Raw genomic sequence first — 121,896 nt, forward strand, 5'->3', positions numbered from 1 at the left:
TTTCACAACGTCTTAAAGAAAGCAAGGGGAATTCTCGAATTTGTCCACAGTGACATGGAAATAATGTTCAAGGTTTTCCATCATCTTATTTTCCATTTTTCCCATCAAACTTGTCATGGGTTGTGTTTAATGAACTCTTAAAATGACCAAAGTGACTAATTGGATGAATCAAACAAACAAAACATCAGTGTGCTCAACAACAGACAGCAAAAATAGCGACTGAATACAAATACTGCAATATTTCAATACTTTACTATACTCATTGTATATAATTTATAACTTTATGTTAGACTATATTTTTTCGGATTTACTGTTGCTATAGTAACCGACCCCTTATGATCAGCTCGTGCCTACACAAGACAATCTGACTCCGAGGGAAAGACTGAGTTTGTTCATTTAATCCCCTTATCCGACAACTGACAAAGGGATTAGCACCTAAATCTGTCTGTGTCTCTGGCAGGTTCTTTCGTCTGCTGCAAAAAATACACTAAGCAAACAACAGTGGTTACAATAGACTACTTACACATTCATGCACATTTTACTTTAGGTTTTACATAAAAAAAATTATGTGCAAAAGTTCTTTCTCAACATTGAGCCACAATTTTATAACTATGTTTTATTTTATGTAAAAAATCTAGGACACAATGGAAAACCTTCTGATTCATGAACCAATTAGGTAAACAGTTTATATAGTTTTATATATATATTTGTTAAACATATGATACTGATAGATTAGTGGATTGGTGGACGATTTAAATGATTAAACAATTTATATAGTGGAGTGTTCAACTTTTTTTGATTTCCAAGTTGTTTGTCTTATTCAGATATTACTTCCTATGTTTTAGGTGTAGTTCACAAAAACACACACACCCACACACATACACACACACACACACACATACACACACATATAGAGAGAGGAGGAATTTAGGTTTAAGTCAATCATTGAGAACTCAAGTCAGTCATTGAGAACTGGAAGGATTTTTAATATTGTAGTGCAACCACAGGTCTGGATGATGTACACTGTAAAAACAGCGTGGCATCCAAAGCTGTAAGGTGGAGTCGTGAGAACCGGTGAAGACTCGAGAGGTGATTTTCTCAACACCCATCTGACTCATATTATTTAATATTGCCAGCTACTTGCACGCGACAATTTGCAGCTTAATGCTCCCTATGTAATGCAACATTTAATCGAGAGTGAGATAAAGGTGTTTGTGCAACCGAAATAGTGTCTTAATTACTAGGAGGTTACATTGTGAAGGGTCAGGTAATCTCAGTGGGATCAGAATCTGATTATGAGGATAGATGCAGCAGTGTCTGTGTGTGTCGATAGTATTAGACAGCATTGCCACACTGTTTGTTGTCAAGGAGGAGAAAAATATCTGATATGTTTGATTTGAGACTGTAACAGGTTTTTGTAATGGCAGTGCCTTCAGTGTATACATCCACAATTCAAAACAACTGTATATTTATTTGTATTATGCAGTCATTTTTTCAGTTTACCTGACATTTGTAAACAAAACCTAACACTCTGAAGATATCAGTTTCAAGCAACTGCCTAAATATACCTCAAAAAGCTGATGTAAATCATAATAAGACCAGTGCAAAATAAGCCGCTGATTTCAGTGCCAAGTCTAATAGTTTCAAGATAATAATGAAGATTTAGTTTAGCTTTCAGCACGAGATGTTCTCTCTCACTTCTAGAACGTGAGTGTGTCAATCTTCATCTCTAAACATCTGTCTCCAATATATTTATCTGTCTGTATACCTGAAAGTTGGACTCCTTTCCAGTTTGTCTGTCTACCAAAATAGACAGAGGTTATTTTAATCTTAAAATAACCTCTCTTCACAGTTAAAAAAAAGAAATGGGTAAAACTGGTTGGTGCTTTTAAACTCTGAAAAGAAAATCACTAAACATCAATTTATAAGGAAGCGGAGCAAACTTCCCCTGGGGATTTTCTCCGGGAAGCTGTGGCTCAAATGATGCAAATGACAGACCTGACATCAGAACCACATGCTACATACATTAATATTAGCCTCACACATTTGCGCACATAGATGTTAAGGGAGGCAAAGGCACATATTTAAGTTTTCAGTTTCTGGCACACAGGACCTTCAGCAAACCAAACAGCATTATAGCTGAAAACCTCCAGACAAAATTGTATAAGAGGGAAAATGCAGCACTTGCCTGGCACATAACATGTACAGTACAATATATGACATATACAGTACAATATGACACATACATAGGAATACATAAATACGTTTTTTCTATACACAAGGCACGAACACAGTTCTACTGCTGATGCTGCTGTTTATAATTTTCCTCGAGCGTAAATATTTTATCCAGAGGGTAAAACGGGGCCCAGAAAGTTGGTTTGGTCAAGTGCCATGGAGAAAAACTACTGAAGAGAAGTGCAGACACTAAGATGGATATAAAAGCTTTGTTAAGCAAACAAAGCGTGTTCTGCGGCTGCGACAGATTTTCTTTTAAAGTCCTGGACACGTCGTTGGAAAAAAAACATTTCTTAAAAGTGGAAACATAATCTATATTTAGTTGAGAGTTTTAACAGTTAAGTAAAGTTTATTTTTTCATTCATTCATGAGCTGTTATTTCAAGTCCTTATATCTAAACGAACGTTCATCATACATATCATTTCTTACAATCTGTTCTCTAATGTGATGTTTGATGTCCTTTCAAGCAAGATTGAAAAGGAGTAGGTTGAAGCTTCTGGCTTTTTTCCTTCCCTCTTATTTGAATAGCTGGTTAACATTTTACCACTGTGACAACAAAACTGACATTTGATATACTGAAGTAAGTCTGTTCAGCACAGTCCCATTAGATTTCAATGCCTGAGCATTTTAGCTACGTACAAACATGATGTAACAATTACAAGACAGAGTATTTCAATTATTTTCACCCAAGTGTCACACATTGTAGATAAAAAACAGGTGGAAAATGGTAACTGGCTAAAAGAACATTGGTTAAGGTTAGGATTAGGTTAAAGCAATAAAATGTAAGTTTAGTTAAAAAAAAAAAAGTGTATTTATGTTGGGGAAATCCATTAGTTATGCTTAAATAAGACAAACTTTTGCCTGAAAATGAAAAGTTCTCTTAGTAAAACTACTTCCTGGAAGACTGGATATTGAACCAAAGTCAGCAGGGTGGAAGGCAGATGTAAACACCCATCCATCACTGCAACCACAACAGCATTACTTTCCATCGTACTGTTTCCATGTCAAACAAAGGGCTGATTTTGTTGAAGAAACATAACCTTTAATGGAGATGAGAAATGTGGCTCTCAGCTTTCACTCAGGTATCACATACATTTTAAAAGATATTTTCTTAAAATTTCTGCGGACCAGGCTCCTTTTGTAGTGATACTGAGTAAATGAGGTGAAAGCCGGGACAAACATACTGTAATTCAAAACCTGTGTCATTACATTGTCAGTGTGAAATGTCGGACATCTGGGGTTGTGGAACATTGGTACCTGCCTGTCTTAGATCAAACCTAGTTTTGTTTCTGAAATTATTAAAACTGATTACTTGAGAAGTTTTTTGTTTGTGTAACTCCAGTAAATTCACATCAACAATGACGTGAAATATACCTGCATGAATGGCATTTTATGCCATTTTCTTTGCTCTTCCAATTATTTAAATGAGAACTTCAAAAACTCTCTCTAAAAATCTCTGACTACATTTACAGATCAAACAGATGCTAGTTTGTGCTTCTGTGTAGTTTTATGGCACAAACACGCATCTTCAAGGTCACATAACAGCACAAAGTGGGAAATATTCTGTAGCATCACAACTAAGACTACTACATGGTAGTTATGCAACACATGGAAGGCATTCTCTTAGTTGTACTTTTTGTACTCCGAAAGACCTTTTGTAACAACGTATAATTTAGTCTCTCCACAGAGTTGCTTTTTGGGTGGTAGGGACTTGTCAGGGAATGATTTGTAGAAGAGATGGATATAAAATTCCAATCTCAAGATGATTCTTTTTTCAATAAATCAAAAGTGTGGACTGAACTGGTGGAAGACTGTCGGCAGCAGCCTTTCCAGATTTACTTTCAGTCAGGCCAGGTTTTAGATAAAATAGGCATAAAGTCATTACTCTGATACTGATAAAATGAAGCAAATACTTACTAATGATAGCCACAATTTTTTGGCTCTATGTGCCCATATTTAACTAAGGATGCTTTACAGGGTGGACTTTCTGATCAGCGTGATCTTTAGATCATGCATATTTATGATGTGTTACTGAGTGTTGGAGGTGTCTCTGACCAACCTGGGAAAGATTCAGTAACAAGGAAGGGTATTAAGCTGATGTTGTTTATGTTGGTTTTCCTAGCTCTCTCTCTCTCTCTCTCTCTCTCTCTCTCTCTCTCTCTCTCTCTCTCTCTCTCTCTCTCTCTCTCTCTCTCTTCCTGCAGCTGACTTACGAGTTCTTTGCATTGTCCGGACTTTAGTTTTAATAAATATCACTTGTTTTACTTTAACTTTTGTATGGACTCCCTCCTTCCCACTGGTTAAGCACATGGCCAGCATGCTGCTTAGTGTGTTTTCAGACATGCTCTGAAACCCTGAACTTATCTTGCATGGTGGGGCTGTATGTGAGAATGCAAATGTCCAAGCCAGATATTAAGCTGACATTATTTTGTTGATTCATTGTGATTATTCAGTTTACCCCATGTGTGAATAGAGTAGGTTTCTGGGAAATTCACAATGAGAAAGTGGGTGTGTTGATGTTCTCTTTCAGTTGATCTGCCAAAAGGTACTGGGATTAATAAATGAGAATGTGTCTGAAACAGACAGTGTCCTGTTGTATGTATGCTGCATACAGTATGTGAAAGAGCAACTCTGGACAATGCACAGTCTTGATTCTCCAAAAATTGCTTGGAGTTTGAATGAAGAAAAGGCTTCAGTGATATCCTTTATGCCGAAATGGCAAATTAATTCTCTTATAAGGAATCTGATAAACTGCAAACACTAACATTAAGTGCAAGCTCTGAACTTGATGTTACTGTAAGGGGTTTCAGTTTTTCATCTGGCTATGTGATAAACCTTCAATGTGCCCATTATATAATAGTTGGTGTAATATTCTAAAATATTATATAGTTAAGTAATTAACATCTGAAAATGTGGTTTTTCATTCCAGTGTGTGGCGAGTGCTTAATGTCAAAATGACTGAAAACCACATTGTGTGCACTGCAGATTATGCTTTAACTGTGCATATCTCTTTACTATATATATATATATATATATATATATATATATATATATATATATATATATATATATATATATATATGATGCCCATTTCTGTGTTATTGCATGAAATTGGTTCGCTATTCTGGCCCCTATAGTACTGTTAAGGAAGCCATTTGTATATTTATAAGTGGTAGTCTGTTATATAATAGGCCTCAAAGCGCCCAACTATAGAAATGGAAATAAAGTTTGGTTTGGACATACTATGTGCCAGTGAGGCGGTTCACACCCTGGTATAAACCACATCACCAAGTCATGATGGTGTTCTGCTGGTGTCAGCAATAACAAATAATCTGTGTGTTGGCTCATTTTAAAAACTTTAGTGTCGGACAAGGGGTTTATTTTATTTGTGTGTGTTTTTTAAACAATCACAATGAGTAAAAAGGGGAACATTGTCCAATGGGAGGAGTCTTTCATGGGAAAAGATAGATTCTTTAGTCTGAGACGGAAGGTGGGATATGACTGTGTTGTTGACCGCACTGAGATGGACTTCCCACCATTGGCTAGAAGCAGAAGCCACTGCATCAGGCTGGCCAAAAACCTAGATATGGGGACACAGCTATTGTACCCACTGAATCATGGAAGTATTTTTATTTTTGTCTTTACGCTGAATCAATACGTACGTTTATTTTCTGTATCTTTTTAGAATGTGATTTATTCAAATGCTTGAAATAAAGACTTGCAGTATAATATGTCATGCTAAACAGTTAACCAATTTTAGAGAAAAATCTTTTTTCTGTTACATGGGTCAATATTTTGCGACCAAAATTTTCAAACTGTGACACAGGCTAGCTTTGCTTTTCCAAGCCAAAATGGATCCTGTTTGGATAAAACTAAAGCTGCTAAAAATCCCAGTAAGGTAAAACCCACACTTGTTTGGAAGCAAATCATGTTGAGACCATGTCGAAAAGACATTGATATGACTTTAAACTGCAGTTACCCACAATTTACTCTCCAGTACAATCCACTACATAGTACTTTGCTCATCAATCTACTCTCCTTTCGGCTTATCCCGTGAGTTCGGGGTCGCCACAGCGGATCGTTGTCCGCATGTTGATTTGGCACAGTTTTTACGCCGGATGCCCTTCCTGACACAACCCTCCCCAATTTTTACCGGGCTTGGACCAGCACTGCATCGCTGGGGAGGGGGAATGGGCTGTTAGGGGTTCAGGGTCTTGCCCAGGGACACTTCGACATATAGCCAGGGCCGGGGATCGAACCACTCACCCTGTGGTCCGTAAGCAACTGCCTTTACCAACTGAGCTATAGCCGCCCCTAGTATTTTGCTCATCAATGTACTTGTCAATTTTTTTAGTTTATTACCAGAGCTTCAATGCAAATATTTTACTTTAGGTTTTTGAGAGACATTACGGCTAATTACCAGGACCACCAGGTTGGCTGCTCTGGATGTCAACAGATTAAGTGCTGGAGCAAACTGAAACATTACTTAATTGATTCCTGGTGAGGATCACACAGTGATGGTGAAAATCATCTGACTCACTTCCACAGTGAAGTGAAATCATGAACACAAAGAGACACATCATGCAGTCACCAATGCTTGTTGAGTGCTTTCCCAGGAAAGGGTTTTGTCAGAGTCTAGATTGCCAGTAAATACCAGGAAACACAGGCAGCACAGCCACTTCCATAATAGTTACTGGTCCAATAATGACACGCACGCTCTACAGTAAGTTAATGTGGTGCACGACAGAGGTTAAGCACATATTTTATATGTTAAATTTGCTGTTGATGGATTTGTCATTTCCACACGTGTGTTGTTATTGCTACTTTTGCTGTTTTAACAAACAAATGGTACTTACAGCATTGTACAGTAAATAAGCTTTAAAGCCGCAAAGAGAACTGGGCTGTTTTGTGGTGTGGTTACCACTATGGAGTCAACCCTCAATCCAGGAGTGTGAATCACATTCTTAATTAGACAACTTAATGTAAACCACATGTAAACAATTAGCCTTCAGGGTTGCTGGGTTGTTTCTGTGTGTGTGTGTGTGTGTGTGTGTGTGTATGTGTGTGTGTAGGTGTGTGCGCGCGTGTGTGTGTGTATGTGCGTGATGTGTGACGCTGATTTGGACTCTTGCACTTTTCCACACTTAAACTGGAACACTGTAACAAAGTAAATCCACAAAATCTGATGTGATCATAGTAACTGATAACTCATGTCATGACCTTGGAACTCATATGTTTGCAGCATTATTTCCATAATTTTCATAATTTAATAATAGTAACCATAATTTTTATATTGTTGAGATATTGTATTATTAGTGTGTGATTTTCCCACAATATTATTTCTAAACTGTTTGTGTAACATTTTAGCATCTTTCAAATTATTGTTTTGTTTGTTAAGCTAGCAGTTTTCCTGGTTTGACTCACTCTCTTTGCATCTCATCATTTGCATCATCGTGTTCTCAGTAAAAAGGCTAATTTATGTTGTCTTAAAGGTAAGTAAGTCTTAGAATTACTTTTAGGTTTAATAGCAGTGCTGTTGACTGATATTTAAAATCAAGCAGAGTACAGCATTTCCTATTCCTTATGAGGGGCTGTCAAATTACTGTATGAAAACTGCATAAATTACTATACAGTGCAGGCCACACAATGGTTTGGTTGTTTCTTGAAAACTATTACCCAGTTACTATCAGCACAAGCAAAGGACAGAACAATTAAATAACTCTGACTAATACTCACAGCTCACAAACTAAACAATTTCTTTAGAAGGGACAATATAATGTAGACTTTAAAGCCTGAAGCATTGAAAGAAGCCAAATAAAACTTTTACAGAATCTGTCACTGAGCTGTCAGCTGAGCTGATAGTGAGGCCTGAAATATATTCAAGCCAATGGTGTGTGATTTAAAATGTTTTTTCAAAATTAATCCAAAAGAAACAAACATAACAATCAGCAATAAGAACTGATTAATGACTGCACTGTGACATTTCCAACTGTGTAACAGGCAAAGACCACAGTGTTTGCCACAGTAGAAATGACTTGCAAGTTGTTTGTAAGCCAAAACTTGTGCTACGGTTTTCTGGCCAATGTTGGTTGCATTTGAAAGATTCCTCTCTGTAAATACATACAGTAAATAACATTATAACAAGCCAACTACAATAAAGCGACAAAACATATAACTGCTTTCCTAAAGATGGCTGCTTTACAAAGACATGACTAGTCATTTCAGTCCCCCACGTATGATTAAGAACCTCTCTGTTTTTAACCTAATTAATAGTCTCTCGATAACAACAACCCCTCCCTATACTTAAAAGAGCAGGGCATACTAATGTCCCTGTTGACCTGTCTTACTGATACACCGTTCATAATGTGGCAAGAAGTATTTTTCTTGATTAAGGAATTTTCTCTTTTCGCTAAACTATATGGCTCTGGCCCCATTCGTCTCCTTACTTGTTATGTCCATGTGCTACTTGCTTTGTCTCTTGTCTTTCTGCCTTCCTTAGTACTACTTCTCATTCCCTCATTATCTCCATTTTCCAATATTCAACCACACACCCTCCCTCTCTTGTCTTTCTCTGTCCCTTCAGGGCCTAAAAAACTCTCTAATTACTATATGTTTTTGTCACATTGTGACAAACCAGAGGATGCAATTATTCAAGTATTTGTGTGCACACAGCATTCTTGTTCATGTGCGTACACACTTTTTGCGTCTAGTATTTTTGTGGGCACATCCCAATGTACATATGTGTTTGTGCCAGTGAGCATGGGCCTCTCCATCTAAATGATAAGTGGTCTGGGAGGAACTGTAAACGACAGGAGAAGAGAAAAATATTTGCAGGCAGAGAGGTGCTACTCCCTTCTTGATAAGGTTAATCGTGACTCAACCATGATAAGACAGGTTGTTTATGTGACATTGTGTGCTTCGTACGGGTTAAAAAAATGACCTTTCAATAAATTATAAAGCATTTTGATATCATGCAGTTGCAGCATTAAAGCTTTTCTTATATTATAAATCTATGTAATATTATATATATGACATGTATCTGACACTACACTCACCTTCACCTTTTGGCCTTCCTTGCACCAATCTACCCACTCATCCACCCTACCCTTTGTGAATTCTTAAACCTGCACTCCCCCTCACTGCCCCTCCTTCTCTGTCTCTTCGCTCTAATTTCCTCTCTCACCCTGTTTTCCCCAGCCTGCTTTCTGTTTCCCAGCTTTTATTTTGTAGTCCCTCTTCTTTCCTGTCTAGTCATTTCAGCTACTTCAGCCCTCATCATCAGCACTGTTTCACCTTTTCCCTTACCTATTTAAACCTGGCTCCCCCCACAGTCCCCTGCCAGATTGACTTTTTACAATTTCATTGCTCCTGGATGTTGTGCTTTTCTGCTTGGGCTATAGCCTGCCCTGTTTTACCCAAATTCTCCTTTTGGACTCTAATTTTTTTGGTCTGAGCTTTTGTATTTGTATCCCCGGAGTCCTGCTTCAAAACACCTCTTTCAACAGCTGAAATATTCAGACCAGCCGGTCTACGGTTCAGATAACCATGCCAAATGTAAAGTCACCTTAGTCACATTTCTCCCCAATTCTTATCCTCTGTTTGAATGTCAGCAGATCGTTTTGAACATGTCTCAATTCATAAATGTACGGAATTAATGCCATGTGACTAGCTGATTGCATATTTGTGCTAACAAGCTATAAACAGATGTACTTGTATATGGCCACTTATCTACTCTCCTTTCAGCTTATCCCGTGAGTTCAGGGTCGCCACAGCGGATCATTGTCCGCATGTTGATTTGGCACAGTTTTTACGCCGGATGCCCTTCCTGACGCAACCCTCCCCAATTTCTACCAGGCTTGGACCGGCACTGCATCGCTATATTGCACTTTTATCCAAAGCACTTTACAGTTATGCTTCTTATTCACCTATTCACACCTGACCCACCGGGAGCAACTTGGGGTTCAATTTCTTTTCCCGAGGACACTTCGACATGTAGCCAGACCAGGGATCGAACCACTGACCCCATGGTCCATGAACGACTGCCTTTCTAACCAGGCTACAGCTGCCCCAGTGTACCCAATAAAGCAGCGAGTGTATAGACAGCATATATAAGTGTTGTTTCAAAATGTTTCATGAGGAATGCAAAGAGGAATGCAATACTCTGTTAAGTGTTGTTTGACATTATGACAAGTAAATGATAAGACTTTATAAACATCCTGACCCTCTCCACAGTATGTTTCCTCGTTAGTGCAGCACTGAGCAGTAGCTGCAGCACACGAGATACTTTACCCAGATGATCTGTTGGTGCTACTGTACCAACTACATCTTAAAATAAACATACATCAGGATCTTCATCTTTGGTCACTGATGATTGGAAGATGATGGCGAGACGACACAGAACAGGACTCCTGGTGCTCTGTGTATTTGTGGCTGTGTTTAAAAACATTTGTGCTACTCCCGAGGTCTGCACCAATTCACTACTGCCTGGAGCTAAAGGTAAAACACATCTGGATATGTTACAATTAAAAAACGTATCTACTTATGCTGTTTGGGTTTAAAGACCCTTGCATTATTTTATGCTGTTGTTTCATACTGTTGAATATGAAGTCATTAGTTTATTATATACTATTGAATCTTTTATATATACTGTATAAAAGTTTTAAAGAAATTACCCAGTGTTGATGATAAAACTACCAAGCATGTAATGTCTTGTAGTTTAGTTGCTAGCAGTCCCGTACCCCACGGTCTTTTGGAGGGAATGCCTGCTCATGTGTGTTTTGTATTTTATAACGTTCAGTAGCTTGCTCCCCTGCCGATTCAGACAGACAGAACCTAATAAAATAAATTTTAAAGCTAAGCTCCATTTTGTCAGTTCAGACAAAGTGCAAAAAGAAGTCTGAAAGTCTGTCAAGTAAAATAAAGATGTCACACGAAAAAAGTGTCTCAGTGTCAACCAGTCTTTTGATTAAAAATAAAACATATAATTGATTAATATACTGTAGAAAGATCTTGGTAGTTGGAAAGATTTTGGTTCTAAGACAACTATTTTACAATAATAGGAAATAAAATGAAATCCAGTGGGTTTGTGGGTAGAAAGTTCAAACAAGTTTCCAAACGCTCACAAGAAAGTGAGTGTGTGTACGAACAATTTGGACATTTCGGCAGTTTTCCACTGAATCTTCTGAGTTACAGAATAAGAAAAAACATCCCATTGTGACAGGTTATATTTAAACAGCTGCCACTAAAATTACATGATTATTCATCTTAGATAATATTGAGCGTCTCTAGAGGGCATTGGATGTGTATTTTTCTATGTTTCATACCCCAAAAATGTCCACCCAACGTTTTAAATAAATATAGAACCATTGCATTTACTGGTACTTTGACCTCAACATTTTTGCACAGATTCAGCTGCATTTTATCTTTTTACTGAGAAGTATCTTTAGAAATATTGGACACTCTGGTCAAAAACACGTGTTACATTTTTTAAATTTTTGATGTCAGTAAATAATGCATTGGAGTTTCCTTACCTATGGCTCATATATTTTTTACATTACTTTCTAAAATGTCAAATCACTGCCCAAACACATTTAACATGAGAAATCTCTTTTTGATGTGAGATGTTAATCACACCAGTGAGACAAGTTAGTAATTTTACTGCGCATATTTTCAGTTAACTAGTCTACAAAAGGAAAGGGTTTTATGCAAACAGAATCACTTGTAAGTGCATTGACTTAGACTACTGGAAAATGCCTACAAAGCTTGTAAAAGTGAATAATCAATTTTCCTAAGCACTACTCCAGGCTATTAGAGGGAGTTTGTTATAATCCTTCATTTCAAACCCAAGCACTTAAAAAGATATAAAGTGATGTTGGCATCAACAACTGGCGCAAAATTACAGCTCTCAAGATTACTTGCCAAGTGCTCTTTGAGCTTTTTGGACACACTCCTACACTCCTACTCATTTGTGCTTTCAACTTCGAAAAGCCTATACATTATTACTTTATGGTGCTGGTGCATATAAAAATTACATTGTTTTGAATAAACATATGATAAAGTAGAATTTTTAAAAAAGGCAAAACATATGTTTATAACTTATCTTGTTGTTACAGTTGCATCCAAACCACAGCTGCATCTTCACTGGAATCCCTCACTCATTCTACAAAGTGGAATGTTATATAGCTACTGGCCAAGTAATAGTTTTGATAATGTATCATCATCCTGTTATGGTTCTGATGTTCTGTGGGAACATGCAGATATAACCTCTGTTACTCTAGGACAGTAAGCCAGCCATGCCTCTGATAAGACCCTAATGAACAGCACTACTTTATCCTTGAAACCTACTGTAATGGTAAACCTGCTTCCCTTATGCATACCACTTTGGATATGGATGGATGCCCTTTGACAATCCTCTTTACTGTCTTTGCTTTTTAATCCAGGAGATCAAGGTGAGGTTGGAGAGGAAGGAGATGTCGGAAAAGTAGGGAAGAATGGACCACCAGGACTTCCAGGTATCTAGCATACATCCATTATATACGTTGGGGTAAATAATGTTGGCCGTCTACATACTTAGCCATAAATGGCTACTGTAGAATAGAAATGGGGACAAAAACTATGCAGCCACATTCCAGATAAAGAAGTCCTCAATGGATTTACCATTACTCACAATAGTAAACAAAATTTATTAAAATTGATAAAGCCTGCCAGGTGATACATTCTTATTCCATGCATTATTCTTCCTCATGTAAATACTCTACCTTGGGAGAGTTGTGTTCGTTCTTCAACTTCCAGCCTCTAGCCTCAAGCAGAGATAAAGAGTGGACCACAGACCTCTGGTTATCTCATGTCTTTGTAGCTCGTTCTATCTCTCTTACAACTTTTAACCTTTTTACCTACCACAGTCTCTGATTTTTTTGAAATACCTTTTTAAATCTTGCCCTGACTCAAGAGACATCACTCCATCTGGAGCCAAAAGGCTTTTATACAGCTTGTTTTGACATATACAATAGTACTGTAGTCTGTAAACACACTTTGATGAGTAAAATCAGGGGATTTCTCTTTTAAGTACCATAAATATAGTCCAAATAAAATCAAATTTGGTTTCTTAGCAGACTGTGGTTGTGGACAAATAATAGCATGTTATGGTGACTCCATGTGAGTCACGGCAGAATCAGACAACTTGAAAAATGCTCAAATACAATAAACAAGGAGTCCACAATCAGTAACAAAGACCACGTCTTTAATCATAAGTTTAATACTTTTCCAAATTCTAAATTTAAAAATGTAAAAATCTTTATGGTCTTTACTCCCTTAAGCTCTTATTATCTTAGAGCAGGACAAAAAATCTGACTCTAGTGAGGTAATCCACATCATACCGGGTCAATTTCCCTAAGCTCAAGCTTTCAGCCTTTTGAATGTTAATTAATACAATTATCCACAATACAACACATTTACTTTAAAAATATTTAATTTGGTTCAGATATTACCAGTGGTTGTTATTATGGGCGGCTGAAGCTCAGCTGGTAAGGCAGTCGTCAACGGACCACAGGGTCAGTGGTTCAATACCTGGTACCAACGGCTATATGTTGAGGTGTCTCTGGGCAAGACACTGAACCCCTAACAGCCCAAATGCTAGTAGACGCAAAAGGTCATTAATGATGATGTATAATGTGCTGCAATGTTGTTTGTTTAAAGGGACAAAAATACAAATTTGCTGTATGGTTAGATTGTGGTTAGGCTGTGACAATGGTTAGGATATGTTTGTGGGGAGGAAATGTTAGGAATTAGGAAATGTTTGTCTCTCATGTTAAAGTCCTATGTTCTGTCAAACATGTTCCCCCACAATCTCAATAAAACCCACCCCTGTAAAAAGGAACATTGATCTACAATCACCACTGCTGATAATGGCCATTAATTGGTCAATAATATCCAAAAATGAAGCTGAATTAATCTATATTGTATATACAATCTAAGATCATTCTTTAAGTTGGGACGATGTGTAAAATGTAAATATTAACAAAGTTGCAATGATTTGCAAATCTCACCAACCCATATTGGATTCACAATAGATATAAACTTGCATTGTAGAAATGTTACCATTTCATGGAAAATATTAGCTCATTTTAAATTTGATGGCAGCAACACATGGCAAAAATGTTGTAATAGGGGCAACAAAAGGCTGGAAAAGTAATTGCCAGAAATACAAAACAAATGGTGAAGCATTTGAAAACTAATTAGGTTCATTGGCAACAGGTCAGTTACATGACTGGGTATAAAAGGAGCATTTCAGAGAGGTTCACCAATCTGACAAACTGCGTCTAAAAGTTCTGGAACAATTTCATAAAAAGATGTTCATCAACGTAAAATTCTGAAGAGCCCACTATCCACAGTACATAATATGATCAAAATATTCAGAGAATCAAGAGGAATTTAGGCCGCAGGTCAAAACTGGATGCATGTGATGATATGTTCTATTGTGGATAAAATATGGTTTGATGAGATTTGCAAATCATTGCATTCAGTTTTTATTTACACATTTTTGCAACTTTTGTGAATTGGGGTTGTATTTAGACTTCTTTTTCCCAGTGCTACACATTACTGGATAGCCCTCGCAAATGTCTTCCCATTTTAAAATACATTACATTTTGAATAGATGTAAATGTAGCACAGAAATCCCCACATTACTTATTTGCATTAGCATGTTTCCAACACGTGTAGCAAGGGCTTAAGACAAGTAAAGAGGAAAGAGAAGAGTGTCAGGCTGGATCGCTTTATGTTTCCACAGAGAAATGTACAATTGGACAGCATCCCTCTCTGACTCTGAAATGTTATTGGCAAACAATTAGGTCTCCCTACATAGATAGGCTGCATGATTTCGCTCTGGCAGTGGCTTTTGCTTGTTCCTGCTCTAGACAGCTTGTTTTTCTTTACTTTGCAGAGGTCTACTCTGCTCTATGACAGACAAAGACACAGACAACCCTTTATTTTTCTATTTCTCCAGAGGAAATAGGAGTGTTAATTTCGGCTGAGAAAAGCAATGGTGTCCCACTTCACCATATGTGTCCACACTGAGCTAATAGCCTGGCTGGCGAACCAATGCCATATGCAAATACCATATGCCCAGACACATTCATATTCACACTCTTTTGTGAATATACAATGTACTCCATATACTAAAGTAAAGCAGCTGTACTCTATATTGACACAGGAGGCAGATCTATACTAAAAATAGACACAGTATCATACAATGCATAATTGCATTAGGAGAGAGAGAGAGGGATAATGTGTCTGTTTATGCAATTAAACACACACACAAACACTGGCTGTCCTCTTGTTATCTGCAGATGTTTATTTTATTTGATAACCTCAAACAGAGGATCTCACACACACATACATGGGCAAATTTAACAACAGGCACACAGTCTTTTAATCAGACTGACAGAAAAATGGGCTGTTAGAGTCTTTAGAAAGTAATGTGATTATGTGAAGTTTTTTAACAACTTTGTAGACTGTTCTAGAAACATAAAGAAATATTTTTATCTATTCTGTTTGTGTTCTGCATACTATTTGAAGTTCTTCTGACTTTGTATAGATGCAGTTAGGAGCTCATGAGATGATGCATGTATTCCCCCTCTAAATTTAAGAAGTTTTACAGGAAAGTGGTTAATTTTGGAATGTTAAAAGGGAATACATGACTGTTAATGCTCCAATGGGCAACAAAAACCATTTCCAAGGTATTTATAGTTAACACACGTTTTTTAACATTCATTTATTGTATTTCTACCTTCAACTGTGATTTAGGTGAGAACTGCAGTGTTAGAAAGAACAGACTTTGGAGTTATGTAATGTTTTTTATTCTTCTGAGAACCTGTTAAGACAGCTTTTCAAGAGGAATATGTACAAGTGAAAAAAATTGGCAGACTTTCTATTGTTCACTAAGTCCATTATGATTAAGCAACCAGATTATGATCTTCCTAGTCTTTTAATAATTAATGTTTTTGCTATAGTAAGAACTGAAATATGTTGAAGTCAGTGTAAACATTTTTGAAGTTGCTTCAGGTTGTTTAAAATGAGCTTGAGCCTTCGCCTCCTTCCTCCTCCTCCAGCTGCTGGAGAATCCAGACGTTAAACCAGTTGGAGGGGATGGCCATTATAAAGAGTGACTGCAATAATAGGAAGGACTGTTATCTGGACGTGTATGTAGACGGTTTAACTGGCAGGCATAACCACTAGGAAAAACACATTAATCAACACAGAAGGACTGACAAAAAGTGATTACATTTCATGCCAAATAAATAAATTCTATATGTACTACTGTCCTGAGAACTGGCTATATATATACATACATATATACATATATATACATATATATACATATATATATATATATATATATATATATACATATATATATATATATATATATATATATATATATATATATATATATATATATATATATATATATATATATATATATATATATATATATATATATATATATATATATATATATATATATATATATATACATATACATATATATATATATATATATATATATAGCCAGTTCTCAGGACAGTAGTGACAAATTATTAAATTATTTACTTTGTGAATGTGCTCTTTAGGAATTCTCACAGAAAATTATGCAGAAATTGCATAAATAGTGGAATTTCCCAAAGGCAAGAGCTTTATAGCATCTATCAGACCTCACACAATCCATAAGACCGCACACCTTCTGCCAAGTTCTCAGAAATCAAGTAGAAAGAAACACGAGAAAAGGAGAAATGGGAAATACTGGCACATAGTTGGCTGTGTGTGTATGTGGCAAATCCCTTTAATAGTAATATGCCTCTTCAGTGCGTCACCTAGTATTTCAAATGCCATCAATTTCCATTTGAATAGTTTCCTCTGGAAATTCAAGTCCTGGCAGACAGCTGTGGTCTGCCCTCTAGTTTTCACACACATGCGCGCGCACAAAAACACACACACACACACACACACACACACACACACACACACACACACATAATATCCACAACATCTCTCTCGCTCACTTTGATACTGCCCATCCTTTAATTGTACCATACATAGTGCATTCTTATTATCTTCTTTATTCTAATACCAAACAAAAGTACAGACAGTAATCAGATTACAAAGGTTGACTGTAATCCGTTACAATCATAACCAACAAAATGCTCAGATCAAAAATCTAAGGTTACAATATACAAATAATACAGATTCTTAGAGATGAAATCACTGCACAATTTGTTTTCAGGTTACTAGAACAGCAACATGTTGATTACCATTTCTTAAATACCACCAATACTCGTGAGTCTCCCTCCCCTCCTATCAACCTCTGTCTTTTTCCTTCTTCTTTAACAGGGCTGCCAGGACAAGCGGGGCTCAAAGGACAGGTGGGCCACACAGGAAAGATGGGTCCTACTGGAGACAAAGGTAAAACAAGGCAAAGTCATTTTTTAATCTCCAGTACATCTACATGTAGTTTCAATTTTAACTATGTGTGTCTATCTCTGTCATTCTGTCTGTCTAATGTCTCTCCCTTATCCACCTAACCATACACTATAGTGTACACACAGTCCTTATTGATTTTTATCTATCCATTCTTCATCTTGACTGACCATTCTGTTCAGGGTTGCAGGGGGGGGGGGGGCTTACCCTCTGCTAAGAAGCGTAGTGAACATAGATAATTTGCCAGTCTATCTCAGGGCCATCACAGAGAGATGAACACAGACAGATAACAGTTCACATGCACATTCACACATACAGGCTCACACTCTTAACTTAGAGCTATCAATTAAGCTAAGAAACAAGAAACCGGAGTACCCAGAGAAATCCCACACAAGCATAGGAAGAACATGCGGCACCACACAGAAAGTTCGCGGCTGGCGAGTAGATTTGAACCAGGGACCTTCTAGCTGTGAGGCAGCAGTGCCAACCATTCCACCACTGTGCTGCCCTTATTGATTTTCTTCAGATTTCAAATGATTGCATTCTGTGTACTGTACCCTTACTAAAAGAGAGATCAAGAGGACTTACAAGGAAGCCTTCCAGTCATCAGTGTCCTTTTTCCAAAACCTGAGAAAGATTTATGAGCTTTATAACCATCATGTGTATGAATGTATCTTTGTTCCAGTGCCAGGAAATGTTTTCATTTTGACCTAATAGTTGTCAACAACAGCCTACACAAATGGCATGTGAGGTTTCATTTTGAATCAAAATTAATCCCAAGATTAATGTGGACGTGGAATTACTTCGGACTAAATTCAGTTTCACTGAAAAATCCAGTATTTTCCAATTTAGTTTATTGTTTTAAGTTATGGCATACTAACATAGGAGAAAACATAATCATACAGTATGATGTCATACAGTTGCTTTGCAACAGTTGCCTCCAGCGTGGTGGAAATTATTAATCTATTTTTGCTTTTATATTTATGAGCAGTTTTGTTCCTCTGCCCTACTAGGCACTCACTTTTCTTAGTATTCATTGGGTTTAATACGCTTACAGGAAAGTGGCTGTGCATCAGTCATATTGGCTAAAGTGTGAGGTCAGAGGTTTGGATTTTCCTTGATGCCTGTACTTCATAAAACACCTGGAGAAATTTTGGATTTATGTTTTACGTTGCATTTGGCGGAATCACAAAATAAACATATAACATTACTATGATACATAAGCAGATATCCTTTCTCTCTGACATTATTCAGGTTATTATAAAAATATCCACAGAGCTCTGATTTCATTTGGCAATACAATTCTATAAAGCTATAAATGGTGTGTAATTAATTAGTTCATATATAAAAGTAAGCTAACTCCAAAGAGCTGGTATTGTGTGCTCCCTGCTACCTAAAGTATCTGCAGTTAAGCATATGTCCCAGTGTTTTATTCAGATCCCTATGAAGTTACAGTGCTGGGAAGAGAATATAATTTAAGCCAGAAATGTTTGCCTTTTATGTTTTTACTATTGTTTTTGCATTTCTGTTATGGGGCACAAATTGTAACAAATCACAGAAACCCCTCAGGCTGGTCAGACTGAAAAGGTATTGTATGTTGCAATTGTATGTTGTGGCTCTTCCTCAAACACCAACAACACAAGCCTATTGTGATGTTTGTACTGCAGCCCACTTCCCCAAAATCTGTAACTGCCAGCTGTGTTAATTTACACAGTAAAGCATATATTTTGAGCTGAAATACATTTGGACCCTTTTTTTACCCAGCATTTATATTTGAATAAGTATGCATGGTTAATGTTGAGGACTATTCGAAATAAGTAAATCTAATTTACAACATCATTAACTTTGTCCTGGGTAAATCTCAATCGGTGTGCAGCTACTTTAAAAATGTTTTTGTACGACACAGCCATCTGGTGGTTATTATTTGTAACTACAGAATGGTATTAAAACAAGATGTCCTTAGCTTAAATTACTGGCAATCAGTCAATGATTATACTGTTACTTATCTATATTTAAGCGAATGAAAGCAATAACAAAAAAAACTGTGACATCTATTTGTCGTAGGTGAAAAAGGTGACACGGGTTTGGTTGGGCCCTCTGGTTCAAAAGGAAAACAAGGTGAGTAAACTCACAGTGCCCATAGCAATACTCAGTATACTACAGTAATTTTAGGTTGAAAAATAAACAGTTAATGAAATGCTCAGTCAGGGAGTTAGAAGCAAAGAATTATTTTCATATCTATAAAGTGACTGTAGCTCAAACTGCACAGAGGTCATCTATATAAACCTGAATTGCACGCAAAAAAATGCAAAGCAGTAGGAGCAAAATGACAGTTGGACAGTGCAGAGTTTAGCTCTACAATGAGGCCTTGTAGCTTAATTGTGCATTCTTCAGAGCCTGAATCTCTTGTTTTTCAGAGATTCAAACTTGATGAACTCAAATTTCATCACCCGACTCAACATGAGTTTCCCTTACTCAAGAGACTGATTGCAAAAAGTCCAGAGACAAGCATGAGAATACGATGGATGCACTACGGTTTATTAATCCCTTAGTTGTATAGCTTTATTGTAAACAGGCCTGTTAACGGGCTTTCAAATCCTAAAACAGCAAGAACAAATTGTTACATTGTGAGGAGTGATACTTACTGTAATGTGTTTTAGGTTTAGTTGCAGGAAAGTGCTTCTGTGCTAAAATCCTGTGTTTACACTTACAGGCACTACATGTGACTGTGGCAGATACAGGAAGGTTGTTGGACAGCTAGATATCAATACAGGCAAGCTGAGGGATTCTGTCAAGTTTGTAAAAAATGGTGAGTCCTCATAGAATAATACCAAGCCAAGTAATGGTAATATTTCATTTGTATATTCATATGTTGGCCTATTGAATGATATAAAAAATACTGTATTATGGTTTATATTCAGGCCTTTTTGTTAATTTCCCTGTTTTTATCTTCTTTTATATATTTAAGGATAAAAAAACACTAAATCTGTTCTTTCAAAGTATTTACTAGTATTTGTGGGTCTTAAGTTGAAGTTTATATGGGCTGGACAAATATATAAACACCAGCTCCTTATTTGCCTAGAATTACTCTATTCATTTGATTGAGAACTCTGATAACAAGACTTTTTTTAATTTCATGCTCTTCTCCAGTTATTTTTAATCTTACAAGAAGAGTGCCATATAGATACATTAAAGATATGTAATTTTCATTCATAATACCAAAAGGGTATTATGAATATATCAAAGGGTCATGTCACACGATGGCCAATTGACATAATGGGAAATGTGTAAAAAATTATCCCTGATGACCTTTACCTCTTAACACTGTCTTGTGCAGTCATCCTTGGGCTAAAGGAAACAGAGGAGAGGTACTACCTGCTAGTCAAAGAACCCAAGAGATTCAAAGAGGCTTCCATGAACTGCAAGTTAAGAGGAGGAACATTGGCCATGCCAAAAACCAGCAGCACCAACCGTCTCATGGCGGATTATGTCAGTCAGGCTGGACTGACTAGAGTTTATATAGGAGTGCATGCCCAAAGCAAAGAAACAGTAAGTGGCCTCTATCAGAACACAATGCACACACACACAGCGGGGTCTCAAGAGTGCTGTTTGTTAAATATTTATTAGCATGCATAGCAATGAGAAACAAACATATGGATCAGCCGGGACACATCAAGGCCTGATTTATCAGTTACTGAGGGTCATACTGATTGCAAATCACAATGGTACTGTCACAGCAATATGAAAGTCCATTTAGTAGGAAACTGCATTTTCATACTAGACCTAAACATCTAAGGCCCAATGATAACTATTTGCCTCTCATGTTCTTTTGTTCAGAATGGAACAAGCACTTATGTTTATTTAGACTCCAGCTCACTGCAAGGGTTTGCAGGCTGGAGTCAAGGGGAGGAGCTAAATTCTACATTATCTCCCACCACCAACTCCAGCTGTGTGGAGCTGCTCAGCACTGGAACGTGGGGCCGTGTGGATTGTGAAGCATCTATGTTTTTCATCTGTGAGTTTCCAAAGTGCAAGAGAGGAGGGGGGACAGCAGGAAGAGGAGCACCTGAGTCTGCATTATCATGAGTCAATTAATATTCAGACTTGCCATTATAGTATATACACACATGTTTATATACAACATACACATTTATATATCTGTATACATCACTTTAAATTGGCATTTTAAGCCAAACCATCCTCAAACTATTTACCAAGGAACTGATATTTTTCCATATACAGTGCATAATGTGGTGCAACACTAATATTCATATAATATATAATAAATAACCCAACCAGTAGTTTTACCATTGCATTCTAACTGTTATTACATATTGAAAGATATACTGATTCTTTGTCATCTCTTTGAGCTTTAAGGGGCGTACTTGGTGTATTCATTTATTTGCGTAGTTTACACTATTTCATATTGAAATCTGAATGTGAGATAGGTGTCTTCTGTTCTCTGTGATTTGTTAATATAATGTGTTATCTTTCTTTAGACAAATACTTCCCCGAATGCAAAACACCTTCACAACACAAAAGACATTACTAAATAAATTTACTTATAAAACAACTTTTTTCTCTCTGCACATTTGTCTTAATCTCTTTGTTAGATGATAGAAATGTCATTACCGGCCTGTCGAGTCATGTCATCCAGCAGCTTTTGCTTTTGTCCACCTTTCTCTTCTCAGCTCTTTTGTCCTCTGAGGTGAAGACAGAGTGTAGCAACCCTGTTGGTGATGGTCTGGTGAATGCAAGGGAAAAACAGCTACGTTCTTACGGAATCACTCCTTTCTACATTTAATCTCATTTCAAAAGTGTACAAGTTGTTTGATATAAATGCTGTGCATTCTTAGCTAGGGTACTAACTTTAGCCATGGGCACATTTACATTGAAGAGTCACATTCAGCTAAGTCTGTTTAGTGTTGAAGAGGAAACGAACACGCTAAGCTAACCTAGCTGAATCCTTAGCAACCACTTTTGCAGGACTGCCACCTTTAAAGCTCATCTGGTCTAATTCTTTAGTTAGGCAACATCTAGTCTTCTCTTTATACTCAATAAATACTGAGTGGTTATGGAAAATTTTGAGGTATTTAATAGCCTACACCTGATAGAGTTTGGCGGAGTAACAAAACCAAAGTAGTAGGAAACTATAGCATTAATTTTACTTTTGAGTAATTTGAGTAAAATAATAAGTAAAGTAGTTTTTATGGTTTTCATGTAACTTCCCCAGTACTGATGTTAATCATGTAGCCAGCTACAGGTTACATGCCCCCCAACAGATTTAACTATTCAACTTCTATACTTGATTCAATGAGAGTTTTTAAAAACTGAAAGATTTTTTGTTTTACTCCCACATAATTTAGTGTCACCCATTGGCTTCTGTTTAACTTTAGCAATACTACCAGTACAACATGTTTTTTGGAATATGCCCTGACCCCCTTACTATCCTGAACTTTACCCTACCTTAACTAGTTAATCCTATCCTAAACTTAAACCAAGAAATCCCTCTAAAATTAAATGATTGAGCACACACACACACACACACACACACACACCCACACACACACACACACACACACACACACACACAAATGAGTGGTTTCCCTTGTTGTTCCTGTCTTTTGGATCATTGAACTATATGTGTTTACTTTTGTTTCCTGACTTTGTCTCTTGTCTATTCCCCTACATTGTTTGCATTTTTTAAGACTGCTTGGATTTTTTTGAACCTGCTAAGACTTTGATCTTAACTCTTGTCCTGCCTGTCTGCTATCGTCTGCCTGGACTCATTGTAAGTCTTACTGGTTGTGTGCTTGAATAATAATCTATTCACTTTGAACTCACTCACCCATCTGCCTGTGTGTCTGCATCTGTAAATTTATGATGGTCTAATTTTTCACTCTACCACTCTCTCTTTCCTCTGTCTCTCTTGCATGTCTCACACACAAGCATACCACTAGGAAGCTTAAACAGTAAATGTAAAACATCTGCACAGGTAAAAAAAAAAAAAAAAAAAAAACAGAAAAAAAATCGAAATGCTATGATTTAGTCCAGAAGTTTAGATGTTAAAACCAAATTTCGTGCTCTTTTATAAATTGCTACTCAATTAGGAGGTGTTAGAATGACATCTAGTCCATCAGCATGACTTGAATATTTGATGGACAAGAGTGATGGATTGGGGTATTTTATAATTTACACTGTCATGATTTCAAACCAAGTTGCATTGCATAACATGCAGAAAAAAATAGGGTATTTATTTCTGCTGAGATCCTTAAAAGGAAGGGAGGTGTCCAGTGATACTTAACATGATAGCACACAAAGGAGTGGGGTCTTACACAGGTTGCATAAATTCTAACTGCACTAAACTCAGCTGTGAGCCCAGCGTCCTCACAAAGGTTAAATCAACATTGGTTCACATAACCCAGATAGCTAAATACCACTTCTAGCTAAACATTAACTGTAAGAAACCGTTCTACAAACTGATAAAACATAGTTTTCTTTACCCTCCAATCGTGCAGTAGTGCACATACAGTAAATGTTTCTGAGTATGTTAAGAAATCTGTTCTCCACATTTCGTTGCTATTGAACAAATTTTTGCGTTAGAAACACACACACACACACACACACACACACACACACACACACACACACACACACACACACACACACACACACACACATTTGTCTGCCTTCCTTTCTATTTTAGAAGGATTTAATGGTGTCTGGTTATGACTTAAACTACAGTATTTGTTTTTTGGTGTCTGCACACATAAGGGGTCAAGTGTCCCAACTGACTGATTCAGTGAGAGTAAAACTGTTGCCTTCAGTTGCTATAGGAGTTACCAACATTTACAAGATACAAACATACCTTTACTGTGCCAAAGCCTACTGGGCGTGGAGATCATAAAAGCAATGTATACAATCAGAGGAGTCAAAGATTAACTAGACTGTTTTATTTTTTAATGCAAACAGACCCTCACATATTTTATAACATTCTTAATATATGAGTGATGACTGAGACAGACAGCGGGCAGTCATAAACCAATTGTATTACTACACCATAGTAAGTAATCCGCTTTTTTACATAAATACATAAAGAAATGCTTGCAATTGCCATTAGTGATACTAGGCATTGCATATCCATGTCCTCTAAATGTGTTGTACTCAGCAACTCATAAACTAATTAATTTGCACCGCATCTTGCCACAATGGCACATATTGCTCACCTTAATCTGTAAGCATACAAATTAAATATAGGGCTGTTGTAATCTGTCATTGTTAAATTGTGGTTTCAGTGTAATTTGGTGTGTCTTTAGTCACAATCTTGCCGTCAGAATCAAACAATTCAATCACTTCATGGATTTGGTCTACGAATGATACCTGACGTTAACATTAGTGGAATGGAGGGCCTTCCGTGAGGTTAGTGAACTCACCATGGGGCTCAAGGGAGTGGCCGCTGCACCTGTCCGACCTGTTTTGGTGGGATACATGACTCCGGAGGAATTTGCTCCTCTTGCTGCCGTTCTTTGTTTAGGGAAGTCACTTTAGTGGGAGACAGAGGGTGAGAGGCGGGAGAGTGTGAGACAGAGAGAAGGAGGCATAGAGATGTCGGAACCAGCCACCAATGCCGCTGCCACCTCCTTCCCAGCGCCAACTCTTTCCCTACCTTTAGGACTGGAAGTATTGAGGACCTACTCTGGAGCTCTAGTCTGTGTAGAAATAGTGAGTATTGCTTCTTTCTTTCTTTTTTTTTTTACATTTTTATTTGATTGAATTAAAATAAATAAAACAGTGGTCGTACAGTACAGCTCGGCAGTCAGTATTTTTCAAATTAATAATTGATTACTATTTTTGTCCAAGTCCAGTTAGACTTAAAGTACTGGTAACGCACTGATCGTCACTGTGGTTGCTTTGCACTCGCTTTATATCTTATGTTTGCCAGCCAAAGCAAAGGCAAATCGCCTAAGTGATGTTGCAGGACTGGACAAAAAACAAACAAACACTTGTTTAATATGGATCAAAGTAGGCCTGTAATATGGCAAAGTGTTACCCTTCTTTAATCAGTTCTGGTTTGTCTATCAGCTTTGTCTTCTCCCACTTCATGACATTTTATCCTCCAAGGTGACTTCTACAGCGTCCTTACTCTAAGGTTATTTGACCATTTGTCTTTAGGCCTCATATGCCTTCAGTTGCTAATTTAAATCATTTAAACGCTTACTTGTGCCTGATGTGCCTTTATAACATGGTAAACCAAATGGTACTGTTATAAACGCCGACTGTAGTATATATTGTCAGTGTTATAAGCAGGGAATAATGTTCTCAGTAAATTCATTCATTATTATGATGCAGAGGATCTGTGTCAAATAAAACCAACAAATTGGGTGATATCAGTGAGTCACAGGCTTGAATATTGACAAACAAGAATCTGTGACTAACTATTAAGTTATATTTACTTTAATTTACTTTAAAACTGTCTAACACAGTTGTACACATAAAATATCGATAACCTGCCACAAAAGGTGTTATGATTTAGATATAAATACCCAAAAATAAACGTTCCTCTCAAATGTATCTTTTGAGCTTAAATTAAGATGTCTTACGTGTACAACAACAACAACAAAAAAAATGCATCAGTATTGCCATATAAATACTTCAATGCTTTATATATGTTTATATCTGGATGCACCGTGTCATCCCACTGGTAACTATTGTGACCATCAAATCAACATCTTCAATATCTTATAGATGATGTGTACCAAAAAAAAAAATTGTCCTATCTTTATATTAACATACATTACTAGGCTTTTGTTTCAGAGCTTTAGTGCAGTGATCCTCTTCTCATTTTTAGAGCCTCAAAGTTTTTACGTGATTAAATACTTTGTACAGCATCTGTCATCAATGCGGATGTGTCTGTGTGTTTGTGTGTTTCTTTGGTTATTTGTATTTCATAGTTACTTGGTGGTTTAGTATGGATCCTGGTGGCTTCCTCCAATGTGCCTGTGCCTTTGCTCCAAGGCTGGGTGATGTTTGTATCCATCTTGACCTTCATCATCTCCTCCACCTACCTTGCGCTCCTCATCAGTGGCCTGGCTGACCGTATCAATACTGACTGGAATTTTGTGGTAAGTTGTAGATATTTGAGTCTGTCAATTTATAGATCTTCAGGTCAGTCAGTTAGTTAAAAATAAACAAAACACACCCTCTGGAGGTGGATGTTTTAATAGGCGATTTATTTTGTAAAAACTTGCAGTATCACACTGTAAAGCACCATGATAATGAATTAAAACGGCAAATAAATGCAGTTTAGTGGCACAAAGTGGAAATTTAAGATGGCTTTCATCAGTGTTTGGCAGTGTTGCCATGCCAGCAACTGCAACAGCAATAATTTGGTGCATGAAAGACAAGAGATCTGGTTTTGGTGGAAAAACTTTCAGTGTTATTGCAGTTGAAGTGTTTCAGTTTAATATCTGCTAACAGCTGTCTACAGATCAAAAAATAGCTTTTATGTGAAAATTAGAAATCAACTAGACATTAGGGACAAAATTTACCAAAAGTAATTAATGCCAAAGTGAAAACTGATTTTTTTTACTGTATACTCCTTGGAGTACAGTTAAACCCATCATTAAGAAATGGCAAGAATGTAGCACCTTCCAAAACTGAGTGACTATGCTGGTAAGAAACTTGCTGGTATGAGTTAAGTCACCGAGACACCTATGACTTCGCTAAAGGAGTTACACACATCCCTGGCTGAGCTGGGAGAGACTGCATACAGCAACTGTTGCATGAGTCCCACACCAACTTAAAATGACTGAGTATATTAACAGCTAATACTAACCATGTCTGCTTGCAACATTTATTGCTATGTTCTGAATAATTAAGTGTAAGTGTAGACTACAGCCAGGTTGTTACTGTGTCAGATATGAGTGGCTGAATAAATACACACAAATAAGGGGGCTTGAAGGAGTTTCAAGAGCCATATTTACTTATTTAGGAAAGTAACACATTTATTCTATTGTCCAAGCCTGTGTACAATCTGGCCTCTCAGACAGAGATAGCCTTGCCTCAGGCTCCAGCCTTTGCTCCCAGGAGTAACTAAGTATGTGGGGTTGTTTGTTTTTGGCGGAACAATAAGAGACATGGATGATGAGCTCACACCAAATCCCAACAAAGGCCTGCCTGTTGTCCCGCTAGGATCACAGAGTCAACAGCACAAGCTCTCATTAACCTTTTTTGCACTCTGACATGGTGTCTCTATCATTTCTCTGTCAGTCTACCATGTTATGCTTTACAGTTACTTTAGAAAGTTCTCCTTATGTCAGATGTCCTGGCTTGTTACATGTATGGGCAAGTAGCTGCACTGTACAACTAGCAGTTCTGGATTGTCCAGCAAGTTTACGAAAAACAAATTGCAACTTGAAATCCAAAACTCTCGTGTGTTTGCTGTGTTTCTAATGCAATCTGTTATCATTTTCTCAGGATGTGGTGTACCATTTCATTGCGCTGCTTTTCTACTTCGCTGCCTTTGTTCTTGAGGCAGCAACTACAGCAGCATCCAACGTTCAGCTAATCCATAACACCACGGCCAATGTTTTGTGTACGGCCTACCCCATGGGCAATATATTCACAATCCTGGATAAGAGGCAATACAGGATTAATGTGGCAGCTACGGTGAGTGCTGTATATCCCTTTACACCATGAATGCATCATTTTATTCAGATTCCTAAAATGCACTCACACTTAGCCACTAAGTGTGGCCAATGTCAAACTTCTGTAGTGATATCCCTCAGGTAGGGGGAGTTGCTGAGGTTAATTAAGTTAATCATTAAAGTAACACTAATTTAAACATGAGCCCTGTTCTCGTTCAGCTAATCAATGAGTGCTGTAAGAAAAACACCTCAGGTGACACTTTTGTTTGTACAAACTATCCTAAGGAAACTCATATCTGTGTTGTGTGCTCTCAAACACTGCATGTACATTTGATACTGTGTGAATAAGTATCCATTTTGCCATAAGTAAAACAGAATGGTATAATTGTATCTTGCTATCAGTTAGACCTCTAAGACCATAAAACTGTATGATCAAAACATGTGATGCACTTTAAGCTGGTGAATGTAAAGTTCAGTATTTGTTAAGATGAAATATGATCCATAACTTATCTTATAGTGGAGAGGAACTGTTGGTGTCTCCTGTAAATTCAGATTCACAAAACAGCACTAAGAGCAGTGTAAATTTTGCTTCTTAAAGATTTTTAATGGGAGTTAGCCTGCTTAACAATTAAGAAAATGATACATTTTGCAACATTCTCATGGCAAGAACTGGGGGGAGCATAGTGGATTACTTTTGAGTCTCATGGTGGTGCTACCTTAATTTGGATGTTTTAACTACAAAAGCTCTATTTTCTATACTGGAAAACTATCACTTTAAATAGTAATGTTCAGTTGTATTTTACTGGGCCAATTTGCACCAATAGAGTCTCCTTCACATTTACGGGTTGAGTTGGAAGCAAAGCAGTAGCACTGTTCCTTAAGCTCTCTCTCTATGCATTTTTTCTAATTTACTTTTGAAAAGTGAGCATTATACAACGGAAAGGTCACAATCAGAGATTATAATATTAATAAATAATTGTAGCCAATCATTAAGTTAAACAAAAGTGATGTTTCGTGCTTCATAAATGCTTCAGTTTGTTTGATTTGCTTTACTTTAAGTAAAACTGCACAAGATGTTGCACTGTTCCTGACCATTCTTGACTCTTTTTTTGTGCCAGGTGTTTGCATTTGTGGTGACACTATGCTACTTCTGCAGTATGGTGATGGGCATCAAAAGGTGGCGACTGTAACTGACAAATCATGTTCAATTAGTTTTACTAATATTTTATAACTTTGACATGTATTAAAACCTCACATCATTCAGAGGTCCAGATGAACTGCTTTTCAGTTCAGTGCAGAGTTATTATTCTAAAAAAAACTGACCTTCTGTTAAGCTGTTTATGGTACGTTTAGAGTATGTTGACAACAACAGTTGTTGTCCAGTTAGCTTCATATAAATATGATTCCTATGCTGCTAATCAATAATTTTACAGCCTATAGCATTCCTTAACATCTCTTGCCAAACCCTATGTGAAAAGAAATGGAAAGTTATGCGTTACTGAGCTTATGCAGGGTAATTTGTCAAGATGTAAATTATGCTTTTGACAGATTTTAACCGGTACACATGTTTTTTTTCTTGCTATCTTGATGATAAAGAGCTGTAGACTCTAAACGTTTCACAATGTTGTGACTGTTGTAAATTCATTAACAATATTAATCATATAATAATACTGTATTTAGTGTGTAAACTTTTTGAGTGCTATCCCGTGTGGCTACATCCAATAATTCACTGAAGTAATGTATTACTCGACCTAGGGCTAAGTCTAACAAATCTTTCATTTTACTTGTTCTAAAATATGGGTTCTAAGTGAATCTGAATGCTTTTCTATTTTGTAAAATACTCCATATTTCAAATTGATCAAGTGATCATTTTTAAGTATGTATGTCTGTTTTTGCTCAAGCCTTACTTCATTAAATTGTCCAAATCAGGAACTGGCTTTCAGTACTTGTACCATGGTATATTAGCTGTATTTATTTAAGTTTCTTTGCATTGGTCTGTTAAAATGTTAGTGTTAATTAAACTTTTTTAAATTAAGTTAAATATAGGTTAGGTTTAAACCTTTTTAAAGAAATTTTAGAACTAGAGATATCAAATTTATGAAGCTGTAATAAACCTCTTTATGCGTCAAGACAGGGTTTCATAATAATCCACTACATTGTTATTTTTTCTGTTGCTTTCACTATGAATAGCCAATGTAAGAAATTTAAAGTCCTACACAAATTTGTTGAAATTGAAAGTCCTACACATAGACGCCTTATGAAAGTAAACACTATAAGTGTCCAAGGAACCGCTAGATTGTAACTGTGTCCCAGGCAGTAAGGCATGCATATATATATATATATATATATATATATATATACACACACACACACACACACACACACACACACACACAGTACTGTGAAAAAGTCTTTATATCTTGATATAGTTATTACCTTATCAACAATTCTGTTTTGTTCTCGATTGGGGTGTAGAGTCAGTTTAAGCACAACTTGCAATTGTTTCTGTTGCAAAGGTGTGATATTGATCAATTTAAAAAGTTTCACAGCTGCATATCAATACAGAAATGGTCTTTGCTTGTATATCAAATAGGTTTAGTACTGTGGATGATGCTTGAGCATGTTGCCATATTTTCTATTCCCAAGCATCAATGTATCAAGTTTGTAGCAGGAAATGTCGTCCGCTACATGCTACATGCAATACCACATGCAACACTTGCCCTTTCTATGAATGTATTTCAGATCTAGTTTATAACATTATTATTCTTATAGGTTTTTAATTCTTAGAGGCCACATTATACTGTAGTATCCAAGCTCTGCAAATTATGTTTTTGATTATAATGCTAAGTTAAATTTCTAATACTTATTAATGCAACAAGTTCTGTGTGTGTTTAATAAAATGTTTGTATGAATACATTTAATGCAATCAATGTAGAATATTTTGTTATTGATTTGAACAATGTGAGAAATATTCCGCTGACTGTTAAAAGGCAATGCCATAAAACAATTTTTTTCAGGCTTAACTGTTAAAAGTTTGTGTGTTCTCTGTTAACATAAGCATTTATTTATGCAGCATCACATGCAAACCAATTAAAGCAATAAAGGCTGGCATTTGTCTGGTCATTCTATGATCATGTCTTATTGAAGAAAATACAATAAGAATTAAATATTTTATGGTGTAATAAATATTTTTTACTTTCAAAATTGGTTTAAAGATTGTTTCCATTATAGATAAATATTGTATTGCTTTTTTATTAAATTAGAATTCCCTTGAGTGATTTTCTGTTGTTTTAGTTACTTTAGCCACTAGATGTCCCCCGTTATCCACACCTGCCCAACTTTGTCGCATGACTTTCCCAGATTATCCAGTGTTTACATATAAATATTAAACACTGACATCACAATAAAATGTTGATGGTGGAGCACTTTAGAATATCGTGTGTCAGGCGCTCTCAGCACTCACAAAGTAAGGCAAATATCACAGGGAGGTGCACAGATGTTATAACCAATTTCTGTTTATACGTATAACAAATTAACTTAAAGTTGTTTTAGCCATGCAAAATATTTCCAAACAAAAATCATTTAAGCTTTTGCCCTTGTCACTCGGGGGTAAAAGTGCTGCTCACCTGCGTCCCCTGCCACCATCAAGTTATATATAACGGACAATAGCGGAATCAGCTCATGTCCTTTTCAATGTAAATGCCAAAAATGAATGTAAAGTTTTACCTAGTACTGTAATTTCTACTACTTTCTACTACTTACTTTAATTTGACGTTGTTGTGTTGCGTTACCTGAAGTAAACGCTATTATTTCTCTACTGTGAAGTTTTTATCCAATGCGAAAATGTCAGCTTTTAGTGTATCTTACTTTTATTTTGGTGGAAAACGGAAACCGGAAACGCGACTGACCTCGTATTCTGACAGACTCTTGTTTCAGGCGCTTGTTTCTCCATTTTTTTTCTCCCTCCCTGTCGGTGTTAAGAGTACTGCGTTGAGTTTCGGTATTTACCTGTCCAGCTCCGGAATAACGTTACCGACCGACCGAACGTCGAGGACTGTTTATGGTTTCAAATAGCAAACTGCAACCTATTATCTCAGAGGTCCAGCCATGGGTATGAGCGGGGCGGGGAGGTGGGGAGAGGGGGATTTAAATTTCTCTTTCGTCCCAGCAGCTTCTTTTGATTTGTAGTAAACGGAGCGCAGGAGCTGAACCGAGCGGCGTCGTTTTGACTGCTAAAAAGTTGTCCGTCGATTTTAGAACCGAAGACTTTACAACAGACTGGTTCGGTCGTTTTATTTTTTTGGCAATAGTGTTTGGAGTTTTGTTTTTTATTGTTAGTTTTTTTGTGGAGAGTGGAGGTGGCGAGCTGAACGCGGCTCACAGAGTCGGGACTGACCGCTGGAGTTGGTCCTGAAAATGGAGGCTGTTATCGAGAAGGAATGCAGCGCGCTTGGGGGACTCTTCCAGGCTCTTATCGGAGACATGAAAGTAAGTGAAGCTAAAGATTGTAAGTGTTTTTCGAGAGTTTAACAACTAGCTAACTCCTAAGCATCAGTATACATTTTTAATTTTAGATATCATTCAACAGATAGACATGGTTAACTAACATCGTGTTAACTAATTAAATAATGAACTAACAACCTAATTTAGCTAGCTAACATGTTAAGTAAACCAACGACTATTTAACATAAATTTAGCCACCTTCTCATTTAAAATGTAAAAGTGGATAAACAAAAAGGAGTCGATTTGATGTTTATGGCTGTTAGTATAGTGTCAACGGTCCTTATATTAAACTTAGATGGTTTCTTTTTCTGGTAGATCGTAAAATATTATAACACGCACTATATTATACTTTTTTCTATCTCACATATTGGACTTGGTCCAGTTTGAAGGGGACATGGCAGCCAACATCCTATAAAGGCCAAATAGGGCCAGGCCATCATATTGTTACGTTATTTTTGACACAGCTTGGGTGATGAGACAATTAGGAGATTCCCCAGCTGTTCTACTTGCCTGAAGGAATTTCTGGAATGCAGCTGTCAGGGTAGGAACCTGGCCACAGGGACCCAAGGTTTTGACATCTGTGGGTCAAATGGCCAGCCATGAGGGTCTACTGGAGTCAGAAAGTTTGTTATGAATACGGCTCCGAGATTCAGCACTTTGCACAGTGTTAACGTCTTACTTGACTAGATGGTTCATGTTCTTCCTGTCTCTTGATTGAAAGACAAAGACAACACCAATCTAAATATGCAAATGCCTACTGTTTTTATTTAGATTTTATAGAATTCAAATATATATCCAGCAATGTTTTAGTTTTAAGGTGAAACTAATAATGCTGCATACTTAAAAATTGTCAGCCCACTTTAACTTTCTATGTAAGCTGAATCTGCCAATTGAGGTTAAGAAATGATAGGGAAAATGCAAAGGAAACCCATGCTGTTATATTTAATATGGTGGTAACACCCAGTGTTGATGGTGGTGGTCTCTTTAGAGAGAGAGAGAGAGAGAGACGCAGACTGTGTTCAGAGGCTGGGATGAGACACCTGCAGAGAGACAGAAGAGCAAGAGGGCAGAGTTCTTAAACTGTAGAATGATGTAAGGCAAAATGGGAGAGGGGATGATTGAGGTGCTGTGGGTTAGTTGAGTTGGTTGTTGGGTGTAATGTTTGACAGCATAACATGACATTCCTCAGGCCAATGATATTAGTAGCACATCAGTGACAAACATGTGCTCATGCCGTATCCATCACTTTAGCTTCTCCTATCATACTGCCACGTTAGCCTCCTCTTTTTTAATGCATTAGTCCACTTATTTCCTGATAATTTTGATAAAAGGCCCTTCAACTATTTTCAGCTCAGGACCTGATTTAGGTAAATTTAGAGCCCCATCGGGAACCAGGCTCATTATACTATTGTATTAATGCTCTTGTTATGTGGAGCTCTTTCCAAAAGAGCCCTGTGTGACCCATTTTGCAACTTAACACATGCAGTACTTGATGATAATGTCTGTTCTCCCATTAATGTATAATGTACTAAAAAGGGGAAAAGTAAGACACACTAGTTGAAAAAGGAATACTAGCTGTTTGGAAAACTTTGAAAGTGATCTGTTATTATATCTTATTTTGTATTCAGATCCTGGTACAATCCTGCTAGCTTTCATCTTATAGCTTAAATTTCTGCGTCTCCGGGTCTACCAGCAAAAATATGGAAAAGCTACTTTTGGGTTGATAAAAGTAGGGTAACATGCATGGGAAAGCATAGCCTTAGTTCTGTTTAGCCCTGCAGGTGAGGTGAGGCCTCACGTGGGTTGAATGGTTACATAACAGTGGGAATGGTGACATATGTTCTGATTGTTGTCTTCATGTTTGCTTCACCCCCCCCCCCCCCCCCCCCCCCCCCCCCCCCACAGAGCAGCTACCCTGTTTGGGAGGACTTTACCACCAAGGCTGGCAAACTGCAGTCACAACTCAGGTAACAACCTGTTTATGTGGACAACACATTTGTATGTTTCTGTGTTTTATGATTAACAGACACATAAATGATAATTGCAGTAGCTACTTAAGCATTTAATTTCACTAGTAACTTCAATAATATCCTGGCTGGGTAGGAGAAAATTTTGAAATATTACAAAAGCAGTTTGTGCTTGGCTGAGGTTTCAAAGTTAGTTAATTAGTAAAGGCAAATTGAGACAAAGTGCAGTTAAAAACAGTGTAGTGTAGTAAGTGGTATTGGGTAGAAATGCACATACATTTTCATTTTCTTTTTGTTGTTTTTTCTGACAATTATTTGAATATTTTGCTTTTAACAAAGTGAAACTTTTCATGGCCAAGTAAATGTCACTATGGTTGCATAACATCTCTGATAAACCATGGTTATGTGTAAGTGGCCACGTGTCCTTTGATGAACAAGCCAAGGCTGATTTAAATTAAACATCATTTCCTAAAAATACTGTCCAAGGCTCATTCTCCCCCATTTTTCTTCTTTAACCCTGACTTAATTTTTTCTTTTAAAAAACAATTTGCCTACCTCCTGCCAAAATAATTTCAAGTGTTTTGTTAATGATAGATGCCAGTCCCAGCCACTTCTGTTAGTTGATTTTAAGTGGTCATGTGTCACGAGAGAAACAACTAATGACAGTTAGCAGGTTCTAGCAGGTACAGCAAGTGTGGATGTCTTGCGGTCTAAATTATTCTTGGATTAACAGTGGATAGTAGTTCTCTTAGAATTAGCTGGGGTCATTGACTCCTGGGGCCACTCAGTGTTCCAATCTTTCATTTTGTCAGTATTCGGGCCTATTTTTAGTGATATGTTATTAAAGGTTCTCCATCATTTAGGGGGCAAATATGTGGGCCTGTAATGCTAAAGCTCAAGGGGGTATTTGTAGGTTATTTCTCATGAGTGGCTGTTTGCAGTGTTTGGCTGTAACATGTTACAAGTAAATACTTTACTAAATAAATACTTTTCCCACTAACGAGTAGTTTAAACACTTAAAAATAAATGTTAAGTACTTATACAACAGTTAATACCTCCAAAAACAACTCATTGTTAATATTACATATTCTTATTACCTTTATTTTATCTGGGCAAAAGGGAATAAGAAATTGTCTGGTAGTGGTAAGATTCTTCCCACTGTGAAAACCACAACCTAAAACACTTATTAAGACAGCTCAACAATGTACAGTAAAGCTGGTGGAGAAAGAAGAGCACACGATGACTGCAGAGGACGCCTGTAGCCCTTCAATGGCTGAGCAACTAAAACTGGATTTTAATTGTCAACAGCAGGTTATAACACGCAACATAGAACTAACAAACTTGTGGCTACATATGTGATGGAATCGTTGCCCACTTAAACAATTGACTCCATCTTTAAGACCCAAATCCATCAGAAAAGTAATATAACAAGTAATGCAATGAGTTACTTTTGACAGGGAGTAATAAGTAATAATATTACTTTCGGAAATGAAAACAAAAAAGAAAATGAAAAATAGAAAGGAAGAGCAACTGGAGGAGTGGTTAGCAGATGAGGTTAGAAATATAAACACGACTTTATTGATTTGTTCTTCTCTCCATTCAACAAGTATTAATTTGCTAACACTGAGGTAACTTTATTTTCCACTTTCTATTTAATTCTACTTCTTCAGGAAATACTACTCTGCTAAATGTGACAGCGTCACATTTTTGTTTACATTATTTGTTGTGGAAGTATAACAGAAACATATGCAAATGTCTCCAAACATAACCCGCATATCTTCATATATGTAAAGAAAGCATAATAGTATAAGTATTATTCCAGCCTAAGACATTACTGACGTAATGATCAACAAATAATTCAATCAGTTATGTTACTGGTCATGGTCAGTTGAACCTACAGTATGTCAGTTGGCTATTTTATTCTTTACTAGTAAGATAATTTATTTCCTTCAATACCGTATGTCTTGAATGCCATTCAAAAAAAGACACCCATGTTTCTGTGTTTTAGACTAATGTCTGCCTTTTGCTTGGCCTACGCCCTGCTCCAGGCTGCAGTGGTTAAATCAGAGGGCTGGCTTCTTTCCCATTAAAAAACTTTGCTATCTGGGCTCATGGTGACCTACAAAGCATTTTCTGTCTGCTTTAAAGCCTGTCTCTAGCCACTACAAATTTGGGCATGCCATCCCTTTTTACTATAGCGTAACCCCCCTTTTCAATATAGCATAAAGTACCATCCACCCATGGACCCCTGTGGGTACTGGACTTTCATTAAGGGAAACACACATACGCACACACACACACACACACACGCCATGTAAAACACAGACACACCCACCTTCCCTCCTTGACCCGAATAAGTGACTAGCCAGCAGTGGTAGCATCATATGTCTCTGTGTAATGACGTGCCCAGGCAGACCACTCTGTAATCTAGCCCCCCTGCTCCCCTCTCACAAAGCAACTACAAAATACACCAATTACAGCATTGGAGCTGCTCTGCCATTTTTTTATTTTTATGTTTTTACGACGATTAAAGAAAGAGGGGCTGGGATGCAATAAAGACTAGCTGATTTCTAATCACAGTCTCCTTTTAACTGACAGTTTTGTCTGTTAGGTGGGTCAGAGTTAATGCAGCTGTGTCATAGCTAGGCATCCACTAAGGGCCCCTCCTTCTTCGTAAAAGTTCATATTGCGAGGAAACAGAACAGACAACCTTAAAACTTTAAACTCAGCTGATAAATTGTATAGTTATACAACGTTTTTGGGCTAAAGAAGTAGGTTCATAGTTTTTAGACAGTAGATGCGCAAGCCAATTGGTAGATTGAGAAAATGTTTGACAGACAGATGCATACATTACACCCATTTATACATATAAAAAGAACTCTGAGTGCTATTTTTGTCATGGTTCTTGGTATGTGGTGTCTGAAGCAAGTAGAGTTAAACACAACCTCTTTCAATGATTCTGAATTTTTACAGGCATTCCAGCATATGTTGAACTAAAAATAGATGGGGGCAGCAGTACCGAATGTATCACTGTCTTAAACAGCAGTCTGCTGTACTACACCAGGGTATGTGGGGGCTCTTGTAAAATAGATATGTTAAAATTGTTTGTCTTGACTCCAGGACAGGGGCGTTTGCGGATTTTAAGGCCAAAAGTAGCAATCTGATCATTGATAGAGTCGCCTGTACAGCTCAAGGCTAGTAGCTGCAATGTGTTTTTTTTTCCTTTAAAAATATCTTTCATAGACCAATGCAGTACATGTATACAGTAAATTAGTGGAAGCAGATATCAGTTGGAGGTAGCTCTGATGACTACACATGACTTTAAATAGAAAGGAATCTGTGTTTGCCTGAGCCTATGTTTCTGTTTCCATTTAGAGGATACACCCTGGGATCTTCTGGTCACCTCTGAAACAAGACAGCACTTAGAGTATTAGCCACTATTATATTAAGTTTATGGGGGAAATTATGTTAGTATTCAACCAGTGATGTTCCATCATTAAGTGGGCTGGTAATTCAGTCTCAATATATCAGATCTGGACATATTAACTTTTTCATTACATAGGTTGTTTTTCATCAAAATGTGGTACCTACACACAGATAGGTACCAACAATGAGGAGCAGACAATTGCCATCTGGAGCTTTATTTATGCTTATGTGTCAAATCTATGCAAAGTGGTAGTCAGGTATGGTGTAGCCATATAGCCTACACTCTAACTTAAACTGTATTTTCTTCCTTTATCAACATCAACCAACTTACCTTTATGTGACACATTATGAAAACAATATAAACAATTTTGTTCCAGCCGCATGTGGAACTTAAGAGTCCTCAACACATATATTGCTGGTGCTTTTGTTTTATCCAACTGGGAAAGGTACCTTTCTTTCTTTCTTTAAATAAATTCCCAGGTTGGGTTATAAAGGTTTATTTTTAGTCCACGGTAAATCAGTATTCACAAATTAATGTACTCATAGTTAGGACAAAAAGCCTTTTGTAGCTGAGCGTGCCTTGGAAGATTTCCAGACATTTGTGTTTCTTTGTGCAGTCTGCGTGACTGATAGGCAGTCTCGCCTCATTTTAAGGAGATCAGATGTCACATTACGTGCGTTTGCACACATGGACACACCAAAGTCTTTTATCTCTCTACCTGTGATCTTTATCATGAGACAGCTGTTTTTTCTGAAAAGACCAGTCAGTCTTTGGAGTTAACCTGCAAGTTAGACATCTTCTTGCCAGCCAGCAAAGTTAGTCAGGCAGTCAGACACGCAATCCTTTGGGGTACCAGTGAGATGCTGCCTATAATGAATAAAACAGAAAACAAATTTTAAACCAGACTTTCTCTCTGGGTTTAGATTTTGCCCCTTCTTCAGGCTGTTCTGTATAAGCAGTGTTTTATGCTACAGCTTTTAAATAGCTTGTAAATATGACACAAGATGACAGAGAAACTGGTACTTGCTAGAGTCCCTTTTTCCAATTTAGAGCTGAACAGGGTAGATCCTATGCTGATCCATTCATTGACCTGTCAGTGTGGCAAGCTCTGCTGAGCCAGGCAGATTCCAGCAGTCTCTAAGTAATCAAGTAGACATTCCTCACACAGCAGGACACATTTAAGTTTAGACTTACACACATACTAGCTGTATAAGTAAAAAAATGTCGTTACTAATAGGCTGATATGATATTAGCTTTGTAGCGCACATACATGCACAATATATATACAATATATATTTATGCAGAAAATAAACATTTGCTCTCCACCTATTTGAACAAAATACGTATTTCCCCCCTAATCTGATTAGTTTTTGACTTTGCTAGTGTATTCTTACATCTGTGTTTTATTACTGCAGTTGATCAGCCATAACCTTGAATATGTGTGATCAAGTAACCGTTGACTGAGTTCCTGCTTCTGTTCTGGTTTATAATTTTTTTTATACAGATTTTATTTTATTTTTTCAACTTATTTGATATTGTTTCTTATAAGTTCATATCAAGGTTTTTCTTTATCCGTTTGTTTTTTTTTTCCTCTTTTCTCCAAGGGCGACAATAGTGGCTGTAGCTGCCTTCCTGGATGCCTTTCAGAAAGTGGCCGATCTGGCTACCAACTCACGAGGTAGGAATAGATGTAGACTGACGGTTAAATGAATGGTCTCCTCTGTCAACCCTATTCCCTATCAAGTTTTTAAAAAAATCAGGATTCAGTCTTGAAGGACCTCTGTTGTAGCAATCTTGACGGGATTAAAACAGTTAGCTCACTGTTTAAAGTTCTGGGTCTGGTCAACTATCTGTAAGTTTTTTTTTCTGTGTAGCTCTACTGTGCTTTACTGATACATTCTGTGAGTTGGTTGTTTTATTGTATAGGTAGTAAATCTGTCAGTATGCTGTTTGAAGCTCTGCTGCTGGGTTCTACTTTAACCTCGTTGGCCCTTCTTTCCTCTTCTTTTGGCTCCCACCCCCACATACTCTACATCTGGGTTTTCTGGAAGAGACAGCTTGGACCATGTATGTTTACTAGATAGAAAGAGTGAGATGGTCTCATCCCTTCATAGCTTTGATACCTACAGCCCAACTCTGTGCTAATAATAGGAACTGTGGCAGACACACATTCATCACTTCACACAATGCATAGAGAAAGCGGGGGGGGGGGGGGGGGGTGTAGAGCCTGAGAGAGATGGGGGGAGCACAAGCATTCATCAGTCTTTCTCTGTTCCTTTTAGTTTTCTTTCTCCCTCTCTCTCTCTGTGTAACACACAGTTTAAATATTTGCTGCAAAGGATTTAGACTAGTCAGCTGAAGAGAGTTGCATCATGTATCATCTGCTCTTTCGTCACTTTCTCTACCTATTTTTTCAATATACTGTGTCTTCGGTGTCATGTAATACATATTTTTTCTGCTTTGTTGCTCAGGCTTCACTCTATACCTGAGCTGTTATCCACTGTTGCCTGACACCCTGTTATTTATCTGAGGAAGATAACTGGTCCACATCACCCCCTGTCCAGTTTTGTAGGTTTCTGAAAAGGATATAATAAATCATAATTTCGTGCATTTCCAACATTTTTTTTATTGTATTTAGTTTTTATATAACTACGTATCAAGCTACATACTGCTTTCATACATATTGTACGGGCTATTTACTGCTTTGATAATGAAATACACCTAATAAGTTTTAATTTGTAAATCTTAATAATTGTATTTGTTTTGCTGATAATCTGTAAATAATGAAATTACAATTTATGATTAGGTGTTGACACCCTCCAGCCAGTTTTAGACTTTGCAGTAGATCAAATATCTGTTGTAAATACCAGTTTGTGCTACTATTCTAATGACAACTAAAATCCCCTCACAATCTCATGGGCACAAACATACACACTTTGTCTACCTAATGGCAGACTTTCTCCAGATAAGGTTGTGTAATTTTTTTTCCCATAGTGATTAAACAGCTTTTGAGTTAAGCTATAATAGTTGCTATAATGACCAATATGTGCCAGAGGAAAAATAACACTGAGTGAAGATGTTTTTTTTTACATGCGTTTTCATGTGCGTTTTGATGATTTGAGCTTATTCAAGGATCTCTGAACCCATTGTCAAATACAGTTATTAGTTTTTCTTATGAGCCCCGATGTAAACTTATTTTAAAGAAACTAACAATATGTTTGTTTCTTAGTGGACCTCTGGGAAAGCCTGGGGTAGTTAAGATATCGCCTTACTTTATTGTTCATCTACAAAGCATAAAAGCAATGTGTGGGTCTCTACAGCAACCTTGAAGTTAAAGAACATCTGCATTGTTTTGGTCTTAGATCAGGTAGCTCAAGAGTGACAGAGACAGCAACTTCATCCTGATGACCATGATTAGCCAGCGACTGCTGTGGACAGATTATTCTGTACATATAGTAGACTGTGTGTGTGTCTAGGGGTAAAAAAAAATTTTAAAAAACGGAAACCGCCCTGCAAGTTATCTTTGGCAAAATTAACAATCATAAATCAATAATTAACAACTCACAAATTAGACCAGGTTGTCGGCTATGTTGGAGCTATGGAACAGTGAACACACACCTAGATTGGCTTTCTTTATTAAAACAGATACACATGTGCACATATAAACATAAATGAACAGCACACTTATAACCAGATAGTCATTCGCCTTTATAGATCAGTGTGTTCATTCAAACACATGCATAGCCAATAACACTGAGGATTAGCTGAAACCACCTGTTTTATGGTGCTCTGTTGGGCTCTGGTCAGATTTGGACTCTCTCCATAAACATAAGGCTCACTTTGCTTTGTTGTCTCAGTCTGACAAAGGACATTAAAGTTGGCTTTGGCACCTCCCATTGCCTTGTGTTTCGGCATAGTGCTATTTAGCTACCTTCTGCATTTCTAATCAACGTGCCTGCATAGTTTTATTTTTATTTGATGTCTAAGAACATATTCTCATGTTTATCCTTGAAATATCAGGGTTTATTATATACTATTTTGATGTCTTCAAACTAAAACTCCCCTTTTCCTGATCTGTGTCATATCTCTGTGTACATGTTCAGCCATTTTCTTTTTGTCCACATCTTTCATCTTTGCTGCAGTGTTTATTTTAGCAGTAGGTGTTCAGCATAGACAAATTAGTTTTAGCGGCCCTATTGTTTTCAAAATGGATCCAATTATTTCAGCATGGACTAAAGCACTGGTTGGTTGGCTTTGTCTTTCAACAGTGCATTTCTCAAGAATTGATATAATACTGGTTAATCAATGAAGAATGTTTACAGTGTGCATCAGCTTCAAACCACTGAATAACATTTGTGCTGTTAGGCTGACAGCACAAAGAACTAATAACAGTCACAATTAGGCACATTAAACTATCACAGCTTTATCTGAAGCATTCTTCTAAAGAATCAGAAAGAGAGCCTTTAATTAGTTTAGCAAATTTTGGATAACACAATAACAACAAACTTTTAAATTAAAATGTTTTTTTTATTGTTTCTTTATATAAGACTGCAGCTTGTTTAATTTTTTACACTAATAAAAAGTTGAAAGAAGAGACAGAAGATTAGTGCCTTAAACAGACTGTAACCTCTACAGTAGTGTGTTCACTGGGCCATTCCAGACACATACTTAAGGGCCGGACATAGCAAGCTGACCCTTGGACTGTTGCGGAGCATATATTAGCTTCATCTTTGCAGTGTGTCCCACACCATTCGATGCTAGTTGAACTCTGTTTCAGTGGCTTGTCCGCCAGTTGGACATGTTGAATTTTTGAGACAATAAACTACCCAGTACAAATTTCTAGTTATAACTTCTTATCAGACATATCCTCAATTAGGATTAGCATTATTAAACTGTCTGTGCAGAGCCAGATTGCTGTGAAATGGCAAGCTAACTCTGCTTTTATTACGGTTTGTATATCCAATGTCCATGGCCTCACAGCTAGAAGGTCAAAGGTCTACATCCCTAGCTATCTGTGGAGTGTGGAGTTTCTGTGTGGAGTTTCCCTGTTTTCCCCATGTTTGTGTGGGTTTCCTCTTGGTGCTCTGAATTTTCTCCCACTGTCCAAAGACATGCATGCATGTTGAATGGTTGTCTGTGTATGTGTCTCTGTGTTGGCCCTGAGTTAGACTGGTTACCTGTCCAGGTTGTACTCTATGCCCTATGACAGCTGGGATTGGCTGCCCCAGAGAAGGGGCCCGATGCAGCAGTTGGTTTTCATTGGCGTCAGCTTGGTGTGTCACAGCCCTTAGGCAGGGGTGTAAAATATGTCATAACTTTGACAGTTAGTTGTTTTAAACATTGTAAAAGGTATTTAGTTGACCCCAGAGTGGAGGATAGTTGGGCACAGCTTCATTATGGCACCTAAACATACCATTCCTCTATGTGAACTCAGCTATACAAACTTAAATCTCTTCGTTTTTTTTTTTCCTGTTTCATTAGACTATAATGCTACTTGTACCTTATTATGCAAGTTGCTTTGGATAAAAGTTAACTAAACTAAATGTCCCAAAAAACTAAATGTATATAATTCAGTTCAAAGTTTTCTAATATATTTTATACATTTAAAAAAAACATATTTATATTTTGAGATTGTGTTGAATTTTCTTGGTGGTCAAAATGTCAGTTCTTTCCATTTGAAATTAAATCTACTTTGTACAACAATAAACTGAAGGGGTCTGAAGCTTCCTGAAGACACTAGGCCTTTTCTCAGAAGCTGAAAACATTGCATGCACACACTTTGTCTTTATTCCTGTACTTAAAAAACAAACGAGCACCACAAACCTTTCTATAATAGGTCTAATGATTCTATTTGATTTAAACTCATGTGATTAAATGTTAATGATTAAACCTCTTTAGGACTGACTTGATATAAGTATTTAAATCACGCAACATGAAACAGTGGGATGCTGAAAAACAAGCTGAGCAAATGGTGTCTGGGAATTTGCTAAAAGGAAAAAATTGACAATCCTGGTAATTAGCTCCTAGCTTTTAGTTATTTATTTAGACTTCTTTTGTAAGTACTGTGATTTGATTACAAAACTCTAGTATTCATACAAGTAACATTCTGATAATAATCTCCTTAGCTTATTATCACCTCCTACAAAACTCGATTTTACTTTGTTACATAAAAGTAGCTCCCCACAGAGATGTTCTTTAAATTTTGATTAAGTTTTCACACAAGTGCTCCGTGGTCATAATGCATCTAAGATCTTATTATTTACCCGCTTCCACTAATTAACTGGGCACAAATATTGAAGAAGGACACAGTGAATCTATGAATGGAGTATGGAGTTGTATGGAAAACAAATACTTTTCCTACTGCATACATGTCTTCTAAAGTGCTCCTGCTTTCTTGCCAGTGTCTTGTACTAAATGTTTATCAGGTCATCACAATGTCTTGCCTGAAGTTTGACCATGTAAGCTAAATGTACAGACTGCATACTTTTATTAGTTTGTGATTTCTTTCTTAAATTTTGTATAATAATAGCCTAAAGCCAGAGAAATGGCTTCAAAACATAAATTGGTATTTTGTAAAAGTCATTTCATCTTTATTTTGTTGGCTTAGGAAAAACAGATGATGTGAGCCATATTATCTCTCTCTCTGAAAATGCAAATCTGCACTGGTCATTGGTGTAGAACAAGTCAAAACTCTGTTTAATCTATGCAGAGATGGAGAGAGAACAGGGATAAATAGAAAAAGTAAAAGAACAGATTCGTTGGAGAATAATCCTTTGTCTTGTTTCAACAAGCATCAATTCATTTTCCATGTAGATCCAGTCTTTCAACCTGTTTTGAATGGAAATATAATTTCATCATAGTTTCCTTCATAATTTGTTATTATTTATTATTATATCTATTTTTGTGTATATACAGTATATACCAGTGCTACCTCTTTGTGATATTGCGTTTAGGGTGAGTGATTTGTAAGTCAGCCATAATGAAGCAGCTGATGGCAACAACACAGAGAAATTAGATCATTCTATAAAAAGACAAGACAAGGAGCACAAAACTCAAAAATAAACATAATGCAATCTTGACCCTTTCCAGGAAGAACTCTATATTGGCTTTCAATTTCTCAATTGAAAACAAAAAATAATCATTGTTATGGACAATTCTAAGTACTAAGCAGAATATCTTCATTTTAATTACAGTACTCCACTAAGAAAATGCCTTTTAAACAATACTAATGATAATAATTATGGCTAAACATACATTAATTATTAAAATTAGGGTCTTATATCACTATTGGTAAAGATGGAGCTGATTTTAACCACTTTATGTGCTCACAGGTGATCCTTTATTACTTCATAAAAAATACTTAATATTTTTATTTTAAAACCACCGCTGGGTATTAATGTTGTGGCTGATTGGTGTATAGTATGTGTAATCTGAAAAAAAGAAAAATCCTTTTACATATTGTAACGATGTAAACAAACATGACTGCAAAATGTAAACACTACAAGCAGCTGTGCAGCAATAATGAAAAGCAGCCCTTGCAAGGGTAGTGACTGCATTATCTGTAAATTTTAAACTGATAACAGAATAAAGCCCCTCATTAGGGCAATTACTTTAGAAACAATAGTTTTTGACTTGGTGCCTACAGATTTCAGGATATGAATTAGAAGCTTTATTATCATTATTGAGTTGACATATATTTAACATTTAATGTTACAATGTTATTTCTCCTTTGCATTTAACCCATCCCCATAGAGGGATGAGTGGGCAGCCACAGGCTCAGGCACTGAGTGTCTCACTCAAGGACACACCTGGTGTGTGGGCTGGGATTTCGACCAGGGGACTTATGCATTCCAGCCTGATGTCCTACCGATTTAGCCACCAGGCCGCATAATGAAGACTTTAGTATCTTAATGGTATTCAGGGGTATGCAGGGGATATTGGATGGACTGAAGGAAGACTGCTTAGCAAGCAAACAACCTTACTAGGTTTACTAAATTTAACATGTTTTAGACATAATTAAATGATATAATGTAAATAATTATTTGAGCAACCCATTTTACCCATCTGGCTGCTCAGGCCACTGAATTGCATGGCAGCTCTGTAGTCATCAGTCTGTCAGTATGTGTGAATGGACATTATAAAGTCCATTATCCTGTAAGGTAGAAAAGCACTGTATTAGTGCAAACCATTTAGTTTAAATCCCAGACTCTCACCTTGAAAATCACTGTCCTATAACAACAAGTAGGTGTTGCATATATTCTGATTTACCATGCCATAGCATAATAGTTTGTTTATAGTTATATAAAAATTATATATAAAAATTATATATTATATTATATAAAAATAACCAGGAGTGTTTCAAATGTGGGTTGAGCGGTTTTAGGACAGTCTTGCATAGTGAGTCTTTGTGTGTCTGTGTTCATGTGTGTGCATGTGCGCATGTATATACAGTATATGGGAGCATGTGCATGTTTGTGTATATAATAATCCCAGTGGCTCTGTCAGCAGCTCTAGTGTTGTTTGGACAAGTCATAGTTGATAGGGAAGAAATGAACCCCTTCCACAAAGTTTGAATGTAAAAGCTTGTTAGATCTACTTGGACCCAAATAGATAATAAAATGGTACAAAATAATTTTTAGAATTAATAATTATCTTGGTTTCTCCAGTCATCTTTCCAGTTAGTCTTTCAGTTGTTCTGGGCAAGAATAAATAATCTTTAAGCTTACATTACATCACAATGAACAATCCTACACCACTACACTCTAATTGGTACATGTTGGTGCAGAAAGAGAAGGCTAAAACACTTCCTTACCTATTTTTAGAGGTTGAGGATGGGGTTATGCAATTGAAATCCTTAAGGTATGCTGAAGTACTGAGTGCAATACTAAAGGCCAGATAAATATCTACTTTATGAAGTAAGTTATTTACCCTCTCTGTACATCTAATATTTTATTCGATACTAGTTCAGATTGATGTAATGGGAGTAATTCCATAGCTTATTTTACAATTACTTGTATACTGGTTGAGATGGCATTGGCAATTCTCCAGTTTCTTCAGGTTTACCGCATTACTTGTAGTTTTGGCACAGTTGCTGTCCTTTATTCACTGCCTCAATCCAGATCATTGTATATCCTCCTTATGGAATAGCTTTATTCCACTGAGGCCTCTGTGTGCCTACAATGAGTTCAACACCAAAAAATAACTTGCAATGACTAGGTGTGAATTTTTTTCAATTGGTACTATCTGCAGTGCACCCCCCCCGCCCCTGTCCTTTTGGCTTATCCTGTGAGTTTAGGGTCAACACAGCGGATCATTTTCCACATGTTGATTTGGCACAGTTTTTACGGCAGATGCCCTTCCTTCCTTCCTGAGGATTGGAAAGAGCAGTTGGGGGTTCTGTGTCTTGCCCAGGGACACTTCGACATATAGCCGGGACCACTGATCAAACCACTGACCCTGTGGTCTGTGGATGACTGCCTTACCAACTGAGCTACAGCTGCATTTCCTATGTTCAAAAACAACATCTCTGAAACAAACCAAATCAGTTGACAAAACAGGATTAAATTCATTATGTATAGATTTTTGTTCATTTCAGAGTTCTGTTTATTAGACATTCCATAAAAGTGGATCTTTAAACCCCATGTCTCTAAAGATTTAGATTTAGTCATCTGGCAATCCACTTGGTGCCTTTGCCAATGCAGGACAGAAACTTTCACAACTGTTACCTGTTATCTATGGCTGTCACTATTATAGGGATAAATACCGTAGTCACTCTTTTGAACTATTCAATCTTTGTAATAGATGATTGAAGAATGATTTAAAATGGGTTAATTAACACAAACATGTAACCAACAGTTTACTTAATGTCAATGTGAAAATGTAGGATCCTTAGACCCTAAATAGTAAATAGAGTTTAGTAATGGGTGTATATTTAAGCTAGATAGTGTAGAACCCAGGGGTCTTTGAGTCTGAATAAGTCAGAAGGACCTAAATTGCTGCAGATTAACAAGCGTCTTTGTCTCCTAAAGTGTTCACATCTGTGTGTGTGTGTGTGTGTGTGTGTGTGTGTGTGTGTGTGTGTGTGTGTGTGTGTGTGTGTGTGTGTGTGTGTGTGAGAGAGAGAGACAGAGAGAGAGACAGAGAGAAAGAAAGATCAAGTGTTTTTGTGGACTGTTGTGTGCGCCCACATTTAAGCATGCACTACATAGAATTATTTGTGTGTGTGTGTGTGGGCGCGAACACATATATATGCCCTGAGATGTTTCTCAATGAGGTCTCTGTTCCCTCTCCCGTCTCTTTTTACTTAGTAATGCTGGGCCATGTCATTTCTGTAAACCAGCAAATATCCAGCAGATTTTAAAACCGGTATCCAGTTGCAGTTTAAAATGAGAAGACACACAGGTTTCATCATGCCAATGACTTTTTTTATATTGCATGCTTACATTGGCTTTCTAGATGCTTCTCAGAATGCATTGAACCCTTACACGAGTCTCCTTTCCTCTGTACGTTGCTCAATTCTCTAAGCATGCTCTGTGTGCACTACCATAGACAGACTTCCCATACAGCTTCAGGGAAAAAGCCAGCCCTTTTTTTCTTTTTCCCTCTCTCAGTTCATGCCTTGGCATCTGTTACATAGCAGACTTAGATCGTGAACTGACCGACTGTCTGAATGCCCTCTGTGAAAGGCATTTGCCCTTTTTTCTGTCCAAGACCAGCCTGAACATTTACATTTTCTTCCCTCTGTCCAGCCCAGACCTAGATCACATCCCTTTATTGAGCCTGGTTCCTCCCAGTCCACCCTTTGTATTCTTTTGGTCACCCTAACCCCATCCTGGGAACCTTTTCCGGATCACCTTAATCAGTGAAACCACTTAATCTAGTTAACAAATCAAGAAAACAGACATACACATAGACAGACAAACTCATTCAAGCTTGCACACCCTCATGTCCACATGCATGTATCCACTCAAAACTTAAGTGGAGGCTCGGTGATATAGACTGTACTAACCAAAGTTATCTCTGCCTCTCTCCTACTTAAAGACAACGAATTCTTCTGATAGATTTTGGTCTTCCTTTGTGCTGTGTGAAAATTTATGGTTTAGACACCTTTTGACACATCCCATGGTAGAGTCATTTGATTTCACTCCAAAGCACGCTGACAGAGAAAATACTACAAGGCATTTTCTTTAAAAGATTTAGCTGCAACGATCTGCAATATTATGAGCATCTGCCTATTGACATTACAATTTCAGTTTGTCTTCAAAAAGTGCTTATCTCTGAGAGAGAGAGTCATTAAGATTTTTGGACCCAGGGGAATGTAGGTTCTACACATTAACATTTGTCTGAGCTAGGAAATCAGAAATCCGACGTGCATGTGTGCATGTGTGCCAGAACTGTTTCTGGGTGTTGTGAGTGATCTTTGTTCTCTGTTTTTGTTTAAACATAAACCCGGTTAGACCAGTGAGCTTTGGATTTAGAGCGTACATGCAAAGCCAAATTCAAAACACACATTTCTCTGGCAAATTAACTTTCTGAGGTATTTTGATAGGTACATTATGTAGGCTCCTGAATCAATAGTTATTTGTCATAGGTTGCAATAATGGTCTTTTTTTCTCTATAAACAGAAAGTAAACTCATGGAATGGGGGTGAGATATTATATGCAGTTAACAAAATTTTGACTGGATTCCAATAAAGTAAATGAGTGGAGACCAGTTAAATCTCAAATCAGTTCTTTGAGAGACACTAGTCCATATTCTCAACAAGGAATTTGTTTTACTGTAGATGTTGGCGAAAAAACATTTTATTCACCTGTTCATTTGCGCTTTGATAGACTAGAACCTCCGGAACAAAATTAGTTAGCCATAGAGCGTCGATAAACAATGGCAGTTCACTCTTCTCGGCAAAGTGGCAAATAGGATGCAAACAATGCACTAAACATTGCACCTTGTGATCAGATAAAGTCAGGCCAGGTTTCTCTTGTCTTCTCTTGGGTGACTGTGGCTTAAGAGGTAGAGCAGTTGACAACCGATCCCAAGATTGCTGGTTCAATTCTTGGCTCTTCCTGTTATATGTCAAAATGTCCTTGAGCAAGACACTGAACCCTAACTTAGTTGCTCCCGGTGAGTGCAGGACAGCTGCATAGCAGCTCCCCAATTGTGAGAAAGAATGGCTGAATAAGAATCAGTTTAAAGTGCTTTGGATACAAATAAGGCAGAAAAGTGCTATATAAGTGCAGACCATTTACCAATCATGTGCACCTAGCTGCATTATGTATTAGCTGTAACTATTGGAAAACTTGGATAAATCTGATATAATCTGATATCGTTGGCCTAAACATTTTCATTGTTTTGTCTTTGTACATGATGAAAAGAACAAAGAAAGCGGTGCCTTTGCACCTCATCCTAGTCCAGGGCTCAACATTGCTTGCCTGCTTGCCTGGGGCAAGTAAACTCTCAGGCAAGTGGCATGTAGTTGCAATTGCCAATAAGAAATTAACTCAAGCCAAGACAACAAAAGTGAAAAAAAGTTTGTTTTGGAACTAGTATTTGACTATTTTGGGATGAAACAAAATCATTTAAAGTTGCCATTTTAGTTCTGTCTTTCTCCTTCCTATCCCATTCCTTCTCACTGTCTCACCTATTTTTTTTCATCTTCTTCATTACCTCTCTTTCTCCATGTTCTTACACTGCATCTACACTCTCACCTGCTATCTATGCAGAGGCTGTAAAGGCCAGGTGTATACACAGCTGGTGTATGACAGCAATACTTAACCATTTTCTAGTTTATAAGCAAAGGGGGGCAGAGAGTAGAGTAAGAGTTTGGTTGTAATACGAACCAAAAGAAATAAGGGGTATGTTTGTGTGCTCACATTGCCAGTGGTTTGGTATGTCAAAGAGGGCAACACATTTGCATTAACATGCAAAGGTTGCAACACACATGCATAGTGGAATATCATCATTGCTGTATACCTGGGCTTTTGTCTCATCTGCTGCAGCATGAACAATAAAGGTGAACTTAAAGTATTAGCTCATTCAGGCACTAGAAAAATGTTGTCTTTTAGAATATCATCTACATTTGCTCAGGGTCTGTGCCAGAGAGTAGAATGGACAGGCAATCAGTTTTGACGGCTATATAGCTCAGTTGGTAAAGGCAGTCATCCACGGACCACAGGGTGAGTGGTTTGATCCCCGGCCCTGGCTATATGTCGAAGTGTCCCTGGGCAAGACACTGAACCCCTAACAGCCTATTCCCCTCCCCAGCTGTGCAGTGCTGGTCCAAGCCCGGTAGAAATAGGGGGGGTTGTGTCAGGAAGGGCATCCGGCGTAAAAAAAAAACTGTGCCAAATCAACATGCGGATGGTGATCCGCTGTGGCGACCCTAAACTCATGGGATAAGCCGAAAGGACAAAAAAAATGGCAATCAATTTTGGCGGGGGCATTTTTTCATCTCAACTTTATATTGTTTTGTAATTGTATTGTTGTCATCATCATCATAATCATCTTCATTATTATTATTATAATTATTTGCATTTTACATGAAAGATAAATAAACTGTAACAGTGAGTAAACACTGTTAACATGTTAAGTTAAACATAGTAACATACATAACCATATACATGAAATAAGAGGCACAGGGTTTTTTTTTGTTTTTTGTAAGTGAGGGATTTTAACTAAGGGGGCACACTAACTTATTTAGACGGGCCTGGAAAGTAACATCTTCAGTAAATGTGCTTGAAACACTGCTGAACAAACAGATTCAATAAATTTGAGTTTATCATTGTGGGGAAAATCATGGAGGGAACAAATGGCTAAGTTCAACCAAATTCAAGTTCATCAGTGAGTTTTTAGTAGCTTTATTGTTTCTTATCATTTCATAAACACTACATAAAGCATATGAATAATATGTTTGTGCAAAGTGTGTGTGTGTGTGCGCGCGTGTGTGTTTATGCAAGCAAATGGATGGATGTGGGGTGACATTAAGGTGTAAAATGTACCCTCACTAATTCTTTGACACTCTTTGCTTCTACCACTCAAAATTTCACTATTTGCTGTTATTTCTCCTAAATCCTGTTCTCTTATAATTATAAGGTCATGGTCTGTCATGCACATATAAATATATTTTTCAATATAAAAAAGCACTGTGATTCATAATCCCTATTGTTAATATGACATTACTATCACAAAAATGACTCTAAATGTCACTGTAATGTACTGTCGATATTGATACATTGTGCACTGTATAATATCCCAAGTATTATTCCGCTTGCATAAGCCCACAGACTATTGAGCACTAAAACTCTTCTTTTCTTCTCTTCACAAGAGCTTGTTTTTAACACGTGTCTGATCTGTGTTTGTGTCTAAATGTAATGTCTCCACCCTCCTTACTTGAATGACCTGTTTCTCTCTATGAATTACTGTACGCATTCATGTTGTAACAAAGTTTACTTTTGCTGTTTGTAAAAATTATGTTTATTTTATTTTATGAAAGTGTCAACACTTGTGTCATTGTCAATTGAACGTACAACTTGTCTTGAATATCTGCTGCACAGGGTAGAGTTACAGATTGCAATATAAAAAGTAATGCAACTTCCGCAGCAGAATTAGTCAAGCCCACATGATAAACGTGTTACAGAGCGTATGACTCAGACCTGTGTTTATTCAGTGGTTGTTGTGTTCAGTTATTGTAGTGGAAATGTGAGCCCGTGTCTACGTCACTGTAAATGATTAACTCTGATACTGGGCCTTTTGCACGTTCTCACCATATGCTGAAGTGACGGAGGTCTGCTTTCTCATTTGTCCAATAAATTTGTGTTTCCTGGTTTGATATTCTTTTGAAGCTGCTGTTATACTTGTCACTGCTTATTAAATTTGCATATTATAAATAATGATGGCATTAGTGAACCAAAAAAGGAGAGCATTTAGTTCTTTGGTAGAGGCCCTAGTAAATCCTTTCTGTCTCTCTGTGGAATGTGTGTCAGATCAGAAATGAAGATTAGGGAAAAGTGGGGCATCAGAGCTCAGAAAAGAGCAAGAGTGGGCTCTAGGGTAATCTATTCTCTCTCTGTTAGCTTATCTCCGTGTCTTTCTGTCTTTATAGTCATATGAAACACCTCATCAGTAGCTTTTCTCATGCCCATTGCTAACAGCAGTTTTCTAGCTGCTGTTACTGTTTTGGCTAGAAGAATAATATGAAGATCCCCAGGATCAGTGAATGAATGAAGTTTTATCTCATTGATAAGCTTTATATTTGGCCATCCATACATACCACACATCTGGAATTTGCAAATAAAACTCAAAATAAATTTTTGAGCATATTGACCAATGAGCAATGGGGGCATGTATTGTATGTGAGAATCTTCTGATAAACAGCACTGATGGACAATCAGGCTTTTTATTATCAAGTTGAGTGATTTGACATTTAATGTTGCTATTCATCAGCACTGTTACAAGTATTTTCATTTAAAACAACACTGAAAATATTCTCACTTTTTATTGGAAATATTATTTTCAAAGATTCATCCATAGACTGGACTTCCATACTTCCCCACACGACATTGTCTGCTGTTTATTAAACATTTATTTTTGTCTTGACTTTGAACACTTATTGAATTGGCCAACTACTGACAGGAATATCTAAGCCACCACATTAACATTATGATACTATTTTCAGAAATGCCTTAATAGTGAGGAAACGTTAGTCCAAAGAGAAACCAGAAGGAAAGAAAACTCAACTGGAGCCCTATAGTACATCATAGATATAAAAGATTAAAAGACGAAATCAAAGGAATGGAGTTTATTAAAGGGGGTGGAGGGAATTCCTCTATGACCTACATTTTCCATCTGCAGCTGAAGCCAGCATGTGCAGTTATGACATGGTACTGTAAGACTACCTTAAACCAGTTACTGTAGCATATCATGTATGTTTGCCAACAGAAGATTCCTGTCCAGAGACCACACTATGCTTTTGTACTCTTCTTCTGCAGCATGTGCATTCTAAAGAACACACTACAATACCAGTTTGTGTGCAGACAGACATTTCATGCTGTTTAATATATTTGCTTCATGCTAATTAGTTGCTGACTGAAGATTGCAACTATACTGTAGACATCATCACATTTCTGTGGGGATGTTCTGCAACTGTCTTACACCATAAGTACATTGAGACAGCCCTGTAGGCCTACAGTGTTTAAAGCTTTGTTCAACATACCCACAAATTTCCTTTTGAAATCAATTTGTAAAAAACTACTGTAACCAAGTGTGTATTTGGCTAGATGAATTTACAATTTATTATATGCAGTGTGACCTATTTATACAGTAGCTATCCAATAGTAGAAATGCAAAAATTTGAATGAGTAATTCATGAGTAATATATGAGATTGAGTAATGCGGCCCTGGAATCTTAATTGGTCCCTGTCCTTTGCTTTAATATGCATTTATAACACAGCACAGAAACTGTGAAAGAGAAAAATAAAATGAGAGAGGCAGACATGCCAGTAATCATTATTCAAATTAGAATGAGAAACGCATAGAGCTATCTTTTTGTTTCTCTGTGGCCTTGAGACTTTGTTAGCATTCACAGTGCAGAACCACACAAAGGTGACATACAGTCACTCTTAAATTGCTCCACTTTTTCTTCTTTACTCTCTTCCCCTTATAATTTGCTCGCCTTTACTCTGCACATCAAAAAACACAAGTCTTCCAAACATTATAGCAGCACCATTCAAGTTTATTTGAATGCAAAGCTGCATCCATTACCATTTAAGCTGTAGCACCACAGTGGCACACTGACATACTTACTGATGCCAACATCTGCTTTGTTTACTGTACATCACTCATTTGGGCTCATTTTGGTAAAGAGTTATTTAATGCTCTTAGTTTTCACACTGACCCGACAGTCAGAGACAGATACTGATACAGGGGGATGAAGAAAATAAATTGCATTATTAAAAGAATAGAACAATTGTGAGATTACATTCAGTTAGCAGCTATTGATAAGTTAAGATGTGAGTGTGGTTCCCAAGGAGAGAGACATCTCCCCTCACTTAGCCCCTGTAAATAGTGTGAACTTTCTTGTTTAATCATTTGATATCTTCAGTTCCCTCAAGGCCAGGATTTATTAAACTGCTGCACAATCAGGCACACAGTTTATTGTTAAATGAAAATGTAATTGTATACTTAGAGTGGGGTAACACTCTGACAGCATAGACTAATAAATCAGTGAATGAAATGCAACCCTGTATCCTTGCTGTGTGGGTGGCTCCACCTTGGCATGCCAACTGCTCAGTGAGGACTGTGTGCATGTGTCATCGTCTGTCATAGTCTATAAAATGATTAGTAATCTAAGTATTGTCCTACACAGGAACACAATTTAAAACTACTGGCTATTAAAACATAACATACATAGTAAAAGTTGACTAATCGTTCACCACTGGCATTGTTGTTTTTTCTTGAAAGTATCTTAACACTAGACAGTGTTATGGACAAAATCCATTTTTCTGTTTATTTATTTTTTGACATCTGACCTGATAACTTTCAAGCTCTAGCTGAGCATTGGCAGGAGATGTAGATGGACTGTGGTTTACACGACAGCTAACATTGACTCCTGTCATTAACAATCAGAAATCAGTAGGTCGCTAATCTACAGCATTATAAGGTAATGCTATAAGCACCATTAACACTTCCCAAAGTTACATGATTGTAACAGCCAAACAAAAACATGTCATCGTTTTAAATGCAAATGCAAATACAAATATGTTCTTGTGACATCATTCAAACATCAGTCGGCAACATCTGCCTGCAAGTGTAATTGTAGTTAGTAGTTTTTCCACAAGAGTTTACATATTTACCCGTCATCTTAGTGAGGAGCATCTTTCAGTAACATTCTGATACAGATTTTTTTCAGACTTATTTTTAAGAAGGCGGAAATAGGAGTTTCTAGCAAACAAACACTGAATATGGTTAAGCTCATGGAATTTCTATATTTCTGAATAATAAATCTGACTTAAATTACAATATGGTGATTTTAATAAATTCCACGTTGCCCAGTTGTCATTGATGTATTTTCACCAGATAAATGTTAATATAATCACTAGTTAATACTTACAAAGTCATCTGATAAAAGAAACATAAACACAAGTTACTAACAACAGTGTTTGTAATCATCTGAGCCAAAAACAAAATATTACTTTGGAAGCATTTGTAGTAATGCTGTCTAGATGCATATTCTGTTATCATTTTGGGAAAAAAAATTGATAACTATTTTTTAGGTGTAAAAAACCAGCACATTTACTTGTTGGAAAAGGCACCATGAAGAGGAAAATCTAGCTTAAATCTAGCTGGTGTAGATGTAGCTTTCGTGTTTTCTCCAGCTCTCTAATTAGTGAACACATCGCTTTACCTCTGCTTAGCTGGCAGTGTGTATTGTTGTGCATATGTGTGTATCCAGCTGGTCTCCAGCCTCTTATCAGTGTAACCACTGGCCCATAGTTAACAGCAGCCATCTGGTGCCCATACATATAGTTGGCTTTAGTTAACCAGCCTCTCTGATCTTCATGTCAGAACTACTCAGGCCAAATATCTTTCTCCATTTTCCGTTTTCCCTTGTGCTCTGAAAGAGTTTATTTTTTTTCATTTATTATATTAATGTATAGGAAAGCTTTATTTATTTTTTTTCACTCATTTATTCAGTCACTTCTCTCTCTTCATATTAGCTTTCTCTGAAACCTCTAATGACAAGCTGAGATCTGTATAAAGAAGCAGACTGGCTTAGAGGGTACCGCACGCTTTATTTAGTGAGCTTACAAGCGATGAACTATGGATCTTATTTTTAGATGAGGTACGCCAGGAGCTACACTGATGCTTTTTAGCTGCATTTCAGTGAATGTATTTTAGGCATGCAGATTAAAAATGGTCAGAAGGTTAATCTGCGAAAACCCAAGTTATATGGTAGCTTTACTATGTGGTATCACTATCAGAACTCACAGTTCCCTTTATAAAGTAATGTAATGATTTTGTATGTAATTTAATTTTAATGGAGAGTTGAATAGGACTGCACATGATGAGAATTCTTGTAATTAATATTATTCGTTTATTTTAAGGAGATTGACCTATTGATGTATTCTGATGTGCCAGTGCTGCTCTGAGCTAGGAAGCCAAAGGAGATTATGAAGTTGTTTGAATCTCGAAACCAATACCAATAACTTGAAACCAATGAGTTTAATGTGTTTTTAACTAAAACAGTAGCATACTGTTGAATACTTCGTCTTCAAGCTGTGTTTATTTACATCACATTAATGTTTAGAGAATTATGTGCTCACTTATATAGCTACTACATATTTTTTCCTACTGTATTGATGCCATTATTATTAATGGTTTCAGATCACATTAAATTATATCACATTCTCAACTTAAAAGGCAATCTTGTTGAAAGACTAAGGAAAAAGTTTTTTCTTCCACCTTTATTATTTTCATATGAATACTTTAAGTTACATAGCCTGCTGTCTGTTGATTGCAACACTAGCCAAAAATAACACAGGAGGGTTTGGAATAGTATTCTACAGTACAACTATAAATGGCTATACATCATAATCATAGTTAATGTTAAAAACACTGTTAAATGATGATTGCCTTATTGCAGTGTGTTTTCAATTCACTGGCACATCAACAGTCCTCTTTGTCTATGTTCTTATAAAATGCTTCAATAGACACACACTCTCTGTGTCAGCACAGTGTGACATTCCAAAGGGCCGGTCTGGAAGGGGGGTTGAGGACAGAGACTTGGCAAGTTGACATTAAAATGCCAGCCTGTCCTTCTCATATTCTCTCTGGCTCTCTCTCTTGCTCTCTCGCTCGCTCACAAACACAAACAATAATTGTCATGTCTGTCACAAATGCCACTACAAACTATTAAGACTCTTGTTCCCACAGAAAGCTGAATCCTCCAAGACCAAGAGATAGGCATATTTTTAGTATCAAAACTTGACAGTACATTGTTTTTGCTTATTAAATACTTGACAAAAACTGTTTGTGGAGGGTCAGACCATTTATGACAAAGTAAGTTGCAAATAAACACTGTTACACATACTATAATATTGTGCACTGTCTACTGAGCTACTTTACATTATTGATAGGATAGATTTTTGCATTTTTGCAGGGGTAATTTACCAACAGTGTCACCAAACAGCTAGTTCTACCCACAGCCAGTCACTACACACACAGACACACACACACTTTATGGCCATTAGGCAGCTTAAACTTGCTTTAGTGTGTACCAGACAATTGGAGCTGGCAATGCAGCTATTTCTATTCAGGAGTTAGTAAGTGCTATGCAAAGTGGACGATGTATAGCAGCCACTGTATCCTGAGAGCACTAAACAACTCTCCAGAAATGGGGCTTATCGCTCCGATATTGGATCTGCTTTGGACCAGCATCCTAACTTCTGATTACGTGTAATGTGAAGTCATATTTGTAATGACTAAAATAGTTGCAATATAAAATTATATTGTTTATTTTTTACTATCTCGTATCAAATGTTGCAAAAGTATGCAAAATTAAATATAAAATATCTGCCATGCACGCAAAACAGCAGTTAACAACAAAAATAGTAGTAATAACACATGCTGCTGTGTTGTGCCATGCATTATATTGCTATGCATGGGTATCATGTGCTTTGCAAAGGATTTGAGATATCAGTCACTTTACCGATGGCAGAGAACAAAACAGTCCTTGCCAAGTAACACACAAGCCGAGTCTGATTGTAGCAACGACAAACATGCATATAATGTTTCCATGGCAACTGGCAGTTATGGCAGAGGCCACTCTGACTAGCTATCTGCTGGTAGAGGGAGGGAAAGGGGTCAAGAGAGCAGGCACATGTTGATTTCACATATGAAAGATGTGGTACTGGTGAATTTTTGCTCTTGGGTGTCAGGAGAAAGATGATGAGTTTGGCTATCTTAAATTTTTATTTATATTTACCTTTACATTTATACTTGCATTATAAGGCATTTCTGAATCTTAAAAACTAACATCTGGATGCAAGATTGTGTAAATGCTAATTTAAAATATGAGAAAAAATAAGAGTGCTCTTAACAAGAACTTAATTCAAGTGTCACTGAATCTTACTGGAAAAAGTAAATCATGTTTTTGGTTGTGTGTAGAATCTGTGCCACTGTGCATTAGCCACACCTTCTAGACTAACAAACAGTCACAGTAAAGCAGAGGTGGGTAGATTGATGGATAGGATGACAAAACAAGTCAGTGCAGGAATGAATGAGCCTTATGGTGTTTAACAGAGGTTTTTTAATGACACGTAGTAGCCACACCCTCTGCACTAACAAGCAGACATAGTAAAAAGGTACAGATGAATGAATGGATAAAGGGAAACGTTTGAAGTCAAAATGGGCTCAGCAGTACTGATGTTAAATTATATGCGGTTTAAAGATATAAAAAAGTTGTACTTTGCTCTCTAGAGGAGCTAAATTTATTGTCATCCTGTTTTTCTATGTGTTAAAGTTTGTCCCAACGTGTTTTTCTATCACTGAACTGTTAAACTCACATTGAGCTCTGAACACTGGTCTTTAACGAAAGCAAAAATGATGCAGACTTGTTTATTGTTTTATTTTTGGACTCAAGACCAGGAGAGATATTTTGTTAAAATTTATACAGCTAACATGTCTTCACCAGTTACCCTGTTAAATGCAGCCGGTACTTCAACAGATACACTCCAAAAACAAACTTCTGGCCCAAATGTTTCACATTCCAGCTCAGGCTCATATACACAGTTTGCATGGAGGCTCCATAAACGCTATAAGATCACAGTACTATAGTACTACAGTACAGAGTTCCTTTTTTATTACACTGTATGTTTTAATACAACTGTATGTTGTATTCAAAAATCTGAAGATTATTGCATGAGTTTTGTCCAGAATAGAACAGCAAAAATCATTTTGAGTGTATGTGTGAGTGAATGACATCTCTATGTGGGTCTCTGCATGTAGCAAGGACGGTGCTGACAGCAGAATGGCTCGCTCTGTTGGAGGCCATTCTCACTTCACACACAGACAAACACAAAATCAAGCTTACACAAACAGTATCACTCTGTTTCTGTTGTACTAAACAGAATGTCACAAGAACTTTCATACAATATCTGTCTGTCCCCTCCTTGTCTTTCTCATGCAGACATATACACACATACACATACACACACAAACACACACACACACACACACACACACACACACACACACACACACACACACACACACACACACACACACAAACACACTGCTTTAGTCCCAAAGAGAAATGGAATAGTCATACTGAGCAGGCAGACAATAGTTCTGTCAATCAGCATCATGTCCCTGCTTATTTGTCCAACCTGCAACCAACCTGAAGAAAAAAACAACACTAGCCTCAGGCACATTTCTTAGAGTCCAGATCCAATTTCCCATCACTTTTCTTGACCTGAATATGTGTACAATTCCTAACTGTGTGTTTTTAACTGGTTCCCACAGTTTTTAACTGCAGCAGAGAGTTACGTCAGTGAGTGCTTGCTAATGATGTTTCATTATGTTTCAAGTCCAGCAAAAAGTTTCTCAGTTTCTCATCAGCAAAGCCACTTTCAAGTTAATTATTTACAGCATTGGCTGACAATTGTGTGCTGTTCCTCAATATACATTGTGTGCAGCAGGTTAAATTGATCATGGTCAGTGGAGGTCAATTTCATGTTTACATATGTGACATTTTTTATTTATTCTTTTGTCCTTTTGGCTTATCCCGTGAGTTCAGGGTCGCCACAGCGGATCATTGTCCGCATGTTGATTTGGCACAGTTTTTACACCAGATGCCCTTCCTGACGCAAACCTCCCCAATTTCTACCGGGCTTGGACCGGCACTGCACAGCTGGGGAGGGGAACATATGTGCCATTAATAAATAGTAATTTCAGATATCGAACTTTTTGTCTAAATTCTAGCTTTGTTGACTCTCTCTAGTTAAGTAATGGTACTGTCACAAATCACTGTTTCATATCACACAAATAAAACCCAAAATTGATCTGGGAGTGAAGTCAAATGCAATGCTGTTGAATTTCTCTTTATTTTCACCCTGATCAATTGGGGATAAATTGAAATTATTACAATATACTCTCTGAAATTGTATTTCCTTTTTGACTTGGTCTTTTGCCAGTTCATAGAAGAGTACTTTCATGTGTGTATCACTACTAATCAGTCGCTCCAGGAACTCGCAATGTTGCAATTGCAACAATTCAACCAATTCAACAAATTCCTTGTTAATTCTGTATGACCTTGACAAATCAAGCATTTTTGGCCAATCACACAAAATTTCATGAAATCCTGAAGGGACTAACTAATATTTATCATTTCTAATATTTTCAAGTTATTTTCTGGTGAGTAGTCCTACTTATTGATGTTTAAAGCTTAATTACAAATAATTTTAATCTATTTCAGGTGGGACTAGAGACATTGGATCAGCATTGACCAGAATGTGTATGAGACACCGCAGCATAGAAGCTAAACTCAAACAATTCTCCACGTAAGGAACATATGTCTTGTATGAATGTGCTGAAATTTCTTTCTTCTTTCTTTTCATTCATTTAGGCACTACTACAATACTGTTGACATTTTTCAACATACAGGTCCAGATAATGTATTCTTTGTGCAGTTGTGATAAATGATTGAAAATTAAGTTTGTGATATGATTAGAATTACCATTTTAGTAGTTTGACTGAGCTAATGAGGGAATATATTGTCAATATGATTACATGATTTTTGAGTTTTGAATCTGTCTCATCATGTAATGATGAGACATTTTATGTGTGTATAACAATGCCCCTTTTTCAAGGAATTCTGACAAAGAGACGATTTGTCTGGCAACACAAGTGGCTCTCTAATTTCGGGTGGCATTTCCATAAAGATTCCCCTTACACTGACACACACACATTGGAAAAATGTATACAAGAGGAAGAAGTCTAATTTTAGATTCATGCTCTAAGCCGGCAGCTGCCCAGCACTCACACTCACAGTCTCTTAAATACTCACCAGTACATCTTGGAAGACTAGCACAGTTTGGATAATGATTGACAGACATGACTGCACAAGCTTTTTACTTCCTCATGTGACATGCAGTCAGACATAACAAACTCTTTCTCCCCTTTTGTCTACATCTTAATCAGGGGAAGACATGACCAAACACTATACAGACAGAAAGGCAAACCTGATCTAATGATTTTTATGTCTGGCAGTCTGTCTGCTACATTATTCATGCAATCACCTTTTTCACGTGTAAGTTCTTCAGCCAAATGGTCCATTTTAAAAATTAAAAATTCAATAGTATATCATTTTAAAAAGAAAACTCAGAGTGAAAAGTATAGATTTTAAGAGGTTAGTCTTTAATATCTACTCAAACATGTTTTAAGTGAACAGATAAAAAGAAGTGGCTTGTTTTTACAGTGGGTTCCTGGAGGGGTTGATCAACCCTCTACAAGAACAGATGGAGGAGTGGAAAAGAGGAGTGAATACTTTGGACAAGGACCATACTAAGGGTAGGCCAGACAAATGTTATCAAACACAGCACTATATTTGTCCAAAATTAGTCAAACTTTAACATAAATGTTGATTATTTTCAGTCAATCTAAACTGACATTTTTATTTTTCATAACTCCTATTCAGTATTGTATTAGATAAGTTACCCAGTATTTATCACTACCATAACATACTGTAGGGTGACTTTCAGGTCATCTTATAATATTTGTTTGTTTTTCTGTTACACAAAGGATAACGAAGTGCATGAAAACTCTAATATTACGCAGATTTTTCTCACAAAATGTCTATCTATACCAGAGTATAAGCGAGCCCGCCAAGAAATTAAGAAGAAGTCCTCAGACACTCTGAAACTTCAGAAGAAAGCAAAGAAAGGTAAAAATAAATTTAAAAATATATATTCTTATATTTTGTGTATTTGTGTATATATTCATTTATACACGTATATGTATATATGTATATTCAGCTTCTATCTACAAGAAGTGAACTTTCAAGACTAAAAAATTATTATTGAGATTATAAAATGTCTTCAAAAGAACATGAGGAAAGATGTCATCTTTTATTTAAAATAGGAAAATGGGAATCTGTCCAATTTGTGTGTATATATAACTTTTATTAGACAGCAGTAATGTTTATATAGAAGAAGTTTGTTCTTGCTGATTATAGACCTGCGCAAATCTACAGTAGTAAGGCTAAACATTACCTTACTTGGTAACACTCAAGGAAAGTACAGGGGCAGTTTCCTTCTACAGTTATCTTGGCTCAGCTCTACATGTGCAATCATTTACCTAGAGAAAAAAATACCAAGCTTAAAAAAAAAATGTTTGATTAATATTCTTCCAATATGTTTTGGAGTGTTGATAGTTTGAGGTAGTGAGATAGTTCAGTGAGTGAACATCTCACATTCCTAAAGTGAACAGATGTTTAGAGGGAAGTACAACAAATGTAATCATAACAAAACAAAGAAATCACTGTCACCTCAGTAAACTCTAGATGTAACTTTTTTTGAGTAAGTTAGGGATTATAACTAGTACTGTTACCTTAAGCATTTGTTATATCATCTTGCATGATTATCATTAAACAGTATTGGCATAAGCCCAATACAGACCAAATGTGATCTTACTGACAAATTAACAAGTGAACCAATAAAAATTGTAGTAGCTATAATGCCATTTTAAGATGTTCTTATTGTAGTTGAAGAAATATTTCAGTGTACTGCTGTTGTCAAATGAGCTTAACTAGGAAAACAATCTTAACCTACAGATATTGTCCATTTTGTGTACAGACTTCATAACTTTGACTTCTGGAAAGCTTAGTCTGTTTTTGCATTTGTACTGGGATATACTTAGTTATACAGACAAAGTTGCACATTTAGTTGATGTATTAGTGTTAGTGCTGGCACTTTTTCAGTTGACTTGAATATTTTTCCTCTCCCTGTCCCCATGTGGTTCTGATACCGTTCTTCATCTTATGCTGCACTGCAGCTGAAAATCTAGGTAAGTCAGTTTGTGGCACAATGTTCAAGTTGTTGCTTTTACTTCAATGGTAAACTAGGCTTCCTGGTAGCATTTGGAAGAAGCCATGAAATACTGATTCTTATGCAAATAAATAAATATTCTAATATAAATTGGTAAATGGTCTTCTTATATAATATTAGCAAAATATTAGCATCCAAACGTTTAATCTACACATATAGTAACTATTCTTAATCTACAATTAGTTTACCACAGCATATTGGAAAAAACTGTATAATCTGAATCTCAGTCTCAAGGAGCAATAGTTTATTACTGAAGCACACAGAAACCCAGGGCCCATTGTTTTTGCTCTGGCCTCTTCTTCCTCTCCTTCATTTTCTGCTGGCTACTTTTATTTACTTTCTGTAGCTCTTGTTTAAAAGCCCAAGCTTGGTAAGCACCTAAAGTAATGAAGTGTTACTGAAAACTAAATTGGACAGCAAACAGGTTTAGCAATAACTTAGCCACTTGAGGGCTTAAATAGAAAAGAGCACTCTTCACAAAATGTATCACAGTGACAGAAAATATGCTGTAGGAGAGATATGGATTAGAAGTGAAGGCCTCAGTAGACTTGCAATACACTCTAGTCCTAGCTGGTCAAGTGGTTGGCTCCTTCTTGCATAAGGTCTCGAGTTCTACGTTGTTTCTATTTTTTTTTTTTTTTCAGCTCTGTGGTGTCTGCTGTAATTGTCATCCATGCTAAAAACATTCTAAAAAATACTTCTTAGGATAAGGACACTAATTTCATTTGTGGAACAAATTCAGCACAGAAATGAAATGCTCTCTGTCTACTCATTTCTATGACTGATGTCTCATGTTTGCTATGTGTCTCAATATGTGAAGACCCCAGCCTTGCCAGGAAACCTAATCACTGGTCATAGGAAAGCTGGATCTGTTAATGTCATTTGTGTCCACACAAATCTGTGTGTGCTGTCTGTGGACAAATCCACCCCTCACTGTATTAGCTTTTGCTCAGCGAAGATGAATATGGTGAGCTAAATAATTTAATCTAAAGAGTGAGATTTTGAAACCTTATATTGATTCTATATTTGAATGTGAAACTTTGTCACAATGAAGCAGAACAGTAGAGCTATTAAAAGGTAGATTCTAACTACCCCTTATCCGAGTACCTGATGCATTACTTATTTAGTCATCCTAAAGGTTGCAAAGCTGTAAGACCATAATGCACTAAATTTGACTTAGTGTGTTTGTATGTTTCACAAGCACCAGTTGCCCTTAATTGCAGACTAAAAGGGGTTGTAAAATATGTTTGGGTGGATTTGTTCACAATGCAGTCAGTGACCACTAACCTTTAGTGAACCTCAGTGTTTCTCCTTGGTTAAAGAGAAAAGGGAAGTAGCAATCAGGGCCATCTCATTTATGTAGTTACACAAGCACAGATGCACAAAATACGGCACAGGGACTTGGAATGTGGACAAACCAAGTAACAATTCACAGCAGACACAAATTTGTCACATAACTGAAGCCTAGGTTCAATACTAATAACTATTCTGGCTACCACAAGTTGACATCTCATGACTAGATGTACCTGACCTGCATTGTGTGTGTGTATGTGTGTGTGTGTTATCTTCTCTATCCCTGCAATTATTTCTTTGGTGTCTACACTTGTCTGTCTCAAACTGTTGAGAAATGAATATGGTCTTTGGTTAAATATTTAAAATATTATTCATTTACTGTGTAATATTTTTTATGTATTGCTTAGAATAGTTAACCTAAAATTTATTTTTACAAAGCCTAAATTCTGTAATATTTTTTTATTGGGTTGGCTTGCATTTATTCAACTTTTATTCAACTTTTTTATCTAAGGGTAAAAAAAAAAAACTTTTTGGTGAGCCACCCTTACTTGCCTTACTAAAACAGCAAGTCGAAATAAAATATGTAGCTTTCCCTCTATTGTAGAAAAAGTAACTGAACTTAGAGTAGTTTTGTCTTCCAAACCCACCGTGCTTATGTTGAGAATACAGTCTGCCAAGACTTGGACTAGTGGGAGAAAACCAGAAAGCATGTTCCCTCATTTTACTCCATGTCTATGAGATACCACAGCATTGTTTGCTTAGGGACTTGAAAAGCTACTTTTATACATTGAGGCCAATGAAGTCAAGAAGTTTAACAAATGTTTCAGATTTTTAAAGCGGAGTCAAAAAAAAGACCTACTTAATGGGAAAAAATATACATATACCACTTTTAACCAGCATATATAATCTTTGGGTCTTTTAAAGGTATTGAGGCTCATTTTGTCATCAGAAGTTGAAATTGAATTGTATAGTTGCATTTGAGATGCATTTGTATATATTTAGACTCAGCCATAAAGCCAGCTCCCAAAAAAAAAAAAAAAAACTTGACTAAAAATATATACTGAAATTGGGACTTTCGAGTCCAGCCCTTAAATGATCATAGATGTCCAGTAATATTGCTTATTTTGGTGGAGATTTTTCATTTGTCATTTTTATTGCTCTTCATTTGTGTCAGCTATTATGATGCTAGTTGGAGCATAGTCGCAGTTCATGTTTGGTGCTTTATCAACATAAAGTGTGGGCATTATTAATTGTCACTAACATAAAGCCATGGAAACATAGCTTTACAAGATACTATTATGTATCATGTATAACCGGCACTGACATATCACAGAGGAAAGAGCTAATGGTTAGTCCTCAATATAAGACATAAAGTACATTCTTATGTTTTATATTTGAGGTGAAGGTGATGACATATTCGCATGGTATAGGGCCTCTTGTAAAATTTCAACTAGAGACGCCAGTTTGTTATCTGACCCAGACACAAAAGCAGACAAACAGACCACAGAGTTTCTCACTGTGGATTTAACCTTAATGTATCAAAGTCAAGACTGTCTGTATATGTTTTGTGCAGTTTGAGAAGTTAGATAATGATCTTCAGACCCACTGTATGCCACCTGTCATGCCTCCAAAAGAACAAGAGGGGCTTGATTTGAATTAAGAGTATCCACCTCTGACAACAAAAACACAGAAAAACACACATACACAAACAGAAAAGCATGCAAACACAGACAATGATAGACACACTGCACAAAGGCTTACTTACAGTTTTGAATAAAAGGATAACTTTGGGATTGTCAATGCTTTCAAGCTTTCCTGGATTTACACGTCCATTTAAACACACAAACAGCAGAAGGAACAGATGTTTATTTAGATACCTTGCACTCTTAACACCTAGGAGTACAAGTGTTAACAAAGAGCAGTGGAGAGAGAATCAAAAAGGGTTTTCACTTTGGAGTATGTCATCATAAAAGAGTGGGGATTTTATGACAAGCAACAGATTAGCCTAAAGTAGAAATCATTCTTTCCCATTCTGAACAGCTCATTGTGCCATTGTGGATCTATTTGTGCTGAGATAGTGTTGGAGACATTTAAATGCTAGTGCTGAAGATAGCAGTGTCCACAATGAAAAGATAGCATAGAAAAATAGTTTAAGTCAACACCAGAGGAAAGTGAAGAAAATAAATACATAAATATATGCATTTATATATATTTATAAATAAATATATTGTTTTTCAGATTTAGTGGTGAAATTTATCTGATAATTTTATTATACCTGTAATGATGTATGTATTCTTGGTGTGTGTGTGTGTTTGTGTGTCTGTGTTTGTGTGTGTGGTGCGCACTTTTGGTCTAATTTTTCCACAAGGTCGAGGTGATATCCAGCCCCAGCTGGACAGTGCCATGCAGGATGTCAGTGATAAATATATTTTGCTGGAAGAGGCAGAGAAACAGGCTCTGAGGAAGGCTCTTATAGAGGAGAGGCAGAGATTCTGTTGTTTCGTAGCCCTGCTGCAGCCGGTGGTGGTGAGTACCATAATGTAGAACTGAAGAAATGAGCCTTTAGAACACAACAGAAAGCCTGCTGTTAAGTCACCACAATCTGTAGTGTATGCGTTCTGTTTGTTCTAATCCCACATACTGAAAAGATGCCCTATCATACTCTTCATCTATCACAAGACCAATACATGTATACATTCTACAAAGTAGTAGCCAAAAAGTATCTCGATCTCTAGTATGTAAATACATCTGTTCTCATTTTCCTTTTACATGCAGGATGAGGAGATTGCTATGTTAGGAGAGGTCACCCATCTTCAGACCATCTCTGATGACCTTAAAGCCTTGACCTCTGACCCCCACAAGCTTCCCCCTGCTAGTGAACAGGTGAGAAAAAACATCAAAGATTATGTGGCCTGTGAACAGTGAAGGATACTTCGAGGTTACACTTTTTGGAGCTTTAATTAGCCTTTCGTCATCACAAGTAAATATGACTGACATTTTCTTACATCTCAGGTAATCTTGGACTTGAAGGGCGCAGACTGTGGTTGGTCATATCAAACACCACCCTCATCCCCCAGCACCACTTTGTCCAGGAAATCCAGCATGTGCAGGTAGGGTTTTATCGCTAATCACAAGACTTAGGACACCTAAGCCGTGAATCAATGAAAAATAGAGGCTTTGACTTTCAGGTGCTTTTTTTTTTTTTACCTATTTCAATCAAAAAAACTTTATCCAGTATTCTACTAAATTAACCAATACACCCATTTGCATAAACACTGCATATTATGTGATAAATTATACTGTAACATGCCATGTATACACACAAAATAGTCAGGATTCTATCCTGTAGTGATGACTTAGTTTATATTAGTGTAAAGGGGTGTGGAACAAGTACTGGACTTAGAGACAAGCTCCTATCTTAGCCAATCTATGTCTGCCACCCAGTGGTCACTATGGACTGCAGTTATTCGCGAATTCTTTCTGCATCCCTGCTTCGTCTTTTTTTTTTCTTTTTTTTTTCTCGGATAGTTTTAAAGTTGATACACCTAATGAGGATCCACATTGTTAAAGGAAAGACGGGTATATTTTGTGACAAAAGCCCTCTTGTTGTTTTGTGGTTGTTGAGATCATGCCATGTACATCCTGCTTCTTCTGCGTTGCCAATGTTTTTTCTTCAGCTGCTGGTTTCAAGAAAGAAATTATATGCTTGGGTTTTAAATTGCTTTGCATTTGTTAAAATCATGTAACATGATTTTGGGGGCTGTGGGTCTTCTAATATTTAATGTAGAGCTTTAAAATTGTCAGCATGTTTAAAGGACTTCAGGCAGTTAAAATATGATAAATTCACTGTAGATGATCAACTTTGTCTTGATCTTTATATGGGTGATTTTTTTTTTCCAAGGTGCAACATATTTGTATTTTCTTGACTGTGCAGAGTTTTTAGTTATAAAATGATCAACGGCTTTTGGCTTGTACCTTTAGGGGTCGCCACAGTGGAACGTGTTCCGCACGTTGATTTGGTTTTTATGCTGGATGCCCTTCCTGCCACAACCCTCCCATTTTATTCGTGGGGTAGGATAGAGTTTTTAGTTAAAAAACAATATTGCAAAGAACACTGTTATTTTGCTGCTTTACATTATTGTTTTTACCCATTTTGTGACTTGGGCAACGCACACATGTGTGAGTGGCCCTTGCAGCTTAAACTAATTTATTTTTCCCCATTCTGGATTTACTGTCAGTTTACATAATTTGATACATATTTTGTTTTTCATAATACAGATTTTGCAGCTTAACATTTTTATCCCCACTTCAGATGTTGAAATTGCTGCTTTCAAGCCTCAGTTATACAGTAAACAGACCAAGTGTTTTTGCTTAATAGTATTTTTTTCTATTCAAAAATAAATTACTCCCAGGCCTGAAATCCTGTGATTCCTGCCTGTAGGTATTGGCATTATGATATCATGCCTCTTACTATATGTTTTTGTTGTTTTGACTGGATTGGTCTCAGTCACAGCTTGCTGCATCTTGGTGTGCTTTGTTAATTGTTTCCCACCCTGTCTCCTCCACATTTCCCCAATCCTCTTGCCTCCATTCTTTTCTATGATTCCTTAAATCTTTTCTGCACTCAACTTTCTTTCTTTACTTCATGACTTTGGGTGCACTTGATTCAATTTACCCGATCTGTCACTGCCAAACCTCTCCTCCTTCTGGTCCTCTCCTCATCCCTGATTCCTTCCCCTTTCACAGTAGTCTGAACAGCGTTAACAGTAGTGACTCCAGGGGATCCAGTGGCTCTCACTCTCATTCTCCTTCCTCCTCTTCTTCCTCCTCTTCCTCAAACCATCTCTTCCACCACCATCCCCCCCGTCATCGGTACCGTAGCTCCACGCTACCTCAGCAGACCCCAGCTCGACTCTCTAGCATCTCCTCCCATGACTCGGGCTTCATTTCTTCATCACAAGACCAATACTCATCATACAAATCCTCCTCGCCTATGCCAGCTGAAACAAAGGTAAGACAAAACCCTCTACTGCCCACACTTAGCCATAACTTTGGGTCTAAGTATGTGCAGATAAAGACTGTAACACCACATATGCTATATGAATTACAAGTCAATGTAGTCAAAAACCAAGAGAAAATCCCAAATAAGCGATCTGCACAAGTTATTTCTCACACATCTCTACAGCCACTATGAGAGCCAGTTAGCTGGCAGCAGTGAGTGTATGTGATCATAGTGAAGTCATTTCACTGATATTATTATAGCATAAATGCATAGGAAATTAGTCTGTCTTCATTCTAGCCCAGGGCAAAACAGGTCAGCCCCATCCTGCTATTATAGAGCAGACGACTGCGGCAGACTGTGGTTTGGTTAAACGTGCTGAGGCTTGAGTATATCTCATGTTGTTTTTTCATTAAATGAATCATAGTAAAACAACATGTTACTGTGTCAACAGTAGGTTTTATAGGCACTAAGAATGAGAACTGCTGATGGAGACATGGTCTGTCACTTTTACCTAACCATCTGACACAGGGTTTTAGAAAATGATCACTGAAATAGTACAGGGAATTGTCCGTATGGGGTTTGAGGTTTGAGATCAACCATGAGAGTGACTGCACTAGCTGACAATGTGTTAACATGCCAGCAACCAGAATTCCCCGGTCCAGAACACATAGCTCTTAGTTGGACTCCAAGGTTTTATGATGCATTGAAGGTGGTTTGGCAGTTTATAGTAGAGTCCTGGGAATTCGTTTTTTCATTGCCATTGGTGTAGTTACAGTAGTTGTTGATCATAGACAAAGGGCGTTTACTGAGGTTTACCCTTCAACCCAGGGGTCCCTCTCCATCCTTAATGAATACCTGCTCTATGTAGGTGTAGCTGAACCCCAACCCCAAACCCCTCAAGTAAGGCAGCGCATGAAAAGGTTATTCCACTATAGAAGTGTCATGTTATCAAAGTTAATAGACTAACCAGGGCTTTAAATGTTGCTAGATCATCTTAAGAAAAACTTTGCCTGTGCTTTACTTTAACAAGGCTGCAACACCTCTAACATAACTCTGCTGATGCCCATGCAACTAATGCTTGTATGGCTCCCAGTGCACCTTTTCCACAGGCTCTGTAGTTACTTGAATATATTACCCAATAACTGCGGAAAACTGTCAAAGAGTTGCTTCTCCCGTTTAACAAACTGCTTGTCTCTGCTTCCCGTCTACGTGCTGATATGACTGTCTTTCTGATTCCTGTACTCTGCACGTCTGTCTAAATTTTCTCCCCTTGTTTCACGTCCTCCTCTTTCGCTCTGGTTTCACTGCTTGCTTGATGCTGCTGCAACTGCCCTTGGTGTCCCAGCCTTGTCCCAGTTCCAGCTCCTCTGAGGTGTCAGAGACTGGGCAGCTTCCCAGTGACTGCAGCTCCCCCCCTTCTGTAGCTGTTGCTACTGCACTTCATCACGCTACTGACGAGGTGATACACACACATCCACAAAGAATCTTACGCCTCTTTCAAATAAATGTCTGCAATGTACCTGCATTGAACGCGTTTTCTCATACTAAACTTCCAACTGAAGCATTTACTTCAATTTTTTTCAGTTTCATTTAGTTCAGCATTTTTGATTTTCTCCTTTGTTCTGTGATGATCTGATCAATGTAGTGTCCTTATTATTTTTGCGTTTCTTTGTATAATTTCTCCCCAGTCATATCATCTATTTCATCTTTTATTATTCTCAGTTTATCATTTCAATAATTTATTCCTTTCTGTGTTTGTTTCTGTTGTTTGTTTATGTTAACTCATCCCACCAACGTACACATTCAGTTGTCCAATGGTTCTGACCACTACAGTCCAAACAATTCCCCCTACATGCACAGCAATGGGGGTAGTTTGGGCTCAGTGTCAGGCACAGCCTTCCCCTACTTCCCTGTCTCCTCTTCATCCTCTACCCCCTCCTCCTGCCCCACTCGCTCATGGTCACGTCCTGCCTCAGCCTTGCTGCCAGAATACCCTCACTACTGCACGATTGGCTCCCCCATGGTGCTTTCCTCTCGAGTCCCCAGCTGGAAGGTTTGTTCATCAACTCAGTCTTCATCGAGTTATTGTCATTCGCTACATCCACAGCTTGTTCATTATGTAAACCTGGTTCATTTTTTTACTTATACCAATAGTATAAGTGTATCAGTTTGTGGCTTCTGTATGTTGATAAAATCCGACAGCACTTTAGAAAAATTTGAATTATTGGCAAAAAAATAACATTTCTTTCTATACAGGACTGGGCAAAGCCAGGACCTTATGACCAGCCTATGGTCAACACACTGAGGAGGAAGAAAGACAAGGAGTCTCCATTGGTAGTAGACAGTCATTGTAGTATGAACAGTGACCTCCGACCTCTCTCAGGCTCAGCCATAATCTCGACATTAACAACAGCTGCACTACAAACACAAAACCAATCTGCATCAGTGGAGGAGAAGAATGGGACTGTGGCTGCATCTCTCAGGGTCCATATCTATTCTTCAACTAGTTTGATTTAGTTTGTCACTGTCATTGACATTATTTATTTTTAATACTTGTTTATGATTTAGATACAAAGTGGCTCTGTTATATTTCACACACTGTCCAGTTTTATGCTTTTCGTCTACCTTGCTTCAGCAAAAACTGCTAATATTTGGTAGAACACATGAACATAAGGGTCACTTGACATGTATTGCCATCTGTGATGCAAACGTTTCAGATGGCCTCAGATTTAACTGAGATTCAACTCATCCAATGTTTTTGCAGTCATTGCATTTAGATTCCAATACTAATGGTTTAATGAGTCATTTCTAATGGTTGTAATGACTTTAAGCTAATGCATGTGGCTTTATCCCTAAAATCAGATGTTCAGACTTCTACATGACTATTTTTGTTCTTTGGGTCATTAATACAGGATTTTGATATTGAGGCCCATGATGAACTGGCTCTGGTCTTATCAAGAGGTCTAGAGTTGGACAGCCAAAGATCCAGTAGAGACTCTATCCAGTGCTCCAGTGGCTACAGCACACAGACCAATACACCCTGCTGCTCTGAAGACACAATTCCTTCACAAGGTAACACAAATTTTAATTCTATGTTTTTTGTGTAATGAAGCCAAACAAAAAAATCATGTTGACAATAAGTGTCCTCCATAATTCAATAGTTTGTATATCCACCTTCAGAAGGTTTCTGAGGTTGTAATTGCCTATTACTAAGATCTACTATGATTAGATTTTACTTAGATTAGATTTTATTATGTTTACCCCAAAAACAATAGTTGGTATTAACTTCTGCACATGACTGTATCTTCTTGGATGACAATGTCCACTGTCTTGTTGTGTCCGTACAGTACAGACCTAGTTTCTGTTCCTCTAGTTTCAGACTATGACTATTTTTCTATGGCTGGAGATCAGGAGCCTGAGCAGCAGCAGTCGGAGTTTGACAAGTCCTCCACCATCCCCAGAAACAGTGACATCAGTCAGTCCTACAGACGCATGTTCCAGACCAAACGGCCAGCCTCAACAGCAGGCCTGCCCAGTACACAGGCTCCTTACCCTATACAGGGAGCCTACCCTCCAGTGTCCTATCCCTCCACGCCTATTCACACAGGAGCTTATCCATCTAACCCTACTGGGGCTTATCCTCCTATTCCTACAGGTACAGATTGTACCCATAGTGCTGTGTGTGTGTGTGTGTGTGTGTGTGTGAGTGTCAGTGTTTATATACACACACAACACATTCACATCTTTCCACATTGGTGTTATTTCGTGTTATATTTTTTCTTAATATCTCCCTTTAAAACAGACATTGTTATTATAAATCTAATATTTCTTCTGAAGAAATGTTGGCATTCTGTTTTTATTTTTCTGTGCTCTCCATCTTTTTTATGAATAACAAAAGCTACTGTAAAATATACTGACACATACATTGCTAGTAAAACCTGTGGTTAATAACTTCACTTAATTGAGTTCTATTATTGCAGGCTCATGTTCAGGACAGGGGCTTTATTCTGGATCTTATTCCCATAATACATCGGGCTCATATTCTGCAGGCCATGGTCCAGTTATCGTAACCCCTGGGGTTGCCACAATCCGCCGCACACCCTCTTCGAAACCTTCCACCAGGCGTTCAGGCTCAGCTGTGGGCACAGGCCCTATCCCAATTCGTACACCTGTTGTCCCAGTAAAAATCCCAACTGTGCCTGATATGTCAGGACACGTTAATGGGAACAAGGGAGCAGAGGAGATGGGAGGAGGAAGAGTAGAGGAAAGTCCAGATTTTCCAACATTTGCAGGGATACATGATGCTGGAACGCTGCCTGTGGTGTCCTGGAGTGGTCAGGCCACAACCAATCCACCAAGCATCCCCCTGTACAACCACTCAGCCCAGCAGCATCTTCATAAAGAGATGGGACAGGAAGGAGGAGGAGAGGTGGCAGTAGAGGAGGGAGAAGGCAATATGCTGGTGGCTATCCGCAAGGGGGTCAAGCTCAAGAGAACCCTCACCAATGACCGCTCTGCACCACGCATTGCATAATTGCTTTATAACAATATTCATGTGATCTAATTTTCAAGGACTGAGCCTCCCACTTCACTATTTATAGAAATGGGTTCAAAGCCTTTAGAAAAATGTTGCTGTTAGAAATGCAATGTACAGAAACAAAAGGCTTGTTATACTTGTGTGAGAAACTAGTTCGAACGTTCTGTCTGTAAATTTTCATGTGAGAATCCTTCACTTATATAATAATTGGATATGAAGTTGTTCAAATGGACATATTCTAATTTGGCTTCTGATGCCTTATTAACATTTTTTCTGATGCATAAGTAATGGTTTTCACCTTAAGATGATCCTTGTGTAAGCAGTTGTACAAGTATTTGCAAGCACAGTGGTAAGCATTTCTTGCACAGGTCCTCAAATAAAGGATTCTGGCCTAAGCACTAAAATGTTTTTTGCCAATCCGAGCCCACAGAGTGGGGAATAACAAGAGAAGCATCAAGCAGCAGCAGAACCCAAAGTTCATGGATATTTCTTCAAGAAGACAGTAACTGTACTTAGATCTATCTAGTATTCTTGGTGATGCAGAGGTTTAGACATTGAGGGACAAATAGGCATCCTAACTGCAGAGTGACTTGGCAGAAGAAGCACAATGACCAGTGCATCCAGAGATCAGTAATCAGGTGCACCACAAAGTTATTGTTCCGTTGATTGTCTATTTGGAAGGATGCCCTGTTGGCTTTAGGGAGGTGCTGTGTTGTCAGACTGTCTTCCAGTCACAGATTGAATACTTAAATATCTGAGCTTGCTGCAGAACAATGCAGTCAAAGTTGTAAGAGTCCACAGTGACTGAAGCGTCACATAGTTGATGTTGTGACAATAAGAGACACTAGGAGTGGCATCCTATTTGGTTTATATTGCTTTAGTATTTTTCAGGATTTTGCATGTCTCTGTGTCCATGCTGTAATTCCACCTGCTTCTCCACATTGCCAAAGGCATTCAGGTTCACGCCTTTATACAGGATTTCTTTGATTTCACATAAAGATCACCATACACCCACTGTCTTGGGATGTGAATTGTTTTGGTTTTTATCTTTTTATAAATATATTTTTTTGTGTGTGCATCTCATTAATCTACAAGATCTACATGCTGAGCTTTGTAGAACTCATCAGTAGTTTGTGTTAATGTAATAGCCCCTTCTTTACTGAAGCATTTCTTATCCATACTGCAACGTACTGTGCATCCATTGCTCTTAATATTACTAATGAATGTCAAAGTGCCATGTCAAAGTTTAATACAAATGTATCTGTATAAACATTTTATAGATATTAATGTGGCAAAATATATTTGATGTTTTGAAAGTCAAAGTTAAAAGCTGTAATTGGTAATGCTATACTTTTTTCCCCCATCTGGTTGCTGGTATATAGAATTCTGTTATTTTCTGTAAAGCACAAGTGGTGTTAATGCATCTGTTTAATCTCCAGTTGTGTTTAGATCTTTTTCCAATAGCATCAAATGTGACAATCTAATCCAAACCCCTTTAAATGGGAAATGACAGTGAAATTCATCTAACATACTACTACTATAAGTAGACCATAAGCAGATATTTATCATTATATTGTATGTACATTATTTACCCGGACACTAGGATCTTTTGAGGCTTTTCTTTAGACTGCAGAGTAGAAAAGAAAATATGCTAAAGCAATCATTGTCACTGAGTAATAGTCTGTTTCAATTTTAAAGTCAGTTCAAGCACTGTGAGACCACGGCTACAACAAGATGTAAGAACGTGTAAATACTATTGGGCTGTACCAAGTTAGTCAAGGAACTTGCATGATTTAATTTATTTTTCTTTCTTTTTTTCCTTCTATTTCTGTACTTGTATAAGTATCATTTAAGCTTAGTCCTCTGCTCATGCATGTACTATGCTATGATGCTGTTCATCAAACTTTAGTCCCTGTAAAAATGACTGACCTGCTAGGATACATTTAAGCCCCTTATTTTACACACAAATGAGTAAACCGCATTTTCATTCTAGCATAAAGGCTGCCTGACTTTAAGGTTAACTGCAGCTATAGAAAGTACATTTTTCCAGACCAACATAGATTAAAAGTAATGTGTGGGTTTCATAATGAGTTCTGAATCAGTATTATAATGAAATTTTGGGATGATGGTGAACTGCATCCACTTCATTTTCACTTCAGTAAAGAAAAAACACTTTGTTCTGGATAGGTATTCCTACATGTTTTTAACTTAAGAATACTATCTGGTTGTATTTGTGATAGTCACTAAAAGTGTACTGACAGCAATTGAGTTTTATTGGGAATTTGGGTTTTATGCAAATTGTGAACTGTTCACGGAGAGTAACTTCAAACTAAATTGTATTGTACAATGGATTTTAGGTAAATGAAACCCATTTGTCTGGTCAGCTTCTTAATAGTATTTTTTTTTTCTAACCTCATCAGAGGTTAGCAAAGGCAGCAAATCTGCGTTTAAAATCCATTTGATAATCAGTTTTTGACATTGTTTTTTTTTAATAATTGTTTTTTGATCGTTTATCTGTCTGAAACTTGTATTAACCTTATGTAATTTCCATATTTAAGTTGTTATTATAAATGTGTATTATATCAGAGTTGCCAAATGTCACTATATCCCATGAATAAGAAGTATAGTTTGAGGGTTTTAAAGTATGGTTACACATGGTTTCTAGTTTAGTTTTTAGCTTAGTTCCCCCCTTGAGGAGAGTTGACCTCTCTGTTCGTCCCTGTACAGTTCACCCGGTTATGATGCAGTTGTTTCAGGAAATTAAAGGCTAGTTTCTGCATAATGACAGCTTTAGAAGTATAATAAAATATAAATGTTGCTTTCTCACTTACTATGGCTCATGTCTTGAATATGCATGTGTGAGGAAATTGTGTGTATAATAAGCATCAAACCATCATATTTTAATTGAGCTGGTAAACCGCTTTGAAAACGGTCTCACTCCACCATCTCATTAGAAGCTATCCTCATCAGCCCGGCCTCAGCCCACAGCCCTCATCAGCACATTTTGGCACCTCAGTTCCCATAAATACGTAAAGGTTCAAACATTTTAAAAGTTTTATTCATTTTAAAAGTCCCTAGGCACTTTCATCCATATTGAAATATAAATTGAGATCAAGCGCTCATTCTTGATCGTACTGGTCTGCATTTGAGCTACGGGAAAACTCAGGAGAATCGTAATATTCCATCCCATACCACCAGGGGTCGCTCTTGTCTGAGCTTTTTTAAAAACTGGCTTATACTGTAGCTCCTGGTTGGATAGTCACTGCTTCTTTAAAAACTTGACAACACTCGTGAATGAAGCCAGAGCCAGAACAATTGACCTAACATGCCAAACACAGAAAGTGCTTAAAACAGCCACTACTACGTCAATAAATCGTGAGTAAAACAAGTGCGTTTTTACCCAAGTACAGGTTTCCTCCTCAACATTGCTTCGACATGGTGTCATGCTTTCTAGGGGCGTGGACCCTTGTCTGGGTGAAGAGTTCAAAGGACCCCCCCACCCCACACACACACACACACACAGAAACACATTTTACATTGTAGTGAGCCTTACAGCCTGAATCTGTGAGATTCATATTGATCCCCTGCTTAAAAAAAGCTTCATCTCACTGACAGTTAGGCTGTGCAGTATTTGTAAGTTGTTTGTTTTGGTTAGAGCACGTTAAAAAAGTCTTAGTCATCTATGTGGACTGAACACCACACATTATCCCAATTAATAACCCTAATATCCCAATTAATAACCCTAACCCTAGAAAGCAGAATAAGAATATTCTCATTGTACGGCTATAGGTTTTATTTTTCATAATATAGACACATTTTATCCTTTAAGGTCATCAGTGTATGTCTTGCTTTCCTTATGGCAGAGGCAGTATGAAAAGATGCATTGTCCGCACGTACTGAATGTACGTCCGTACGGCGGTGCCGTCACCGTTACGCACGGAGGAGAGCAGCGCTGCTATTGGAGGATATTTTCGGGGCTGGAGTGCCCTCCCATCCACTTCACACCATCCTGTCAGCCAGAGGTTACACCAGCTGGGATTATGCTCTCAAAAATGTAATTTTTGTGCTAAATCTACATCTGATTGGGTGATTAAGGCTTTTTTATTCTGCCGCTTTCTGTAAGACCTGCCATCAGTGGAGTCAGAAAGGAAAAAAGCTCTTTTCTTGGTTTCTTGGGGAGGCTACTGAACGGGACAGCGGAGCATCGACTGAGGTGCGTCCGATAAGACAAGTTGCAGTTTGATTTTTGGATAGCTGCCGCCTGCTTTTCCTGCCCTATGTTCCCCAACAGGCCCGTGATATAAGCTTGATTCAGTGTGGTCGTAAATAATGTGAGATTGTTGTAGTCAGGCCCGCGGTTCGCCCTGGATGTGGAGGCTGCTGTGTTGCCATTATTGCAGCCAGTATTTCAGAATAAATCCAGATTCGCAGATGTAAAGCCCCTGATGTGATGTGTTTGTTGTTTTATTGTCATCCATGGTTCTTCATCAGGTTCCCGGCGCATTACTCAACCCACTTCACGGAGATGCTGCCCTGCCTGAGCAGAGTCCTACGACCCGCCCTCTCCCTGAGAGCCCGCACTGGGCTGGCCAAAGCCGGCGACAGCAGTCACCAAACACCCGCACGGTTCACCTCCGAGTCCCCGCTCTCCATGCTGGTGCAGCGGTGTAACCTGGGCACGCACCCGCTGAAGGAGCCCGTGGAGCCCCTTAACTCGCCCCGAGGAGCCAAGGAGTTCATTTACAGCCTTCATCCATCTGAGCGCACCTGTCTGCTGCGAGAACTGCACAAGTTCGAGTCCATGGCCATAGCTCAAGGTAGGTTATGGGTTTCACACTTCAACAATTGGGTTTTATCTCACTATTTCCATTAACTAAGTCTTCGAGCCATGACACTGAACGGCGTGTCGGCTGAACTACAATGCAGGAGTTTTTGCATTTTAGTGGTGATAATGAGGAGCCATAGTTACTTTGCTTTTTCTACACTGCATGACCCATTCATGTATAAAGGCTTCTCTATGGCAGAAATCCATCCATCCTTTATCTGTAACTGCTTATCCTGTTTAGGGTATCGGGGGACTGGAGCCTATCCCAGCTATCACCTTGTGAGATGTGGGGTACACCCTGGACTGGTCTCCAGTGTATCTCAGGGCCAACATTGAGTCAAAAAGTCAAAATCAAGGATTTTTTCAGTCCAAAGACAGATACCTCTGTGTACAATTCTGGCTCTACTTGATATTTGCCTGTGCTTTGCTGGTCACCGAGTTCAATTAATGCGACCGGTTTTAGATTAATTTGCCATTTCTCTGGCATTCAAAAACTCTTATCAAGTGCTTTAAACCCACTGAGCTGCAGGGTAGTTTAGCCAGTTCAGTGTGTGTTTCCTCATACAGCATAAAGTGCCGTGGCTGATAGATTTAGTGTCTGCTTCAGGTGGCTGTGTTCAACACTATGAACACGGCACCAAAGCATTGTTTTGGTTTCAACAAACACAAGAAGGGAATTATCAGCGTACAGTAAAGAAGGAGGTGGAGGAGTACAGTAGATAAGGAGAGAAAGAATAAAGTGGGTCGATCAATATCAGACGAGGGAAATGGTGGAAGGGAAAAAGGATGACATGAGTGATGATGAAGAGGCTTTAGAGCATATGAGTCTTTCTGGGAGTGTGCAGCTCTGGGCTCATGTCGCCCACTATATGTCTCTCCAAGTGCTATGGCTGCAATGTAAAATAGATCACTGTAATTTTGACTAATGGCTTTTTCATCATGGACCTCCAGATTGTGGGACGTTAGTTGGATATTTGAATGAACGATCTGACACCGAAGGGACTGAAAAATAAGTCTACGCCGAAAACACAAGCAGTGCTCTCTGTCATTTTGTCAGTGACATTATTAATATCTTATACTGGATAAAAGATCAAGCTATTGCTTTATCCCTGCAGCTCTCCCTGCACTCTTCGCACAGTACACTACGTTAGACTCAGATAACAGCTCATCAAGGACAGGAACAAATTACAGTGTTTGTGGTTTATGTGTTTGTTTGGTTTTCAGTGTAGAATTTGTTTGCTCTAAATGATTTTTTTGAGGGATGTGTTTTCTATTGAAACATGAATAATAACAGGCTCTTTTGCTTTTTAAATTTTCACCTTGACAGATAAGGATTTCAGAATTAGTCAAAAAGAAAAAAAATGCTGGATCATTTCTCTGCTTGTGGGCATCATATTCCAGTGCCAGTATGATCTTTTGTCAAAAACATAAGTATAACTCTGCTGTGTGCTATGTTGGCTGCTATTGATTCCTTATGGTATTGATCTGAGTGATAGCAGTCCTTGTACACTTAAACTGGTGAGTAGTACTTCTATCTTCTGTACTTCTGCAACTTTAGTGATTATCAGTCATTCTGGTAGCGATTATAATACTGAACGCCATGACTACAGAGATTGTAGCGATGTAAAATTAAGATTGTTTAGTGTTTGCATAAATAATGATGACTTTGGCTCGACAAGCTCAGATCTGGTTCAATTCCTGCACTGTCCTTTTCCAGGAACTAAAGATCTCTGTAGAGGACATGTCTACATGCAGGGGAAATGTCACAGGGGACCGCAGTGGCCAGCTGGGCTATCATTACCCAGTGTTTCAAAAAGATCTTCCATGCCCACCCATCCTAATAGTACATCATTATTTTCTTGTCGGGCATGGCTGATTTCATCCTAACCACATGTGGGGAGCCTTCCTCCGTGGGCCACAATAACAGCACTTAGCAAAAAGGACTCCCATGATTGTCATGTTGGTGGGTTATAAAAAGTATCTCAGTCCTTTTGGGCCACTACAATATTTTGCACTTAAGGGCAGAAAAACAGTGAAAGACAACCTGTAACATCTTAAAAGCATTAAGGGAGATTTTCTTGATGTTTTGCTATGTTTGAATAATAACAGCCAACAGCCTTTCAACAGCTTAATATTTCTTCATATTCAAATGTCAAGTGGAAATGTAGGAATAGTGTGAGTGACTGTACTGAGGATACTGTCCTCTGCCCTCACCTATAGGGTTTGACTGGCTGGAACTTGCTGACTTCCTCACCTTCACACTATAAAAACCCTTAGCGATTCTCTTGCCTATTCACTGACTAGCTACCCGTGAGAAAGATTTTGATTTGACAAGTCTTTCCACATCCATCCCCATTCCTGTCCTGCAGGACACCTGAAGCCAAAGCCTTATTGATTTATTTATTTTTGTAACGTGTATATGTGGGTTTGCTGAGCGGTGAGGAACTTGGATGTGACTCTGTGGCTGAAGCTCACTGAAATACTTACACATACTGCAGACACAAACTAGGATTTGAGTTGAGCCTCTGCTGATTTGATGAATTTAAACAGTCACTGTAGTTTTGGATCCTTTTGACCAACTCCTAAGGTTTTCTCCATATTCACCAGCTAGTTAGTGGCTTTATTTATCTGTGGTGTGATGCAGGTAGCATACACTGCACTGTTTTTACCGCAAACAGCTGTTTGCTGAAGCCAAAAAACAGAACGGTTAGAGTGACCCACAGCATGACCAACTGGAAAGATCTTGAATGTGGAGTTGTGTGATTCATTGTTAATCTGAAGGTTTGGATTGTACAACATCGATCAGAGATGGGATCAGAGGAAGCTTGTTAATATACAGCTTTTTAGTGCAGTGCAGTCTCAGGTGAACTGAAGTCGATTGTTGCAAATGTCTTTGTTGTAAAAGCTTCAAAACATTTAACCTTCATTCACCAGACGCTAAGCTATCCACAGACACAGAGTGCAATCCGCTCTCAAGGACTGGACATGTGTCTGACTGGAGACAGGAGAAAGGGTTAGGAGGAGGCACATTGTACAGTAGTGAACTCCAGTTAATTATTTAGTCCTGCTGAGCATTTAGGGTACATTCAGGGGTTTCAGAGACATGTTCTACACTACACCATTATCAGAGGGGAAGACAAGGTAAAGCTTGAAGAAAATTAAACTAGGTAGAGAGAGAGATGAAGTAGGGACACAGACAGTCAGAGCTGACAAAGAGATATGTGAAGGACAGTGGTAAAGACACTGGAAGAGAAACGATGGAGTCAACTGTCAACTGTTATAACCAAGACTGGAGTGAGGTAGTTCAGACCTTAATAGCAAGAATATCAATAATTTGATCTTTCTAGGACATTTGGGTGAGTTTGTCATGAAATCATTGTTTATGACAACTTTCCTGACAGATTAGGACAAAAGGCATCTAGCAACAGAAATGGGCGATAATATAAATATTTGAAATAACCAGTCTGTGGTATGAATATCTGTAACTTAGATCAATAATTGGGATGGGACCAATGCTTACATGTCATTATGATGGTGTGATAACAGAGGTACCCAGTATAGTAATAATAATAAGGAAACTATCTACAGATCCATTTGTGTACAGTATACAGTTTTATGATAATTGCCAATTTTTTTCATGCCTTATGTACATTTGAACACATGCATGATAACAATATGAGGAGTGTGTTGTATATGTAGAAATGTTTTACTGAGGATGGTAAATCTCAGGAGTACATGTTGATCTGTACTAATAATTCTATAATAATTATAATAATTACTACTAATAATAAAAACTTCAGGAGTCAAGCATAACTTTGTGTAAGAGGATAAAAAAACAAAGAGAAAGGAATTGAAGTTTTGGAGCAGAAGGGAAGAAGAGGCTGAGTGATGAACTGACCAGAGATCTGTCTGTTCCATCTGGACCCCTGTGATCCTAAGAGTTCACTTACTGAGTGACTCAGTGACATCCACTATACTAAACATGGTTTTTCCCACAATCGTGCTTGTGAAAGTGAAATGTGAGAGGAGAAGAGATGGAGGCAATTTCTCTTTAGGCAGAAGCTGTAGAGGGGGAGTTAATAGCAGATGCAAAAAAGAATAGAAAGAGCTGAGAGAAGAAGAGAGGCAGCTTGATGTGGTTTTTGATGTATATGTTTGTTTTCTTTTCACCTCAGTGATCTAAGGAGCTGCAAATCAAAAATCTCTCAACAAGGCAGACCCCCTGCTCCCCTCTTTAAACATATAATCTTCCATTTGTTTTAAAGTTACAAACGTTAACCTCTTTCTGAACCATGACTAGTTCAAAATCAAAGCCTTCACCCTCTTCCCATGTGTCCCTGTTTTGAAGAGAAGCCTAATCTTAACTGTGCTCAGTGTATGGCTTTCAGAGTGCATGGTGATCTTTATTCCATCTTTTAGGCTAAAAGGCAAACCAACATCCTCTCATCGCCTGTCAGATAATGGCCTATGTGCAGAAACAATGGACAAAACCTTTTTGGTTTGCCATTCTGGCTCAGCTCATACTGTTATCATGCTTATCCACACACAGACACACACCATGCTGTTTGGCAGTGTGTGGTGACATTTAACCTGCTGTGACTCACGTATAAACATAAGCACCTCCCTAACGTCGCATATTAAAGTAGAAACATCAGCACAGTTTAACCTCTTTAAAAGTCCATGTTATGATCCTGACATTGATCTTGGTGAATCACAGTCAATTGTTTTGCTGTCAAACTCCATTACCGTGACCATCGCCTTGTTATTTGCATAGAGAAAACACATCATTCACCACAGGTGTGTCTTCGTTGAGTGCAGTTTGTGGCCAACAGCAGAGCTGCAGCCATTAATACCTTATCAAGGAGATTTCATGCTAAGTGGTTCCTGATTGGAAACTTTCCTAAACTGCACAGGGTGCTGAACTTAAGGGTTTGTGACTCCCCCAGTAATTAAGTGATGCTTACGATCCCCTGGTGATGGAAGAACTGAAGAGCTATAACAGTGTACAGCACCTAAGCTTTTTCCTTCTCTTAGCTGCAAATCCTCCTGGTGGTTTTAATGTTGGCGTTGCACTCTGACCTTGAGCTACACAGCCACATAGAGCCACAACCTCCAACACTTTTCCAGGGGACTATTAACACAATAACTCCTTAAATATGTATTTGTTGGCTGCAAACATAATGTTGCGCTAAAAGCAGCATCACCACCAGTTCATGATCCATGAAGACATGGACAAAACATTGTTCTTGTGTTGCAGGATAGCAGTAGTTAATCTGAGTGTTATATAATGTTACATAAAACTATTAGTTCATTTGACATAGCCCTCTTTATCTCCTTTGCTTTCTTGCTTAATAATATTCATACATTATTAAACAATGTTGTCATTTATGAAGTTACAAGAAAAAGGATTTTAGTATCAGAACTTTTTTGGATTTGGGGGAGAACCCTAGCAAATAGTCCACTGATGGATGTTTAACAATGAATATATTGTCTATATTATTTAATAGTTTAGTTGTTTCCTTGTGGACAAACGTCCTTTGTTTAATCGTTGTCACACAACCTCAACCGTCTACCAGTGGAGGGCATTTACATAAAGTAAGTGCCCAGGTTACAGTTGGCCTTCTCAGGAAAGCTGATTTTGGAAATCGGGGAAGGGGATTAGGGAAACCTGATTTTCCCACATAGATTTCAGTCACTGAAAGCTGATTTTTTTTGCCATGTATACGTGTAACCAGGTTTCGAAATAGTGTTGTCCAACAGTGCATGTGCGTTATAAAAGGCTGCAGAGAGAAATATGCAGCCGGGTGAAAGATGATTACAGGGGTGATGCCACCTCGTGTTTTAAAACAAATGTAAATAACACACAGTGGCCTGAAGAAGTCCAAATAAGTCACTTTCCCCCAGGGATTTGTTTTATTTCAGACAGTTCCTGTTGTGGATCAGCTCCGTATGTCTCCCCTTTTTCTCTTTCTCTCGCCCTGCTCTGTCACGTTGCTACAATACAAACACACATGCATGGTAGCACAGTGGTTCGCACTCTTGCTTCACAGCAATAAGGTCCCAGGTTCAATCCCTGGACTGGACAGGGCTTTTCTGTGTAGAGTTTGCATGTTCTCCCCATGTAGGGTTGCACCAGTTTCCCCCAACCCAAAAAAGCATGTTGGCAGCACACTTATCGGCAGTGGCTCAGGACTAACTATCCATCTGATCAATTTTGTTTCACACCTTGTATGTATAATGAGAAATAAAGGACTTTACCTTACACACACAAACAAGTCAGAAATCAGTATTTTCTGTCACTATACAGTTCAAATCTGTGCACCAGGCATGCAAAATAAGTCAGGAGCAGGAGAAATCAGATTACTCTTCTACTGCATGTATACTTGGATTTCCAGTAATGAGCTTTCTTAAATGCATGCGAACACAGCCCCCAGACTGTGCTTTGGTTTGTACCTGGAGCCCCTGAGACTGCGGTAACTAACCTTGTTACAGTCACCCTGACTGCTGATATCACCACAGCCCTCTAACACTAAGGGCAACACTTTATGGTAGATATTAATGTTAATGTTTCTCTCCCGAGCCTCTCATTTGCTTCTTTGTATTCGCTTAGCTTGCGTTAAATATGCATATGTCATGCACAGACAGACAACCATTCACACTCACATTTACACCTATGGGCAATTTCGAGTGGATGATCCACATAGATGTTCTTATTAGACAAAATAATTGACAACACCTGTGCATGTCTTGCACGCATCACCGGTGATGAGGGTCTTCAACTTTAATCATCTGCTCGGTGAATAATTGCCAACAAAGGGGAACATGTGCATGAAGTGAACTGTAAGACAGAAAAGATGCCTCATTTTGAACTAGAGGCTACTTTCACCTTCATTGTGGGATAGACTTTTAAACATGGGTATTATTAGAGGGTGGTTCCTGTAAAAAGGATAATCTCCTAGGACATCACTGTACCTTTGTGTAGTATTAGCACAGTGTGGGGCAGTCATTTGTTAAACACTGTTTTCTGTGGGTCTCTCAGTCATTTTAGTCAGCCCTCTCCTCAATTAAAGTTATTTCTCTCAGCTTTGTGCTTGTTATTCTGGCTGAGTGCCGCATATATGAACATTCACACTTTCATCTTTGCTTCCTGTCTCTGTTGTTATCAGCATTTGAAAAGGAAATGTTTTGAAGGATTTGCGGTTGTTGTGTGTCTGTTTCTCTGTTCCGTTTCAGGCCATTCACAGCGGCTTTAATTGGCACGGGGGGGGGGTCTAGATTGGTATATTTGTGTACCTGTCGAATAAAGGTGACTGACCTCACAGACAAATTTATTCTTAGTGCTGAATTTAAACCTCACTGTTAGGGTTCATTTTGTGTGGCGTCATGCTCCAGTGCTTTGTATTTTCCTCTCGCATGTATAATGACGGGTACATGTGCTTTTACTGGGAGGTACTTGTTATATTTCTTATGCTGAATTTAGGTTCTGAGATGACATTCAGCATTACAGAAGAAGAAGAAGTTAATTGGGTTGTAAATATATTTTCATATTTTCAAAACCTAAGGTCAGCTTTTTTTCATACTGTAGATACTGTTCTCAAATAATTAGATACAGAACATTTTATTTTATAAATAACAGATTTTAATTATGTTGCACAAATCCTGTTGACTGTTATATGACAAATCAATTCTAGCTTCCTAATTTCAGAAAAGGTTATATTTGAACCACTAAAGAGTTTTAATTTCACGTTCACTGACTGGCACAGACAGTTTGTTTGTGCTATGTCATAAATCACAGGTAACGAGTGGGTTTAGCCCAAGCAATGCAATGCTATTTACTATAGATTCAAAGAAATACACCACGACCCTTTACGCCACAGTTTGCTGGATCAAAGCACACTCCGATAATGAGAAGTTCCGTGCCTGTTTGAGGTGGTGCGCAAGTCAAAAATCAATTAAATCCTAAGGGCTACCAGAATGTTTTGTTAGTTCACATTTGCTAGAGAAAGCTCAAGACACACACACACTTACTGTACTACTTACTGAAAAAATTGATTTTTGTATACTATTGTAACACCACTACCTGAATTTGCTCGTAGGTTCCTTCATAGACATCTCCATGAAATCTCCAATTTCCAAAACTTCGTTCACGCTTCAGGTTCACGCTGTACCAGCAGCAGCCATTTGCTTAGGCAGAACAATGACAAGAAGGTGCGACTATTCTGTTGCCTTGAGCCGCAAACACAAACACTTGGGGGCTGATGGTCACCTGCTCAGACACACTCAGTGCAGCACCAGCTGAGAAATGAGGTTTGACCCAACAAACCAGCACAAATATGTGAATGTTTGTATCTGGACTAAGAGTAAAGTAGGAATTGAGCTTTTTACAGCAAGGCCCTTTTAGCTTTTAGCTGATAGAGTATCAGTTTTAACCTACAGGAGTATTACACCCAGGCTGTCAGATCAGAAGCGCTTGGTACAGAAGTGTAGTAAAACCTCTAACATTATCAACTACTCAGCTTGCACAGAAATGATTGGGTGTTTAATTAAGTATTTATAAGTCTTTTATAGCAATAAACTGGATTCTCAGTGTTAAATATTTTAAAAGCATGTTTAGTAAATCCTTCAGAGAATTATTTTAGCTGACTTGGAAATTGATGTAAACGGTGTCATACTGTGTTTTTATGTTTATGTTTTATGAACTATAAAAACAGATGCCCAATGTGTGTTGTACATGTTGCTCCGTGTGACCAATACTTTGTACTGGAGAAGTTCTGGGGCAAATATACATCTGTGTCGGTTATCATAGTGCTAAAAAATTATATTGGGTGAGAAAAATCCTCAAGGGACTCAACTTCTTGTTAATGTTTTTTAATATGACCAGTGATGAGATGGTGACTCAGCTGCATTATCATTTGGTACAGGGAAATATAGCAGGAACAAGCATCTGAATTGAGCCGGATTAGTTATTTATTATCACGATCACACTGCTGTATTAGGGCATCATTCAGCAGTGTATGGCTACTTTATTTACTGTTTGGTAAGTCACAAGCATAAGGCAACACTTTAATTGCATGGGCAATAAGAAAATAATAGCAGCTACATCAGAAGATAAAGGGGAACCAAAACCACTTTTATGCACTTTGTTCTGGGAATTACTATACAATAACATTGTTTATTCACACGATTTCTCTAAAGTTTTATTTATGTTGCCACTTCCTCTTGATTCTTTCTAAAAATGTACTTTTTAATACAAACATGGATAACAAACTATGATGTTTTGTACTGCAAGATGGACAAAATTATGGCGGATATCTAAATAAAAGTAAATGGATGTGTTTATACCAGAGTGGGCCGATGTTAATATTCTGCCCTAAGGTCAGGATATGTCATGGATGACTAGTTACCTTATGTATACACAGTATAGTCAGTTGGGTAGTGAAGTTGTGTGCAGACTGAGAGTAAACAATGCAACAAAAACATAATTATAGCAAGGATTTTGTTTTGTCCTGAAGATTAGATGTCAGTGTGATGAACTAGTCCAGTAAGAAATGAGAATGAATACATGCAGATAGCAACAATACAAATGAAACTGAGAGGCTTGATTATCTATGACTTTAAAATGCACAATGATTTTTGAATAATTCGTCCATCCTGAGGTTTAAATACATTCTGTTGAACCTTTGAAGTTTTTAGTGTATATTGTCATGATCCTGAACTTCTGTTTGTTTTCTTTTCTCACTCCGCTTCCTATCACAGACATTTATTTTGTAGCCCCACTTCCTGTTCCTAGTCATTCTCGTTAGTCGTGATTATTTTCACCTGTTCCTCTGTTCAGGTAAACCCCGCTTTCCCCCCAGTTTGTCTCGGCCTGTTTGTTGGACTCTTGGTTCACCTTGTTTGTTCTTTAGTCTGAGGTTTGGCCTTGTGTTTGTCCCCTGTTTGTTTAGCCCTTCTCCAGTGTGAGTTTTGGTGGCCTGTTTGTCTAGATCGCTGGTTTTGCTACGTGGTATCAGATTGGCAGTTTTCTCATTCTTTGTTTTTACAATTAAGCTACAATTCCCTGTTTACCTAGTCTGTTAGTGAGTGTGTGTTTTAGCGCCATCCCTTAAGGAGTGATTGTCTTTTCTGGCACGTCTGCCCTCTGTTTAATTTCAATCAATCATTTTATTATCACCTCTTTTGGGTCCTTGACAAAACACCCAACATTACACCATATAAAGGCTGACGATTCATAATCAGCTGTTCAAAAGTAGGATTCAGTGAGTTATGTGAGGCTTAACTTTTCCAATGAGACAATCCTGCCTCTCAATTAGCTCAGGAGGATCACTGAAAGCTTTTAATTAACTTCCAACAACACCCCCCTAAATGAATATGAAATGTGTTCTTGTTCTTAATTGTCCAAGTCATCCATCTTCTGAGGATGGGATCCTCATTTCTAGACATTTACTTCTTGTCTCTTAGTCAGTTTATGCCTTTTGTAGCTGAAACCTATAAAATGAGAGAACTGATATGACAATGCTCCCGGGGGATTTACGAAAATGAGAATTTCGTTAAGGCCCAAGGTGCTGTGGATGAAACAAAGACTTATCCGTGTGCTAAGGAAAGACAAGTGCTCGAGGTGCACAATTGTCCGTTATGTCAGCGACGTGAGACCAAGGCTGAATTGAAGACCGTAGCATGAAGCGTGTAATGTGACATCGAGTTCTGAGTGGAGAGGCAGAGAAGGATGGAGGTGGGTGGGGAAAGCAAACAGGATGGAGCAAATGTGGGAGGTGGTCTTTGGATTTTGTGATGTTACAGCCTGAATTTTAATAGAATGTAGTTAATTTTGCACCTTTTTGGCAATAATGAAGCTAAATTTATTCAAAGCAAAGTAAAAAGAAATGTCATTTTTAATAGCTGCTTATTTCCCAGAGTCTGTACTTACTGTAGCATTAGTAGCTTTCTACAGAGAAAACAACAAATTTGGATTTTGACATTTTCTCCAACTATCCCCTTTACGAGGCACAGTGGGGACAGTACACAGATGGAGCTTGTGTCTGTGTGACCGCGTGTTTGTGTGCCTCACTGGAATATTAGTGGAGACAGCAGGGATCACAGGGACCTTTGCCGTCAGTAATTGAAGTGGGCTTTAGAATAACACCTGTGGTAAGGGGTGGAAGAGATGACTAACATGACTTAATACATTGAATCCATTTTTAAACAACATGCAAAGGAACTTGTCTTGTGTCTTCAGGCTTAAAATCATTCTAATTACTTAGCTTTTTCCAGACGATCCTAATGTTACATCACAGTTCAACTGTGGTGTTAAATCCACTCTGACACCTTTTATTTTAAAAGCTCTCATTACACGTAAATGTCACAGGTTTGAAAATGTACAATGTCCTTGAAGTTTTTATTACGTCGGGTCACATTGTGGAAAAATTTAGATTTTCTTTTCATCCATGCGACGTCAGGTATTTTTGTTAAAATAAAATTTTAATTTGAGAAGTAGGAAACAATGGTGTGTCACACTTATCTCCTAACCCCCTTCCCCCCACCCACACACACACGCACACTCACACACACACACACACACACACACACACACACACACACACAGACTCACACACACACACACAGTTACAATGAGCAAGTTTGCATGTTCCCTCTGAGGCCTGATTGGCAGCAGAATTATAATTTTTCATGCCACATTTGTCCTCATTTGTCTCGCTCAGAGGAAGTGGCAACCAGGGAGACACTCTCCTCTTACCCCCATGGCTCCCTTTCATCCCCTCTGCCCAAATGTTTGCCCTGTATCCCATTTTGTAAATTTATTCCCCCCCCTCCTTTATGCCCAAAAAGTCGTATCTGACTGGCGTTGCCCTTTAGGAACCATCTGACATTTATGCTGTCCTCTTCACAGAAAGGGACATGTACATTCTTTTTATTTATTTATTTATTCTTTCTTTCAGGGCAGCTGGAAATTGCACCTCCTACTTCAGCACAGTTAAGATATGGTAAGAAAACACTTTTATATGTTACTATTTTAGTTAATCTAGAGGATAGTGCTGCTTACCTCGCTGTGCTTATTAATGCCTTTAGCATGACTCTTGAATCACATCCCTTATTTAGCCTTCAGTTAAGTCTGAGGACTAATTAAGGATCAGTCTTAATTGAAATTATTGAGCAGGTTACTCTGGTTCCTCCCAAAGGCCCATGGCCTGCCTGCAGGTAAATGATCTGTTTGTATAGCACTTTTATCCAAAGGGATTTACAATGATTCTTCACATTCACACCACACACATACACTCACACCCCTATCAGTGTGTCAGAGTGTGTGTGCTCACGTTACCCACCGGGAGCAACTTTTTAGTTTTTGTGTTTTCCCCAAGGAAAATTCAACATATTGGCAGGAGGAACCAGAAGTCAAACCAAAGACTTATACCTCATCTAATTCCTGAGCCATAGACTCATAAGTCCATTCCCGTCCACAGCTAGAGTTTAGTCCATGCAAGAAAACAAATCATCCACTGTGCAGTTCAAGTCGAGGTGATGTCCATAAATATCCATATGAGCCAAAATAGTGAAATGCAGGAACAATTAAATAAACACAGACCAGCACAGACCCCAGAGAGAGATTTAAAAAACATGACCCATCGTTTATGAAAAGGTTTATGAAAATTGATTTATATTTCAGTAACAATTTAAAGCTATTTGTGCTTTATATGCACTTGGTCTGCATTGATAACAGTATTTATTATAAAGAGCCTTATTGTAGTGAGAGTCATAATGCATACAGATGAATGAAATTCACCTGTAAATGCACAGCAGAGATCTTATACAAGCATACTTCACTATTTGTGCATACTGGTTAATGTAGCCACATGTTTATCTCCTGCTGCTGCTCAGAGGTTACAAATCCTTAGTTTATTCATTATTTTGTTTTTGAAGTTTTGTAGTAGGGGAAAGCTGATAATTTAACTATTAACGTTTGGTTAATAGTTTCTCTTAAATGTTTCTGTCCAACAGTGAATAATGCTCTGCTGACTAAAGTAACTAAAAATGAATTAGAATCACTACAAGTGCCCACAGACAATTTGTTTTTCTAACCTGAGAAATTTTGAACCATTTAGTCACAACAGATTCAATTTGGAGGATCCTGGTCCTTCTTTGTTGTAAATGAACAATTTCTTACTTTGGTATGAACCTTTTCTATCATTGTCAGCTGAAATATATAACATAATGGTCATGTGACCTGTAGTCCACAAACTATATATGGTAACTCATGTTTGCCAAGCAGAACATAATCTTTAGTCAATGATGCTTCATATAAAAACATACTAACTTGATGCAGATCTGACGTTAAGCTTTCTCTGCACAGAGCTCTCACTGCAGTTAATAATTCACTCTTGAGTTTTTGGGGGTTTCTTTCTGCAAATTATCCAAACCAAAAACCAGAGTTGGATTTTACACGTCTCTGTAAAGGGTGCTAATAAAATAAGTGGAACCCACCTCTTGTGCAGCATTGAAGTACAGTCTTTATTTGAGTGGGTGCTTCGTTGACTGAGGTTCACACTCAAGACTGAAATTTCTGCGGCAGAACAATAGCTTCAGGAAAGAAGTGAAGTGTTCAGCAGTGATTATGGTGCAAGTCACTTACTTGACCCAGTATACACCAAGCTTTCCTCAGTGTATAGGTGACATTTCAAATTCACTTTCACAGCACCAGTAATGTACGCCGAATCTGGAGACTCACAGGGGAGTGCACATGCACAGAATATCTATTTAAGCATGGATAGAGATAAAGTCATTCAGCATTTAAATTCAGATACCTTTTGTGGTCTGAAAGAGGAGATGCTTGACATTCATGTAGCTAATTATACAAACAAATCAAGTTTGAATGTCAGACAAACCTCATTCTATTTTAGTTTTGCTGCTAATTGTACCAGTGGCTCTAAGTGATGAAGAGGTATACTGTAAATGACTTGGCTACTAACTGCTACTATATCACATTTTACCACCAGATAATTTGTTTATTCATCACATTTTTATGACTTTGTAAAATTATAGCAAAACAGGGATAAAATGAGGCATTAGGGCATCAGAAAATACTAAGCATTAGCCAAACATATGCATAAAATGCTTCCTGATGGTAGAGATTGAGATTACATGATTCCTGTCAGTTATTCTTCAGTTTTACCTCAGATATTTAGAGCAAACCTACAAAGCAATTAATTAATTTACAGGGGTTGATAATATATTTTCTGTCATGTGTTGGATTCAACTAAAACCATTCGGCTTTTGTCCTTTGCACTTGATTTTGTTATATTTCCACAAATTAATCTCCTTTTAAAAACTTAAAGTTATGTTTAAATAAATAACCAATGATCCATCTTCTGTGTTTATCAGTGCAGTATTATCATGTGCAGCTTTCTAGTATCAATTGTCTGATCACAGAAGTCAAAATAATCTTGTATCCTCCACTGCAGGGTTCAGTTTTGTCTAATGGATTATTTATCAAACCCTTTAGATGCTTGGTTTATTTTGTCTGTTCATAGTTTATTGTATTTGTTATCTTACAGTTCTGCTGCATAATGCCATCCCTTTTGTTGGGTTTGGATTCCTGGACAACTGCATCATGATTGTTGCTGTAAGTGATGCCTCGCTGCTCAGTGGTATTTCCACAGTGTGCCTGTGTATTAACAATATGTTGTATGTCCTTATACTGTAGTACTGCAGGAGCAAGAGTTGGAAGCACAAAGCCAGAACAGGGAAAAACTAATCCATTTCTTCAATGTTACTATATTTATATCTCAGTATATTCTGTTTTGTTCCATCATTGGTTTGCCGTTTTTCTGATATATCCTCCAATGCTTTGTCTTGTAATCTTCTCTAAACTTATCTCTAACAAAATTATTTGGCTCCATCAAGCATAGAAACTCTTTATTAAGGCTTTGTGTTCAAAATAATGAAATCTAATCCCAATAGTAACTGATAGATTCTGCTCCTCAAATGAAAAGTAATATATTTTTCTGAATTCATGGACCAGGAATTCTTATGGGGCCTCTACAGGGAGGTAGATAGAAAAATAAGAGGGAGAAATGTGCAAGAGAAACCAATCTAAATAGAACCTAATAAAATGAAATAACTTTGCTCAAAACTTGTACTGTAACAGAAAGTAATATACACATTTAATATACACTCTGTCATCAGTTTGGTTAACCAATCCAGACAGTGCTGCTCTTCTCACAGGCTGAAATAACATATGAAATACAATGCTGTGCACCAAACCAGCAAACTATGAATTTCTAATATTAAAAGGGACAGTGGTGGTGACCAGAGAACATGTCTTACTCTGTAATCTGTTTATGTGCATGTGTTATTTCCCAGGGCACGCAGATTGAGCTATCCATCGGAGTGATCCTCGGCATTTCAACAATGGCGGGTAAGAGAATCACATGATCTCAGTGCAACACGTTGGATCAACTTGCGACTTGTTCTCATTAAATAAATTCTTTTTGGGTTTTTGAAATGACAAAAATGTGGCTGCACAGATGGCGATAATGCATACTGATGTTGTTTGCTGCAAAGCAAATTTGGTAACATAAAAATGCTTAATAAGTTAGAGTACTTGTCCATCTCAGCATTTCTCTTATTTCCCATTCTTTTGTTTCAACTTCGAATCTTTGTCATATCAGCTTTTCAGTAATTGCTCATTTTGCTACATTTTCCTGGCCCTGATACCGAGTCTGACTCCCTGTCTCCATCAATATAACATTGAAAGGGGGAAAAATGGAGGCCTTTTAAATTTCCACTTCTTGTCAGATTGTGCATTTATCAACTGTCTTGACACTAATGCAAAAAAAAAAGTGGGATGTAATTAAATGGGGCTTGCTCAAGGGGGATTTGTTGGGTTGCCCCTACATACTGGTATAGTCTGGACTTTATTATGTAAAGTGCCTTGAGATTACGTTGTTGTGAATGGGCGCTATATAAATAAAGTTGAACTAGCTCTTAGTTAAATAAAAGCAGAGACAGACACTGGCTGAGCAAGAGAATATTTTCACAAATATAACACAGTACTATTCACCAGTCGATTTAATTAAGTGTTATGTTATGTTTCAAGTGTTATGTTCACTTGAAACTTCACTTCAGCTGATACACATTTTAATATCACTTGTACCTATTCAGTGTCTGTGGTGACACTGATATCTTCATGTAACATGACACTCACTGAATGCAGACAGGAGCTTTGAGAACAAGTGACACTGTAGGCAAACCTTAGTGGCATCTTTCTGAATGTGTTCCTTTTATTTTATTTATCGTGATGCAGCTCGTATCAACTGAAAACCAATCTTAGTTTTACTGTTCCATCTCACTCGCTTTTACTTTATCAATTACGCCCAGAAAAAGGTTCAAGGGCACTTTTCCTATAGTAGTGAAAGTGTGTTTTGTTGTGTTTAGTTCACGCAGACCCAATAAATGGAAAAGCCTTAGAAACATCAAAGCTGGTGCTGCAACAGCAGAGGAGGCAGAAACCTGAAGCTTTTTATAATTGTTTCATGCAGAATTGGATGGATGAAAATGAAATAACCACAGCAGGAGGAGAAGTTGATCTATCACCCATGTACAGTAAAGAAGAGCAATTTGACTCTTTTTAAATTTAAAGATTTGAACTTGAAGTTTTGGAACTTTGATAATTTAGTTTAAGCCAAAGGGACAGTTTCAGGCACGTTGGATTTTAGAGAGAGAAGGGTTTTTCAGGTTGCAAACTCAGACATACTAGTAGTTTTCATACAGTCTAACAGTAGTTTGACAGGCAGAGCTGTGTTATCTGTCTAGTGAGATGTTCGTATCCATTTGACAGCTGCAAAAATAAATCCCTCAAATTAGTGATTTTTAAAAAGGAAGTGTATAACTACCCCACAGCTCATACAGCCACTGACAGATGAAAACAGAACTTCTTTCCTCAAGTGCACCCTCAGCCCAGTTTCATCACCCAGACTCCACTTTTACAGTTACTCAACCCTGCTGCGTTTGTGACATGTCGGGGGTCTGCAGAGCAAGATGCAGCAGTTATCTACCCCAGTCCAGATTGATGTACCACTAGTGTCAAGGCTACTGTCAAGTCCACCAATCTCACATTTTCGTGGAGGAAAATGTGTCTCAGCTGGCTTTGAGGATGGAAAGTACTATTAGAAAATATTCTGCAGCTGAGTTGAGCTAATTACATAATTTAGGCAGAGCTAATGATGTGAGAACATTCAAATAGCAGTAAACCGATTAAAAAGTTATTATCACAGAAAATGAGCACTCACTCTGCCGAAACTTGCCTTCCAGTACCTGTGAGTTCCAAGTTCTCACAAGTTGGAGCAGTTTCATCAGATTCCCATAGTTATATTGCATGAATGTTTATTTTTTCTCTTCAGATGTTTAAACTTTAATAGCATCCTCCATTAACACATCAGACTGAAAATATTCTTCCGGTTGGTTTGTTTTACATTTTCTCTAATGAAACATAGTGCTTTGCAAAAGTATTAAAACCCCTTCAACTTTTTAACATTTTTTCACGTTACAACCACAAACATAAATGTATTTTATTGGGATTTTATGTGGTAGACCAACACAAAGTGGCACGTAATTGTGAAGTGAAAGGAAAATTATATATTTTTTTACAAATATCCCAAGCTTTGAACATCTCACGGAGCACTGTACAATCTATCTTCTGAAAATGGAAAGAGTGTGGCGCAACTGCAAACCTACCAAGACATGGCCGTCCACCTAACCTGACAGGCCGGGCAAGGAGAGTATTAATTAGAGAAGGAGCCAAGGGGCCGATGGTTACTCTGGAGACGCTGCAGAGATCAACAGCTCAGATGGGAGAATCTGTCCACAGGATAACTTTTAGTCATGCACTCCACAAACCTGGCCTTTGCGGATGAGTCGCGAGAACAAAGCCATTGTTGAAAGAAAGCCAAAAGTTCCTCTCTAGATGTGCAAAGCTGGGAGAGACATACCCCAAATGACTTGCAGCTGTAATTGCAGCAAAAGGTGGTTCTACAATGTATTGATCGGGGTGGGGCGCTTAATACGAATGTACAACACACTTTTTAGATATTTATTTGTAAAAAAAATAATAATAATTTATCATTTTCCTTTTGCTTCTCAATTATGTACCACTTTGTGCACAGCTAGTAAGTGAGCTTTGCAGACAAAAGCAGAAGGTAACAATAAAAAGCTGCCACTGTCTCTGTGTGAAGTGTCGTTTATATAATAAAATACATCCCTGGAACTGCTTCTAAATCCAGCGTGTGTGTGTGTGGAGGTGGACTAAATCTGATGCAGAGCACTGGTTTAGTTGAAGACCTTGGCCTGTAATAACATTTGAGCAGCCTGACCACATAATCAGGCCTGATGGACTCTCCATTACATCTGGCTCCTCGGGGCCATGATCGGAGATACAGTATGACATAGAATAACAGCCTTAAAACTGTTGCCTAACTGCTCTACCTCAAGAACATAAGCTGTCCTTTAATTGGAAACTGAAACGGATTGTCTTGCAACAACAAATGTAACCACAAAGAGAGAATAGCCTGCCTTTGAAATCATAAACTAATAAAAATAAAATTGGCTTCTCTTTTATCTCACTGAAACCACATAACCATTAAACCATCGTACCGTTGTACTCAGTGAGTTACTCCCAGGCTGGGACTCATTTTTGGCGGCTGAACACCAGAACAATTTCCTCTTGTATTTTGGAACTGACTGACTGGCCAACAATTACAAACGTGTGCACTTTCCTTTCTGTGGCCCTGCCTCTCTCCTCTCACTCTGAGGTTGTGATGAAGTCATTCAAAGCTTGTTGCTCTGTGAGCAACAAGCTCACGTCTTTACTTCGATCCAAATACAAGTAGTCGAGTCTCTCTTCAGTCTGGAGTGTAAGATTCTTTACAGAATTCCTCTCTGCTGATTCATTTGTGGGTGTGGGCCTGTTCAGTCGTACTATGGCACTGCTGCTTTATTTCTATTCCCCTAAAGGTTTCTGTGCACCTGTGGCCCCAGCAGCACATCTCAGAGTCAAAGACGGCAGAGAGAATACGAAGCAAAGCAAGGCCTCATGCTCTGAGTGACAGAGGAGCTACAGAACAAGGAGATTCTTTCTACTTCAGCACTGCTTTACCTAGTGACAGAGACTAGAAAATATTCGGGCAAAATGAGACTCAGATCTGCTCCTAGCTCATCTTTCACTAGTCATTTCAGTGAAGCTTCATCCTCTTCTCTTTAGACACTTTCTGAAGTACTGCTCTGATTAGTGGGGCAACTGTGGCGCAGGAAGGTGGAGCGGTTGTCCAATTGTTGGTTCAATCCCCAGCTCCTCCGGTCACATGTCGAAGTGTCCTTGAGCAAGACACTGAAACCCAACTTAGTTGCTCCTGGTGAATCTTGGCCAGCTGCATAGCTGTTCCCCCATCGGTGTATGAATGTTCTCGTGAGTGTGAATGGGTGAATGAGAAGCAGTGTAAAGCACTTTGAGTGCCAATAGGTATAAAAGCAGTATATAAGTGCAGACCATTAGTCGTGTACTTTTGGAGTGAGTCAAGTCCGTTCGGCTTCAGCAGTGCATGGTACAGAAAATAAACACTATATGGTTATTTCTTCTGTTTTTGTTGCACGTAATTGTTAGTCCTTAAGGGTTATTATTAGATTAAATGCTGTGTTTTTAATCCAAACCTTCTGCTTTCATCAAGTACAAGCAAAGGGAAGTACAGGAAGGCATGTGAAAAGAGTTAAACCTCCCACTTCTCATTGTCAGTTTACAGATACATGCTTTAATAACGCGTCACTATTGTTCGAGAAGGACACAGAAACACCTCATTACAACTGGTATTTCTAATACTGTAACTTCACAGGGTCCACACTGTCTACCACTACTTGCACATGTTATGCGCTAATGCCATGATGCATGAAACAACTGAAATCTGCTCCAACAACGGACCCACTCTCCAGGTTAATGTGATGTACTGTGACAGAGAAGCTAATGAGGCCTTTCATCCCACTGTGTGCCATGGCTCTTTGTCTATGTGTCATCCATTGCAATTGTGAAACTCAAACTTCTTTAGTGTTATACTTCCATTTATATCCCTTATTACCTCATACATATAATGCTGTAAATTGTTGACTGGATTAAAAACCTGGTAATATGAAGGAGTCTCCAATATCTTACTGTACATGCTTCTGAGTGCTACACAAAATGTATCATCTTTTTCCCCTTCACATGATTTAAAGAATTCAGTTTTCAGACAACCATATTTGGTCTCATGTGACTTTCCTCAACAAACCTCAGTTTCCTAACACATTTTGTAATCTCGTCTCTTTCTCGCTTCACATTTTCCACAGCTGCTGCCCTTGGCAACCTGGTGTCTGATCTGGCAGGACTAGGGTAAGAATTTCTCTCTCTCTCTCTCTCACACACACACACACACACACACACACACACACACACACACACACACACACACACACACACACACACACACGCATGCTTAAAGTGCAGTCATGGAAGCTTAGAGGATAAAGATTTAAACAGTTCAGTGTAATTTAAGATCAATAACCTGATTCACTAAGTGTAAACTTATAGTATTATAGTGTTATGTTCATATACATAAATTATAACACATAGAGTCCATTTAAGTTTTGCCATCCTGTTCCACTACCTTTATTGAAAGCTAAGTTATTATACAATTTAAAGAGTAAGGCAGTAAGCACAGGCAACAGAGGAGAAAATACAGTCTCTGGTGCTTTGTGTCCCTGAGGAAGAAGAACAAAACCACCACAAATGAGAGAGGTTAATTATGTAAATTTCTCAATGTGCTTTAATCAAATCAAGACAGTCTTGAAGGTCTGTATGAATAAGGAAAAGAGTAGGTAGCCTGCTTAAACACAGCTATTTATTTTATCATTTGTTGCATTAGGAGGATCATTTATTGGTTATACGTCTGTACGGACACAGGTTAGTGATGCTGAAGCAAGTTGCGCATTAGTGTAGTTAAAAAATCTATAAAATTTATTTTTTTCTGTCCTCAAAATTATAAGCAGGAGAAGAGGCCTCCATATGCATACATAGACAAATGGGCAGCTACTGTAGATAAAGGGAACTCGGCAGGATCATGCAGGCATAGAAGATGCTGCGACAGTGGGCTGTTCTGTTTTCACTGTCTCATCATGATGGATTAGTTAACTAGTTTGGGCCTCTGTAAAGCTCTCAGTGGACACACTCACACTTTTGCTTCTGCGTGTGCACCATTGTTTGCCACTCAATCATAATTGGAAAGTAGATCCCATGTGGCCGGTTTGTCAAGGTAAAAGTCGATTAAACAAGTCATGACGGACTTTCTTTATTTTGAGGGAAGCTCACTGATGAATGTTGAAGGCTGTTTTTCTCAGTGGAGCTCGTGCAGATGTTCTGCACTGCAACATACAGCTTATGTTCCTTTCATAGTCTTTTTCTTTTCCTTTGGGCTGTGCCCTTTCAGGAGTCACCACAGCGAATCATGTGCATCCATCTGACCCTATCCTCTGCATGCTCTTCACTCACACCAACTAACTTCATGTCCTCTCTTACTACATCCATAAATCTCCTCTTTGGTTCCTCTCATAGTGGAAAGGCTTATTTATGCACTGATAACCCCTGGGCTTTTGGGTCCTCTGGGAATCAGCGGCGCTTTAGTGCCAATTGAGTGTTTGAGGAACAGGCTCAATAGGCTTCTCACTGAGGGTTGTGAGTAAACTCAGAAGCTGAATGATGATGGGATCCCAGATGCTTCTTTACTACAAACGTGTTGCAGTATTGATATTTAGTTTACTCCACCATGTTAGAAAGAATGACCTCCTCTGTACCAGGAGAATAACTAAATTGAACATTTCAATGTTAAATATGTTTTACGGACTTGTTTGATTAAAGCCCTTTGATCATTTTGTAAAATGTCAGAAAATTATGAAAAAGTCTCATTACAGTTTTCCACAAAATGTGGTGACAATAAATGGCTACATTTAAGAATTAGTTCTTGATTCTAGAAAAAGCAAAAATATCAGCAAACATTCAAGTTGCAGTACGTGGCACAAGTAATTTTACTAAAATAAGTACAAGTACATCCATGATAAAAAAAAAATGTTGCAGATAGATTTTGTGTTGGGCAACTTGTTGACTAATTGATGTTGCACTGGGTACAGACACTTTCCTGTTAATAATTGTCCTGGGTTCACTTCTCACTCCAACAAACTGCATTTCACTTGGAAAACATTTCCCATTTCCAGGTCATCTGGGTGTGACAGCATTTAGTAAGTTTCTTTCGGCTGTTCTAATGGGCAAAATTAAAAGCTCTAGAGACTCAATTAGCTTCCTTTGCCAGTCCCTCCAGGATTTCAGACGTTGTGATTGTTGCAGCCTAAAATGCCTGATTTTTCAACAGCTTTGATGCAATTTTCTAGAATCAATAACAGAAACTATATTTTCCCAGTAGAGGGGTCATTTCACAGGTTACCAGCAAAGTACAGAATTCATTTTTCCCAATTACTTTGTTTTAAAAGCACAGTCTGTATTTTTAAATTAGGAAAGCGTGACTAAGCTGCTCTACTGTCCTGCTCTTGCTTAAAAATTCCCATTTCTGTGTGTTGCTGCCTGTGGCCTCTGTGCAACCATACTCTGTATAGTATCTGTGAGTGTATGTGTTTTGACAGATGTAGGAAATCAGCAGAATGTCCAATATTCATGTCCATTATTAGTCCATTATTCAGCTCATACGTCCTTGTATCCATTTGCCATTTGTTACTATGCTTGTGCCAAAGTTGGTCTGAGCTGCTGTTTGAGTTTGCATCAGTGGTTTTCTGGGGCAGACAAGAGACCCAGAAAAGCATTGCTGCACCAGTGAAAACAGAACAAAAACTAAGAAGATGCATTAATGGGCTGCAGGGAATAAAAAGTGAGGACCCAATTTGGATTCCCAGCCACATCTTTGTCTACCACATGTCTGCCTTTATAAACTTTTACACCTACTCTGGGAGAAAGAGATATTCACTGACCTTGTCTTAAGATTTCTCAGATGTTTTCTTTTTGACTTTAACATGACCCTGGGAAAATATCTCTTCTCTTAACCACCTATTTTACACAAACCCAATCAAATGTAGTGCATTATTCCTAATATATTTGTTTCTTGTAGCTTAGTTTTCATAATAATGTGTATGTCTGCCACAAAGCAGCACTGCTTTCTGCATCACACAGGTTTCCCGATATCCGCACTAATATGAGAAGAGCTTGGCTTTTTTTTTTTAATCTATTTAAAATACAACATACCAGAAGGAAGTTTTTAATCATCCACATTTATGGAAAAGCAGTGATAAAGATTCAGTGATATAGACTCACTGTGTGTTTTAGAAAGGAAGCAAATCTTACAATAGTGGGTGGTTTACAGCAAATTTACTTTACTAGTGTAATTAAGAACAAAATGTTTAATTAGTGTTTAGTGCCTCTGATGCAGACTGAGTTTGAGCTTTCTGTGTGCGTCACACAATGTGAACACCTTGTCTCATGCTGGGAAATGATCACAGTCCTTACATGATTCTTTCTGTATATTGAATTTCATCACTTCTTTCCTGCTGTGCTATCGCGCAGCTCGGTACCTTACTAATTTAACATTTTTGTGTGAACATGGACCAGACAGTCCTTGGATTAGTGATGGGTTTACATTTTATAGAGCTGTAGAGAAAACGAAAAACAATATTAGCATCTTAGCTTGGTGAATTTCCTCACAAGTTGTCATTTGTCATGACATTTGTCATATAAAAGAAACTGTTGTCAATATAGAGTTTGATATTACTCACCTGAAACAGTGAAATCAAGGGTGTTAATCTAAAAATAAGTGTCTTATATAGAGAAAAAAATACTGCCTCTTTTTGTGTATGTATGTTCTAATGAACAGTTTCACATCTTCAAACTCAATCTAACATGCAACAACAGGCATCCTGAGTAAGCACACAATACAGGTTTTAGAGCCAAGGTAACGCATGAATTCTGCTCTCTGCCAGAGAATCCTGAATCCAGAATCCAGTTGAAGCTCGGTCTGCACTGGGTTATGCAGCAAGACAATGATTCCAAGACTGTCGACCTCAGTTTGTGTTTCTCAGGTTGCCTTTTGGAATTAGTCAATCAAAAGAAGGAATCAGTTTAATATTTTTTCATGGCTCCATAACTAATTGTTAATCAGTTTGGATTTATTATCTCAGTAGTTAATTATCTGTAATGATACAAACTGAAACTTTGATTTCTGCTCCGCGGTGATGACACACATAGGAAAACACATGCTGGCTTCCTCTCACCAACTTTTTCTCAAATTCCCACCTTACTTCTTATCACCCTCCTGACTCCACAGCTCCAGCTGCACCTTATTTGTGTGTGCAGTGAACTGAGAATTCATTAGTGCCAGTGACTGAACCAGGCCTGGGTCCTAATATTGGCTTAAATTTCTTTTCTCATACTGGGACTGCTTGGTCTGCATTATATTTTTGCGCTTCTGCCGCCCACAGACTGGACACATGACACGTGTCTAAGGTACAGCAGCTCTACACATCAAATATCAGCGTCTGCCACACAGAATTTAATGTGTTTTTTTATGTTGGATAAAGTGGTACACAGTGAACACACTTCTCTGTCCTCTGCAATCTGTCTCTTCTGTCATTTGTGTGAAGCACTGAAGAGTGCTGGAAATGATTTTATTCATTCACACTTGAGGCTCTCTCACTCTCTATTCTTTGCTATTAGAGCTGATGGTTAAAACCCTGCTGGGTTTGTGACAGATGGAGCAACAAGGAGCAGACATTAATCTGCTCGTGTATTTTGTTTCTTGTTATTATTGATTACTTTCACACTGAGGGCAATGTTATGAAAGTGTCACACTATGGGTGTCTTACTGGATCGTTAAATCTGATTCTTCTTTTTCTGCTGTGTTTGTCTCTCCCTTTCTTTAGTCTGGCAGGTTACGTGGAGGCCTTGGCATCCCGACTGGGAATGCAGATTCCTGACCTGAGCCCTAAACAGGCTGACATGTGGCAGACCAGAGTCAGCTCTCACGCGGTTGGTTCCATTGTACAGCAGCTGTGATACTCTCTGTTACTCTTCTAGTGTAACGGGACCTAAATGCATGTCTCAGCTTTTCCATTGTACTAGTGAAAGGTCGACAAATTGAACATTCTTAAAATGCATGTCCTCAGTGTAACCTCCTTACATTCATTCTGTCCTGCACAGGGTAAAGGTATTGGCGTTGGCATCGGCTGTATCCTCGGCATGTTTCCTCTTCTGTTCTTCAAGGACGACGATGAGAAGAAAGAAGGCCAGAAGGAGGCCAAGGACAAGTCACAGTCACCTCCTGCTGCATCAGCAAGCAGCAAAAACTGAAGCTGTCAACTCACCAGAGACAAATACTATGTGGAATCCATTAGTATCCTTCAAACTGGGACTAACTGGCCTCCACTGGTGGACTCCATACACTCTAATCTAACAGATACTTTACTTTGCGAAGCCCAACCAAACTATCAAGGGTATTCTGAGGAAGATTTTAAATATGATTTGATTGTAGACTTTGAACTTAAGCACAGAGACCGGGCCATCTCTCGAGGACACGGGAGACTGTTGATTCATTGGACTGCTGCTACTTTACCCTTTGCACCCTAACCTCACCTTGTTTTGACTGATCGGCCCAGGCTAAATCTTATTTATCCTAATGCACACTACAGTGGCCTCTTTACATCCTCCAAGTCTCTTGAGTGGAATACAAGCATCTGACACTATATGAATTAGTTGGCATGTACAGTAATTGACCAAAAAGATAATATAATACTATGGAACCACGCCAAGGAAACAAAATGCTGTCAAACCTCATTCAGGAATTAAAGTATCTTACATAGCATTTTGACATTTTTCATTTTCTTTAAGGTTCCTCATTTTCTGTTAGAAATCCTGACAACTGCTATAGGAAAATCTAAACAAGGAGTGGTAAACAACATGGTTTGTAGACTTTGGTGTTCCCTACTCACTTCTACTGGGTGGTGAGTATAGTAAAGAGGTAAATATAATCCACACTTCATGAGCACCAGTCAGCTGTTTGTAACAAGACAGCAGATGAATGGGCTGTAAGCTGCTAATCACCAACAACAGTAACCTGTTTGATCCGTTGGATACTGCATGACACCAAGTTGATGCAGTTCTTAAAAAAAAACACATCATTAGCTCCTGTGAGCTGTAAAGAGAGAAGGACAGAGGTGAAGGTAGAAGGAGAGAGAGTAGCTGTGGCACAGACATAAAAGATGCTAATACTGAACCAATACTGAGACCTCAACTGACCTTCTACTGCCCTCCACTGGTTGAGAGTCAGGCAAAGTGTTTTTAAGTTTTATTTTTTGCATTCAGCTTGGTAGAATTACCGTAATCACAGTTGAGTTACACTCAGAAACTGAGTAACTCAGATTCAGCATCTCTGGCTATAGTTTGTCACTTTTTCATCAGCTTATTTTATTCTTAAATATTGTTCTCTATTTGATATATCAACAGTGGAACACAGAAGTATGAAGGATAAGACACAGTCATCTGACCAACTCTTATTATGCTCTTTAATTTATCTTTCTTGAGTGTTTTTGTTGCAGGTCACTGCAAGCTGAAATCAAAGCAAGGAAGGAGTGTCACAAAATAGAAAATCTGTTTATTTTGTTATAATATTCAGACATGTATTCACCTATGTTTTGACTGTATATTTTTTTAGAACAGTAGGATACAGTCTGTTACTAAACTCGAAACTTAACACATAAAGGAGGCTTATTCTGTAAAGGACTATAATAGTTATTTATGACGTGGGTTAAATTGTTCCTGCACAAGTGATAAAAATGCAGAAAATGTACGAAGAATTTCAAATATTTATGTTGTTATGGTTTTGGAGCTGATTGCCTGATTTCCACCTTGCATGTGCTGTTAATAAAACATTACCGTATTGTACATGTTCACTTGTAAGAATAATTTTAAAACCTTCATGTTATAAAAGTAAGCATTACAGCAGTATCTGAATAACTAAAGTGGATCAAATGTCTACAGTGAGTATAGAAAAGAATGACCTCTTTTCAAAATAAGCTGTTTCAAAGACTGTAAGGAAAACACAAAAAAATTGAATTATTCCAGCTAGATTCAGTCCATGCAGGGCGTGGGTGGCAAGGTACTTTCAAAAGATCTCAGGGACAAAGTTGTGGAAAGGCACATGTCAGGACATGGGTACAAATAGATCTCAAAGCATTTTACCATCCCCAGGAGTACAGTTAATAAATAATAATATAGCATAATAAACAAGGTGTTTGGTACTACTACACCTGTGCCGGGGTCAGGCTGTCCCTGTAAACTGGATGGTAGAGTAAGGAGGAACCTGGTCGGAGAGGCTACACAAAGGTCACTGAGAAGGAGTTACAGGACTGCATAGTGTACATGTGAAAATAATATTACTATTGCCCCACAAGTCTGGGTTGTATGGGAGGGTTGCAAGAAGAAAAAAAAAACACTCCTCAGATCTAAGGATCAGATCTAACATTAAGTCTCCTTTGAGCTTTGCCAAGTAGTACCTGGAAGATTCTGGGGCCAAATGAGAAAATCAGAAATTCAACTTTTTGTACAGAAATGCCAAATGCCAAACCTGCAGTAAACCATGGAGGCAGTAGCATCCTGTTGTGAGGACATTTCTCTTCAGCAGGGATTGGGGAGCTTGTCAGGGTAGCAGGGGAGATGGATGTGGAAAAGTACTGTCAAAGTCTTGAGGAAAACCTGCTGCCCTCTACCAGAAAGCTGGAGCTGGGAAGAAGATTCCCCTTTCAACATGAAGAGGAGCCAGTGCACACAGCCAAAGCCACCACAAAGGTGAATGTTGTTATAACCTGCATAAAGATGTGAATGGAAACACACAAGCTGGATTAGCACAGAAAAGACCAAATTGTCTGAGCAGTTTTTTTTTAACTTAAGTATATTTTTGTGGCTGGTAGTGGTAATGAAAGTAAGGATTTCTTATACTAGTAGCAACTTGTGTACCTGCATTGCATCATTAAATTGCCTGTCTCACTGTTTTAATACTATCAAGTGGATAGTATTGGTGAGAAAATATCTTTTCAGCGTCAAAATATTGTAATTTGGGGGCTATTATCATTTATCCTCAATTCATTCTGCACCAAAGAGCTACAATTTACAGAAGCCTAGAGCTGATGCATTATCTAGAATTAATGTAATTTTGTCTTTGAAAAAAAAATGAGCCGGAAAAATGTTAAAGCTGACTTAGAATTTCCACCTCGGTTTGTTAAACGCTGTACAGTACAGCAACTTCAGTAGGACCTTATTTTACATTTACTAGTATTTTTGTGTACTTCAAGCTGGATGCCTAAGTTAATTGTGACCTTAGTGCAGTAATTGAAAAGTCGCTGTTGCATTAAAACCTGCAAAAGACCAGTTTTCCAGGAGGCTTTAAGTTGGTTATTGTGGAATTTGAGTATCTGGGCTGCTTTTACAGGCAGAAACTGGCACATGCTTGTTCTGTTCTCCACTGCCAGATTAATTCTGAATGTGCAGTCATTCCTCTCCCTCTATTTAACACAGCGTTCACAGAGGTACTTTTTACCAAAAGAGAAGGCCCTTAAATTGGCTGCTGGCATTAGTTAATGTAGTGGTAGACCAAGCATTTTTGTAGCTGCTTGTACTGTATCTTAATCTGTCTCTGTGCTTATGATACAGTATATACTGTGCATATCAGGCATAAGCTTTTTCCAACAGGTCTTGAAAATCTACAAAGTCTCTGTACATTGGTTAATGTTCCAAGTGACCTGTAAATACAATAGAGCAATCTAAAGAACATTTTAGTGTCCTGTAATGATGGGCTACTACATAACTGTGGCTTTAGTTAAAGCATTTTATAATATGCTCCACATACTGGGAACATAAAGGTGAAACAAGGAAGAGTGAGGCAGCCATTTTAGGAAAATCACCAAAGGTAAAACAGCTTTGGAAAAACATTTGTTTCACTGAAGCTTTATTTGTTAAACAAATTTTTATAATTAAAACTCCTTTCCCCATTTAAACAAAACTAAAACAGAGCAATTGAGAAATACCACACAGACACACTCTCTCTCACTCTGGACAGTTGATTGCACACACATTTCCCAAAAAAATAAAAGACATTTAAATTAGTATCAAGTCATTCGTATAGCTGCTCACTCTGACAATACATTCATACTGTATATTGCTCATTACCCTGCGCTGAAAACACAGGCAGACATACAGTGCCATGGACATGTTATAGAAAACAAAAAGAGTTTTTTTATTATAGCAAAGGAGATAGCACTTTTACTTACACACACACACACACACACACACACACACACACACACACACACACACACACACACACCTTGGGGAGTGCAGGTGCAGTCAGTGTTAAACAATGGCTGTCATGGGGACTACAGTAAGTGTATCACCATCAGCATTTAGGATATTCTTCCCCCAACTCTAAATGGTAATAACTACAGGTCCCCAGAGCAATCACTATTGACAGTTCATTTACTCTGAGAGATGTGCAGTGAAACATAAAAATAACCAAAAAGAATTTTAAATCACTCAAAAATCACACCAGATTAAAACATTAGGCCTTTGTTCTAATTCAAAACAGATGGACAAGAAACTAATATGCAGTTTGCCACCTCCCACCTAAAATCTTGAGGAATTTAAGTTGATATGTAAACTGAACAAAAAGAATTAAGTCCAAAATATTTTATTTTCCAAAATGGAGATTAAATTTTAAAAAGGTGATAAAATATAAGACAGAGTCTCAATGTGATTAAACAGATATACAAGCTGTTAACTATACCGAAATTAGGCATTTTATTAAGGAACTCAATGCTTCACCCGACACATTACACAAAATATTCTTGGAATGCAGACGTTAGAAAACCTCATTATAGCCAACCAACAGCTATAGCTAAAAGCTAACATGCTAGCCTGCACCAATTGGCGCCAATAATAACCAAGCCACTGTGCTACTTTCACAACTTCCCGTGCTCCAAAACTTTCACAAGTAATAATGCCTTTATAATGAAAAACAGAATAATTTATTACTTAAAAAAAAAATAAATAAATAAAAATTTGTGAAGGTGCCTTATTTTTATTAAGGTCTAACTAGAAACATTCGGGTTTCTTAACTTTAATTGTGCAAAGTGAAAACAAGTATAAGATTATGGATTGTGAACCCCCCTCCAAAAAAGTACCTATGTAAAATATACTTTGGATGGGTGGTAATGAAGTTGCATTGGAAGAAGCAGCAGTTCAGCAGTTTCAGTTTCCACCTGCCTAACTTCATTACTTACATCAGAGTTAAAAACAGCACAACCCACCAGTAGATGTCTCTGTTAAATCAACCTGCAGCTGCTGATAAGCTCTGACAAACGTGCAGTTTTAAAAGAACCACAGAATGAACATAGCGCCATGTCAGCGGTGCCAAAAAACACATTTGGATCATTTCTTTCCTCTTGCAGTCACACTTTCCATTCTTTGAGTGTGCAATGGTTACCTAACACAAAGAGTCACTTCAAATGCATTTCCTTTCAGTTTCATCCCAACTTTTTGTTCAGTAGATCTACAATGTTAGAACAGCTATCCAGCACCATTCATTAACACTAACACTTTAAGAACTAAGCCAATCTTAAATTTCTCAGTGCTTTTGCACAAAAAAATTCTTGGGAAAGCTCGAAATGATAAATTCCTGTAAATTATTGCCACTGATTTACATTGTGAATTCTGATTTATGCCCATTACACACTGTTTCATCCTTTGTCACAATTGAACGTGCAACACAAGGTGACATGCAGAAAAGCCTGCTGGCATATTCTTTAAATAGGAGATAACATGTCCTTTATCTTGACATTGGTATATTTAAAACCCAGAATTACACATACAAATTATTAATCTAGAAAATAGTGAAATCTCCTCACCTGGAGGAGCAGCCACTCTGCCTTAAAAACAAAAATCAGAACAAAAACACTTTAACGGTAATGGTTTCACTAGACAGTTTAAGAGTTGGGTGGATGGAAGTTGTTTTTCAAGTGGCTTTCCACCCAACCAGTTAATAACTAACAATGGGGAAAATACAGATAGTCCATGGAGTTTTTCATAAAGAGATCCACACACAGAGCCTCTAAAAGAGGATGGTGGAATGTAAAAAAGGGAATAATGGTGTCTCTTTCTCTCACACACAAAAACACACACAGAGTGAGTGCAGTGGGTACACAGGCTCTCTCTCCTCTTGGTATGATCTTTTGTTGTGGTCACACAAGGGCGGCTTTTGTATGCCATCAAGTACAAGTGTGTGCATATTTGTTTCCTAGGGTCTGTTTTATGCATGAGTTAGTTACTGTGTGTCCTGGTATTTGTGCCCCGTTTATGAGCTGCTCTCTCACTGCGCTGGCTTAGATCTCACCATTCAGCACAACAGCACTGATATTGGAACGGAAACAGAGTGAACCTCCTTTCTCTCTTCACACTGTTGTTGTAGCAGCGAGCAGGCTGGTGTCGAGATTGGCCCAAAGGGGGGAAAGTAGAGTAGAGTTATGGAGATGTTCCCTTTGTGTCCCTTTCCAGTCTGAAGGATGAGCTTATGATTGATGTCCAAGTCTTGAGATATGGCATAAAAACTTTTCCCAACTACATCCAGTGCCATACTGTTGGGTCATATCCTGCATAGAGTTGTACCAGTTTTTTTTTTTTTTAATCTTTCCGAAAAAATAAATAACACATTTTCCTATTTTCAGTAGACCGAGTGCCCTTCGGGATATTCACTGGTCTTTGAGATAATACCATGACCTTAGACCCTGGTAAAAGAACATGAAGAGGGGCTTTTCAGTCTTCTTTGTCATTGTTATTGGAGTGAGCAAGCTGGCAATGGGCTGAGCACGAAGACGAGGGGGAAGAAAATGTTTTTGTGGTGGCACAAGGTTCCCTGGGTTTGTGTTTCCGATGCAGGGCGATCGCAGCCAGAATGCTGATGAAGTGCATGTGGAAGTACATGGACCTAAGAAAGAAAGGCAGAAAAGCTTTTGTAACTCTCTTATTAATATACTATGATCAGATATACTTGTCAAGAGGGAAATAAAGAACTATAATGAAGGAAGACCAAAGAGGAGATTTATGGATGTAGCAAGGGAGCAAATTAAGTTAGTTGGTGTGAGAGAAGAGGTCTACAATGACATTTACAGACACGGGCAGATGATAAACTGCATAAATTGGGCTTAAGATAATGACAGCAAGGTGGGACATACCTGTAATAAACCAAAGTGGAGTCCACTGCAAGAAGTAGAAACGGCATGACAGTGTAGCAAATGGCCAGCTGGGTGGCTGCCCAAGTTAAGATGTCATAAGCAAGCTTGAGGCCTCTGCAACCCAGGAAATAGTGGCGAACAGACCTCCGTATCTGGTGGGGATATACGACCAGAGACATTTTAACATTTAAGCATAGTTAAGCTAAAGTGTTGATAATCTAGCTCACATGATAACAGTGACAAGTTACAAGTTCGCAGTTACAAGTTAGCAGGTATAAGTTTTTTCCTGACAATTCCAGGTTTTGTTTGCGGTTATAGTAAGAAAACTGGGATGCAAGGTTTTGGGAAGGTTTAGAAGTTAATTAAACCATCTGAATTGCAAAAGTGGAATAAAAGGAGACGAGAATACTTACAGCTCGTGCTGCCATAGTGATGGGGATGGCGGTGATAAAGGTGAAATAGTAGCCTGGATAAACACCATGCCACAAGGCAGATAATAAAAAGGTCAATGCCAATCTGTGCTTGGGGGCTCGTTCATAGCACACTCTGAAAAGATCGGAAACAAGTTCAAAAAAGTTATAAGAGTCCAATGCAAGGTCCAGTAAATATATTCGGACTGTAGTAAAGCTAAATTTGCAGCACTTACGTTTTGAGCCAAATCCCTGTTCGAATATTCCAGTTGTCTATGAATGTCTTGAAGCTGGTTGCAGTCTGAAAAATATCCATAAATATGTATAAACACATAAAAGTACCTGTTAATTAAATACGGACACTGTGTTTTAAAATAAATACATTAATAAACAATAATAATAATAATAATAATAATAATAATAATAGGGTGACACACTGCCATACCTCAATCCCCAGGATGTTAAGGTTGCATATGAGATCCCAGGATGGCATTCCGTTTTCATCTATCCCAGAGAATCCATAACCTGCCGCGTTGTTGACTGCATCAGCTATCAGGACAGCAAGGACATATGGAAAAAAATACAATTACTTTCACAATTAACTTCAACAGCAACAAAAATGTTCCCATCATATTAACAGCTGACACACACACTCACCTAGTGTCCAGGCAAAGTAGAATTTAGGTCTTGCTGCTTGTATGGAAAAGAAAGCATAAGTGAGTCGGGTGAGGAAGGGTGCATGTTTGACAAACTGAGGGTCCACGTTGTACTTTATGGGCAATGACCGTGTGACAATTAGGAAGAACAGCATGCAGCCACAGCAGACCAGCAGCTTTCGACAGACAGCGTTCTGCAGAGAAAATGGAAATGATCAACAGTGATGGAAACATAGACCAGGGTAATGAGTGCTTAATGATATGTTTGTCAGAGAGCATCAAGTTAATTTCCAGATAATACAGGACACCAAAGCAGTGACAGAGTATTCCGTCAAGAAATGATAGGAAAATTCTTAATAAACACAAGACTGAAACTAGACACCCACAAAACAGCTGGACTAAACCAGAGAGAGACAGGCTTAGATTTGGGTAAAATCAGCAGGAGCAGCAACCAGATATAAATTCAGAAAATTACCAGAGGTGACAGGGCCAGTTTCTTATTATAGCCATTCTGCCCATTGCATCTCCCAGAGTGCTGCTTGAGCCTCCTGCTGATGTGTCTGCCCTCTATGAAGTCTATATAGTCCCTATAGTCACTGCATGGTCCCACCAAGACACTTAGAAAGTTCAGATTGTAACTCAGGTACTCGATAAAAGAAGGTCTCACACTGCAAGAGAACAATAGGTGCAATAATTGTTAGAAACAAAAGAGGAAATACCTTCATTTACAGTATGATAACTGATCACGTCAGATGAAATGCAACTGTGGTGCTATTTTCATCTAGGTTGAGTTGAAACATGGGAAAAGCATGCCATATAGTTTTTCATAAAAACGTAAAAGTTACATAAAAAGTAAACATTCTGTGAGTGATGAAAAGTGACCAAATTTTATTCAGAGAATAACTAAACATTGTAAATGATCCTTTGCTTTGTTTCCTTTGCCCATTCAAGTTATGTACTTGAAAATCAGATTGAGTATCAATACCTGGCTATGACTTTTAACCAGTTCAAAAGGAAATAATAACATTAAAAATAAAAAAAGCTTTTTAATAAGTTATAATTTATTGAAAAATTTCACCTGCAGAAGTTGTGTCTACATTGCTGGTTAAGCATGTATTAAAGCTTGTACAATATATCATATTTACAATACAACAGAATGTAAGAAAACTAATAAAATCTAACATGGAACAGTCAAATATAAAGCCGCAGGGTTTTCATACAAGAACAAGACATTTTCTTATTTCCTTTTCTATTTTAAAACAGCATGCATGGTACAATAAATAAATATAATATTTTTGACATGCAGACAAATGTAATATTTTCCATGCATTATTATGATTTTTCCAAATTCTCAGCATGCTTTTTACATGAACAAGCTATTCACCATGATTGCATCTCCTTGTCATTGTCCTTCATGGCTAGAGGAAAAGAAAGAGTTATTTATTCTTTAAATAGGGTGTTAAATCAGACAGAGCCTTTTGTGCATGCATACTTGGACAAGGAAATTGGCTCCAGATGCGTAATCAAACGTAGAGGGTAAGCTTTATGCACCTAAAAAGGCACGTTTAAAAAGGAAAATCAGCTAAATCAATAGGAAGAAAAACGAGAATCACATTAGAGGCCTCCACTTTGATTATTTACAAAGCACAGTGTTCTGCCATGTCAGCAAATGCTTTGTATCCTTAGATTTCACACAGCATATTGATACAGAAATGACTTACGTTACAGCCAAAAGCTTCTGCTCTGGGGTCAACTGTTCAGAGTTTTTACACATGCCTGGAAAACAAAGGATAAAAGCATCAAAAACTCTCCTTGGAAACTTTTGTCTTTTGTCAGTTTATTAATTGGTCTTTTCCTCCCTTATTGCAATTTTATCTAATTGGGCTTTTCATGAAATAATTTTTACATCACATGGTAGGACAAGTACAGGTGTAAAATAAATTCAATTTAGCGCCTTCAGTTCAATGTTTTTGTGCTTGATGACTCACTGTCACGGACGATTGAAGGACTTAAATGTATATGAGCCCTTATTCTTTTCAGTCACACTCATGGTTTTCCTGTTTAAACAGGTTATAAACTCTGCAGTGAAAATGCATGTTAAATGTTGTTTAACTTTAAAAGCATTTTGGCTCCACGTATAAATGTCATGCCCACATCTCTGTGCATTTAAATGTGTATAGGTTTGTTTACATCCCAATCGTCTGTCCTACCGTCGTGAATCTGGAAAGCCAGCGTGGTGATCTTCTGAGTTACTATCATCAGAGGCCTAAGCAGAAAAAAAGCAGATACATGAAATTTTTGTATTGAAATTGTAAACTGCTGCAGGATTCTTACCTGAATTAAAAAAAAAAAGACACATAGTCATAAATATAAGTCAAAAGTGGAGACATGTCAGCTCAGGGAGCAAGGAATATTTGATTAGACAAACTAAAGACACTGTTACCCAGAACAAGATACAATATACAGCATTACAGTGTAAACAGAGAAGGAATAATATCCAATACAATGTGTGTAAAGTAACTCATGTTGTGGTATATTTCTTTTAAGCCACAGCTAAACTTTCTGCTTCAGGAATGCCTACCAAACAGTGGTGCAAGTAAAGCGGCGGTGGAGGCACATACAGTCACTTTGACCAGACCTTTTCCTAGTTTTATTCACAGATAGAGACCTTTCTGTCCCAAGAATGTGTGTGTGTGCAAATGTATGAAGACACACGCACACACACAAAGTGTGTGTGAGTGGCCTGCATTGTGTCCACAATATGGAAAACCAAGGCAGAGTGGCTGGCTGTGCGGCTGGCACTGCCAGCTCAATGAGAGATGGCAGTTGGCTTAAGAGAAACATTTAAAGTGTGCCAGTCCGTATAGAGTTGGAATAATACATAGGATTTTCAAGTGGTGTAGTGTAAGTTCAGCTGATTTGCATTTGAAAAACAAAAATCAACTAATGGAAATGTTCATAGACAAACAGTAGAACAGCACACATATTTTTCAGAGGAAAGCTCTAGATTAGCTGAGTGAAATATTTTTATGGCAAATCCAACACAAGATAAAAAGAGAACTTTCATTCACAATGAAGAGGAGGAAAATCCAAAAAAACAAAATCAAGACCTTTGCTTGACCCGATTATGTTTTTTAATCCTAGACAAGCAGTTTAAGTAGCTCCACATGTACGCTACTCTAAGTCTGTAATTCACATCTCTCTAGTCAAGGCTTAAAGAAACTGGATCTCTAATTCTACCTATGACCATACCAAAGGCTGACTCATAGACATGGCTGCTCAGCACAAAAGGCACATGTAGTGCAAGTGAGTCAGCCAGCAAAGTCATCCACACTAGATCTGGGAAGAGAAGTTGCTGGATAAAAAATGTAGCCAGCAAAGTCAACTGTCCCCTTTAAAATCACATCAGCACACAGAAAACACCATTACCCATTTTATCTGGTATCAACATTTCTTTTAAAGCCACATTAGACATTACTCAAACCGCATGTATTGGAAGGTCCATGTTTAGTTTTTCTGGGAATCTTAGGATGTTCTCTATATGAGATATGTTTCAATGTTAGGAGACCAATGTGTCTTTATCAAACCAAATGCATGTCACTAATGGGAAAGTAGCTGTGGAATGCAGTTGCAGTTAATGCTAGTGGGCAGTTCTGATTTCCAAATAGTGCCATTTTTGATTATGCAATCTTCCATTTCTGAAATACCAGTAATCCCAGAGCACTTCCTATGATAGGAAATGTCACTCTGCTACTCTCTACTGTAAGCGTGTGTTTATGATCATTATAGCATTCTAAAAAAGGGCCATGTCAAGATCGCGAACACACAACAATTTTGCTGTTTACACAACAAAGTTACAGTTGCCAGGAGGCAGTGAGAACCTTAGCTCTCTCTGGCTGGACAATGTCATCTGTGAACAAATCGCACAGCTACTTATTGACACAAGGCTGTGGCACTGGGGACTGTGTTAGCGGGGCCACACGGTGTGGAAACTGTAACTGATAACAGAGGAACTGCTCTGAAACTGAAATGACTAACAAGCTGTCCACAGCAAGGTGTGGCAAAGAGAGGGGATAAGAGATGAGGCAACTGAGTGATTGAGTTGTTCCTTACCCAGAGAAGTCAGTGGACAGTATACCATAGTTGAAGATGAATACTCTGCTCACTTGGCACACTGTTAGATAGCCCATAGCTGTTGCCATAGAATACCTGTGTGTGTAGGAATGAACAGGACTAAATTAGACAAAAGCCCATTGAGGTGTTATACCTGTAAATACTACCAATAAATGTTTTAATCCAAATTTATCCTGTTTATAGTGTATCTCTCAATTTGTGTGCAGAATAACATCATGAACTGCCATGTAAAACTGCTTGAAGCTCAAATGAGTACATAAGTATTTCTGTATGTCAGGGGAATATTCAACACCAGGTTCAATTACTGACAATGAAACTTGGCAAATTGATTTTTGTAGCTGTGCACTGTGGAGTCCTGAAATTGTCTTCATTTATTATTCTCACCCTGCACCACTGCCAAAGAGGCTTGTAATTTAGTATGCATGTTTAACTTGGATGAAGTTGAAACTTCATTTCCATCTGTACACAGCAATCAAGGTTTTATCTTCTTCTGGGGAGGGAGAAGAAATTCCTTTACACATGAATACCAAAGCAACCTAGACAAACTTTTTTTTATGTTGCTCCCTACAGAGGAAAAAATACAAATAAATAAACACATAGTTAGGCCTAAGTGTGAACTGTCATACAAACACAAACTATTATAAACATGTAGGTAATTTCACAAAGCTACACTATATACTATAAACATAAATGCAAGGAGAAATAAAAGGCACTTAAAACACACACACAGTGCTACTGCTTAGATCTGCCGGACTGGTCTGGCTGGCGTGTCGGGCTGCCTTTTACCTGACGTGCCTCACATCTTTCAACAATAGTAGTTCAAGCCACATTTCAACATGAAGAAAGTGGGCGGGGTGAACTGCTCTAAACTGGGAATGTATGGGAGGGAGGGACTGAATGGAAAAGTCTGATGGAAGAAGCAACAAAAAAATCTTTTTTTTTTTTACTGTTAGAAATTGCTTTACTACAAAAATAAATTATGACAATGGTTTTCAATATCTACAATATGCCATCTGCCCACTCCACCAAACACAGATCTTTGACGTAAAAGGTTTAGGGGCTGATCTTGTCGGACAAGTTTAACAACAGTAACTACAATTGCACCAACACCATGGAAATGAGAGGCTGCTATGGCAGCAGATCTAAAATCCAACTGCTGGCATGCTGACAGTCAGACAGGTCACTATATCAGATCACGTATATATATTTTTTTTAAAGGTATACAACAGCAAGTCTTTTGCCTATAATACAATTTCACAAATTCCCTTTTGAAATTTGAGTGACTGTCTGCACACTACATAAAACATTTTGTCTTCCTAAGATATTTCCCATCCCAAATTTTAATCTGGGTCCCCTTTTAGGTATGAAGACAAAGACTTACTTGTGTACATTGTTGACGTCAGCTTTAATCATGATCAAGTAGCACACAACCACCACAGACAGGATGTGAGCTGAGTACCTGTAGAAAATTACCCATGTGATGAGAAAACATACCTCATTAATATTAATTGATTAATACCATCTTCTCAACTTGACTTGCTACAAAACAGCCCTATAATGTTGCCTATGAATCCTTTCACTCAAATGTCCCCACAAACTGTGTGTATCTACTTTATTGTCTACATTGTCTCTCTTAATGTCAACATCTTCCTATAACTACAAGTCTGTGGCTTTGTTACCATTCAGCACTCGACAGCCCTGTCTATGTGTCAGAAAGGTGGACATGGGATTGTTAAGAGCTGTTTTGTGGTAGTCTACAACAACACACAACATGTGACACATAATAAACTTTTGATAATTAAGTCTTTAGACTCAGCATAGAGAACATGTATGCATGTAGCATCATGTGAGTGAAAATGAATAGAGGTCTGTGTTTCAGTACCATCCAAAGCAGAAGATGAGAAAAGCGATGCCAAGGAGAGCGGCCACAGCATGCTTGACTAGGGGATTGGCATGGCTAGGAGTGAGGTAGAGACGAAACCAGAAGGCAGCCACCAGGGCAAATAATTGACAAGCCAGGAAATTCACCTGTGTTGGAGAAAGGCAGATTAGGGTAAAAAAATAAAAATAAAAAAAAAGATAAATTAAAGATAAATATTTTAGATAAATGACAAAAACAAAAGCACCACAAATACTATTTTGTGCATTTATTATGAGACTGAGACAAGATTAGAATGAATGAAACATTTGTTCCATCACCTAAGAGGCATAACGTTGCTTTATTTTGTATTTCGTTTGCCGTTAGATTGGTCCATGAAATAACTGTTAAAGAGCCAACTTTATATCTTTACCATTGAAGACTTCAGGTACACAATAACACTTTGTGCATTAAAAAATAAACTATTTTAATCTATACCATTACAGCCACAATGAGGGCGTGGGTGACTTGAGGAATCAGTGTCTAATCACTGCCTCCCTAAGTCACACCACGTTAACAAACCATCCATTCATTCCCAAGACATCATAGTTTGGGAAAGTGCTCTTTTATTCCGTCGACATATTCCCATCACTGATGTCCCTACCTGATCGAGGGGAAAGCCCGTATATTCGCTGACCGGCAGCAACCACTTGGATCCAGTGGTTTTAAAAACAGTGTCCGCCCGCTCGCCCATCCTGCGTAGTTGTTCTGTCGCAACGCCTCGGTGTAATTCCAGGTCTTAGTTCTTCTTATTTTGTAAGTATTTTGTTACTACTGTACTTACTGTTTTATGTGACTGAAATACATTGTGTGCTTAAAAAAATAAATTAATTAATTAAAAAAATAGGGGAGACCCGTGACAAGTCAAACTAGTCTAGAGTTTGACAGACCAGATACAGCACTCCCAGCTGTCTCTCCTCCTCCCACTCTTCAGTATCACTGCGGGCACCTTCTTCTTCTTCTTTTTTAGGGTTTACGTGCATTGGCATCCAAGGTTTTTCTTTATTAGCGCCCTCTTCTGTGCGGTTGGCAATTGACTTTACATGTGTTCCTGCATCTTCTATGGAATATGGATCAGACTATTTTCCATACACCTTAGCTCAGGGGTCACCAACATGGTGCCCGTGGTAGCCCTTCACATTAATCGGTACTCAAGAAGTAAGTTTCAAAAAGGTTGGTGACCCCTGCCCTAGCTTCTATTAAATTTAAACTTTTTAAATTCTCTAAGACAATTTTGCTTCCTATTTAAAAGAACAAACAATTACACTGACTGCTATGTATAGTTAGGGGAACTATTAGTCATATTTATGGAAATAAGCTTGTGATTTGTAAAAAGTAGTTTACTTCACAGGTCAGCTTCCCAATTCTAATCAAAGTCACAACTTCATTTATAATGTCAGGACAAGATGACGTGATTCTCTTCTATTTAAGGAAATTAAAGCCGCTGATTCAGAGCAAATGAGAGCTTTACTTGGTCTGATATCTTTCTATCTGATAGCTTTTCAGTACAATTGCAATCCATATTGAAGCAAAAACAGAAACACCATCATATACCAAACATACACCAGATACACCAAACTCATGGTCAAACCTTTACAACCCCATTCGCATCCCACCAAACTCATGATGTTTATACTTTTACTATACTTACAATTCTTTTAGCTATACAATTTTAAAGAACTTACCTTACATGAATGACCCAGATACGTGGCTCATCAAACCAAACACCTAGAAATTTGAGTTCCATCACCCTTTTGGAAAGCCATACAGATACAGTTCAAGATAGGATACTTTTTAAATAAAAGCCAAACTCTTATGTATTCGGGCCTTTTAAAACCCCATTTAGCTGCCCACTCCTCAATAGACCTCAGTATTTTCTGGACCTGTTTCTGGACTGGTGTACTCAGCAACTCCTCTTCATTGCCAAATAGCTCTGTCATCTGCAAAGTGGGATTTTGCAAGCCCACTTGTAATTTGTAGCATGTGTGTGTTGTATAAGGAGATAAATGCCCTCACCCTAGACCATGAGGGGACCATGAGCTCAGCTGCTAAGGCAGTTGACCACAGACCACTAGGTCAAGGGTTCAACACCCGGTCCCTCCTGGTTACGTGTCAAAGTTCTTGGGCAAGACACTGAACCCTAAGATGTATGTAAGCACCAAGTTAAAGGTTAGGTGAAGACCTTGCATGGCCAACAACACCATTGGTTTGTGAGTGTGAGTGTGAGTGTGAGTGTGTAAATGTATGAATGAAAAGCAAAATGTCAAAAGGAACAGACAGAAAAAATATTCTTCTATAGGAATCACAAAATTGGCCCATGAATTGTTACTAATTGATAGAATCTTATACTGAATTAATGGTGTTTCACTTTAAATGCCACCACTGTGCTCATTCTTTGCAAAAAATGTTAATTTTGTTTCA

At 38.0% G+C, this 121,896-nt stretch overlaps 5 protein-coding genes across 11 annotated transcripts; 4 read left to right on the forward strand and 1 right to left on the reverse strand.

Annotated features, from left to right (window-relative positions):
• The first annotated feature begins 10,472 nt into the window (after window positions 1–10,472).
• colec10 (collectin sub-family member 10 (C-type lectin)) lies at window positions 10,473–24,266 on the forward strand. 2 transcript variants are annotated; one of them, XR_010914779.1, is made up of 9 exons: window positions 10,473–10,731; window positions 12,675–12,746; window positions 17,620–17,691; window positions 19,771–19,824; window positions 20,420–20,515; window positions 21,044–21,255; window positions 21,544–21,721; window positions 22,398–23,497; window positions 23,656–24,266. XR_010914779.1 is itself a non-coding variant. In XM_067509251.1 (7 exons), exons 1-7 carry the CDS (start codon window positions 10,614–10,616, stop codon window positions 21,790–21,792), a joined length of 873 nt encoding a protein of 290 aa, XP_067365352.1. In that variant the 5' UTR covers window positions 10,473–10,613; the 3' UTR covers window positions 21,793–22,279. The 2 variants fall into 2 exon arrangements, 1 of the variants encoding a protein (XP_067365352.1); XM_067509251.1 differs by lacking the exons at window positions 22,398–23,497; window positions 23,656–24,266 and having other exon boundaries at window positions 21,544–22,279.
• Window positions 24,267–25,160: 894 nt separating this feature from the next.
• mal2 (mal, T cell differentiation protein 2) lies at window positions 25,161–31,556 on the forward strand. The gene is made up of 4 exons (XM_067509252.1): window positions 25,161–25,428; window positions 26,658–26,828; window positions 28,183–28,374; window positions 29,471–31,556. Exons 1-4 carry the CDS (start codon window positions 25,312–25,314, stop codon window positions 29,540–29,542), a joined length of 552 nt encoding a protein of 183 aa, XP_067365353.1. The 5' UTR covers window positions 25,161–25,311; the 3' UTR covers window positions 29,543–31,556.
• Window positions 31,557–32,298: 742 nt separating this feature from the next.
• Window positions 32,299–78,007, forward strand: LOC137129870 (protein MTSS 1-like). Of its 5 annotated transcripts, none has more exons than XM_067509253.1 (17): window positions 32,300–32,840; window positions 34,761–34,822; window positions 39,854–39,927; window positions 61,717–61,801; window positions 62,719–62,810; window positions 63,109–63,183; window positions 64,293–64,304; window positions 68,007–68,164; window positions 68,414–68,521; window positions 68,651–68,748; window positions 70,385–70,649; window positions 71,986–72,099; window positions 72,448–72,693; window positions 72,897–73,124; window positions 73,553–73,712; window positions 74,014–74,295; window positions 74,621–78,007. In XM_067509253.1, the coding sequence occupies exons 1-17, from the start codon at window positions 32,769–32,771 to the stop codon at window positions 75,172–75,174; spliced, it is 2,685 nt and encodes an 894-aa protein (XP_067365354.1). In that variant the 5' UTR covers window positions 32,300–32,768; the 3' UTR covers window positions 75,175–78,007. The 5 variants fall into 5 exon arrangements, with proteins under 5 accessions (XP_067365359.1, XP_067365354.1, XP_067365358.1 ...); XM_067509257.1 differs by having other exon boundaries at window positions 70,520–70,649; XM_067509258.1 differs by lacking the exon at window positions 72,448–72,693 and having other exon boundaries at window positions 32,299–32,840.
• A 1,151-nt stretch (window positions 78,008–79,158) lies between these two features.
• On the forward strand, window positions 79,159–109,224 carry LOC137130394 (transmembrane protein 65-like). Of its 2 annotated transcripts, none has more exons than XM_067510496.1 (8): window positions 79,159–79,390; window positions 79,669–79,994; window positions 91,957–92,001; window positions 94,567–94,634; window positions 95,375–95,429; window positions 100,382–100,424; window positions 105,005–105,110; window positions 105,282–109,224. In XM_067510496.1, exons 2-8 carry the CDS (start codon window positions 79,703–79,705, stop codon window positions 105,429–105,431), a joined length of 759 nt encoding a protein of 252 aa, XP_067366597.1. In that variant the 5' UTR covers window positions 79,159–79,390; window positions 79,669–79,702; the 3' UTR covers window positions 105,432–109,224. The 2 variants fall into 2 exon arrangements, with proteins under 2 accessions (XP_067366597.1, XP_067366596.1); XM_067510495.1 differs by having other exon boundaries at window positions 79,169–79,231.
• mboat1 (membrane bound O-acyltransferase domain containing 1) lies at window positions 108,806–120,415 on the reverse strand. The gene is made up of 13 exons (XM_067510494.1): window positions 120,080–120,415; window positions 119,440–119,585; window positions 118,939–119,016; window positions 117,537–117,632; window positions 115,634–115,689; window positions 115,145–115,199; window positions 113,899–114,091; window positions 113,425–113,617; window positions 113,213–113,316; window positions 113,004–113,068; window positions 112,771–112,903; window positions 112,358–112,509; window positions 108,806–112,110 (listed from the first exon to the last, which is right to left on the reverse strand). Exons 1-13 carry the CDS (start codon window positions 120,167–120,169, stop codon window positions 111,939–111,941), a joined length of 1,533 nt encoding a protein of 510 aa, XP_067366595.1. The 5' UTR covers window positions 120,170–120,415; the 3' UTR covers window positions 108,806–111,938.
• Between the last annotated feature and the right edge of the window lie 1,481 nt (window positions 120,416–121,896).

The sequence above is a fragment of the Channa argus genome, chromosome 7 (assembly GCF_033026475.1).
Source record: "Channa argus isolate prfri chromosome 7, Channa argus male v1.0, whole genome shotgun sequence".
Taxonomy (NCBI): Eukaryota; Metazoa; Chordata; class Actinopteri; order Anabantiformes; family Channidae; genus Channa; species Channa argus.

Excerpts from the sequence above, each read along its gene's own strand:
- colec10 (XM_067509251.1), top strand. The coding sequence starts at position 10,614 with ATGATGGCGAGACGACACAGAACAGGACTCCTGGTGCTCTGTGTATTT. Across the intron at positions 10,732-12,674 it reads ACTACTGCCTGGAGCTAAAG|GAGATCAAGGTGAGGTTGGA; the intron begins GTAAAACACATC and ends TTTTTAATCCAG. Across the intron at positions 19,825-20,419 it reads TGGTTCAAAAGGAAAACAAG|GCACTACATGTGACTGTGGC; the intron begins GTGAGTAAACTC and ends TTACACTTACAG.
- mal2 (XM_067509252.1), top strand. The coding sequence starts at position 25,312 with ATGTCGGAACCAGCCACCAATGCCGCTGCCACCTCCTTCCCAGCGCCA. Across the intron at positions 26,829-28,182 it reads ATACTGACTGGAATTTTGTG|GATGTGGTGTACCATTTCAT; the intron begins GTAAGTTGTAGA and ends TCATTTTCTCAG. Across the intron at positions 28,375-29,470 it reads GGATTAATGTGGCAGCTACG|GTGTTTGCATTTGTGGTGAC; the intron begins GTGAGTGCTGTA and ends TTTTTGTGCCAG.
- LOC137129870 (XM_067509253.1), top strand. The coding sequence starts at position 32,769 with ATGGAGGCTGTTATCGAGAAGGAATGCAGCGCGCTTGGGGGACTCTTC. Across the intron at positions 72,694-72,896 it reads CTCGAGTCCCCAGCTGGAAG|GACTGGGCAAAGCCAGGACC; the intron begins GTTTGTTCATCA and ends CTTTCTATACAG. Across the intron at positions 73,125-73,552 it reads CTGTGGCTGCATCTCTCAGG|GATTTTGATATTGAGGCCCA; the intron begins GTCCATATCTAT and ends TCATTAATACAG.
- LOC137130394 (XM_067510495.1), top strand. Across the intron at positions 94,635-95,374 it reads ACTGCATCATGATTGTTGCT|GGCACGCAGATTGAGCTATC; the intron begins GTAAGTGATGCC and ends GTTATTTCCCAG. Across the intron at positions 105,111-105,281 it reads CCAGAGTCAGCTCTCACGCG|GGTAAAGGTATTGGCGTTGG; the intron begins GTTGGTTCCATT and ends TGTCCTGCACAG.
- mboat1 (XM_067510494.1), bottom strand. The coding sequence starts at position 120,169 with ATGGGCGAGCGGGCGGACACTGTTTTTAAAACCACTGGATCCAAGTGG. Across the intron at positions 115,200-115,633 it reads GGCTTTCCAGATTCACGACG|GCATGTGTAAAAACTCTGAA; the intron begins GTAGGACAGACG and ends TTTGTTTTCCAG. Across the intron at positions 112,111-112,357 it reads TCCACTTTGGTTTATTACAG|GTCCATGTACTTCCACATGC; the intron begins GTATGTCCCACC and ends TTTCTTTCTTAG.